Here is a 142014-nt window from a genome sequence, read left to right as displayed (position 1 = left end):
GCTAAAGAGGCCGTTTGGATGAGGAATTTCGTCCAAGAGTTGGGCGTCATTCCTGAAGTTGTTGGTCCAGTCCCGGTGTACTGTGACAACACGGGTGTCGTTGCTCAGGCAAAGGAACCAAGGTCTCATCAAAGATCCAAACACGTACTGAGGAAATACCACATCATCCGGGAGATTGTGGAAAGAGGAGACATTACTGTCGAAAGAGTGGCCTCTGCAGACAATATCGCTGATCCACTTACTAATCCCTTGCCAGGACCATTATTTGACAAACATCGCGAAGCAATGGGTCTACGTAGTATGACTAGTTGGCTATAGGGCAAGTGGGAGATTGAAAGAGTGGGTGCCCGGTGAGCCAACTTGTGGCTAAAGGCTTTGATGACTCTTTGTATAAACAATCTCTTGTTTAATATAATTTACACTTTTATTAATGGCAATGACTTTATCTTTCTTCATATTGTTATATTGTGATATACTATTGTTGTTTTGATAAAGACCTTGAATATACTATAGTGTATGTAAGATGTGGTAGAACATGGAGATGTCTATCATGAAACACATCTTATAGTCACTGTATATTCTAAACTGTTCCTAGTCGATTGAGCCGTCCGATAATAAGGATAAGGATCGCTCGAGTTTGAGACTAGCATTTGCGATGCGGAGTACCACGTTTCATTGGTAAGGAACATAGAGATGTTCAAAGCATGCAAATGGATATTCATATGATGAATGATCGAACTACCCTATCCGGACTTTCCAAGTGGTTATCACTTATCGAGTGGATATAGTCCGCGGTTTTGGTTGTACACCATTAGTCCTTACTACTTGAGACATCATTGAGACTCTATATGCTAGTACTGTGCTTTGACTCGTTTACCGACTCTATTGGGGTCATCAGGTGTCGGGATTGGGTACAGTTACAACACATATAGGAGTCGATGCTTTGTTGTCAAGGATTCACCACATACTTGCGAGTGTGGATATCCTATGCGATCTGAGGAGATATTAGTGTGACGAATCTCTGGCTAGAGTACATGATTTGATTTAAGAAATGGTTTCTTAGTAGCACATGCGATGTCACTATTTGATCTTCAAGATGCATTGCATAGTTATCGAATCTCGAGCGACTCTCGATATACCAATGGTTGTTGATTCGATCGGGATATATAGATGAAGGGACCGTACTGTACGCTAATCAAAATCTACTGGTTCTTGTAGGCACTATCAGTGACACCTAGGGAATCATGGGGCGATGTTGCTAGGCGCTCATACCATGATTCGATGGGCAAGTCGGAAATTGTTGTTCCGAGTCACAAGGAGTTGTGAGCCCACGGCTAGCTGTATCCCTGAACCATTGAGGGTCACACAGTGTAATGGATTTTTAATCCCCGTTGAGATAGTTAAATTTAAAGAGTTAAATTTAATGAACGAAGAAGTTGGACTTCTTATTTAAGAGTAGAGGAGTAAGATTTCCTAAAATGACATAGGGATGGCCATTTTTGGAAATCACTGAATTCGGATTCAGAAAAATTTATCTTGACTTTAAAAGGTGCAGAAATGGTTTCTGTGCACATTGGTAAAATCGGTTTATCAATCGGAGTCACGATGAATTTTATATTAATTTCTGAACATGCGGGCTTTGCTTGTCGGGCCTGAACTTATGACTAATGGGCCCTAAGCTGTTAGTGGCCTACATTATAAATAAGTTATTGCAGTACAGAAATTACACATAACAAGGCACAAAATTTTCGAAAACCCTAAGCTATTTTTCTTAAAGTGGCCGCCCCCTCTCCCTCTCTCTACTCGAGAAAAATTCCAGCCTGTGATTTTGAATTACAGTCTGGTTTAACGGATCAAATTCGTTAACTCTCTTCGTAGAAAACTTCTGATAGATTTTCTAGTGCAATCTATCAGAGGGATTAAATCTCTATTCGTGGACCTGATTGAAGAACTGTTCGTCCATCGGTTCCAGGGAGATACAACAAGAGCAGAGAAATCTGTTGGTGTCCAGAATCTCGATTCGAGATTAAAGGTAAAAATTTATAATTGTTATTTAAATTTTTACACACACAATTTAATCGTAAAGATTTGATACCCAATATGGAATCGTTCCATACAAATTTTTAAACTTTCGCTGTACCGGGTATCAATCTTGTTTGATCTGAAAGCAGCGCACTCCAACACCCTGATAGATTCAGTTCAAAAGATCTGCAATATGGTAGACGAGTTTCACTTCAAATGGTACGACTATACTTCAAGACAATCATACCTCGATCCAAGTCAAGTATTCAGTAATTCTTTCTATCAAACTCTCAGCTGATGATGTATGATCTCAAGTCATCGCTGAATCTAACCTTATGATTCAAAGGCAATCCAAAATTCTCATCTGGATGATAACAGCAATTCTCTAGCCACTGATATATCAACCAATTCAGGCTAGATTCTAAGACATCAGCGGAGGATTTCGTTCGTCCATTGACTCGGATCTGAATATGTCAACTTTCTGAAACAGTCTACAGTAGTCATGTACTGGATAAATTAGCTAACCGAAAATCAACCCAAAATTTGATAACTGAAGTACGATACCGCTCAGCTACATCAAATCAAAATCTCAATCAAATCAGAATCTGAAGTACAATACTGTTCGGTTCCAACTTATCCCATCAATTCAAATAATTTCGGCTACTGATAAAAAAAATTCAACAACTGAGATCATCAATAAATATCGATAAGAAGAAAGATAAGGTGCGTAACCGATCATAACAGAATAAGAAAAGAAACCATACTCTACTGTTTCCTGCGGTCATTAACGGTGAAATATAAGTCTGATCCTTGATAAGAGTACAACTAGAATCTGTTGTCTCGAAGATTGATTCGCCAAAAGAATAAGTTCTCAAAGATCCTGTTATTACGGCTGAAAGGAGCAACTGAAACGGCTAGAACCTCTGTTGGAGTTAAAGTCATCAGAAAATTCTCTTCGGAGATCTTTCAATAAAAACAAGATGACGAATTCTGACATAGTCTTTTGATCTCAAGTCACTGATAACTGAATTCATTAAAAGCTTTCTCTTCGATTAAAGATGATCTCTAAGTCCCTCAATCTCGGATCAAACGATGAAGGAATCTGTCAAATAAATTCGGATGAAAGCGGTTTCCAAAAAGTGATCGAACCTTGATTTTCTAATGCTCTCTTCTCCAATTTCTACCAACTTTTAACAATCCTCTAAGTTGGTACCACACTAACCGAATTCTTCGGTCATCTATGTAGTTCAGAGAGTCGCCCATCTGCTCGATCTCTTCTAATCAACTCCTGCAACCAACAGCATTCTCGGTACTCTTCAAAATCGGTAATCTAAACGACTAAAACCTCTTCGATAGTACTCCCATAGGTGACAAAATGACATATAACAGTGCAGTGGTGGTACAATCTAGATCAGTCGAAGGAGTTACTGCTGGTTGTCGTCTGATAACATTCTTCAGAAGACAATTCTGATGTTTGGTAAGAAAAGGAATACTCAATCTCCATCTCAAAATTCGATGTTCCACATCTCTGTTCGAAAAGTTCGTTCTATTACAAATCACTGAATTTCGGATCTCAATCGGATTCTAATTCACATCGCAACATTCTCTGATCTGCTAGCTCAAGCAGAAGGTGGAACTCGGATCCGAAATTAAAATACAGTTCATATTTCAAGTAATTCATGCTTTAAATTTTAAATCACATTATCATGTAATTTCAAGAAATTTACAATTAATAAAGCATGCTTTCAATCAAATCAAGTAATCGTGATTCGAAAATTAAATCACAACTCATGTAATTCAATTAATTTGAGAATCAATAAATCATGCTCGCAAGTATTTAAATAATCATTTAAATAATCAATCACATGCGAGAATTCGATTCATGTGGACTCGATCTACCCCCGCTCGCTCTAGTTCAAGTCCAAGAATCTTATCGCTCTGATACCACTTAATGTGAGACCCCGATTCTAATCATCTAATCAAGAATTAATCTTATCGATAGACATCCAAAGATCCAATAGAAAAAGCAATTTTTTTTTTTTAATAACAGCGCGCGGGCGCGCCGCGGATTCGAATAAAAATGCATGGGCGCGCCGTGCCTTTGGGAAAAGGGAAATTTTCAACCCAGAAGAGGCGCGGGCGCGCCGCCCCCTCGAAATGCACTAAAAACACTCCCAAAAATCAATTCTAAGGCTTGGGAAAGTGCAAAACCATAAACCAACTTAATCATAAGCATGCATTGATATCCAAACTATCAAAATACAATACCTGAAGTTCTATACATCCAAATCTAATAAATTCAAGTTCTAAACATGCTTTCAAAACATAAACTAGATTGGCATGCATTTCCAATTTCTATTTCGAAGTCTCACTTCTAATCTTCATTCTCGTTCTATCCCTGGCGTCTCTGACTCGATCCTGCCCCACCTGCCGTCAAGTACACATACAAACAAAACGACAGCCAGATAATCCGGTTAGAAATATAATTTCCAAGTAAAAGAGACATAACAAATAATTCAAGTAATATATCAAATCGTGATATATAAAACAATGAAAAAACAACTTCAAGTAGTATAACCAAATCATGTTATAACTACAACTCAATTCAAAATGCAATAAAATGTAATGCATGTCTTTGGTTTTCAAGATTATCGAATCTGGATAATCAAAGGTAAATTTTCTCTTCTCTTCTTCGTTTGGGATCCCGAGGTTAAACTATCCAACCATCACACCGAACTCTCCCTTCGAGGTGGACGTGGCATATTTTAATCCTCTAGACTCCAGAGCATTATAGCGAGTTTTAATAGACCAGGTACTAATCGCGTACCAAAGTCTCTCAACTATAATCCCTAGATCGTCTAAATCAATCGTCTAAATCAATTCGAATAATCAAGGCTCAATATGAATGCATATGAAATCTCATGCATTCAATCATAATTTCAATCATAAATTTCCATTGAGTATTCTATCATGATTTCACTCATAAACTCAAATCCAATCATGAACTCATATAAGAAAAAGTAATCAACAAATCTCATTCAATCAAATAACATGCAAGTATGTGATTTTTCTTTGGACACTCGAATTAAATCAAATTCGAGCTAATCGTCCCATCAAATCCAATGTCATCTTATACCTTATTCAAGGCTTCACTTCAAATCCTGAAATCAAAATAATAATTCGATTCACAATCTTTTTCAATTCAATTATCAAAGTCGAGAGAAACGAATACTATACCGTCTTCAACTCATCATTCGGTTTAAGCTTCCAAGTTTGTTCCAAAACCCAAATCTCTCAACCAAATTCTGGAAATAAGGAATACAGATTCGATATAAATTCAATCATTCCAACAAACCCGGAGAACAACCCGAAACAATATAATTGATATTCCAAAACTCAATTTCGACGGCATAACGATTATAAACGTTCAAACCAAAAATCATCAACACCATCCAACCATTCTATACAATTCATACCATTCTCCAATTCATCAAAAACAATCAAAATCCAACCAAATCCAACAACCCATTTTCAAATTTATACTCCAAAAATCATATAAAATCCAAATTTCGTTCTTTTTCCGAACCGACTTCGAATACACGATCTATGCTAGCTCAAGCACAACATACTCGAAAATTATCAAATTCTAACAACCCAACAAAATTCAAAGTTCGTGGATCGTAGCAAAACTTACGTCAAAATGAAGCCTTCATTGCGGTGATCGTGAAACTACCTTCAAAATAAAAATCTATCGGTCGGATCGAGTGGATCGGACGGAAGAAAAGCTTGGAAAGCCATCCATGGCTTCTCTCGGTTTAGGCGTGAGGGAGAGAGAGGAATGGAATGGAGGAGAAATAAGGAGACAAGTCTATTCATGCCTCCACTATAAGACAAGTCAACCATTCATAATTTGCACCTTGGTCCTTTAATTTTTCCAATTTTTGAAATTCAGTCCCTAATCAAATAATATAATAATCTCTATTGACTAGTCAACCGGTTTAATTGCAATTCGGTCCCTCAACTCCCAAATTCAATCGATTCAATCCCGGCTCAACTAATTCCTTTCAATTCAATTTAATTCTAATAATAATAAATTTCACTAATCCCAAAATAATTAATAATCAACTCTGTTAATTTCGAATTAATTAATTTCAGGGCCTTACAAACGTGTTCTTGATGGTTGGTCACCACCTATGAGAGATGATGATGTACCAGGACCAAAGCCAAGATCACAATGGACAGCCGAAGAAAACACTGCGGCTATTTATAATGCCAAAGCTCTTAATGTTATGTTTGTTTCTGTTGATATGAACATGTTTAATCTAATTGGTACTTGCATTTGTGCTAGGGATGCTTGGGAGAAACTACAAACTCCATGTGAAGGCTCGGCAAGTGTCAAAAATACAAGGATGCGTCTCATAACTTCAAAATTTGAAAAATTGAGAATGGAGGAATCAGAGACCATCATGGAATATAATGGAAGATTGAAGAGTCTTGCAAATGAAGCATCTATTCTTGGCGATCCTATTTCGAACGAGAGACTTGTATCCAAAGTGCTTCGTTCGCTTCCCAAAAGATTTCACACCAAGGTTTGTGCTATAGATGAATCCAAAGATACATCTATAATGGGTTTGGATGAGTTAATTAGTTCTCTTCGCAACTATGAGATGGAGTTGGAAGCCGAAGATGACTCGAAAGGTAAGTCTATTGCTTTTCAAGTATCTAAAAATGTTTACAATGATTTTGCTGAAGTTCAACAGGAAGTGAAGGATTCTGATCTTGAGGAAAATTCTATTGCCTTGATCTCGAAGAAATTTACTGATTATCTCAAGGTAATGAAAGAAAAAAAGGATGTGAAAAGTGCACAATCCTCAAATTTTCCTAGACTACCTACTTCAGATAAGCCTCAAAAACCTGCTGCTACTCGAGGATCTCGTCAAAGGTATGATAGTAAGGTTCAGTACTCAAGCAAAAATTTTGATAATGTTCAATGCAGGGAATGTAAGGGATATGACCAATATGCTTATGAATGCGCAAATCGCCTTCGAAAAGGTATGAATGTTTCTCTGAGTGATGATGATTCTGAAGAAGAACAAGAAAAGCTTGAACAGGCTGATCTAATATCTTTTACTGTTTTACTGGAGAGTAAGAAAAATTTTCAGATCAATCCTCTCGGTGTTGGCTCCGGTGTTGCCACACCTAGACGCAACACTGTTCAAAAATCTGTTTGTTTTGTTGCTTCTAACCTTGATAATTTCAGTAATCATGAAGAACAGATAGATGATCCTTATACTCTGGAAGGTATTCGAAAACTCTATGAAGAGTTGTACTGTGATTGGAACAAGAGGAATCAGTTGAACACAACTCTTACAAAAGAGAATACTGAATTGAAAGCTGCTATGGCTAGATTGGAAATTCTCTTGAGTAAGAAAGATCTCGAATTAGGTATGCTGAATTCTGAACTTGAAAGAGCAAAAACAACAATTGATAAATTTAATTCCAGTTCGAGCAAACTTGATTCCATTTTGACTATGGGTAAGAATGATAAGTTTGGACTTGGTTTTAAAGAAAGTGTTTTTGAAACTGGTGAATCTTCCAAAACACCAGTGTTTGTTAAGGAAGGTAATAATTCCTTGAACCATCCTTCAACTGTTTCGAAAGGTAAGAAACCCATTGTTGAGAAAAATATTTTTGTCCCAAAGCCAAAACAATGGAAGCGTCCTTTTGTGTGTCACTATTGTCTCAAACCTGGTCATATCAGTCCGTTTTGTCGAAAGTTGAAGAATGACTATGTTTTGTGGGAATCTAAGCAGGTGTTGCCCCCCGTGTTGCACAACACCAAGAGCAACACTGACAGAAATAGGCCCACTGTGAAGAAAGTTTGGGTACAAAAGTCTGATGTTAGATGTTTGGTTATTTATACTTCTTTGAAAGCTAACACTGCTGGTAATTGGTATTTTGATAGTGGAAGTTCACGACACATGACAGGTTTGAAATATCACCTCACTGACTACGTTGAACAGAATGGTGGTAGAGTGACCTATGAAGGAGGTGCAAAAGGAAGGATTGTTGGCAAAGGAACACTCAATGTGGAAGGGTTTCCAAAGCTTCACAACGTTTTACATGTTGAAGGACTTAATGAAAATTTAATTTCAATTAGTCAACTGTGTGATGATGATTTGCATGTGAATTTTGATAAAAATACTTGTGAAGTTTTTGATAATGCTAATCGTTGTGTTATCACAGGTACACGATCAGTGGATAACTACTAACAACTAGGTGAAGAGTTGGTATGTAGACACTCAAAGATTGATGAGTTTAGTCTATGGCACCAAAAACTTGGACATGTGAATTTCAAGACCCTAAAGAATCTGAGTAAGTTTGAAGCTGTCAGAGGTCTTCCAAATCTAAAGACTGGTGTTCCATATGTTTGTGGTGCATGCCAAAAAGGTAAGCAAACTCGTGTTGCGCATCCCGTGTTACAACACTATGGGAAAACACGATGCCTTGAACTTTTGCACATGGATTTGATGGGTCCTATGGAAGTCGAAAGTTATGGAGGTAAAAATTATTCTTTGGTATGTGTTGATGATTTTTCACGTTTTACATGGGTAAGATTTCTTAGAGAAAAATCAGATACTTTTGATGTGTTTAAGAAGTTGTTTACCAAGATTACTAACCTACATACTTTGACTGTAGCAAGAATCAGAACTGATCATGGAAAGGAATTTGAGAACTCATCTTTTTCTTCTTTGTGTGATAAGAAGGGCATATCACAGGAGTTCTCAGCCCCAAAAACTCCTCAACAGAATGGAATTGCTGAAAGAAAGAATAGGATGTTGCAGGAAATGGCTAGAGTGATGATGAGCTCAAAAAATATCTCCAAAGTATTTTGGGCAGAAGCATTGAACACAGCGTGCCATATTTCCAATCGGGTTTATTTGAGAAGTGGTTCTTCAATGACTTCCTATGAGATTCTCATGTGAAAGAGACCAAATCTTAACTATTTTCATATATTTGGTTGTGTGTGTTATGTTTTGAATGATAGAAATCACCTAGCAAAATTTGATTCCAATAGTTTTAAGTGTCTGTTCCTTGGTTATTCTACTAATAGTAGTGCATATAGGATGTATAACCTTAGGACCAGAACAATGATGGAATCCATTAATGTTGTTTTTGATGATGGTGCAGATCTCAAAGGAAAAACTGCTGAAGATGATGTTGAAGGCTTGCTGGAAATTCCTCCCGAAGAACACAGTGTTGTCCCAGATGTTACAACACCAAACACAACACTGGTTCCTTCAGAAATTCATGAGGAAAATTCCCAAAATAATGAGGAAGCTGAAATGATTACTGAAAAGAACCTTCCAAGCAAGATACAGAAGAATCATCCTTCATCACAGATTATTGGAGATGTGCATGGAACAAGGCAAACTCGAGGTAAGGACAAAGTTGACTACCGCAAGATGGTTGGTTTAGTATGCATGAGTTCTGTGTACTCTCAGGTAATGCATTCCTGTTTTGTCTCCAATATTGAACCCAAGAATGTCAATGATGCTTTGAATGATGAATTTTGGGTAAATGCCATGCATGAAGAACTTGAGCAATTTGTCCGAAATGATGTTTGGTTTTTGGTTCCACCACCTGATCATGGCAATGTTATTGATACAAAATGGATTTTCAAAAATAAAACCGATGAATCAGGAAACATCATTAGGAACAAATCAAGGTTGGTTGCTCAAGGGTATACGCAGGTTGAGGGGGTTGATTTTGATGAGACATTCGCTCCTGTTGCCCGCATTGAGTCAGTCCAACTATTGCTAGCTATTGCATGTCATATGGGTATAAAACTTTATCAAATGGATGTGAAGAGTGCGTTTTTGAATGGTATTTTGAATGAGGAAGTATATGTGAAGAAACCCAAAGGCTTTGAGGATCCACATCACTTGGATCATGTTTACAAGCTGAAGAAAGCACTCTATGGTTTGAAGCAAGCTCCACGAGCATGGTATGGTAGGTTGACCGAGTATTTACTCTAAATTGGCTTCAAACGAGGTGAAATTGACAAAACCCTTTTTAATCAAAAGGCCAAAGGTGAAATTCTTATTTGTCAAGTATATGTGGATGACATTATCTTTGGTGCGTCTTCTCAAAAGCATGTTGATAATTTTGTTAAATGCATGTCTTCTACTTTTGAGATGAGCATGGTAGGAGAGTTAACTTTTTTCCTTGGATTGCAAGTTAATCAAAAAAATGAAGGAATTTTTCTTTGTCAAAGTAAGTATGCAAAGAACTTGGTGAAAAAAATTTGCAAAGAGAATGTTAATAACATGAAAACTCCTATGGGCTCGAGTGAAAAATTAGGAAAAGACAGTGTTGCGGCTGGTGTTGACAACACCATGTATCGCAGCATGATAGGGATTCTTCTGTATTTGACTGCTAGTCGTCCTGATATCATGTTCAGTGTGTGTTTATGTGCTAGATACCAATTTGATCCAAAGGTAACCTATTTAAAAGCTGTCATGAGAATTTTGAAATATGTTTCGGGTACTTTGGACTTGGGATTGTGGTATACAAGGGAAACCAACACTAACCTTGTAGGTTTTAGTGATGCCGATTGGGCTGGTGATGTGAATGATAGAAAGAGCACTACGGGTGGGTGCTTCTACCTTGGCAATAATTTGGTCTCATGGTATAGTCGTAAGCAAAATTGTGTGTCACTTTCGACTGCTGAATCTGAATATGTGGCAGCCGGAAGTTGTTGTTCACAACTTCTTTGGATGAACCAAATGATTGAAGACTATGGTTTTAAGAGTGAACCCCCCATTGTTTATTGTGATAATTCGAGTGCTATTGATATATCAAAAAATCCAGTTCAACACTCACGCACTAAACACATTGACATTCGTCATCACTTTATTCGAGATTTGGTAGAAAAAGGTATGATTCAAATGGAGTTTGTTGGAACCAATAACCAATTGGCAGACATTTTTACTAAAGCATTAGATCATGAGAGATTCTAAACTCTTCGGAGGTCTCTCAGCATGTGTGCATTGTAATCCTTTGCATGTGATGTCTGCGGTGTTACCACACTACCAACAACACTGTTGTTTTTCTTGTCATGCATTTTTAGGATTTTAGGCATTCTGCACTCATTTTGTTTTGTGTAGTGCTTGAATTTCTGTTACAATGATTCAATTAATGCCAAGTTTTTCTGCAAAAATCCTTTTGGCTCACTGACCCTTTTTGACTTAGAACTCTGATCAAACCACCGAGTAGTTGAGGAATGTACGTGTATTCCATGTTCTTGTTCCATGTGAAAGGTGGTTTCGCACTTTCAGTGTTAAAATCTTTTATGAAGTTTGTTGACCAATGTCATAAAAACAAACTTTGTCAAATCAGAAGAAAATGGAAAAATCTACCTAGTTGAGTCCAATGAAGACCGTTCGATTAGTGTGAAAGCTACCACTTCTGAAATTTTGTCTGATAAAGGTAATCAAGTGTGCGAAATTCAAAGTCTTTTGAAAAACTTTGGTGTTATTGATGATGTTGATAACACGAGAGGCAACACTACACTTGTCAACACATTGTTTCGCCTATAATTGCATTTTTTTATGTTACACTCTGTTTAGGAATAAAATAAGTCATGCATATGCATTTTTGCTCTTAAGGTTCTGTTTTTGGGTAAGGTTCTACATAGATGAATTTTTGATGATTTACCCTATTTACTAAACATTGAATTTTCGTGATTGATTTTTTGGTTCAGTGGAGTTAGGCTGATGTGGAGGTAATTCTGGAATATTTGGATTGAAATATTTATCTCAGATTATTGCCTTAATTATGGGATTTTATCTCTTTAATTTCGGTTTTCAATTTTCGTCCATTAGGAAAGTTACCGTTGTAACTGGAGAGAGATCAGGGATCAGGGTAATTATGGGTTTGTTAGGATTTTGTTACCGTTTGAGATAAGGATTCTATAAATTTTGTTATAATCATCAGGCATTATCATCTTCTTGAAATTCCTTGTTCCCGATTGAGTTTTTAAACCCTAACCGTCTCTCACCCTCAAATTGTTTTTCAATGGCAGGCTTTGATCCACAAGACATACGTAGTGAGATGGGTCACAAGGAGCCTGATGTTGCTGCTGATGTTACAACACCAGAAAACTCTCCTTCCTCTTCTTCTCTGCCGATAGTTCCAGTAGCCATGGATGTTACCCCGCTTGCAGTCATCATGCCTGGTGAACCAGGGAACGAAATTGATGTAGAGAATCCTCCAAATTTCTCTGTTTTGAATAAGGGTAAACCCCCTGCACAAATGGTTCACAGATCCAAAAGGCAGGCGGGCTATAACCCTCACTACACCCAATCCAAGAGATTCTATAAAGGTCCTCGTATCTCCATGGTCGAAGAGGATCGTAGCTCCGGTGATGATTCGGAGGATGCTGATTATGAATTTTTGGCGAGGCCGAAAACCTCTAGTTCTACTGCTGCTGCCTCTACCACCGCTCCCATTATTGAATCCACTTCTGAAAGTAGTGATTCATACTCTTTTGATGTTGTTCCTCCGAAGGACATTCCAGCAGCCCCTGTCCCTCAAGCAAATACTGCTTCTGATGAGGATGCCACTTTGGCGCAAATTTTGGAAAGCCTAAAGCAAGGAAAGGCTTCTTCTTCTGTTCCTCCCTCTACTCAACTCTCCGATGATGAGCCTGATACTGAAATGATGGAGGAATTTGCACAAGGCAAAGCACACAAAGACTCTACTTCTTCCTCCTCTTCCTCCTCTACTAATTTTGTTGCTGACTCTTTTGATAAGAGTGAAGATATTGGAAAAGAAGAAGATTCTGAGGATGTTTCCAGCATGGATGCTGATGAAGATCCTCTGCCTCAAGAGGAAGTGTCTTCTGCTGATACTAGTGTTGCTGTTGGTGTTGTCAACACCACGGACAACATTGTTGATAAGGGTTATGACATGGACGCTGCTCATTCCCTTATGTTTTACTCTAGTGATGCTGCTACAACTTGGCCTCTCCTAGCTCACAGAGGTCTTCTGGATGAAAGGAATATAGATGTCCGCTCCTATGATAGGTACAATCTAATTGACTTCTTGAAGCTTCGCCATCTCTATTCGACTGTTATTGCTGTGACACCCTACTGTAAGAGGGTAATTATGGAATTCTATGCCAACCTCACTGCTAGCATTGAAGATCCAGAATCTGCTAAGTTTGGTTTGGTGTATCTAAGGGGCAGGCTGTTCGAATTCACTCCAGCCGTGATCAATGCTCACTATTCCACTCCAGATGTTGATGAAGAAAATCCTCCAGATATCAACGAAGTGATTACTGTTCTCACTGGAGGCATGGTTAAAAAATTCTCTGACCATTTTTCTGCAGCCAAGCTTACATCCTTTTATTCTGTGCTGCACAAGATCGCTGTGAGAAATTGGACTCCCTCCTCCAACTCTACAGTGATCACAAGACCACAGACGGTCATCTTATATACCATTGGGACTGGGAGTTCTTTTAATTTTGGGAAGATGATCTTCAAGACAGTTCTCCAATTTGCTGATGGAGGACTCAAGTCTACAAAGCTCCCTTTTCCTACCCTGAACTATGGAATTTTGGAGTCTCAGGCGTTTATCCGCAATATAACAGAAGAACTCTCTGATCAACCTGAAATTTTGAAGTTGGCAGCTGGACTTCTAAAGGGAAATCGTATTCTGTATTTGCCCTGGTCTCCCATTCCTGCTGCGGATGTTACTAGTGTTGCACCCGGTGTTGCCAACACGGGTGACAACACTGAAGAACCAGCGCCTACTCCTACCTCCGTGGAATTCACAACTGTCACCATTCAGCTGCTGATGACTCGTGCTGAGGAAAAGATTGCTCAAGCTCAGGCAGACATTGCCTTCTATAGCACGGTCTTGGCTGATTATCGAAGACAACTTGGCATTTCTGGCCAAACAGGGGGAGATGGTGCACAAGCTGCAGCTGAAGCTGGTCCATTTGGGACTAAGGATGATGAGGATGAAACTTCTGAGGAAGATGGATCCGATAGTGATCAAATTTAGAATTTGCTTCTTCTCTCATCTTCACTTATGTGTTAATTTTGATTTTTAATACAACTATTTTTTTTGTTCTAGTTACGTGCCTTAATTGCTCATATATGTGTTAACTAGACTAACATCTTCTAGCCCACTTATTCTCTGATATATGAATTGAAGAATCCCATGAGTTATTGTCCATGTTATCCATCGTGTTACGACACGAGGGACAACACTTCAGGGGGAGACTTTAAAATTCAGGGGGAGAAGATTTTTAAACTCAGGGGGAGTTTATGATTATCTCATATTTGTGCAATGTGTTGTCCAGAAAGCAAAAAGGGGGAGATTGAAAGGAATTTTTAATTCCTTGAATATTTCGGCCCTAATTAATTGGAAATTAGAAGATTTTGCTTTCTAGAAAAAATAGGTTATTTGGTAAATATTCCATGTATATCTCATATATGTTAAAGATATATTTGCCAAAGTTTAAATCATGTCTTGATAATATGATTATTTGATAAAATACAATTTGATATTATCATGATTTGATTTCTATGTTTTGATAGAGTTTATTTCCTACTAAAAGATTATTACCTATTCTTGTAGGATTCTATCTAAGAAAATCTTAAAAAGCCTTGATGATGATCTATAAAAGGAGATTTCCACGCACAAGAAAAGTAACGCTTCAGACTACAATACACTGCGCATACTCTAAAGAATTCCATTGAAGGATTCGAAGTTTCTGAAGCAAGGTTTGCAACATTCGTTGTTGCTTGTCCCCATGTCGCCGTTCGTGTTGAAGACATCAAAGACAACACTGTGGGAACTGTGTTGTTAAAGATTTTGTGTCTCTTCAATCTAGGCTACGGGAGTTGCATCCAATTTCTTTTATATTATGTTGTACTTTAGGATGCAAGTTTGATTTCTCAACTTGTTGAGAAATTTAGAATTTAATGACTTTTCGTAAAATCGCTAGGATTTATTTGTAAGACTATTCTTACGTTTACTAGTGATATTTAGCCCTAAGGCATCCGCACGAGTTCTATACTCGTGCAAAATTATTTATTTATGTTTTATTTACGCTTTAAATTTCCGCTGCACTGTGTTGTCTTTGGTGTTACGACACTAAACACAACACTGCCTTATTTTACATAACAACCACGTACACCGTTTATTTCAATAGCAACGGACAATTCAAAAAAAAATATATTAAACTGCATATGGCAGTTTATTTCCAAAGGTCGTGTCCTTTTGAAATTTCTAGATAACACATTGGGGCCATTTTACTTCAATTTCAAAAGTACGGTCATCCATTCATCTTTAAAGTTTATTTTAATTTAATTATATTTGAACAAATTCTAACATCCTTAAATTTTAATTTTAATCAAATAGTTATTTTTAAAATAAATTTAGACTAATATATATAAATATATTGCCATATGATCGCAGAAAGATAATATATAAACACCATCTGGGAACCACATGACCATTGATTCCCCTACAAAAACTTTAGTAGAAAATAAGGTATTTGAGTTGTAAAAGAAAACAAAAACTAATCCATGAATGTACTAATTGAAAACAAAATTACACGTAAAAGATATTGAAAAGATTTAAATTCCTTGAAATTCTCGACCTTGAGAATATTAAATATTATTTGATTTTGCATTCTAGACAAATTTTTAGATTTGATAAATATTCATTGTGCAATTCGAAATCTATGTGAAATATATTTACCATGTTCAAATATATTCTGATAAATAAATTTATAAATATATTCTTATATGATATTAGCAAGATATTATTTGATATCTATAATAGAATTTTATTCATACTTATAATTGTTTCCTTATTCATGTAAGACTCTATTGATGAAAACTAATAAGCCTTGGATTCAAATCTAAAAAAGGAGGATTTCCTACTTACAAGAGAGGAGAACTTCAGACGCCGACTTCCAGATCACTAATCAAAGAATTGGAGATCCGAAGTTGAAGGTTCTGAAGACGATTTTGCAATCATCATTATTGCATGTTACCGTATTGCCGTTGGTGTTGAAGACATCGAAGACGACACTTGGTGCATAGTGTTGTTCGACAAATTTTGCTTTTATTCAATTTAGGCTTACGAGAGTTGCATATATTTATTTTGTACTTTGATTATTTAGGATGTAAATTTTATTTCTCAACTTGTTGAGAAATTTAGGATATATTGACTTTCCGTAAAATCACTAGTATTATTTTGTAAGTCTGATCTTATATTTTCTAGTGATATTTAGCCCTAAGGCACCCGCATGAGTTTTTAAACTCGTGCAAAATTATTTAATTGTGCTATTTATTTATGTTTTTATTTCTGCTGCACTGTGTTGTCTCTGGTGTTACAACACCAAGTACAACACTGATTTTTTTTAACAAACTGCATACCGCCTCTCTATCACGTGGTATCAGAGCCACCGCTTGACTTTACTAAGTGAGTTCCTGGTTATTGTTGCGGGTTTGTTATGGATACTCCGTACTCCAATGTTGCAATTCGTTCACCTATTCTGGATTGGACAAATTACGGCTCAGAGAAACTGAAGATGAGCATATAATACAATCCATTGATTTCAGGACTTGGTAACGTGTTCTAAATGGTTGGTCACCAATAATTAGAGATGATGAACCAGGCGGACCCAAACCAAGAGCACAATGGACAACTGATGAAATAGCTTCGGCTAATTATAACAAAAAATCTATTAATGCTATTTTTACCTCTGTTGACATGAATATGTTTAATCTGATTTGTACTTGTGTCTTTGCTCAGGATGCTAGGGACAAACTTTAGACTCATTGCGAAGGTTCAGCAAGTGTTAAGAAAACTAGGATGCGTCTCTAACTTCAAAGTTTGAAAAGATGATAATGGAAGAAAATGAGGCCATCATGCAATAAAGTGCAAGATTAAAGAGCCTTGCTAATGAAGCATCTGTTCTCGATGATCCTATCTCCAACGAAAGGCTTGTGAGTAATGTTCTTCGAGCTCTTCTGATGGGGTTCCTCCTACTGTCACCCCTGCAAAATTCTCACATAAGGGGACCGTTTTTTTCTGATGAAGATACTACCCTGGCTCAAATTTTGGAGAGCCTCAAGCAAGGAAAAGTTGCTCCCTCTGTTCCTCATACTGATCATCACTCATATGATTAACCGGATGCTGAGATGATGGAGGAATTTGCCGCTGGTCTCAACCCTACTCATGAGACTTCTTTGTCTTATTTCTCCTCCTCTGAGGAAAGTTCCTTTGATAAGAGTGCTGATATGGATGATGAAGAAGCTTCTAATAATGTTTCCCGCACTGATGCTGATGAAAAACCTCTTAAGTAAGAGACTTCTTCTGCTGCTAATACCAGTGTTACTGTTCGTGCTACCAACACCACTGTCAACATTGTTATTGAGGAATATGACACCGATGGTGCTCATTCCCTCATGTTTTACTGTGGAGAAGCTGTTGCAGTTTGGCCCCTCTATGTTCACACAGGATTGCTAGATGAAAGAAATATTGATGTGAACTCCTACAGTAAGTACAATCTGGTTGATTTTCTTAAACTGCGCAAACTATACTTTACTGTTGTTGCAGTTGTGCCATAATGTAAGAAGGTCATTCTAGAATTCTATGCAAATCTCACTGCCTCGGTTTGAGATCCAGAATTTTTCAAGTATGGGCTTGTCTATCTTCGTGGAAGATTTTTTGAATTCACACCGACAGTGATTAATGCTCTATAATCCACTCCAGATGTTGAAGATGAAGTCCATTCTGATATCAATGTGTTGATATATGTTCTAACTAGAGGATTGGCCAAACAATTCTCTGATCACTTTTCTGTTGCAAAGCTTACCTCATTCTACTCTGCCTTACACATGATTGATGTTAGAAATTGGACTCCCTCAACCAATTCAAATGTCATCTTGTTGTAGCAACCGGAGGAGCTTTCAATTTTTGGAGTATGGTATTTGGAGCTGTACTCCAGTTTGTAGATGGAGGTCTTAAATCAACCAAATTGTCATTTCCCTCCTTGATTTATGGCTTATTGGAATCACAGAGGTTCATTCGGAATATCACTGAAGAATTATCCGAGATCTTTGATGATTTGAAGATATATAGCAGCTACCCTACTGAAAGAAAACATGAAGATTGATCTTCCTTGGAAATAAGATAGTCCAAGTGTTGCTGATGTTGCACACGGTGTTGTCAACACGGGTGACAACACTGATGAAAATGTGCCTACTCCATCTTTTCTGGAATTCTTCATGACTACTCTTCAGTTTCTGATTACCCATGCTAAAGAAAAGATTGTTCAAGTACAGGAGGACATGGCTTTTTACAACACTTTGCTTGCTGATTGTCGCCGTCAACTTGGCATTTCTGGCCAACAAAAAGGAGATCCTAGTGCACAAAATGAAGTTGCTGGTCCATCTGGGACTATAGTTGATGAGGATGAAGTTGTTGATCAAGAAGGATCTAATAGTGATCAGTTTTAGTTTTTTTCTTTTTTCTCTCTCATTTTTGTTTTGCTTCGCTTTTAATGATTAATATATTTGTTTTTGTGTTTTGCTCTAGTTATGTGCCTTAACTGTTCTAATATATTCTAAATAGACTAATATCTTCTACCCCATTTATGCTCTGATATATGAATTATGAAATTCTTATGTCAAGGTTGATGTTATCATTGGTGTTGCCAACACGTAAGACCACCTTCAGGGGAGACTTAAAATTCAGGGGGAGAAATATTTTAAACTCAGGGTGAGTTTATGATAATTTTTACTTGTGCTATATTTTGTCCAGAAAGCAAAAAAAAGGGAGATTGAAAGGAATTTTTAATTCTTTAAATCCTCGACCTTTTGAATATTACATATTATTTAATTTTTTGTTCTAGACAAGTGATTAGATTTGGTAAATATCATGTGTGCAAATAGAAAATTATATGAAATATATTTATCATGATCAAATATATCTTGATAAGGAAAATCTTAGGTATATTCTTATATGATATTATCAAGATATGGTTTGATATAAGTAATAGAGATTTATTCCTACTTAAAAGTGTTTTATTATTCTTGTAGGACTCTATTTATGGAAATCAACCTTTCTAGGACTCTTGTCTATAAAAAGAGATTTCCAACTCACAAGTTAGAGATAGCTTCAGACGTAGACTTCCAGAGCATCAATCGAAGAATTGCAAACACGAAGTTGAAGGTTTTTGAAGACGTTTTGTAATCATCTTTATTGCTTGTCCCCGTGTTACTGTTGGTGTTGAAGACATCTGAAACAACATTGTGGGAATAGTGTTGTCAAAGATATTTGTTGTTCTTAAAATTTAGGCTATGAGAGTCGCATCTATTTGTTTTATTTTGATTTATTTTGGATGCAAATTTGATTTCTCAACTTGTTCAGAAATTTAGAGTTTATTGACTTTTCGTAAAATCACTAGTATTGCTTTGTAAGGATGATATTTTTTTTCCTAGTGATATTTAGCTATAAGGCACCCGCATGAGTTTTTGTACTCGTGCAAAATTATTTAATTGTGTTATTTATTTACGCTTTAATTTAGGCTGCACTATATTATCTCTCGTGTTATAACACTAACTACGACACTGCCTATTTTTACATAACAAACTGCGTACACCGCTACTTTCATAATTGATAATTAAGAGGGTGTTTGGCAGAGCTTAAAGCTCTTTCAAACAGGTTATAAGATGTTATAGAGCTTTTAAGTTCTTAAATTTTTGTTTGGAAATTTTTTTTAAAAATAGTTTATAAGCTATCAAAATAAGTTGTTTGAAAATTTATAAACTGTTTTTAAAAAAGTAAGGGGGATGTGATTTTTTCAAAAATGATCTTATTTTAACATTATATCTCTCTAAAATGTCATTAAATATTTTAATAAATCTCCATCATATTCTCTACCAATTAAATATTAAATATTATTTTTTAAAAAAAATTGCAAATCACATAAATTTTTATAAAATAAAATATTATAAAAAATTTATTTTTTAATATATGTTTATTTTAAAGATTATTTTCATATATGTATAACTAGAAACATTATTTTCATATAATCATACCATTTTTTGTAATTTTGATGATAAAAAGATATTATACTAGCAAACGCATCAAACAATTTTTATATAAAATAAAAAATTACGAACAATGTGATAACAGATTATTCCAAATTTCAAACATTTTTTATATAAAATAAAAAATTACGAACAATATGATAAAATTTATTTTGTTTTTTCAGATAATTTTCTCAGTTTTTTTTTCTATATGAAATTAAGGCGAGAGTGGGAGGGAAAAAAAAAAATCATTACTAGAAGGATTTGTTCACACGAATGAATCAATTTTTTTTTTTTGAGATTAAAAATAATAATAATTGAATCAAGTTGTAGATTGAATCCCGGGAAAGGTATTTTTAGAGAAAATAATAATTACAGTTTTGGATAAAAACATTTTTATTTCTCAGTTTGTTTATATGAACTGAATTATTTGATTTCAAACTAGAATTATTTGTACACACGAACCATAAGATCAAAATTTCCAAGGTTTTGTTGTTCCTCTTGTATCTTCCTCGCTGAAGAATTGGCTGAATCACTACAGTCTTCCAATGAAATGGATCGAAGTGTCTGAATTTCTCCAATGCCATATGGGATTTCCTTCAAGAATTCAAGAAACCAAAGTTCCAATTTCTCAAGGCGTGGGAAGTGAGAGCTGTCTGCTGTCCACTCCACAACATCTGCATAAACAATTCTCAAATACTTCAATTCAAGAAACTTTCCTTCCACAGGATTCCATTCGCGCCCTTTTACTGCTTCATCCATCAGATGGAGAACATGAAGATAGGCAGTGAGCCGATCAAAGTCAAATCTTCCCAACACACTCCGCACTTTCTCAAAGTCAGCTTCTTGAGACATTGTGGAAAGCAGAGTGTTTGCAGCACTTTCTTCTCGCTGATGTCCAAGAAAAGCGATTCGAGATTGCGTAAATGGGCAAGATTGGAGACTTCATAGTTTGCAAAGCCACAAGGGAATTGCCTGTAAGTGATTCCTAGTTTTTTCAAGTTCGGGATTCTATGAATAACCTCATCCGTCCACTTGAAGTTCCTTATCTTACAAAGTGTTTGCAGGTTTTTCAGAACAATGATATCTCCCTTGCCATATTTGGTGTTGGCGCTCGGAGGATGAGGCAAATAAAAGTCTCCTTCTTCCCATTTTAAATGCTTGATAGAAATCGTATTGTAATTGTAGGTTAAAATAAAAAGTCAGTGTTATCCGCGATATCACAACATCAACGACAACACAGTGCAGCAGAAAATGAACAAAAATAAATAACACAAGAAATTAATTTTGCACGAGTATAAAAACTCATGCGGGTGCCTTAGGGCTAAATATCACTAGTAAACGTAAGATCAGTCATCCTAAAATACAACAAAATATAAAAGAAATCAGATGCAACTCTCGTAGCCTAAATTGAAGAGACACAAAATATCTTCGATCAACACAGTTCCCACAGTGTTGTCTCTGATGTCTTCAACACGAACGGCAGAACGGGGACAAGCAACAAAGATGGTTGCAAAACTTCTTCAGAATCTTCGAATTCTTCTATGTGATTTTCTTTGAAAGCTCTTCTGAATTCTCATCTGAAGTGTACACTTGTTTGTGCGCAGAATCTCCCTCTTTATAGATTAGCTTTCACGTATAAAAGGGATTTCCTTGTAGAGTCCTACACAATAAGGAAATAAATCTTTTTTAGGAACAATACTCTTTTAAATATAAATAATACTATCTTGATAATATTTGATAACAATAATACACAATAATTCCTTATCAAGATAATATTTAATCTAGGAAAATATCAATCTCAATATTTTCGATAATAACATATTAATATTTAGCCTATCATATCAAATCATATCTTGATAATATAAACATAAATTCTTTTAATTCGATATTAAGATATAATTAAGTTAAATATCTATCCTAAATATATTATCGAGATCATAGAATATTTAACCATTTCAAATCAAATCTCTTGTCTAGAAGGCAAAATTCAATATTCTAATTAGCACGCTTAAGGAAAATATTTTCAAGAAATTAATATTCTTTTCAATCTCCCCCTTTTTGCCTTTCTGGACAAAACCTGCACAAACAATTCAAACATAAACTCCCTCTGAGTTTAAAAAACTTCTCCCCCTGAATTTTAAGTCTCCCCCTGAAGTGTTGTTCATCGTGTCGTAACACGGTGGATAACATGGACAATAACACGTGGGGATTATATTATTCCTGTATTGGAGCATAAGTGGGGTAAAAGTAATTAGTCTAGTTAAAGCATATCAGCGCAATTAAGACACATAACTAGAGCAAAGCAAAAACAGATATAATAATCAGAAAATTAAAGCAAAGATGAGATAAGGAAAAAAAATATGGGGTGACACCAATCAATCCTAAATTTGATCAGTATCATATCCCTTCTGATCTTCAGTGTCCTCATCCTCATCGTCCTTGTTGTGCATTCTCTCCCCCTTTTCGGCCAGAAATGCCAAATTTAGTACGACAATCATCTAACAAGGTTCCATAAAGATCCAAGTCCTCCTGGGCTTGGGCAAACAGCTTTCAGCATGAACCATGAGAGCCTGAATGATAGTGAGAGAGAAATCCAGAGTGGATTTGTGAGGCACAGTTTCTTCAGGTTGTTCAGTGTTGTCTCCCGTGTTGGCAACACCGGGAACAACATCAACATCAGTAACAACAACAGTAGATTCAGACCAAGTAAGGTCAAGGTAAAACTGTCTCTTCCCTCTTATTAAAGCAGCTGCAACCAGCAGATCTTCAGTCAGTTCAGAGATACCTTCACCTAAATCACAAAGCAAACCTTGAAACTCCAAAATTCCATAGATCAAAGATGGAAAATACATCTTGATGGATTTTAATCCATCTTCAAACTGGAGTATAGTCTTGAATACGAGCTTTGCTAAAAATGAAAGTGCTCTCAGTCCCTATAACAAATGACACAAACGCTTGTGGTCGAGTCACCACGTTGAAGCTTGTAGAAAGCATCCAATAGCGTAAGATAGAGTAAAAGGATGTGAGCTGTGCAACAGAGAGTTGTCTAGGAAACTTTTGAGCAAACCACCGATGAGTAAGCAGTAGCTTCATGAATATTAGGGTGATTCCCTTCTTCAACATCCGATGTGTCATAAAGAGTATTGATTGTGGCAGGGTTGAAATCAAAAAGCTTTTCTCTCACAAAAATTCCATCACTGATTTCCTGCTGTAGGGCACCACTGTAATAAAAATAGCTTTTGATCCTTCAAAAATTCAACCAAATTGATCCTTCCATAGGCATCCACATCGATATTCTTCTCATCAATCAGCATCGATTCACATACAAAAGACACACAACAGTATCTTCTCCATAGTAGAACTTGAGGGAAAAGACAGTAGTCAAATAAAACTCAGCAGCATTCGTGTTGTCTGTGATGTTGGCAACACCATCAGCAACACCAGCATCATCATCAACATCATCATCATCTTCAGAAGACTTGATTCCTCACTAGCTTAAGCATTAGACTCAAAATGTGTAGGAATTATCAGATACATCGGGCCTGATTGCAGCAAATTATTCCAGTATCTCTTTGTCAATCTCATCATTAGAAGGTTGAGCAAAAACAACCACAGAAATGTCAGTCTTCCCTTCCTTTAGAATGTCCAGAACTTAAGTCAAGGAAGCTTCATCATCATCATAAAATACAATTTCCTCAGTAGCAATAAGAGGAACAAAAACATCAAATTCAATCATCAATCGATACTCGGCCAAGAAGGCTTCATAGTATACATTGTATTCCTTCTCCTGACTTATTTTATTCACTGCATGATCCATCGAAGATTGTACAGCAACATGAGTGATCTGCAAAAAATCAGCTGTGGGAGCAGTGTTGCACGCAGTGTTGGCAACACGAGGCACAACATCAGATTCAGACCAAGTTAGGTCTATTTTACCTTTCAGCAAAAATATGAGCATCCTTCAATTCTTAACCAACCAGAGACAAAGACTTATCAATGTCTCGGATAAAGCCATATTATTCCAGAATCCCAAAGATGAGGGATGGAAAGGAAAATTTGTGGACTTTATCAATCTCCATCAGCAAATTGGAATATGAACTTGAATATCAACCTTACCAAACTTGAAGGGACTTCATTTTCCAACTGCAAAAAGTACTAGAGCTTGTACTTGGTTACCACAATAAAATTGGTTGAAGGAGTCTCGTTCTTCACAATACTAATTGATTTTTAGCAAACTCCTTTCTCTTCATCATCAAAAGTGTGATATAGAGCAGTGATAACAACTGAATCAAACATCTATTCGCTCATGCACATACACTATGTCAAACATGGCAGACTGCTTAGTATCTACACTTGCGGCGAGGTTTGCAAAGAGTTCCAGAAACAAGCTTTTGACTGTTAGGAACAAAAGCAAAGACAGTAGCAAAAAGACCTCGAGTCTTGAACAAATTCAACCAAATTCTGTCTCTTACAAGCATCCAGATCAATCTTCTTCTCTTCAATGAACTCATGGTTGACATACATATGTCAATCAATAGTAGAAGCTTCTGAATATAAATTGTGAGATAAGGAAAGTGACATGTCACAATCTGCATAAACAGTGTTGCCTCCAGTGTTGGCAACACCATTCACAACATCATCACTAGAAGAATCTTTAGTATTCGCTTCCTCAAATGCATCATCCTCAGAGATGAAAGATGAACTACCAGAAATATTTGGTAAGTTATCTGCAAGTTTCTGTTGCATATCTGTATCAGGTTCTTCCTCAATGACAGCAGAATTAGGCACATGTTTGGAGAAACCAAAAAAAAAAGACAATCTGATTAGCACAAAAATCAGATAATCTTAAATAAAATCAAAGCGAGAGAATGTAGGAAGGAAATTTGATGACTGAAAAGACCAATTAAGCATAAGAATGATCAAATCCACGAATAATATATGCTTAAAATAAATCCATTGGACAGTAAAAAGAAATTCAAACATTCAAAAATTTACCTTCTAACAAACTCATCCAGAAACACTTACCAACAAAATTCTTACGGGTAAAACTTTTCAAATCAAGGAAAAAAATCCAACCCAATTATGACAATAATACGAGATTGAAAGCAATCAAAATTCCCATAAATAACTCCACATCGGCTCAACTCCACTAAATCATTGTTAATCACAAAAATTCAATTTTCAGTAGATAGAGTATTTCACCAAATTTGTTCGTTTAGAACGTCAAACCCTGATCAAAAAATATTCACAATTCTGAATGCATATGCTTGTCTTATTTTATGCCTAAAACAGAATGTAACATAACAATAAAATGCAACCACATGCACATGATATGTTCACAAGTGTAGTGTTGCCTCTCGTGTTGACAACATCATCAACAACACCATAGTTTTTCAAAAAGTATTTGAAACTTACACATTTGATTACCCTTGATTTCAGAAAATTTCCAGAAGTGGTAGCTTGCACACTAAAAGAACAGTCTTCATTGGACTCAATTAGGTAGCTTTTTCCATTTTCTTCCGATTATTGATAAAGTTTGTACATATGACATTGGTCATCAAACTTATTAAAAAGTTGAACACTGAATTTGCGAAACCACCTTTCACATGGGACAAGAACATGGAATACACGTACATCTCTCAACTACTTAGTGGTTTAGTCAGAGTTCCATAAACAAGGGTCAGTGTGTTTAATAAAAATTTTGCTGAAAAACTTGGCATCAGTCGAATCACTGTAACAGAGATTAAAACACTACACATCACAAAGTGAATGCAAAATGCCTAAAATCCTAAATGTGCATGAAAAAGAAAAAAAACAGTGTTGTCTATGGTGTTGTAACATCCAGGACAACACCAACAAAGGATTATAATGCACACATGCTGAAAGACCTCCAAATAGTATAGAAGCTCTCGAAAACTAAAATTTTTGTGAATATGACTGCCAGTTGGTTATTAGTTCCAACAAAATCCATTCGGATCACACTTTTGTCTACCAAATCTTGAATAAAGTGACGCCAAATGTCAATGGGTTTTGTGCGAGAGTGTTTAACTGGGTTTTTTGAAATGTCAATCGCACTCAAATTATCATAATAAAAAATGGGGGGTTGACTTTTAAATCCACAATCCTCTAACATTTGGTTCATCAAAAAAGGTTGTGTACAAAAAGTTTTATCTCCAAGACAACAACACCCTCCCATAGTGCTTTTACTATCATTAAAATCCCCAGCACAACCAAAACCAACAAGATTGGTATCCCTAGTATACCACAATCCCAAATCCAATGTACCCGAAACATATTTCAAAATTCTCATAACAACTTTTACATTGGTTACCTTTGGATCAGATTGATACCTAGCACATAAACACACACTAAACATGATATCAACATGAATTGCAGTTAAGTACAAAAAACTTCCAATCATGATGTGGTACATGGTGTTGGAAACACCGGCCGCAACACCATTCTTACCCACCTTTTCACTAGATCCCATTGGTGTTTTCATGCTTTTAGTATTCTCATAACAGAACTTTTTCACCAAAATTTCAACATACTTGCTTTGGGACAGAAAAATACCATCATGCATTTTCTTAACATCAAAACCAAGAAAATAATTCAAATCAACTATCATGCTCAATTCAAAGATAAAAGACATGCATTCAACAAAATTATCAACTTTCTTTTGATCAGAAGAAGCACAACAAATGATGTCATCCATGAAAACTTGGCAAACAGGTATTTCACCTTTGAACTTATGAATAAAAAAGGTTTTATCAACCTTACCTCGTTTGAAGCCAATTTCAATATGATATTCAATCAACCTTACCTCGTTTGTGGACATGAAACTCGAGCATACTAACCCAATCACCTTGAGGTAGTCCACTTTGTCCTTCATTAGAGTTTGCATTGTTCCAGAAGCATCTTCAATAATCTGTGATGATTGATGGTTCCTCTATATTTTTCTTGAAATGTCATTACCATCATTTATCAAAACAACATCATCATTTCTTGGTTGATTATCCTCAGGTTCAGTAACTGTTGAACCCGGTGTTTTGCTTGATGTTGCAACATCAGAGGCATCACCTGAATCTTTCAATGGACTGAAAATTTCCAGCAGATCATCCTTAGTAGTTTTTCCTTTGATATCTGCAAAATCATCAAAAACATGTTCGGTCCTGATCCTTCCAACCTTCAAGTTATGCAGGTTAGTAATCTTTGTGAGTAAATTCTTAAAAATATCAAATGTATCCGACTTCTTTCTGGAGAATCTTACGCATTTAAAATGTGAGAAGTCATCAATACATACAAAATAAAACTTCTTACCTCCAGAGCTTTCCAGTTCCATAGGATCCATTAAATCCAAATGCAAAAGTTCAAGACACCGTGTTATCCCAAAGTGTTGTAACATGAGGTGTAACATGAGAGTTTTCTTACCTATTTTGTATGCACCACAAACATATGGAACTCCAGAATTCAAAATAGACATACCTTGGACAGCTTCATACTTACACATATTTTTCAATGTCTTCAAATTTGCATGACACAACTTTTGGTGCCATAAATCAAGATCATCAACTTTCATGTGGTTGCAGGCAATTTTCTCTCCAAGTTGGTAGTACTTTGTTGATCTTATACCTATCAAAACACATATGTTAGCATTATCAAAAATTTCACAAGTATTTTTATCAAACTTGACATGAAAAACATCATCACACAATTGACTAAAAGAAATCAAGTTTGAGTTTAGTCCCTTGACATGTAGCACATTGTGAAGCTTTAGAATTCCTTCCATTTTCGATGTTTCTTTGCCAACAAACATTCCTTTTGCACCACATTCATAAGTCACTTTATCACATCTTTGCTCAATATATTCCATGAGATGTTCTTTCAAACATGTAATGTGGCGTGAGCTTCCACTATGAAAGTACCAGTGACCTGCAATATTGGTTTTCAAGGAAGTATAAACAACAAAACAATGAAAATCAAACTTTGGTACCCAAATTTTCTTTGTTGTGGGTCTATTTTTGGTGGTGTTTCTCCTGGTGTTGTGCAACACGGGGGTAACATCAACTTTGACTTCCAATACATGCAGTCATTCCTGGTCTTGAAACAAAAGGACCTGATGTGATCTGATTTGAACCAGTAATGACACATAAAATGGCACTTCCATTGCTTAGACTTTTGAGGAGGAACACGCTCTTTTGATGGAAAATTCTTGAATGACGGAGCGACAATGGGTGTGCTAGAAGTATTGCTATCTTCTTTCACAAACACAGTTGGTTTTGATGATTCTCCAACTTCAAACACTCTGTTTACTAACCCTAGACCAGCCTTACCATCTTTACCCATTATAAAATCAAGCTTAGATGTACTTGAATTAAACTTAGCAAGTTTTAGAGTTACCTTTACAAGCTCCCCCTTATCCTTGCAGAATTCAAGATTTTTCTTACCTAAAATCACTTCAAGCTTGGCCATGGCATACTTCAAATCATAATTTTCTTTAGAAAGAGTTGTGTTCAAATTTTTCCATTTGATCCGATCAACATACAACTCCTCATAAAGTTCATGTACACACTCTAGAGTAATATCATCATTGACAGCTTTTTGATCACCAAAATTACCAAGAGTAGATGTATTCAAGAGAACTGATTTTTCAATGGTGTTGCGACTTGGTGTTGCAACACCGGAGGTGACACTCAGTAGGTTGACTTGAAAATACCTCTTTTCTTCCAACAATGCAGTCAGGGAGGAATGATCTTCTTCATCATTCTGTTCTTGATCTCTGTCAGAGTCATCATCACTCAAGAACATAGTCATACCTATGTGGAATCGATTTGCACATTCAATTGCATAGTGTCCATATCCATTGCATTCCCTGCATTGTACTGTTGGAAAACTGGCGAGTTCCCAGACCAATTACGATTGATACCCGGTGCAGCGGAAGTTTAAAAATTTTCATGGAACGTTTCCATGGTATGGGTATCAACCGTTCATCGATTGAATTACGTGTGTGTAAAATTTAAATAACAATTAAATAAATTTTACCTCAAATCTCGCAACGAGATTAATGGACACCAACAGAACAATTCTGCTCTTGTTGTCTCTCCCTGGAACCGATGAACGCCTTCAATCAGGTCCACGAACAGAGGTTTAATCCCTCTGATAGATTGCACTAGAAAATCTATCAGAAGTTTTCTGCGAAGAGATTGAACGAATCTGATTCGTTATTCCTTACTGCGATTCAAAATCACAGACCGGAATTTTCTCGGGCAGAGCAAAGGGAGGGGACGGCCGATCGGTTTTGAGAGGGTATAGGGTTTTCGAAATTTGCTCTCAAAATTTATGACCTGTTGTTTTTAATTTCTGTACTGAAATAACTTATTTATAATGCAGGCCACTAACACCTTAGGGCCCATTAGTCATAAGCTGGGGCCCGACAAGCAAAACCCACTCGTTCAGAAATTAATATAAAATTCATCGTGACTCCGATTGATGAAACGATTTCACCAATGTGCACAGAAACCATTTCTGCACGTTTTAAAGTCAAAATAAATTTTCCTGAATCCGAATTCAGTGGTTTCCAAAAATGTCCATCCCTATGTCATTTTAGGAAATCCTACTCCCTTACTCTTATTTAAGAAGTCCAACTCCTTAGTTCATTAAATTTAACTCTTTAAATTTAACTATCTCAACGGGGATTAAAACTCCATTACACTGTGTGACCCTCAATGGTTCAGGGATACAGCTAGCCGTGGGCTCACAACTCCTTGTGACTCGGAACAACACTTTCCGACTTGCCCAACGAATCATGGTAAAGCGCCTAGCAACATCGCCCCATGATTCCCTAGGTATCACTGATAGTGCCTACAAGAACCAGTAGATTTTGGTTAACGTACAGTACGGTCCCTTCATCCAAATATCCCGATCGAATCAACAACCATTGGTATATCGAGAGTCGCTCAAGATTCGATAACTATGCAATGCATCTTGAAGATCAAATTAGTGACATCGCATGTGCTACTAAGAAACCATTTCTTAAATCACATCAAGTACTCTGGCCAGAGATTTGTCACACTAATATCTCCTCAGATCGCATAGGATATCCACACTCGCAAGTATGTGGTGAATCCTTGACAACAATGCATTGACTCCTATATGTGTCGTAACTATACCCAATCTCGACACCTGATGACCCCCATAGAGTCGGTAAACGAGTCAAAGCACAGCACTAGCATATAGAGTCTCCATGATGTTTCAAGTCGTAAGGACTAATGGTGTACAACCAAAACCGCGGACTTTATCCACTCGATAAGTGATAACCACTTGGAAAGTCCGGATAGGGTAGTTCGATTATTCATCCTATGAATATCCATTTGCATGCTTCGAACATCTCCATGTTCCCTACCAATGAAACGTGGTACTCCGCATCGCAAATGCTAGTCTCAAACTCGAGCGATCCTTATCCTTATTATCGGACGGCTCAATCGACTAGGAACGGTTTTAGAATATACAGTGACTATAAGATGTATTTCATGATAGACATCCCCATGTTCTACCACATCTTACATACACTATAGTATATTCAAGGTCTTTATCAAAACAACAATAGTATATCACAATATAACAATATGAAGTAATATAAAGTCATTGCCATAAAAGTGTAAATAATATTAAACAAAGGATTGTTTATACAAAGAGTCAACAAAGCCCATAGCCACACAGTTGGCTCACTGGGCACCCACTCTTACAATCTCCCACTTGCCCTATAGCCAACTAGTCATACTACGTAGACCCATTGCTTCGCGATGTTTGTCAAACAATGGTCCTGGCAAAGGCTTAGTAAGTGGATCAGCGATATTGTCTGCAGAGGCCACTCGTTCGACACTGATGTCTCCTCTTTCCACAATCTCCCGGATTATGTGGTATTTCCTCAGTACGTGTTTGGATCTTTGATGAGACCTTGGTTCCTTTGCTTGAGCAACGGCACCCGTGTTGTCGCAGTACACCGGGACTGGACCAACAAATTCAGGAATGACGCCCAACTCTTGGACGAAATTCCTCATCCAAACGGCCTCTTTAGCAGCAGCTGATGCTGCAATGTATTCAGCCTCAGTGGTGGAATCCGCTGTGGTGTCCTGCTTGGAACTCTTCCAAGAGACAGCACCGCCATTGAGCATGAACACAAATCCAGAGGTTGACTTCGAGTCATCCACATCACTTTGGAAGCTAGAGTCGGTATAGCCTTCCAGTTTGAGTTCTCGTCCTCCATATACCATGAACATATTCTTAGTCCTTCGCAAGTACTTAAGAATGTCCTTCACGGCTTTCCAATGCATCTGACCAGGATTAGACTGATATCTGCTCGTGACACTCAGAGCAAATGCTACATCCGGTCTGGTAGATATCATCCCATACATGATACTACCTATAGCTGACGCATATGGTACATGTGTCATATTCTCTATCTCTGCATCAGTCTTGGGACACATAGACTTGGATAGAGAAACTCCATGACACATGGGTAGATGTCCTCTCTTGGACCCATCCATTGAAAACCGTTTCAATATGGTATCGATGTAGGTTGATTGAGTGAGTCCTATCATTCTCTTAGATCTATCCCTATAGATCTGTATCCCAAGAATGTAGGATGCCTCACCCAAATCCTTCATCGAAAATCTACCTGATAACCATATCTTTGTTGACTGCAACATCCCTACATCATTCCCAATGAGTAGGATGTCATCAACATAAAGTACTAAGAATGTCACCGCATCCTTAACTACTTTCTTGTACACGCAAGGTTCCTCCGGGTTCTTGATGAAACCAAAATCTTTTATTGTTTCATCAAATTTCTGGTTCCAACTTCTTGATGCTTGTTTTAGACCATAAATTGATCTCTGAAGCTTGCATACCTTATGCTCGCTTCCCATGGATGTGTACCCCTCAGGCTGCTTCATATAGATTTCTTCCTTAATGTCTCCATTAAGAAAAGCAGTCTTCACATCCATTTGCCATATCTCATAGTCATACCATGCAGCTATGGCAATAAGGATTCTTATGGACTTGAACATTGCAACTGGTGAAAAGGTTTCGTCATAGTCAACTCCTTGCCTTTGAGTATAACCTTTAGCCACCAATCGCGCCTTGTAGGTCAATACCTTACCATCAGGCCCAAGCTTTCTTTTGTAGATCCATTTACACCCTATTGGAACAATTCCATCGGGAGGATCCACTAAAGTCCAGACTTGGTTAGTATGCATCGAATCCAATTCTGACTGCATAGCTTCAAGCCATAAATTCGAATCCGCATCAGAAATTGCTTCCTTGAAGCTTCTTGGATCACATCCAATGTCGGGTTCATCTTGACCCTCTTCAAGAAGAAGACCATATCGAACTGGAGGTCTAGAAGTCCTCTCGGATCTTCTAGGTGCAGGCGTGTCCAGCAATGGTTCCTGAGGTGTGGGATCGTTATTTTGTATTTCGGGTTCTTCTCGAACTTCTTCGAGTTCCATCATCTCGCCTTTCTTATCCAATAAGAACTCCTTCTCCAAGAAGGTGGCATTCCTAGAAACAAACACCTTTGTTTCAGCAGGATAATAGAAATAATATCCGATTGAATTCTTCGGATACCCCACAAAATAACATAAGCTGGATCGACTATCCAACTTATCTCCCACTGTCCGCTTCACGTAAGCAGGACATCCCCAAATCCTCAAGTACGAATACTTAGGAGCTTTGCCATTCCATAACTCGTATGGTGTTTTGTCCACTGCTTTAGTGTGGACGTTGTTCAACAACAATACCGCCGTTTCAAGCGCATAGCCCCAAAACGAAGGTGGAAGCTCAGTGAAGCTCATCATAGATCGAACCATGTCCAACAAAGTTCGATTACGACGCTCCGATACACCATTAAGCTGTGGTGTCATAGGAGGAGTCCACTGAGAGAGAATCCCATTCTCTTTTAGATAGTCCAAAAACTCGGTACTCAAGTATTCTCCACCTCGATCCGATCGAAGTGCTTTAATACTTTTACCTAGCTTGTTTTCTACTTCAGCCTTGAATTCTTTGAACTTTTCAAATGCTTCAGACTTATATTTCATTAAATATAAATACCCATACCTAGAATAATCATCAGTAAAGGTAATGAAGTAGGTGTGGCCATGTTGAGTCCCTACTCTAAATGGACCACAAACATCTGTATGGATCAAATCCAACAGATTTTGACTACGCTCAGGTTTCCCCTTAAAAAGGGATTTAGTCATTTTCCCTTTTAGGCAGGATTCACAAGTAGGTAGAGAGTTAATATCAGACATATCAAACATGCCCTCTCCCACTAGCTTGTTCATCCTCCTTGAGGAAATATGACCTAGTCTAGCGTGCCAAAGGTTTGCCGGGTTTTGACTATCGTTTTTCCTTTTGTTTGTTGTCGCCGGTTTGTCAATACAATTTACTGGAACGTCTTTTAGTTTTAAATTATATAGATCGTTTTCAAGTTGTCCATTTCCAATTAAACATTCATTCTTGTAAATACTGCAAATCCCATTCACAAAATTACAAGAATAACCATCTCTATCAAGCATAGAAATAGAAATAATGTTTTTAATTAAATCTGGCACAAATAAAACATCTCTCAACAATAATTTAAAACCATTCTGCAAAATCAAACAAACATCTCCAATGGCCGTAGCTTCAACTCTGGAACCATTCCCGAGCCTCAGCTGGGTCTCACCCATTCTAAGCCTGCGACTTCTTGTCATCACCTGCAAATCATTGCAAATGTGAGATCCACATCCAGTATCCAATACCCAAGAAGTTGTATTAAGTGACATGTTTATTTCGATATAGAACATACCCTTTGCAGTTCCCAACTGCTCAAGATACTCCTTGCAGTTGCGCTTCCAATGACCCGGCTTCTTGCAGTAATGGCAAACATCCTTGGATTTTCCATCGTTTGAAGCCTTTGTCTTTTGCTTCTTCTCGGGTTCCACTTTCTTGGGTGGGGCAGAACGTTTCTTGCCCTTCATACTTGGCCCCTTCTTAGCAGAAGATGAGGAGCCCACCAAGAAAGCTGGCTTATCCTTCTTAAGTGTGGATTCATATGTAACGAGCATATTGACCATCTCTTCAAGGGTGGCCTCTATCTTGTTCATATTAAAATTTATCACGAATCCATCAAATGAAGAAGGAAGAGATAGAAGCAGCAAGTCCACATTGAGTTCATGCTCCAACACCAAATCAAGGGTCGCTAACTTCTGTATGAGCCAAATCACTCGTACCCCATGATCACGGACCGAAGTCCCTTCACGCATGCGGCACGTCATCAACTCCTTAACAGTAGAGAACCTTTCAGCCCTCGACTGAGCCCCAAAAAGTTCCTTGAGTTGCGTGTGAATGTCAGCAGCATTCACCGTGTCCTCAAATCGCCTCTGGAGTTCATCAGACATCGAGGCTTGCATATAGCATTTGGTCTTGATGTCATGGTCGCACCATGTATCAAGTTTGGCCAATTCCTCCGGACTTATGTCAGCTGGTGCTTCCTTCGGAGGTGCTTTCTCTAACACGTAGAGCATTTTCTCCGAAGTTAAGACAATCTTCAACTTCCGGAACCATTCCGTATAGTTGGCGCCAGTCAGCTTGTTTTGTTCGAGGATCGAGAATAAAGGATTTCGCGAATTCATTGTATGAAATACTGAAAAGGAAAAACAGACATATATCAATTATTGTTTAACAATTTACTAAGACATAAAATAGGCGAATTTAATTTTATGAATCTCACTCCCACTATTTTAACGATTTCACCACCCTCTAGTGAAAACGGGAAACTTTTTCCTTAGTGAGAACATGGAGTCCAATTGACAAACTTATGGTCCCGAATAATATCAGCCAACCATAATTCTCAAAAGGTAGAGCCCAATTGCTTCCAAAGCAACCCCATGTATTTACCTCATGTCCAATAAGGGCCCAATAATATGACGCCGTTTAAAGTGACATGTCAAGATGACCCATCAATATTAAGTTGTGATGGACGGTCGCCATGTGGATCCCCCAATAATATGAGCCGATCCCATGGGAGTTCCACCCAACTTACAACATTTGTCGATCCAATGTACAGCTTTCCGACGGACGGGCCCCCCCAATAATATGAGCCGGACCGTATCCGCGGGTAGCATCACATACATTGACCGTTGATGGAAGGTAGGAACATTTAAACAATATTTAAATTTCCTTTATTTATCTTGATATAAATTTTAAATCATATTTAAAATGAGGGATTTTAATTTTGAAAATTTGTCTCATCATTTTTAATTTATTGCATGCATTGCCGGATTCACGCAATTTATGTCTAAACATGCATACAATCATAATATCACATATTATATAGGATGATCGATTCCATTTCTAATTGACCCGTGGTTGCCAATCACGGGTCTTAGTCCAATCCTAGGTAATATGCAGTATGCAAATGCAATCCTATTACATATGCTTCCAATTTACATTTCTTCAGTCTTCATTGTCTGCTGGGCCCACCATCTTCAAATCTTGATCTCCCACTATATCTAATGTATTTACAATAAATAACAATGACAAGTAGGGGATACATTTTTAGGGGGTGGGAACGGGCTATAAACCAAGCCCACTTTTATTACATATGACATTCATATCGGGCCATAAACCAGGCCCATTAATAAAACCAACAACAATAAAGACAAAATGTAAATTCCTAACATACACCTACAAAATTGGTCATGGCAATCGATCATCCTTATCCAATAACATTTAATTCAAAATTAATTTATTGGATAACATGCTGTGGCAATTCAAATTTAAACAAGATAAAATCATATTTTATATATAAAATCACATTTCACATATAAAATCATATTTTATCTCCATATCAAATAAAATCATATTTTATCTATAAAATCCAATTTTACAAATAAAATCATATTTTATCTAATATATCATAAGATCATATCTTATCATCAATTGTACCAAAATAATTGATTTCAAAATTCAATTTACGGATAAAATATTAAAATTTTCCAAAAATTCAAATTTATCCAAAATCAATTTTAAAATTTACGGACTCGAACAATTCGATCCGAAATCTCGTGAACCAATCAAAAACAATTTTTGACCGGACCAAAAATAAAATTTTAAATATTAAAATTAAAATATAATTTTTCCCGCGGGCCGCCCGGGACACTCCCGGGCCGGCCCGCACCCGGGGCGCGGGCCGGGGGCAGCCCGGCTGCCCCCTTAGGGCGGCGCCGAGCGCCGCCCTGCGCAGCGCCCAGCGCTGCGCTGGGCGGCGCCGAGCGCCGCCCCTGGGCAGCGCCGAGCGCTGCCCTGCGCAGCGCCCAGCGCTGCGCTGGGCAGCGCACAGCGCTGCCCTGGGCGGCGCCGTGCGCCGCCCTGGGCGGCGACAGTCGCCGCCTTGGGCGGCGCCGTGCGCCCCCTTTGGGCGTCGCCGTGCGCCGCCCGGGTCAGCAACAATTGCTGCCCCACCGGGCAGCGATCCAATCGCTGCCCGGGTTTTGCCCCGAAAAAATTTTTTTATTAAAAATATTTATTTTGTTTCATAAACCGAGACTCAAAAATTTTGTACAATTGATTATTCAATCGATTGATCTGAGCAACCTGGCTCTGATACCACTGTTGGAAAACTGGCGAGTTCCCAGACCAATTACGATTGATACCCGGTGCAGCGGAAGTTTAAAAATTTTCATGGAACGTTTCCATGGTATGGGTATCAACCGTTCATCGATTGAATTACGTGTGTGTAAAATTTAAATAACAATTAAATAAATTTTACCTCAAATCTCGCAACGAGATTAATGGACACCAACAGAACAATTCTGCTCTTGTTGTCTCTCCCTGGAACCGATGAACGCCTTCAATCAGGTCCACGAACAGAGGTTTAATCCCTCTGATAGATTGCACTAGAAAATCTATCAGAAGTTTTCTGCGAAGAGATTGAACGAATCTGATTCGTTATTCCTTACTGCGATTCAAAATCACAGACCGGAATTTTCTCGGGCAGAGCAAAGGGAGGGGACGGCCGATCGGTTTTGAGAGGGTATAGGGTTTTCGAAATTTGCTCTCAAAATTTATGACCTGTTGTTTTTAATTTCTGTACTGAAATAACTTATTTATAATGCAGGCCACTAACACCTTAGGGCCCATTAGTCATAAGCTGGGGCCCGACAAGCAAAACCCACTCGTTCAGAAATTAATATAAAATTCATCGTGACTCCGATTGATGAAACGATTTCACCAATGTGCACAGAAACCATTTCTGCACGTTTTAAAGTCAAAATAAATTTTCCTGAATCCGAATTCAGTGGTTTCCAAAAATGTCCATCCCTATGTCATTTTAGGAAATCCTACTCCCTTACTCTTATTTAAGAAGTCCAACTCCTTAGTTCATTAAATTTAACTCTTTAAATTTAACTATCTCAACGGGGATTAAAACTCCATTACACTGTGTGACCCTCAATGGTTCAGGGATACAGCTAGCCGTGGGCTCACAACTCCTTGTGACTCGGAACAACACTTTCCGACTTGCCCAACGAATCATGGTAAAGCGCCTAGCAACATCGCCCCATGATTCCCTAGGTATCACTGATAGTGCCTACAAGAACCAGTAGATTTTGGTTAACGTACAGTACGGTCCCTTCATCCAAATATCCCGATCGAATCAACAACCATTGGTATATCGAGAGTCGCTCAAGATTCGATAACTATGCAATGCATCTTGAAGATCAAATTAGTGACATCGCATGTGCTACTAAGAAACCATTTCTTAAATCACATCAAGTACTCTGGCCAGAGATTTGTCACACTAATATCTCCTCAGATCGCATAGGATATCCACACTCGCAAGTATGTGGTGAATCCTTGACAACAATGCATTGACTCCTATATGTGTCGTAACTATACCCAATCTCGACACCTGATGACCCCCATAGAGTCGGTAAACGAGTCAAAGCACAGCACTAGCATATAGAGTCTCCATGATGTTTCAAGTCGTAAGGACTAATGGTGTACAACCAAAACCGCGGACTTTATCCACTCGATAAGTGATAACCACTTGGAAAGTCCGGATAGGGTAGTTCGATTATTCATCCTATGAATATCCATTTGCATGCTTCGAACATCTCCATGTTCCCTACCAATGAAACGTGGTACTCCGCATCGCAAATGCTAGTCTCAAACTCGAGCGATCCTTATCCTTATTATCGGACGGCTCAATCGACTAGGAACGGTTTTAGAATATACAGTGACTATAAGATGTATTTCATGATAGACATCCCCATGTTCTACCACATCTTACATACACTATAGTATATTCAAGGTCTTTATCAAAACAACAATAGTATATCACAATATAACAATATGAAGTAATATAAAGTCATTGCCATAAAAGTGTAAATAATATTAAACAAAGGATTGTTTATACAAAGAGTCAACAAAGCCCATAGCCACACAGTTGGCTCACTGGGCACCCACTCTTACATGTACATAATCAAAATTCTTGGTATTAGATTCATAATTAACAACATACCTTGGTCGAGATGGTTCTCGAGTAGGTGACACCCTCAACAGATTTTCAGGAGCAGGAAAACTAGGGTGCTTAGATTGTTGTCCATCTTTCTGTTTGTTTTTTTCTCTTCAAATAATCTTCAAACTTCTGTTTGATCAAGGAAATTGAATCATCACATAAATTTGACTTATTAACTTTCGGTGGTCGTAATCTGACGTCAACGACCGGCACGTCCATGATAAACCTACAAAACAAAAAATTACCAGAATCTCTCTTAGTAAAGTCAAGAGTTGGCTCTGATGCCACTTGATAGAAATTGTATTGTAATTGTATGTTAAAAGAAAGAGTCAGTGTTGTCCGCGGTGTCACAACATCAACGACAACACAGTGCAGCGGAAAATGAACAAAACTAAATAACACAAGAAATTAATTTTGCACGAGTATAAAAACTCATGCGGGTGCCTTAGGGCTAAATATCACTAGTAAACGTAAGATCAGTCTTACAAAATAATCCTAGTGATTTTACGAAAAATCATTAAAGCATAAATTTCTCAACAAGTTGAGAAATCAAACTTGCATCCTAAAATACAACAGAGTATAAAAGAAATCAGATGCAACTCCCGTAGCCTAAATTGAAGAGACACAAAATATCTTCGATCAACACAGTTCCCACAGTGTTTTCTCTGATGTCTTCAATACGAACGGCAGAACGGGGACAAGCAACAACGATGGTTGCAAAACTTTTTCAGAATCTTTGAATTCTTCTATGTGATTTTCTTTGAAAGCTCTTCTGAATTTTCCTCTGAAGTGTACACTTGTTTGTGCGCAGAATCCCCCTCTTTATAGATTAGCTTTCACGTATAAAAGGGATTTCCTTGTAGAGTCCTACACAATAAGGAAATAAATATTTTTTAGGAACAAGACTCTTTTAAATATAAATAATAATATCTTGATAATATTTGATAACAATAATACACAATAATTCCTTATCAAGATAATATTTAATCTAGGCAAATATCTATCTCAATATTTTCGATAATAACATATAAATATTTAGCCTATCATATCAAATTATATCTTGATAATATAAACATAAATCCTTTCAATTCGATATCAAGATATAATTAAGTTAAATATCTATCCTAAATATATTATCGAGATCATAGAATATTTAACCATTTCAAATCAAATCTCTTGTCTAGAAGGCAAAATTCAATATTCTAATTAGCACGCTTAAGGAAAAGATTTTCAAGGAATTAATATTCCTTTCAGTGGCATTTCCCATATTTCTGCCGGTAGATTTATTGGGGTCATACTCGAAGTACCGACAAAGCTAACGGTCTGCAGATTCCATAGTAAAGAGAGAAATTGTGAAAGAACCAACGGAGTTGACAACATTCGAGGCTTGAAATCAATGTATCTAGAGTTAACTAATGGCACGATTTCTTCACGAGAACAAAAATTTAGTGCTACTCGCAGTCTATGCAAAATTGCAAACGTGTATGCTAATTCCTCTTTGTCGGGGGCTTTGATGAATAAGATCTATAACTCTGCTATGATTGTTGAGGCTATGCATCATAGTGACACAAAGAAATTTCTCCTTTTGAGCTTCCCTGAGGCACAGGTCTCTCAAGAGATCATGGATGGTGCAAGTTTTCATTTTGTTTCTAGATCCGTGATCATGCACTTGAATTAGATTCCTATCTATTAGATCTTTTAAATAGTCCTCTGCAGTTTCCTCCAAACTTCTATATCTTATCGGTTTAAGAATACCCTCTGCTATCCATAGTTTAATGAGCCTTGAAATTCTAATCTTATGGTCTTCCGAAAATATCGCCATATAAAGGAAACATGGTTTTAGATGAACGGGTAAGTGCTTATAACTCAAAGATAATATCTCAAAACTGAGCTCATCACCTCCCATTTTTAATGCCGCATATGTATCATTAGCAACATACTCCCAATATTCAATGGTTCGACTAGACTTTGCAAGAAGTCCACTAATAGCAACAATGGCTAGAGGAAGTGCTCCACTATTTCTCACAATTGTCTTACCTAATTCCTCTAACTCAGGAGGGCAACTTTCTTTCCCAAACACCTTGTCACAAAACAAAGCCCAACTTTCATCACTGTCTAGAAAATGTAGTTGATGAGGTGCACACGAGCGAAAATCATCAGCCACATTTGTTAGTCTCGTAGTGATCATGAATCTGCTGCCATTGTTATTATCTGGAAAAAACCTCCTTATGTCATTCCAACACTCATACTCCACAGATCATCCATCACAATCAAATATTTTCTACCGGACAAACTTTTGTACAACCGTTCTCTTAATTCATCGTCAGTCAGTTGAGTGATTTCTTCACCTCCCTCTTCTTTTCTACATTCAGCAAGAACATCCTTCAAGAGGGATAAAATGATTTCTTTCAAGCTATATTGTTGAGAGATAGTATGTAGTGACCCTGCATGGAATCACCTACTAACTGGAAACTAATAGCATGCATTAAACTTAAATACAGCAAAATACTTAACAGAGTAAAAACGTGCGGAAACGTAATCCATAATTTACATTTCAGCTTAGTAATATAATCCAGGCTTAAATCTGTAATCATACAGCCATATCGAAATTCTTAAAAGTAAACATTATACAGCTAATAAATCGTGCTGTATAAAAACTTTCAAAGCTCCTGCTCCCTAGTCCTGCCTTGAACTACCAGCTCCGTCCATCCTGCGACCTGCCCCATGGAATAGGGTGTCCAAGATAACAACTAGGACGTGAGCGCTACGCCCAGTACATAGACATGAGTAAACATATGTATATAATGCATGCAACATGATGACTGGTACAGGGTCATCTGAAAAGTCATGCTCAGTACCGGCGCCATATGAGTGCTGCCACCGCACGGATCAACCTCTGGGTGCAACCACACTCGTCTAGTACACCAGAGTAGACAGACATAAATGCCCCCGCCGTCGCGGTACTCTCAGTGACAGACTATCGAGTATAGAGATGAGCGGCTCTATAATCAGGTATAACAAGGAATAGGCTCAACGTGTATATGCACATGACATATGAGTATATAAAAAAAACCGGTAAATCATACATCATGCCATATAATAATGCCAAATAAATGCAACATATAAACATGTATACTCGCTGGCAATCTCAGTCAATGTGTACGTACCTCTAGGCTAGTTCAAGTATAATAGGATCCTAGGTTCCAAGCCTATATTCAAAAGTTCACCGTATCACTACATAAATTCTATAAGCCTTAACTAAGCTAATAAGTACTCCCAAAACTTAAATAGATTCCCGGACCATACCTTCGTCCGTAGTTAGCCCTTTGGAGTCGCTAGTCCTGAATGACTATAACCTCACCGTGGTTATTTCAGAACCTCACTAATAACCGGTAGGGCCCTCAAGTGTATATCTCACACTATATAACTGAAGAAGGAAACGCGGGAATTCGTATTTCAAAACTGAAGCAAATGAGCCCTATTTATAGCCAAAATCTCGGCAACGATCGGAACCACCGATCTCGGGATCGGAGCTTCCGATTCCAGCTCATTCTGTGCATGTCCGACACGTCGGGATCGGAACCACCGTTCCGGGATCGGAACTTCCGATCGAACCCCCGATCAACACTTGTCAAAACTCACGGGTGAGTCATCGAGCATTGCTGGCTGGCTGAGATCGGAACCTCCGTTCCTGATCGGAACGTCCGATCCCCGTGCATCCGATCTTCTTCCGAAGTGGTCAGGATCGGAGCTTCCGAACTGGGATCGGAGCTTCCAATCTGGCCCAAAGTCAAAAGCCCAAATTCCTCTTCCGAAGTCCAATAACACTCCGAAAATAGATCAATTACCAACCCTTACATGTTTAACATATTATTATCTTAAAATTGGTTCCGGGTTACTACATTCTCCCCACCTTTAGATATTTCGTTCGCGAAATAACATCTAAAGACAAATCAAGATAACAATATGAAACAACAAACCATGTCTTATTACAACAATGGTAATTACATCTTATATGGTAATCAAAAATACAAAGCAAACAACTCAGGATATTCTGCTCGCATACGACTCTCAGTTTCCCAAGTTGCTTCTTCAATGCCTCGGTGCTGCCACTGTACCATCACAAGTGGTATAGTCTTGTTCCGAAGAACTTTCTCCTTCCTGTCTAGGATACAGATTGGTCGTTCAACAAAAGACAGATCTGGCTCTAGCTGAATATCAGTAGATTGAATCACATGAGATTCATCAGCTATGTACTGTCGAAGCAACGACACATGAAAAACATTGTGTATACTGGAAAGAGATGGCAGTAAAGCCAAATGATAAGCAACATCTCCGATCTTCTCCAGTATCTGGAAAGGCCCAATGTAACGAGGAGACAACTTGCCTTTCACACCGAATCTCATCACCTTCCTGAAAGGTGATACTCGCAGAAAAACATATTCACCAGGCTCAAACTGAAGTGGCCTGCGGCGAATATTCGCATAACTGGCTTGTCTATCTTGAGCAACTTTGATCCTATGCTTGATCAAATCTACCTTGTCTACAATCTGCTGCACCAATTCAGGACCCTCGACTTGCCGTTCCCCGACTTCATCCCAGAATAACGGAGTACGACACCGTCGACCATACAATGCCTCGAAAGGTGCCATATCAATACTACGATGATAACTGTTATTGTAGGCAAATTCAATCAAAGGTAACTGATCCTGCCAAGATAAACCAAAGTCCATGACAGAAGAACGTAGCATATCCTCCAGCGTACGAATAGTGCGCTCTGACTGCCCGTCAGTCTCCGGATGATACGCCGTGCTCAAACTCAGAGTGGTACCCAACGCCTGCTGAAAACTACCCCAAAAACGTGAAGTAAATCGCGGATCTCTATCACTGACAATACTCACTGGAATCCCATGTAATCGCACAATCTTCTGGATATATAAGCGTGTCATGCGATCATAAGAATACTCACGGTTATAAGGAATGAAATGTGCTGCTTTTGTCAAACGGTCAACGACAACCCAGATAGCATCACACTGACGTGAAGTCATAGGCAAGTGGGTGACAAAATCCATAGTTACGTGCTCCCACTTCCATTCGGGAATCTCAAGATTCTGCAGTAATCCACCTGGTCGTCGATGTTCAGCCTTGACCTGTTGACAAACCAAACATCTCGAAACAAACTGATAAACACTTCGCTTCATTCCCTTCCACCAGAATCTAGTTCGCAAGTCCTTATACATTTTCATACTTCCAGGATGAACTGATAATCGACTCCTGTGAGCTTGAGATAGAATATCATTCCTGAGCTCTGCAACATTAGGTACAACCACTCTATTGGATAGGCACAATAAACCATCTGCCTGAAAATGGAATCCAGATGTATTAACTCCATTGGCTAGACGTGCCAATCGCTGAGTCTTAACATCAGATATCTGAGCATCTCTGATCCGAGAATACAATGCTGGCTCAGATAGAATAGTATACAAACAAATCCCATTCCTCCCTTTCTTGTGCTTGAGCGTAAAACTCAATGAACAGCACTCTTGAATCATATGAGATATTTCATTAGTCTGAAGTGCAGACAGTCTCACCTGCCGACTCAAGGCATCAGCAGTAAGATTAGCAGAACCTGGATGATATTTGATTTCACAATCATAATCCTTCAGGAGATCCATCCAGCGTCTCTGTCGCATATTCAACTCTGCCTAAGTGAATAAATACTTCAAACTCTTATGATCCGTAAATATCTCAAATTTCTCGCCATAAAGATAATGTCTCCAAATCTTGAGCGCAAATACAATGGCGGCTAACTCGAGATCATGCACTGGATAGTTATTCTCATGCGTCTTCAACTGTCGAGAAGCATAGGCAATAACATGTCCATGCTGTGTCAACACACATCCCAACCCCTGACCAGAGGCATCAGTATAGACAACATAACCTCCTGATCCAGAAGGTAGATCTAGCACAGGTGCAGTAGTAAGACGTCTACGCAGCTCGTGAAATGACTCCTCACAATCCGAGGACCAAATGAAGGCAACATCTTTCCGTGTAAGCTGAGTCAAAGGCCTGGCCAACTGTGAAAAATTCTCGATGAACCGACGGTAATATCCCGCTAGACCCAAGAAACTACGAATCTCAGCAACCGTCGTCGGTCGAGACCAGTTCAGCACTGCCTCTATCTTACTAGGATCAACAGATATCCCTTCACTCGAAATCACATGACCGAGAAATACTACCCGATCAAGCCAGAATTCACACATACTTAATTTCGCATATAGCTGCTTATCTCGTAACGTCTGTAGAACAATTCTCAAATGCTGTGCATGCTCATCCTTGTCATGAGAATAGACAAGAATATCATCTATGAAGACGATGACAAATCTATCCAGATAATCTCGAAATACCTGATTCATCAGATTCATAAAGACTGCCGGTGCATTCGTCAAACCGAATGGCATCACCAGAAACTCATAATGCCCGTATCTGGTCCTGAAAGCAGTCGTAGATATATCTGAGTCTCGTACCCGCATCTGATGGTATCCAGATCTCAGATCTATCTTCGAATAAACAGAAGTACCCTGTAGTTGATCAAACAGATCATCAATCCGCGGCAAAGGATACTTATTCTTGATGGTGACACGATTCAACTGCCTGTAATCAATACATAATCGCATCGATCCATCCTTCTTTTTGACAAACAAAACAGGTGCTCCCCACGGAGAAACACTCGGACGAATATATCCCTTATCAAGCAAATCTTGCAACTGCTGTTTCAATTCCCTCATCTCTGACGGTGCCAGACGATAAGGTGCTCGGGATATAGGCGTAGTTCCTGGTACTAGATCAATACCAAATTCAACCTCTCGAACCGGAGGAAAACCAGGAATCTCATCAGGGAATACGTCAGGAAACTCGCTGACAACCGGTAGCTGATCAATACCCGTACTACTCATGGACATATCAACTGCATAGATGAGGTAGCCCTCCCCACCTGACTCCAAGACATGACATGCCTTCAGAGCCGAAACAAGTGGCATCGGAGGTCGCGCACCCTCACCATAAAAGTACCAACTATCACCCTCAACAGGATGAAACTGTACCAGACGCTGATAACAATCCACAGTAGCGTGATACAAAGTCAGCATATCTATTCCCAAAATACAATCAAAATCCTTCATCGCTAATATCATCAAATTAGCCGATAACACATTACCCTCAAACTCCAGAAGGCAACCCATCACTAGACGCTTAGTTACTACCTCCTGCTCCAACGGAGTAGATACAACTAAATCCATATCTAATGATACATAAGGTAATCTATGTCTCTTAACGAAGCGACTAGAAATAAAGGAATGCGATGCTCCCGTATCAATTAATACAAGTGCAGGAATACCACATAACAAGAAGTTACCTGCCAACATGCGATCGCTTCCCTCAGTAGCCTGCTCCTGAGACAGAGCAAACACCTGCCCTTGAGTCTGGGGACGATAACCAGAAGAACTCTGTGGTGCTGGCTGCTGACGTGGAAAAATAGAAGCTTGAGATCCAACTTGTGATCCCGATCCACTAGCAGAACTCATACGCTGAGGACAATCTCTCCGCAGATGTCCCTGCTGACCACAAATATAACACGCCCCAGTAGCTCTCCGACATGAAGCTGCAGGATGCTTCCCACCACAGTGGCTACAAAACTCCTCCTTCTTCTTCTTCTTCCCAAAACGGAACATACCTCGTGAACCACGAGATCCAGATGAAGTAGTAGGAGTAGAAGAAGACGTAGGTACAGATGGCACAACAGATTGAGCTCGAGGCTCAAAAGATCCACTAGGCTGTGCTGGCATCATCAACTGTGCACGCCTGTTGCTAGTCTCCACAAGACGGCAACGGTTCACCAAAGTCTCATAAGATACTGGGTCATCACAGACGACAACCTGAGAGTAGATATCTTGGTTCAGGCCTTGCAGAAAGATATCATATTTCGACGCATCACTCTCATTGATATGAGGACTGAAAGGTAGCAGATCAAGAAATCGCTGTTGATACTGATCAATAGTCATTGATCCTTGTCTCAAAGTAAGAAACTCCATAGATCGTGCTTGGCGAACAGCCGGAGGAAAATATAATTTCTGAAACTCCCGACAGAAATCCCCCCAAGTCACCTGTCCTCTCTCAGTACGTGCCTGAGCAACCTTGGCATCCCACCAAAAACGTGCTCTATCCTCTAAAACGAATTCTAGAACTTCCAGTTTCTGCTCCTCAGTACACTCAAAAGCTCGGAACGTGCTCTCAAGTTTAGACATCCAGCTTCTAGCTTGTTCAGGATTCTCGCCTCCCACTAAGGGTTTCGGTCCTACTTGCATAAACTTATTAATAGAGTAGCAACGTCTACCCTCATGAGAACGATGTTGATCATCCTGATGATGATGGCGACGATGATGATGACCACCTCCCTGGCCAACACTACCGTGACTCTCGTCAGCCATATCCTGAAAAGAATTGCACATTAAAATCCCAAATGCGCAAGAATTACTCAAGACTAAACTAAATCCCAAGTACTAATCCCAAAATCTATGCATGCTCTGATACCAAAAATGTAGTGACCCTGCATGGAATCACCTACTAACTGGCAACTAATAGCATGCATTAAACTTAAATACAGCAAAATACTTAACAGAGTAAAAACGTGCGGAAACGTAATCCATAATTTACATTTCAGCTTAGTAATATAATCCAGGCTTAAATCTGTAATCATACAACCATATCGAAATTCTTAAAAGTAAACATTATACAGCTAATAAATCGTGCTGTATAAAAACTTTCAAAGCTCCTGCTCCCTAGTCCTGCCTTGAACTACCAGCTCCGTCCATCCTGCGACCTGCCCCATGGAATAGGGTGTCCAAGATAACAACTAGGACGTGAGCGCTACGCCCAGTACATAGACATGAGTAAACATATGTATATAATGCATGCAACATGATGACTGGTACAGGGTCATCTGAAAAGTCATGCTCAGTACCGGCGCCATATGAGTGCTGCCACCGCACGGATCAACCTCTGGGTGCAACCACACTCGTCTAGTACACCAGAGTAGACAGACATAAATGCCCCCGCCGTCGCGGTACTCTCAGTGACAGACTATCGAGTATAGAGATGAGCGGTTCTATAATCAGGTATAACAAGGAATAGGCTCAACGTGTATATGCACATGACATATGAGTATATAAAAAAAACCGGTAAATCATACATCATGCCATATAATAATGCCAAATAAATGCAACATATAAACATGTATACTCGCTGGCAATCTCAGTCAATGTGTACGTACCTCTAGGCTAGTTCAAGTATAATAGGATCCTAGGTTCCAAGCCTATATTCAAAAGTTCACCGTATCACTACATAAATTCTATAAGCCTTAACTAAGCTAATAAGTACTCCCAAAACTTAAATAGATTCCCGGACCATACCTTCGTCCGTAGTTAGCCCTTTGGAGTCGCTAGTCCTGAATGACTATAACCTCACCGTGGTTATTTCAGAACCTTACTAATAACCGATAGGGCCCTCAAGTGTATATCTCACACTATATAACTGAAGAAGGAAACGCGGGAATTCGTATTTCAAAACTGAAGCAAATGAGCCCTATTTATAGCCAAAATCTCGGCAACGATCGGAACCACCGATCTCGGGATCGGAGCTTCCGATTCCAGCTCATTCTGTGCATGTCCGACACGTCGGGATCGGAACCACCGTTCCGGGATCGGAACTTCCGATCGAACCCCCGATCAACACTTGTCAAAACTCATGGGTGAGTCATCGAGCATTGCTGGCTGGCTGAGATCGGAACCTCCGTTCCTGATCGGAACGTCCGATCCCCGTGCATCCGATCTGCTTCCGAAGTGGTCAGGATCGGAGCTTCCGAACTGGGATCGGAGCTTCCGATCTGGCCCAAAGTCAAAAGCCCAAATTCCTCTTCCGAAGTCCAATAACACTCCGAAAATAGATCAATTACCAACCCTTAATCATGTTTAACATATTATTATCTTAAAATGGGTTCCGGGTTACTACATAGTAACCCAAGCATGTATGTGAAAGTGCTCCACGATGAATGGATCATGGTAAACATTTCTAGCAAGTGTAGTCTTACCAATACCGCCCATCCCGACAATGGAGACGATCCGGAGACTTGGTTGGTGTCCGGAGAGTGTCTCCTTTATTTGAATCAAATCTTCATCGAATCCCACCATAGTATTCTTGCTAATGGAACCACCTCATACGAAAGAACCAGAAGTGGCAGCTCTATTTTTTTGCTGCTGCATAATATTTATCCCTTCAGTTTCCTTGATCGTCATCACATCTTTCTTCATATAACCCAATTCTTCTATTAATATCTGCAGATCTCGACTGAACAGAGTGGAGCTCCTATGTATTTTCTTTAAAAAAGAGTTTACATGACTAAATATTCCTCTCATCCTCCTCCTCCTCCTCTTCTTTTGGGCTTCCGAAATTGGAAGAATTTGATCCACCACACGGCTTTCAATTATATCTTCTGCGGCATATGCTGATCTTGCGATTTTTTCCTCCAAAGCTTGAATCTCCTCCCCCCTCGTCAGAGAAAAATCTTCAAGGAAATCTAGCAGGAAAGTGATATTTTCAAGCAGAGAATGGATCTGGGCTTTGTCAAGAACAGCCATTTGGCGCGGTGGGTGTTGCGATAACTGATCGAGGATATGCGTGAGAGAGAGAGAAGAGATGCATAAGCTGCTGCCATTGTTGATTTCTTGAGTGCTCAAACTCAATCAAGCTGTTGTGATTTCTTTGTATTAGCGTCGACTTTGCTGGCATCGACTTTGAATATCGTTGCTGAGCAGCAGCCCAATGATTGATTTCCGTTTGGATCAACCGAATACTTTTATAATTAAATATTAGTACAAACTTAAAAGGGGATAATTAGAGATTATGCCCTCAAAGTCTCTTAACTTTTCCAAAAATATACTAATATTTTTTTAGAGGTCAATTACGTCCCTATTTTTATAAAAAGTTTTCCTAATATGTCCTCCAAACTAAAAATTTCCTATACTACCCTTATATTAATATTTTTTATATAAATTTTCCTTTGGCTCACAAAATGGTATCAGAGCCTAGGTAATTTTATTCAGACTTTATATTATTCATTAAATCATATTTTTATTTGTTGAGAAAGAGATTTTCAACAACCAGCAGGGTTTCATTTATATGAAATCCCATAAACAATTGAATTTATTTAAAATAGATTCTTTACCAAACTTAAAAAAGACTCAGGTCTTTTATACTCTCTGGAGAGATTAAGAGATATGATTTCTAATTCTCAATTTCTAGAGATCACACCAGATTCCTCTAAACTCTCTGGAGATCTTAGAGAAATACAAAAAAACGGTACAATATTACAGTAATCTGCTGTATGAAATATCTCGACAGATTGAAGGAATCCTTAACAAACAAGAAAAAATTCTTGTAACTCTAAAGGATCTTCAAACTAAAATCACAAATCTAGAACAAACTTATGGTTCTAGAAAAGAAAATACAGGAGGAAGGTTACCACTCTCATTTGGTACCGAACCTTGTTACATCAGAAAGGTAAGACCAAAATGGTCCAAAAACCTTTAACTAATGATGAATTAATGATTAATCTTATAAAAACAGTATCAGAGAAAAACACTATCTGATGACTACTTTAGAAAGATTAAATTTCGAGGATCTACAAGATCTTGCGGATTTTTTTGCGAATCTCAAAGTAGTAGATCTAAAAATGAATTCTCCTGAAGCTGAACAACCCATAGGAAATCCCCCAAGATATGTGGTTAAAACAGAAGAACCACATAGTGAGTTCCAAGTTGGAGAAAATTCACACCCAGCAGGAACTAGATCAAGAAGAAGTAAGATACCACTACATCATACTCCTTATGAAAAAACTGTTTTAGACCCTATACATCCTTATGGGGTTATGTTAAACCTTGATGTTCTGGACTTCAAAAACAGAGAAGATCTTATAGATGATTGGACGTGAGCTATGAGAATTGCAGCAGGAACATTAGATCTAAATAAAGAAGGATTCATCAAACTTCTAGAAATGAGCCTAATGGGATCTGTTAAAATCGCATGGGATATGACTATGCCAGAAACTAAGGAATCAATCTTAGCAGGAGAATCCCTCAGCGAGATTGGAGAAAGAATGGTCACCCTATTTAAAGCACAATTCATAGGGGTAGACTATTTCAATAATCAAGATACAGAGAAAAAGAGAAGATATACTCAAGCTCTGTATAGCCTCGAGTTACATGATATCTGTTTAGTTGATGAATACATTATGTTATTCACCAAATACAGATGGAATTTGGGAGTCGAGGAAAATGTAGCTATTCAGCTATTTTTCGCAAAAATGCCAAGTCCCTGGAGAGAAATATTGATTAAAGAATACGTTCCAGGTAATCTTGATACACTGGCAAGACGCGCCTCCTTTTTAAAAGGAAAATTAGCATAATGGTGCCACATGGCAGCATTACAGAAAAACTACAAGAAAATAAGGGGTATAGATAAACGTACACCTTTATGTTGTAAAGAAAATGATCTTCCAACGATCATTGGAAACAGATCACAAGGATTTAAAAGGAAGAAATTCAGAAATAATCCCTATAATAAAAGAATGAAAAGTTCTTGGAAACCAAGAACATTTTGGTCCAAACAAAAGGTCAGATCCTATAGATCAGGTATAAGAAGTGGACCTACAAGAACATCCCCAACAACAGGCTCATCACAAAGTAGGGGAAGAACACAATCTAGAAGAACTTTTAGAAGAACTCATACAAGAGCAAGAGAAAGTTTCAAAGATTGCAACTGCTGGACATGTGGAGCTAGAGGACATATATCTACAAAATGTCCAGAAAACGAGAAAAAAGAGTTAAACTCTTTGAAGCAACGCCAAATATGGATGATGCGGTCTTGTTTCAAGATCTAGTCCAAGTATATCAATTTGAGGATATACCCTCAGATGAAAGCATATACAAAGAAGAGATATTGTTTAGTCGAGAAGCTTCTGAGGATGAATCAGAATCAGAATCAGAGTAAAGAGGAAGTGTTTCGCCATGAAACACATGAAAGTTTGGCTGGGTTCTTTAGTCAAACCACGATATCTCATAATATGGTCCAAATGATTATAAGAGAAAATCCAACATTACAGAAGTACCAAGGATTTTCGGCAGGACAATTTGAAAGAGTCTTAGGAAACCTAGGGCTAAGACAAAGAAGACATAATTTGATTTATAAGGTATCCAGAAGGGAAATGGCGATCCCTATGAAATTAACCAGTAATCAAATGGAAATGCAGTTAATTCCCTTTGAAGAAATTCGAGAGGAATTACAGAAAATAAAAGCAGAAGTATCAAATACAATGTCTTGGATTCATATTGGAGCAATCCAGATTATGATCAAAGCTATTTTTAAAAAAGGAATAGATTCACCCATAGATATCATAGTATGCGATAAAAGAATGAAAAATATACAAGATGCGGTTCTAGGAACTATCTCGGGAAATTTGTGTGCAGGAAAAATTGTAGAAGTTATTTATTCAAAAATAGCCTACAATTTAGCTGACATAGACTTTAGTCGAGCCTTGACATTGCATCAAAACTTCAAGGAAAAAAGTCTAATGAAGGAAGGTAATAGGACATATTATATTACGTGTCAGATTTCATATGCTCTTTCTAATACTCATCATTCTGAATTATTCATTAGAAACGAGTTTATTGAAATTCCAAAAATCTTTGGGAAAGTTGCGCAAGCAATATACCCGGAAAGAATCGATTTTCCTTTAATTCAAGAAACAGACATTCAAATACAAGATAAACCAGTTCTATACAGAGATCTTAAAATAGAACCCCAAAGGTTATCTTTCCAAGGTAACCGAATGACAATTCGAAGATGGGAAAAATCTCCTATTCGGGAAATTCCACCAGAAGAAAAGAAGTTTTCAATAATAGAAAAACTTAGATCTCCAGAAGGATGGAAAGAAGTCAAAATAGTATTCGAAATTACAAGTCACAGAAACCAATTCCTTGTAACTCGATTTACTATTTAGAGCAGCAGGTAACAGGAACTTACCAAGGATTAATAAATATTGGAGAATTGGAAGTTCAAATATGTGGAATTCCAGGAAAAGAAGTGGATCAGCTCATTCTTGGCCTTGAATTTCTGGAGGACCATAAATCATGGAAACACCTTGAAAAATGAATAGAGTTTATGGCAAAAGAAAAGACTTTGAGGATTCAATAAGAATTCTACAAGATGGAAAACCAAGATAATTGGATAAGGGATAATCCCTTAATCAGATTCGAAAACTCTTTTTACAAACAGAGAAAGAAACAACTGTTGAAATTAGTAAGTCATGAACATGATTTACTAGGTCGCATTGAAAAAGTGGAAAAGAGTAACCATACTCTACCTTCTGAGGCCTTAGGCAAACTCAAAGAAAACATTCTTAATCGGATTATTGAGTTACAACACAGTTTGTTAAAAATGGCAGGTCCATTTAGTAATCCCTTTAAAAAATGACAACAAGTCCTTTCTCCATATACATTCTGATAGGGATGTTGTATGAACAATATAAGGCTGAATACTTTGCAGCATATATTGACTCAGGAGAAGGAATTTGTACAGCAAAAAGAGGAGTCTTCCCTGAAGAATGTGAAGAAGAATTGCCAAAAATTGTTGGACGAGATTTCTCTCGAAAAATTTTAATTCTTTGCAAATGAATAAAACAAGCAGAGATCCTTATGGGAGGAGCGGGTCAAACACCTTGGTACAAGGTAAAGACACCACCAATATACTTCCATGATACATGAGCTGATATCCTATTAGGAAATAACTTCTTACAAATGTTTAAGAAGTACACACAAGACAATGAGTCAAGAAGGCTTATGTTCACTACAATTTGTGATCATAAATTTATCGTTCAAAGACTCAAGGTTGCTTTCTATCGACAATTGCCGATAATATTTCGCAGCCAGCGTGGTGATAAATGACAACTTTTCCACCCAAAAATGAAAGATCCAAGAAGGTTTGGAGAAACCATGTTGAAAATAACAACAGAACAAGAACTCCAAACAAAGGATATGGAGCTTCTCAAGGTAACTCTAAATCACAGAGATATAGAGTTAGAAGATAAGGTATCCCTTGAAGATATCAAAAAGAGACTCAAAGAAAGTTACAACGAGCATCCTTTGGCATGGTGGGATAGAAATCAACTCAAAGACAGTCTTACTCTAAAGGAAGGCAAATAGTATGAATTCGTCAGATATAAGCCTATCCCAATGAACATAACATATCAAAGGGATATGAGAATGATTATCAAGGAACATTTGGACCTTGGTCTAATCAAAGAGGGAGTTTCACCATATAGTAGCCCAGGTTTTCTAGTTAGAAATCATGGTGAAATAAAAAGAGGAAAACCCAGGTTAGTTTTTAACTACCAAGGTATTAATAAAATCCTGGAGTTTGATGGGTACTTCATACCCAGTAGAGAACATCTAATTAGCTGTGTACGAAATGCTAGAGTGTTCTCGAAATTTGATTGTAAGTCTGGATTTTACCAGATTCGAATGGAAGAAGGCAGTAAGAAATTCACAGCCTTCTCTACTTCACAAGTACACTATATTTGGGAAGTTATGCCTATGGGATTGGCCAATGCACCCCAAATATTTCAAAGAAAAATGGATAATCTTTTTAAAGGTTATTTCAACTTTATGTTTTTTTATATTGATGATATTCTTATAGCATAAAAAAACATAGACGAACATGTTAAACACTTAGAAATTTTCTCTAAAATTTGAAAACAAGAAGGACTGGTTTTATCTGAAAAGAAAGCAGTCATAGCAACTAGGAAAATTGAATTTCTTGGTATTGAGATTGATGAAGCTGGAATAATTATACAACCCCATATTGTGGAAAAGGTAAAGAATTTTTCAGATAAACCCAAAGATGTAAAACAACTTCAGAGTTTTCTAGGAGTAGTTAATTTTGTAGGGATGTTCATAAACAACCTAGTAATGTACAGAAAAGTGTTCAGACCTTTGTTAAAAAAGGATGACAGGTTTATATGGACCGATGACCATACTAAAGGGGTAAACCAATTAAAAGATATATGTAAAAATCTCCCAAAAATGGCTATACTCGTAGATGAAGATGATCTGGTATTATTCACGAATGCCAGTGACGAATGGTGGGCTGCAGTCCTTACCAAGATCACCCCGGATGGAGAAATACCATGCAGATATTGTAGCGGTCTTTTTTCAGAATCTGAGGCCATCAGATGACATATCAACGAGAAGGAATTTTATGCAGTTAAAAGGGCTTTTGAAAAATGGTCATTATTTTTACTTGCTAAACAATTCACGCTAAAGGTTGATAACACCCAGGTAAAAGTTTTCTTAAGAAATAAGATTCAATCCAAACCTGAGAAATCTAGGTTATTAAGATGGCAAGCTTTATGTCAAAATTATATTTCTGATATTGTTATTATTAAATCTCATGAAAATATTCTTGCAGATTTCTTAACAAGAGATGGAAGTCAGTGACGTGGATTCCATCATGAAAATGCAGAGGCATCTCAGGGAACACCTGGGGTTGCTTCAAACCGAGTTCAACCAGCTTGTCATAAGTGATGATATGGCGGGAAGGTTACAACAAGCTGATCGGATAAAACTATCCAATCAAATCACAGGATGTATGCAAGCTCAAACTCAACTATGGGCTGCTATTTAAGGGCCAATTATGCGTGCCATAGAGAAACCATTGGTTTCTCAAAAACAAGAAATGTTAAAACCATTGGTTTTACAAGAACAAAAAATACAGTCACCGGTTGTAAATAAAGAAACAAGCGCTAATCTATCATCAGCTTTTGATGATCTAGACAAAACAACAATCGATGAGGATAAATCATCAAGTCAACCCTCCGCCTCTGGTGTAAAAGAGGAAGAGATCAATCTTATACCCAACACTGACAAGGGCAAATCTAAGATTGATACTAACTCAGCTTCCATTTCTCCATTTCAGGTTTATCAACAAAGATGGGAGAAATTAAGTACAAGAAGTGAAATTAACCCAATCACTTGCAGGGTTGATGTTGCAGGAATATATCCAAGGATTTGGCTAAAAAATAATATCAATCCTAAGGATGTAAAGCTATGGTATGAATTTGGGGCTTTACCCTCAGTTTATACAACTTCACCAGGCTTCTAGAAAATATCACACCTACCAAAATGGATTCAGGAAACAGTACAAGAAACATGGGCAAATAATGATCATTTGTCCAGAGAAGATGTGCTCGAGTTATACTTTTTTAGTGCAGCTCCAGAACCAACAGGGAAAGGATCACATGAGCCCTTTCATTTTATCAAGCTAAGGAGACCTGACATAAATAATCAAAGATTTATCAAGGATCCTATATCTGAAGAAATACCCTTGGCGTCCACTTTTGGAGAAAATGAAATCTCAACCAGAAGAGCATGGAGTATTTGGGTTTGTCTCACCGAGATGGACAAGGTCAAGTTTCCGTTCAAATTTTATCAGAATTTTGTGAATGGATCATTCCTGTTAAACACCATGACAGGAAAAACTACGGCTTTTGCAGAAGAACTCTTCGAAAAGAAGAGGAACTTTTTGTGGAATAAAAGCTGCCGGGGAGTAAAGAAACTCGCCGAAAATTCTGTAACATGGCTCACATTGGAAGATGATCAGAGAATATCTGCTCAGAATGTCCAAACCAGAAGGAGCCCGAATTCGGAAAAACCTTCAAACCCCGAACGGATCGAAAAGATTTTTCCGAGAAAAGCAAGGGTGGACAGGGACCACCAAAACCACGTTTTCCCAGGGGCCCACTGCAAAAGCAAAAAATTCCCCGACAGCAATAAAGAAGGCATGTGAGGAGAATAAATCCAAAAGAAAAAGTCAAGCATGAGACTCCTCCACTGGTAAAAGATGTCATCGGGCATGTGACTCGCCCACTAGCAAAAGATGCCATCAATAATGGCATAAATAATTCAAGACAGCTGTAAGATTCCGTGAAGTTTTTCGGTGAAATGCGTGGAGCTTCAGCTATAAATACAGGCATTTGAGGAAGCTGAAGACATTCATTCCCTTCAGTTTTCTTACAAATAAAAATTATTGTAATATTTCTCTTTCGAAGTTTGTGTCAAATTTCTGTTTTATGTATTTCAAGAGCAAGGCTACTATGAGTAGCTAAACGCGTTATCTCCTCCTCTTCAAAGGAGGTTGATTTATGTAATAATATGTTGTCTGAATAAATTTCCTAAGACTCTTGTTCATCTATGCTTATATTTTATAATTAAATTTATATATCATACGCCTTAAGGTAGAAAACGAATTAAGGCTGTGCTGGGTGTCGTTGAAGGAGCTTGTGCAGAAACCATCTGTTGCGACTGCGTGGTTGAGTGTGAGGAGCTTCGTAAAACTCGGCAGGTATGACCCGACGACACTGTAATCAAAGAGGTATTTAATTTTAATTAATCTTACGAAAGTATGATGGGCTTATGCATAATTTTAATAAAATTGGGAAATAAAGGGCAGAATAGGTATTATCTAGTTTCAATGACGTATTCGAGACACTTTTTAATTGATAAGAGATATTTTCAGGGTACGAAAAACAAAAGGGATATAATTGGCTCGTTAGCGAAACTAGAGAGATATATTTAGTAATTATCCCATATATTATGGTTTATTTGATTTGATTGATTATATTTTACATAAAAATGTTAAATGACTATTTTGTCCTTTTAACAATAAATAAAATAAAATTTATATTATTTATAAGGGGTAATATAGTAATTTGAATTCAATGATTTGATTGATATGAGATAAATAATTAATGATTTAATTGATGTAAAATAAATAGTTAATATATGGATAAATAATATGATGAGAAGAACGTGAGATAAGATGAGATAAATTATATATATATTAGTAATATGGTGAACAGAACAGTGCGTTAAGAAATTGTGTGTGCGAAATCTAATAAAGTGTGATCTAAATAAGACAAATTATTATTAATTTCGTAAATCCTAAAATAAAAAATACTAAAAATATATTTTTATAAAAATGATCGCCGTTTTCTTTCTATTGGGTTATTTATCATCAGTTTTTTTTTCAATCGATTTATCATCAGTTTTGAATATATAATAATTTGGATCCATTGGCCCTATTTATTTTTTGTTGAATGACTTTTGTACATCTTATCTTAACGATTTTGTTTAGGACTCACATCTTGTCTTTTTCTATTCTATTTTAAAGAAATACATATATTTTGAACTGTATGTACATTTTTCTGGGAAAAAATTCCCGAAATCTCGACTTTACTTGAATCTCATCTCATTTCCATTCGAAAAAATTCTCACGCGACATTTTCATGACCCGAATTTTCGTAATTTTTTTCATTCCAATTGATATCGAAAGAAAGATAGAGAATAAAACATTATCAAGACGAAATTTTCAACTCATCTCGAAATAATATAATAATATATTTTATTAATAATTTTATTAATAGATTGAACTAAATATTATTGTGTTTCAACCCATATAGACTTAACTCTCATAATTGTTTATTGTTTAAACGATCGAATAGTATAATAATAAAATGACATTTTATTTTTGTGTAGTATTTAAAATATTAAATTAATAATTAAATTAATTCACATTTATAATTATCTAATTAAATGATGACTTGCTAGATGTCTAGAGGAACAAAATTAATTTTGATTAATGACATTCCTTCTATTTTGGTTTCATTTTTTTATTTTTTGAGATCTTGTTATGTCTCCACTACTCGGTTTTTTCTCCTTATATTATTTTTTTTTGTAATTTTTTCTTCGCTTTGGAACATTTTAATGGGAGAAACTTTAATATGATACTCAAGGGGTGCTTTTGATATTTGTGATGTACTAAGTAGTTGTTTGAAATACTTCATAGATTTTTTTTAAAAAAAAAAATTTGGATTACCTTCTCCCTATCCGACGGAATACCAAACATTTGGGTCCCGATAATTTTTGGGTGTGGGATCTGGAGAAAAAAAATCTCATTTTTTTATCAGAACGGAAATTGAGTAAGGGATTACTGGACGGGTCTCGACTCAATCCCAACCCTACATCTTTCTATATAAAAGCAATGAATAGTGAAACCTTATATATTAGATGTAATAATTATCTTTGTTGGATAGAATAATCGAAACATAGAACTTGATCTGTTGTGCAATTTAAAATATTTGAGTTGCAATTTACCAAAAATTATAATTTTTAGACAAACTTTCAATCTTACAATTGAAATCAAATACAAAGTTAAAAGTTTGATTTTCATTGATTGTGAGGAGTACAATTATTAGAATGAAAGTTTTTTGATATAATAATTGTTTTTTGATAAAACGACAAACACCCGTTGACAGATGTTTTTGCATATCATTTTTAGAAAAAAAAAAAAAAAAACTGTTAAAATACACGTGTGGTGTATGTAGGAGCACACTAGCTTCCATTATCCAAGTGTTGTTAAAGATATTAGTTGAAATAGTTTCATTGATTACTATGATGCATGCTTTCGCGAACCTCTCGTGTGCTAACTGTGTCAGATCATCTGACATGATAAAAAGAAAAGTTCAGCCAAGACATCAAATATAAATACACGTGTGGTGTATGTAGGAGCACACTAGCTTTCATTATCCAAGTGTTGTTAAAAGTTTCGCGAACCTCTCGTATATAATCAATTTAATTTATTTATATTTTAATTATTTATTCAAAAACTATCTTGCACACTAATTTTTAATATTAATTATATAAAAATAACACGTTGTGTATCATACCGATGAAATACTAATTCCTTTTTAATAAAAGTGAAATATATAATAATATTACACAATAAATTTGATTTCAAAATATTAGAATCCGTACAAGAATTGACACAAGTACAACGCACGGGTATTGTTGTCAAAATTTATAATACTATGTCATCATTATTATCTTTTGATTTGTTGAGTTATGTTTCGAATTCTAATTAATTACCAGTATATAAGTTTCTCATGTACAACACATGAACATTATTTATAGTAAATATAAATGATAGAATATACAATTGGATGATTATATCTCATTAATTACCTTACTCACCAAATATCTCACCTAGATTTCCAAAAATAAGTCTATGGAATCTATATATCCAACACCAATTATTTAAGTAACATAATCGAATTGAAGTTAAAAGCTCAAATACCATCGTGCTTCTTGCAACACCAATTTAAACTTTGGACTCACATTTGGATATATGGGTTTATTTTGTCTGACTATTAATTGTGTTTGTAAATTTGATAGCTTTCTTTTATTGCTCTTTAGCTAATCTGTAAATTCTTGCATTGCATTTGAAAATATAAACCTTATATATTTGTTTCTTTTTATTATAATTCAATCTAATTTAGTATGCTCATGTTTCGATATAAATCTCAATTTTTCATGACCCAGTATGTGTATTTATATATAAATTATAATACCTCTGGAAAATTTTGAAGATATTATAGTTTGGATGACCAAATTATTGGGCATCATTTTGAATGACTGAAGACATTTTTGACACAAGAAAAATATTAGGAACTAAATTGAGACACAAGACAAACAACAGAGAACCAAATCCAAGATGATAAGAAAATTATTAAATAAAAGCAATCCAAATAAGAATCAGGAACTATCAAAAGTGTTGTACTAAGTACATATATAAAAGAGAAGGTTAAATTAAAGACATGCAATAGGCTTATTCGACAAACAAGAATCGATACCAAGTATAAGAAACAGAGAAGTGAAAAGAAACAAAAACATTACCAAGACCCTCCAAGCTAGGAGCTCCATTCACGTTCATTCCAAGGCCTACTTTTATGGAATTGCTTGACATATATTTTGTGTAGCCAAAATGCAAGGAACCATAACTTCATTTTCATGTGGCAAAAAAAAAAAAGAAAAAAAAGGGGAAATTGCATATATTACCCTTGTGAAATACTGGGTTTGCTGATAACCCCGTATGAAAGTTTTTTAAGCTAATAACCACATGTGATTTTAGATATGTAGCAAACAAACATTTACAATTAAAAAATGACGAAAATACCCCTACTTAAAAAATGATTAAGTTAATTTTTTTATAAATTTACATTTAATTGAATAAAATAAAAAAATTTATTTAAATAACTATGAAACTTATATATAATAATTTTATATTAATATTTTCATTTTTTTAAGCAGGGGTAATTTCGTCATTTTTTCGTTATTTTTAGCTGAAAAGGGTGTGCATGATACATATCTAGAATCACAAGGAATTATTAGCTTAAAAACTTTCATAGGGGGTTATCAGGAAACCCGGGATTTCACAAGGGTAGTATATGCATTTTCCCAAAAAAAAAAGGATCAATTTGCATGAAAACAACAATGTATAGCAACCCATTGTCTTCAGTTTGGGTAGCTGCTGATCCAAATATTATGTAGAGTGTCTTCTACATGAAAACCAACTTAACAACTCTCAAAGAAATGACATTTTAATAGAGAAAATGGATTGTTTCCAACACAGAGACATCAAATAAACATTGGAGCTTGCATACCACGAGTTGTCATTTCAATTGCTCTATCAAAGTCAAACCATTGCATCATCCACTATGTTCACCTGCAATAGTGGTTGTAGAAATGATTAAATTTAAACTTAATAAAGATTAATTAAAGAAAATTTTGGAGGTATATATATGACGCATATAAATGAGTGAAAACATACAATTGGAAAAATTGGAAGCGTTATCACAACAAGACAAACACATCAATGCAACCTATCCGTTCAAGATTAAGGAAACATAAAAATACTAATGAGGATGATGATTAAATTAAGATGAAAAGCCTCAATATAATTTAATTCAGTCCACATGTTTATTTTTTGAGTCGAATAGTGGCAAATTTAAATAGGCTAAACAATTTAAATTATGTGATGAATGAAAACTAATATACATAAAATTAAATATAATATTATATTAATGTTATTTAGTCATTCTAATATGAATATATATCAAGCAAATTAATTATGTATTCACAATATAATTTTCTTGATGTTTAAATGCATAAAATAGACAAATATTCATATAAATTATTTGAACAATATATCAGTTATAATATGACATGAATTAAATTTTAAAAATTATACTATATATATATTATGAAAATAATATATATAATTAAAAGTAAATATTAAAATTAGATCAGATAAGCATAATACTAGGGGTCTGACTTTTTGGATCAATGATTTTTTTTCAAAGTAAAATTATCCCTACTAAGCATAAATTCTTAGTTACGTCCTTGTTTTCTACCCTTCAATACGGAGAAAGAAATCAAAAATAAAAAGGAAGGAACCTGAGAGTGAAGAAGAGGGAAAAAAAACCATTTTAGTTTTGTAGAGAATTCCCCTATTATAGAGGGTTAGCTCTCCAACCCTCCTCTAAAAGCACTCTCCAAAATGGAGAGTGCTACAGTGATCCTCCCCATTTATATGAAGATTTATATGGACGATGACATTAATTACGAAAATGTCATCCTCCATATATATATATATAAGTTCTTGCATGTAATTTGTTTATTATTTTTTTGCATTTTATTTTTTAAAATTTTTGTAATTATTTTAGTGTTTCATTTATTTAATTATGATAAAATTAATTTGAATTTTTTTTATATTTTTTCATAAATTAATTTTTATTTTAATATTTATAAAAAACACTAATGAAAATAATGAACAAAGTAATGATAAAAAAAACACAACATATTTTAGTACAAATATTTTATTAAAAACACAATTTATTACAAACATTTATTGTCGACTTATATTAAAGATATATTATATAATTATTAAATTATATATGTGTGTGTTGTAAAATAAAAAAAATATTAAAAAGGAGTATTTGGTAATATATAGAGGATATGGGTTGGAGAAGGTTTTGGAAAATAGAAACACAAATCTCTATTTTAGAGGATAGAGGATGAAAAATAGAGGATATGGGTTGAAGATGGCCTAACTAGTCAGATTTAGGTATTTGTTCGTTAACTTTTAAATGCTAGCTCTTTTGATCATATTTTAATTTAAGTATCCAGTTTTAATAGGAAAACGCTTACTAGGCTATAAAACTCGATCATATAATAAAAATTTGGGAAATTTGTCCTATATTATTTTGCGTTCATCATCCCTAGCCTTTTTCTTAGTTTGCCTTTTTTAAAATGAAAATTTTATGATTTCGTTTTATTTAATGGAATTCTATATAACATTTCACAGAGATTATTTCTCATCAAATTTAAATTCTTAAAATTTGTTGTCATTTTATTGGATTTTACGGTTTAATCAAAATTTATAGTTAAAATTAGACAATAAAATAAAAAAAAAACCAAAATAGTCAACAGATCAAAGTTAAAGGTCCGATTCCCACATTTGATTAGTTCCGGAACTAAAAGAAAAACGTGTGGACCAATTTACTTTTTTTTTTTTTCGGAACAAGAAGAAACAAAGAAATGATTTAGGGGTGTCCAAGTTGGTGGAGTAAGTAAACTCTTGACCATAGTTGAGAAGTTGGATTCCAAAAAAAACGACCTTGGTGTTTCGACAATGAGGAGGCAACCAAAAAAAAAAAAAAAATTAGTCTCTCATGATTAATGAGATATTAACTACCAAGGAAAGAATGAGATGCTATTAATTAATGAATTGAATCCATATATTCGTTTTCAAAAACTAACCTGAAGGTCTGAATTTCCGAGGTTTTGTTGGTCCTCTTTTATCTTCCTTGCAGAAGAATTGGCTGATTCACTACAGACTACTAATGAAATTAATCCAAGTGTAGGTATTTCTCCGATACCATCTGGGATTTCCTTCAAGTCTCTAAGACGCACAAGTTTCAGTTTCTCAAGGCTTGGGAAGTGAGAGCTGTCGGCTATCCACTCCTCAACATCTGAATGCTCAATTCGCAAGGACTTCAACTCAAGGAATTGTCCTTCCACAGGTTTCCATTCACGCCCTTTGACTGCATGATACAACAAATTCAGAACTTCAAGATGGGGAAGTGATCCAACCACCGTCAAATCTTCCCAACACACTTCGCAACTCATCAAAGTCAACTTCTTGAGCAAAGATGGAAAGCAGACATTTTGCAGCACATTCTTCTCACTACTCTTCAAGAAAAGTGATTCAAGATTGCGTAATCGGGCAAGATTGTAAACTTCATAGTGATCCCATCCAAACCCACCAGGGAATTCCATGTAAGAAATTCCCAGTTTTTTTAAGTTTGGGAGTCTATGAACGACCTCATCCGTAAACCTGAAATTCCTTATGTTACGCAGTGTTTGCAGGTTTTTCAGAACAATAATGTCTCCCCTCCCATTTTTTATGTTGGTGCTCGGTGGATCAGGCAAATGAAAGTCTCCTATTTCCATTTTTAGCATTTCCCATATTTCAGCCGGTAGATCTGTTGGCTCCCAACCAGAAATGTCAATAGCCTGCAGATTCCATAGCATGGATGCAGATCCTAAGGTATTCAACAGATTCTTAAACATTTTACGCGTTAGAAAAATGTATCTAACGTTAAGTAATGGCACAATTTCTTCATCAGAGCAAAAATAACCCATTTTCACTACTTTTCGCAGTATATTCAGCTTTACAATCGCTAATAGTAATTTATTTTCCTCGGTGCTTAGCTGAGTAATGATCCGATGCTTATTATCGATGATTCTGCTACACTTCTTGAGGCTATGCTCAGTATTGACACCGAGAAATTTCTCCTTTAGAGCTTCTCTGAGGGATAGGTCTCGTAAGAGATCATGGATGATGCAGCTTTTCATTTTGTTTCTAGAACCGTAATCATGAATCATGATGAGATTTCTATCTATCAGATCTTTTAAATTATCCACTGCAATTTCCTCCAAACTTCTTGATCTTATCGGTTTAAGAATCCCCTCCCCTACCCATAATTTGACGAGCTTTGAAATTCTCATCTTACTGTCTTCCAGAAATGTCGCCATATAAAGAAAACATGGTTCCAGATGAACAGGTAAGTGCTTGTAACTTAAATATAATATCTCAAAACAGAGCCCATCACCTCCCATATTCAATGCTTCATATGTATCATTTGCGACATACTCCCAATATTCAACCGTTCGACTAGACTTTGCGAGAAGTCCACTGATATCAACAATGGCTAGAGGAAGTGCTCCACAATTTCTCACAATAATCTTTCCTACTTTCTCAAACTCAGGAGGGCAACTTTCTGGTCCAAACACCTTATCACAAAACAAAGCCCAACTTTGGTCCTCGTCTAGAAGACGTAGTTGATGAGGCACGCACGAGCGAAAATCATCGGCCACATTTGTTAGTCTCGTAGTGACCATGACTCGACTGCCATTGTTATTAGCCGGAAAAAACCTCTTTATCTCATCCCAACACTCGGTACTCCATACGTCATCCATCACAATCAAATATTTTCTACCACACAAACTTTTATACAAATGTTCTCCTATTTCTTCATCGGTCAGCTGGTTAATGTCTTTACTACATTCAGCAGGAACTCTAATATCCTTCAAGAGGGCTAAAAGGATATCACGCACACTATATTGTTGAGAGATTGTAGCCCAAGCACGTATGTGAAAGGTCTGCTCGATAAATGGATCATGGTAAACATTTGTAGCAAGTGTAGTCTTACCAATGCCACCCATCCCGACAATTGAGATGATCCGGAGATTGGATTGGTGTCCGGCGAGTTTCTCCTTTATTTGTGTCAAATCTTCATCAAATCCCACCATAGTATTCTTGCTATTGGAAGCACCTCGTATGAAAGAACCAGCAGTCGCAGCTTTGCTTGGTTGCTCCATGATCTTTATCCCTTCTGTTTCCTTGATCTTCATCACATCTTTCTTCATAGAACTGATTTCTTCTATTACTTTCTGCAAATCTTGACTGAACAGAATGAAGCTCCTTAATTCATTAGAGAGGGTTCCTTTTTTCCCAAGAAGTTTGACAAAGTCCAAGCAACGAAATATCCCGACCCATCTCCTTTTGGCTTTAGAATTTTGAAGAATTTGAACCGCCACAAAACTTTCAATCACATCTTTTGCTGCATTCGCTGAGCTTACAATTTTTTCCTCCAATCCCTGAATCTCGTCCCTCCTCATCAGCGAAAAATCTTCAAGAAACTTTTGCAAGAAAGTGATATTTTCAAGGAGAGAATCGATCTGGGCTTTGTCAAGAACAGCCATTTGGCGCGGTATCAAGTGTTGCAACAAATGATCGAGAATATGTCCGAGAGAGAGAAGAGATGCATAAGCTGCCATTGTTGATTTCTGATTTCTCAGTGACCAAAAACTCAATCAATCTGTGATTATTTTCTCTGTATCAGCGTCGGTTCTACTTGGCTATCCACTTTGGGTGATCATTGTTAGCCCAGAATCTTTTCGCAAAGCATAAAACTATATTTTCAAAAAAGTTTATTCCCAGAATAATAATAAGATAATTGAGAATATTGTTCTAAATTGATATTATTAAGTTTACTTTTATATTTTTTATGATGTTTTAATTAAATAATGCAAGCAAAATTAAACTAATTTTCAAAATAAAATAAATAAAATAAAAGGCTTATCGGATTGAGAGGCGAGCAATTTTTTAAGATTATATTTGTAATATATTATAAATTATTACAATATGATAAAATTTATGTATATTGTATTAATCATTGAGATTTATATTTTCTTTCGCAAAATTTAATATCCCAGTTCCTAATACTTTTAATTGTCAAATTTATTTGAAATGAATAATGAATATAAAATTCTGCTGAAAAAATAACATTTTTTTTTTCAAAGAATGCCGGATTTAATTAATTTTTCAAATTTTCAGATAAATGCATTAATATTTTTAAAAATAGCCATCGCGTATATTTATTTAAAAGGGATGCACTCGTCCAAAAGTTATAGTCATTAACATTATTAAAAGACAGTTTCTAGTCTCGTTTTCTATGTATTTTCTTTTGATGATATGGTGGATGTTTGATATGATTAGTTTCTTTGTATAACTTTTTTAAAAGGTTTTAGGTCTTGTTTGGTTTTAAAAGTTAGGCCAAAAAAACACTTTTTTAAGTGTTTTTCAGTTAACAAGATGTTTGGTTGACCAAAAAAGTGCTTAAATAAGCATTTTTTAAGTCAAAATTATAGCTTTTTTAAAAGCAAAAAATTGTAGCTTTTAAAAGCACTTATTTTAAAAAATCTCTACAAAATCCAAACGAACTCTTAATTGGATTAGTCTTCTTTCTTCGTTAGGTTTCTTTTTTTTGAAAAAAATAAACATTAACAAAAGATAAAAAAAAATTCAATCGTTCTAAACAGTAGTCATCGTTGTGATCATTGTTGCAACCCAACAGACAACAATCTATCTAAATCTCAATAATTGTACTCTTCGGTGAGAATCGAACTTGTGAATTTAGTTTTGATACCTATTGTATTTGTAGGTTTGAATTTTTGTCGTTTTACCAAAATCTTTAGCTCATAATAATGGTGTAAATCAAACCTTTTTAACTGTAGGACTACTCAAGCATCACATTTCAATTACTTTATGCATTAAGGATAATTATTGCACTCCAAAAACTTTTTTGAAATAAAAATATTTTAATACTTCAATAAATTGAAAAATATATTCTTCTGTAAGGGTATTTACTAAATTCCTCTTGTTCAGGATCATGAATAATTCGTAATATGTCTTGATGATTTTATTATTTAAATAAGTATTTTGATGGACCCGTTGATCAATATTTGGAAAACGGGTTAGTCATATTCATATTTGTAATGAAATATAATATTTTTTGAATAAAAAATAATAATTTTTCATAAATAGCCCGTTATCCAAATCAAGATTAATTAACAAAAAATTACAATTAATCAATAAATAGTGGAAAAGTTTGTACCAAGTACATAAAAGAGAAGGTTAAATTGAAAACATGCAATAGGCATATTCCACACATTCCGTAGCAAACAAGAATCGAAATCGAGTATAAGAAAAAGAGAAGTGAAAAGAAACAAAAACATTACCAAGAACCTAGCTCCAAGGAGCTCAAATTCACTTTTATTTTATTGCTTGACAATATATTTGTGTAGCCAAAATGCAAGGAATTATATAACTTCATTAGCATATATGAAAAAAAAAAAAAAAATTGGACCAATTTGCATGAAACAACAATGTATGTCAAACAGTGAATATATACATTAATATATACAAAAAAAAAAAAGAAAAAAAAAGCATCAATTTGCATGAAAACAGCAATGTACAGAAACCCATCAGTTCGATTAATACCAGCATATACATCATCAATAGATCCTCCAACATGAAGCATATATTTCCATCTGCAATAATCATTGCAGGAATGATTAAATTTCACAAAGCATAATAAAGAAAAATGTTTGAGGTATAAATGAGTGAAAACATTATTGGAAAAATTGAAAGTGTTATCACAACAAGATGAAACAAGACAAACACATCAATGCAACCTATCCATTAAAGATTAAGGAAACATAAAAATTGATGACTCAAAAAGTCCAACAATTTATAACCGACAAATCTATTGTCAGAAAGAATTCAGACACCTTGAAATAAAAATAAATATATTGCATCCAATATTAGAGCCCGAAATTCAAGGTGTAACATTGCAAAAAGAAATAGTTTATTTAGATAGTATAACATATAAAAATAAATTATCATTGATTTTTTTTAACATTAAGTTATTTTTATACGCAGTAAGTAATTTGTTTAAAAAAAATCCATAATCCAGTAACTTTACACTATATTATTTTCGATTTTTTTTTAAAAAAAAGGAAAAGAAGAACTTGCGTGCAAGAAATCTAGTAATTAATGGAATAATAATGAGGATGATGTCACGATGATTAAACTAAGATGCAAAGGTATTTCAAATTTTCAGTGGACCTCAATATAATTTAATCCAGTCCACATGTTTATTTTTTGGGCTTCCGTTTAAGATTTGTCGATAGAGTCATGTTTTATTTAGCTTAGTATAGCGGCAAATTTAAATAGGCTAAACAATTTAAATTATGTAATGAATGAAAACTAAATCCGTAAAACTGAATATAATATTATATTTCTAATATGAATACATATCAATTAAATTAATTATTTATTCACAATATATCTTGATTGATGATTAAATTGATTAAATATAAAAAAATATTCATATAAAATATTTGAACAATATATCAGTTATAATATATAATTGAAAATGACATAATTAAATTTTAAAAATTATACTATTTAATATGAAAATAATATATATAATTAAATTAACTATTAAAATTAGACAATATAAGCATAATACTAGGGATCTGAATTTTTATCAATAATTTTTTTCAAGTAAAATTATCCCAAATAAAAAGGAAGAATCCTAAGAGTGAAGAACAAGAGGGAAAAAAGATATTTTAGTATTGTAACTTTACATTTTTCTCTTTTTAGTCTTATAATATATTGTCAAATTAGGTATTTGTCCGTTGACTTTTTAAGTGTTAGCTCTTTTGATCATATTTAATCTAAGTATCCAGTTTTGATCGGAAAGCTTTTACTAGGTTATAAAATTCGATCATGCGAAAATAAATTTGGAGAATTGTCCTATTTTTTGCGATCATCGTCCTTTTTTGTAAGTTTGCTCTTTTTTAAAAGAAAATTTATAATTTGTTTTATTTAATGAAATTTTATATAGCATTTCACTGAGATTATTCCTCATAAAATTTAAAATCCTCAAATTTGTTGTCATTTTATTGTATTTTACAGTTTAATAAAAAATTCCTAGTTAAAATTAGACACTACCGGGAAAAAAAAAAAGAAGAAAAGATCAACGTTACCAATTCCCACATTTGATTAGTTCTAGCTAGAACTACAAGAAGGCAACGAAAAAAAATAGTCTGTCATGATTAATGAGATCTAAGGTAATAAACAATTCAAATTCAAATTCAAATTCAAAATTATGACAAAGTATTTAGGCAGTAGATTAAGGCGAGAGTTTAATAATGAAAGTTAAGCAATCTCTTGTTAATAAGAAGAGTGAAATATCTATCGAGTGATTGAGGTTTTGTTTGGACATGTACTTTAAAAACGTTTTTTTTATTGTTTTATAAGTGAAAAAAGTTTAAAATATGTGTTTTGATAAATATTTTGTAAATTATTTTTGAAAATTATTTTTTAAAAGTGTTATTCAAGTAAAGTTTTTTAAGAACACTATGTTTGAAGATGTTTTTAACATGAAATCATGGAAACCAAGGATAAACAAACGTAACTTTGAAAAAATTAAAATGTTTTTATAGAATAGTTGTCCAAACACATATTATTATTAAAACAACTTTAAAAATATCTTATAAAATTTTTTTAAAAAAAACATTTTTATAAAAACGTTTTGTAAGTAAACTCAATAAATAAATTAATTAATTCAATCCATATTTGGTTCCAAAAATATATTAATTGACACGAACATGAAGGTCTGAATTCCCGAGGTTTAGCTGGTCCTTTTTTATCTTCCTTGCAGAAGAATTGGCTGATTCACTACAGAGTACTAATGAAAGTGATCCAAGTGTCTGTATTTCTCCAATACCTGGTGGGATCTCTTTCAAGAATTCAAGAAACTCGAGTTGAAGTTTCTCGAGGCGTGGGAAGTGAGAGCTGTCTGCTGTCCACTCCTCAACATCTGAAAATGTAATTCTCAAGCACTTCAATTCCAGAAATTGTCCTTTTACAGGATTCCATTCAAGCCCTTTTACTGCATGATACAACAAATTAAGAACGTCAAATCTTCCCAACACACTCCGCAGCTTCTCAAAGTCAACTTCTTGAGCGAACGTGGAAAGCAAACACTTTGCAGCACATTCTTCTCACTGCTCTCCAAGAAAAGTGATTCCAGATTACGCAAATGGGCAAGATTGTGATAATCCCATCCAAACTCACTCATGCAAGTAATTCCCAGTTTTTTTAAGTTTGGGATTCTATGGACAACCTTGTCTGTACACCTGAAATTCCTTATCTTATACAGTGTTTGCAGGTTTTTCAGAACAATAATATCTCCCCTGTTGTAATTGATGCTCGGAGGATCAGGCAAATAAAAGTCTCCTTCCATTTTTAGATGCCTGAGTTGCGGCATTTCCCATATTTCAACCGGTAGATTTATTGGCCTCGTACCAGAAATGGTAAAAGTCTGCAGATTCCATAGTAGGGATACAGATTCTAAGGTATTCAACATGTTCTTAAACATTGTAAACGTGAAATCAATGTGTCTAAAGTTAATTAATCGCAACATTTCTTCATCAGAGCAAATAGAAGCCCTTTTTAGTACTTTTCGCAGTCTATGCTGCTTTGCGATCGAGGATTTAATTTTCTTTTCCTCCTCGGAGCTTCGCTGAGTAATGAGCCGACGCTTATCATGGATGATTCTGCTACACTTCTCCAGGCTATGGTTCATAGTTACACCGAGAAATTTCTCCTTCAGAGCTTCTCTGACGCATAGGTCTCTTAAGAGATCGTGGATGGTGCAAGTTTTCATTTTGTTGCTAAACCCGTAATTATGAATCATGATGAGATTTCTATCTATCAGATATTTTAAATTATCCTCTGCAATTTCCTCCAAACTTCTTGATCTTATATGTTTAAGAAGATGTAGTTCATGAGGGGCACACGAGCGAAAATCATTGGCCACATTCGCTAGTCTCGTAGTGACCATTACGAGACTATCACTCGACTACCATTGTTATTATCCGGAAAAAACCTCTTTATACAATCCCAAACCTCAATACTCCACATGTCATCCATCACAATGAAATGTTTTCTATCAAAGAAACTTCTATGCAGACGTAATCCTAATTTTTCATTATTCTCTTGAGCGATTTCTTCATCTCCCCCGCAAGAACTCCAATATTATTTAGTAGGCCAAGAAGAATTTTGTGGACTGTATATTGTTGAGATATTGTAACCCAAGCATGAAGATCAAAGTAGTTCACAATTAATGGATTGTCGAAAACATTTTTGGCGAGGGTAGTCTTCCCAATGCCACCCATCCCAACAATTGGAAGAATCTGGAGATTTGATTCGTCTCCAGTGAGTGCGTCCATTATTTGAATCAAATCTTCATCAAATCCCACCATAGTATTCTTTCTATGGGAAGCACCTCGTATGAAAGAACCAGCAGTCGCAGCTTTTGTTGGTTGCTCCATGATTTTGATTCCTTCAGTTTCCTTAATCTTCATCACATATTTCTTCATAGAACTGATTTCTTCTATTACTTTCTACCAATCTTGACTGAATGGAATTTTGACAAATTCCAAGTGACAAAATCTCCCGATCCTTCTCCTTTCGGCTTTAGAATTTTGAAGAATTTGATCCGCCGCAAGACTTTCAATTATATCTTTTGCTGCATTCGCTGAGCTTGCAATTTTTTCCTCCAATCCCTGAATCTCGTCCCTCCTCATCAGCGAAAAATCTTCAAGAAACTTTTGCAAGAAAGTGATATTTTCAAGGAGAGAATCGATCTGGGCTTTGTCAAGAACAGCCATTTGGCGCGGAATCAAGTGTTGCAACAAATGATCGAGAATATGCCCGAGAGAGAGAAGAGATGCATAAGCTGCAATTGTTGATTTCTGATTTCTCAGTGACCAAAAACTCAATCAATCTGTGATTTCTTTGTATTAACTTTTGTTCCGTTAATTTGGCATCCAGTTTGAGTGTGATCATTGTTAGCCCAATAATTGAGTCTCTTTCCGTAAAGCATGATTTTTTTTTAAAAAACAGTAAAGCATGAAATTTTATTTTCAAAAAAGTTTCTTTAAATAAAAAATTGGATGACGGTGGTAATTGATGTAGCAAAAAATTGATATTATCCGATTAGAGAAAATCTGGGTAATTTGTGGAGATTTGGATAATCGGATTAGTACTTGAACTGTTCCAAAGACCGAATTTCGTGGGTTGTTACCTGCATCACAAAGCAAAGTGAGTGGCGTCGGGGTTGCCCAGCGAATATACTCCGACTCTCAAGTCAGTATTTACTCTTGAGAGCGTACCTTAAAAATGAGAACTTGAGCTATTTATAAATAATTGGAGAGTTTCATGGTTTGAGACTCTTATGGGCTTTTAGTAATTCATGAACCTTGATAAAGTGCTCAAATAAATAACTAAATAATATGGGATCCAAATGAGTTGAGTCACTGGGCTTGGGCCCGATAGAAAGTCAAATTGAATAATAACTCATCAGTACGTATATAAATGATATTACAAATGATATTATAAATCACATTGTAATTCCAAAATTATCTTAAATACATTTGTGAAATACTTTTTTCCAAATAAACAATGCAAGCAAAAATTTGAAACAAATTTCCAAACTAAAATAAACTAAAAGGCTTATGGTATTTGATAGGCGAGTAAATTTTTTTTTAAAGATTATATTTGTAATATGTTATAAAAATTTAATATGATAAAATTTGTGTCTTTGGTTTAATCATTGAGATTTATTTTCTTTCGCAAAAATTAATATCCGTTTGTTTAAAATCTTTTTTATTGTCAAATTATTTGAATGGATCATGAATATAAAATACTGCTGAGAATAACTTTCCATAAACATACGATGATTTAGTTAATTTTTCAAAATTTTAAAGATAAATGCGTTAATATTTTTAAAAAATAGCCCTTGTGTATATCTAGTTATTCACTATGAAAATATAAATTGTGGGCAAAGTTTGTGCATGTGTTTACTACATTACCCAAAAATCTATTCTTATTAAAAATTATGGATGTTAGGAAAATTTTTTGCATTTTGTATTGACTCCATTACCAAAAAACTATGAATTATATTTATTAATTGCATGTGCAATGTTTGGGAAAATAATATAAACATTAAAATCAAATTTGGGATATTCAATTTTGTTGAGTTTTTTATTCATTAAATCAATTTATTTATTTTTTTAATCATTGAATACAACATTTGAATTGATTTTCATCATATTACTAAAGTCATTTTTAAGAAAATATGAGAAGAAACATGAGAAAAATATAATGAAATTACAGTATAATCAGTTAGTTTTCACAATGTCGACATCTTTCCCGTATTTTCAATTAGAATATATGTTATATTTCTAAAACTAAAAAATTAAATTAAATTAAGCACAAAATTTTACCCCTACCATAAAAAAGAAAGGATCTAAGAAGATGGTTGTAGTTAAAATAATTGGTTGAAAAAATACTTTGACGTGCACACAAAATGTATGTGCAAGACAATAAATAAATTATTATTATGTAATAATATCATGAGATTACATTATAAATAGTTAGTTTTTACCATGTGGATAAATTTCCCATATTTTCGATTAGAATATTTGTTAGTTATCTAAAACTCAAAAAAAAAATAAAAAATTGAACACAATTTTACCTCTACCATAAAAAGGGTGGATTGAAGAATATGGTTGTTGTTAAAAGAATGGGTTGAAAACTATCTCAATAAATAAGGTGAAAGAATGAGTGAAAATACAATATAATTTAGTTTTCGCTTCTCTTTCATTATTTTAAAGATTATTTCTAAAATTTCACTTAAAAGTACCAAATAGTTTATTTCATTGATCAGTGAAATAAACTATTTTGATATATTTTATTTATAATTATTAAAAATATCAGCGTCATTTCTCACTATCACAATAAAATAACCAATCATTTAAACAAATTTTAATGATATTTTTATTTAAATTTTTTCAATAATATTTACGCTTATACAAAATTTGTATTGAAAAATCTAAATTTCGTTGTTTTGCATAATCTAAAGTGCTAATATGATCTCGCAGTGTTCAACTGATATCGCAAAGTTCAAATATCACAGAGTGCTAAACTGATCTCTCAGCACTCAACTGATCTCGCAACGATCAACTGATCTGACAGTGCTCAAGTGCTAAATCTTGGAAGTAGTTAAACTGACTATATGTAATCTGCTCACATATTCTGTAGTGACCCTGTATTGAATCGCCTACTAACTGAAAACTCTGGCATGCATTAAATTTAAATAAAGCATAATTATTGAACAAAGTAAAACGTGTGGAAACATAACCCATAATTTACATATCAAAGCTTAATACAGTAGTTCTAAGCTTAAATGTAATAGTGATACAACCAAATCGAAAAAGACTTAAAATAAAACTATCTGAAACATTATACAGCTATATCGAATCCTTCTGTATAAAATATCCCTTCAAGACTCCTGCTCCCTAGTCCTGCCTCGAACTCCCTGCCCCCTCCATCCTGTGATCTGCCTCGTGGAATGGGGTGTCCAAGATAACAACTAGGACGTGAACGACTAACGCCCAGTACATAAACATGAGTAAAAATATGTATATGATGCATGCAATCGTGATGACTGGCAACTGGTCATCTATCAAGTCATACTCAGTACAGGCGCCACATGAGTGCTGCAACCTCGCGGATCAATCTCTAGATAAAACCACACTCGTCTAGTACACGGGAGTAATCAGACATATATGTTCCCCGCCGTCGCGGTACTCCCAGTGATAGACTGGGATAGACTATATACAAGTATAGAGCTGAGCGGCTCTATAGTCAAGGTATAACAAGGTACAGACTCAACGTCTATGTGCACATGACATATGAATATGGAAAACTGTAAAACATACATCATGCCACATAATAATGCCAAGTAAATGCAACACATAAACATGTATACTTGCTGACAATCTCAGTCAATGTGTACGTACCTCTAGGCTAGTTCAAGTCTTAGTAGGACCTAGGTTTCAAGACTATATTCAAAAGTTCACCGTATTTTATAAGCCTTAACTAAGCTAATAAATACTCCCAAAAATTAATAAGATTTTTGGACCATACCTTCGTCCGTAGTCAGCCCTTTGGAGTCGCTTGTCCTGGATGACTATAACAACGCCTTGTTATTCCAAAACCTTTTTATAAACCGATAGGGCCCTCAAGTGTATAACTCACACTATATAACTGAAGAAAAAAACTCGGGAATTTGTAATTCAAAATGAATACAAATGAGCCCTATTTATAGCCCCCAAACTCGGCCACATTCGGAGCCTCCGAAATCGGATTCGGAGCGTCCAATCCAGCTCCATGCTTGCATGTGTGACACGCCAAGTTTGGAGCGTCCGAAGTCAGTTCGAACCGTCGAAACTGCTCTATGTCCGACGCTTGTCAAAACTCAAGGCTTAGTCATCGTGAATTGTTGGCTGAAGGAGTTCGGACCATACGAACAAGAGTTCGGATCGTCCGATCTTGTCTTAACTCCAAAGTCAATAGGCTCATGTTCGGAGCTCTTGATTTGCATAGTTCGGATCGTTCGAACTGGATTCGGACCGTCCGATCCTGCCAAAACTTTGGAAGTCAAATTCTTGTCTTTGAAGTCCAATTAAGTCCTTGAATTGGTTAATTCCTAACCCTTAATTATGTTTAACATATTATTATCTTAAAATAGAATATGAGTTACTACATTCTTCCCACCTTTAGATATTTCGTCCGCGCAATAAAATCTAAAGACAAATTAAGATAACAACATGAAACAGAAAACCATGTTTTATTACAACAAACTTGTAATTACACTGATACATGGTAATTCAAAAATACAAAGCAAACAACTCAGGATATTCTGCTTGCATACGGCTTTCAGTTTCCCAAGTTGCTTCTTCTACGTCTCTGCGCTGCCACTGTACCATCACAAATGGTATAGTCTTATTTCGAAGCACTTTCTCTTTCCTGTCAAGGATACAGAGTGGTCGTTCAATATACGACAGATCTGGCTCTAGCTGTACATCAGTAGGCTGAATAATATGTGATTCATCAGATATGTACTGTTGATGTAACGACACATGAAAACCATCATGTATACTGGAAAGATATGACAATAGCGCCAAACGATAAGTGTAGTGACCCGTATCCGAAATTAACGATTAATGAGTAATTAATCGTGTAATAATATTTAGATTAATTAAAACACGATTAAAGAAATTCCTGATGAACTAACAGAGTCCAGAAGTGGATCCAGAACACTCGAATTATGCCAAAAGTTCCGAAGGATCGGATGATCCAAACCATGTTCGGAGGATCCGAACTGTGAACGGAGCCAAGGATCGAAGGATACGAGCAATTCGGACGCTCCAAAGCCAAGTTCGGACGATCCAAACTTGAGCAGGGACATGTGTCTTCATATCATCGGATGGCTGATGTCACGGATGACGTAATATTGAGTTCGGACTATCCGAAGGACGAGGTCGGACCATCCTAACAGTGTTTGGGACAGGTGCATGGTTGCATGCGTTTGGATTGACGCGTGGGGGAGATCGGACGATCCGATGAGGCGATCGGATGGTCCGAAGCAGATCGGACGCTCCGAAGGCATGATCGGATGGTCCGAACATGTTCTATAAATATGAGGTCCGAGCTCCTCATTTGTGTGAATTTCGAATTCCTCTCCTTTGCCCACGTGGCTCTATTTTAGGGCTTTGGGTACTCTTATTTTAGAGTTGGAGTTGGGAATATATTTTAGCATAGTCAGACAGTGTCTAACATAGTAGCGGAGCAGTGCTTGGGTGTGCCCCTAGTTTCGGGATAGTCACCATCAGCGGGCTGACGACGGACACATGTATAACTATGGTCTCCTTAAATTATTTAGGAGTACGCAATAGCTTAGTTAAGGCCTTTAGAGCTTAATGAATGATGCATGGGTATTTGCACTGTAGAGCTGATGATAGGCTTGGAACCTAGAGTGGGACTACTAGGACTGCCTGTAGTAAGGTACGTAAGTACTGACTGAGATGACCAGCATGATATATATTATATGTGTTGCATGAGTATGTGCTACGTGTTTTATATGTTTTACGAATTTTAGCACATGCATGTTTTTACGGTAGACTGCATATGATGTGAGTCATGACAGTTTCCATCGGTGATGAGTTACTCCTTATGGATTCATGTCTGGGGAGACTCAGCCCCTGGTTTTGCTATCACTAGGAGCGACCACGACGGTGGAGTAGACGCTATAGTTGATAGGGGAATATAAGAGCGGCACCGCAGACTAGCTATCCGGCACAGCCCTGTATATTCCTGGCGCCCCTGAGTATACTATTTTACCCTGGTTTTAAACACACTTATGTGCTGCATATATTATATATATCATTGCTTATGTATTGAGCTTAGAGCTCACGTTCAGTATTTTCTGTATGTCTGGACACCCCATTCGACGGGGCAGGCGTAGGTGCAGGATTGAGCACCAGAAGCTTGGAGCAGCCAATGACCAGTGAAGACAACATAATTATCTGTAGGTCTTTACCCTTATGATTATTTGTAATTCGATTGGTTTGTATATTGGTTTATTTTACCTATTGTATTTCTGCCGGCCAGTTTTTATTTAAGTCTTCCGCAACGATTTATTTTAAATGCATGCTTAATTATGCTATAACTTTGATTAGGTAGTAGATCCGGGTTGGATCGCTATATTTATTGATATTGGAGCATGCATGCAAGAGACTTGGAAAATAGTATTGAGACTTTTTGGGTTATCCTTGTAGGATTGATGAGACCATGTAAGAAGCGATGATGCGGCGATTAGGTTGCCCAAAGACTATCATCATCGGCAGGATTTCTAAAGATTTGGCTTATGGGATTCCAGCAAGTACGGACAGGAGCGATGGATTGTGTCCGAGTTTTCAAGACTGCTACTCATATGGATCCTAGCTTTGAATCGAGTAACGGATGCCAGAGGCAGTGGCAGACGATTGGTGGGGACTAACTTGATGTTTGCATCTGTACAGTCATTACCATGATGACACTACTCTGAAGATTCTCCAGTCGTAGTTGGAGAGATTGTCATATAGACCTTCACCAGGGAATGCCAGAGCGATTAAGGCATGACTGGTTATGAATGTAAGGTCATTAAACTCATGCAGAGCATGGTTTTACCGGTATGCTTGTATCGATGCTTTCAATAGGCACACGGAAAACTTCATGTTCAAAATCATGATATATATACAAGAAGAATGTTGACGGTAGATCGTGAGCAGAAGAGGTCGACTGACAGGCACTGATGCAGAGCATAGCTGGTTAGCGAGCTAGAGTTATTTCTCCAGAAGTCATGGCAGTACGAGATGCCGAGAGATACTAGGCAGGATTACGCTTGCATAGATGCATATGTCAATGAGAAGCTTCATGCTCAAGAAACGAAGACTAGTACGATGATTTTAAATACTGTATTGTTGTAGTTTTAAACAGTATTTCAGTTGTAATGAATCATCATACTTTGGTTGTATCATTTCAAGTTGGTTGTACACTTTCATTGTATTTTGAATACTGTATATATTACTTGGGATTGTAATAAAGAAATGTACATAATTTGAAAAAATGATATGTGTATTGTTATTTCAGAAATTCGTGGATGATTGCATGATTCTGCTAAGGCTAGCATGGGTCTAGTTGATTAGTGTTCAATTGTGGTAACTCATGGGAATTGAGTGGGCCGATTGTAACTGTGTGACTTGTGGTTAGTCTAGGATTTTCCTAGGATTGACCTAGTTAGTCAGTGGGCTAAGATAGTGCCAGCGATGAGTGGACTCATCTAGAGGCATAGGAATATTGTTTGGTTTAGGACATTGGGTTTTGTTCTAGGTTGTTTCCTTAGAACAGTAGGTTGTCTGACCTTCGTTAGGTTGAGACTTGTGATGATGTGTTTTCAATCAAGATTCCAGGTCCAGTATATGCCAAGAGTTGTGGACTATGACCATGATTAGATGTGATGGGACGCGACCCTATGCCAGTGTTAGTCTGGGAGTCCTTGTACTTCAGAGGTTACCTGAGAACCTTCGTGCTTCAGGAGATGGCGATGGGAAGGCTACTCAGTCTAGTGTTTTGGTAACAGTCACGACGAGGTATGACCTTGGATTAGGTATCAGGCTAGATATCAATGATTCGATATCGTCTGGATCTTTGTCAGAGATATTAGTTGAATGTTCTGCTATGAGAACCAGTCTTGGAAGGATTTTCTTGACAAGTGGGTACTCTGAGCAGATAGGTTTTGACCTATGAGATACTGCTAGACTAGTGGATCTAGTAGGTGATTGGATTCTCTTGTGATAGGACTATCAAGGAGATGAGGTTGTAGATTGTTTGGGACATTGAATTGGAGGAGAGTATTTTCCAGCGATGAGATTTTTCCTCAGTGTTGGATTATATCAGATGCTAAGGATTGTACCGGACTATTTGAGGCATAAGGGAAGCGTGGCCTATACCGCAAAGCCTTGATGGTTGTCCAAGTGGGTTATCGTGGTAAGCTGCCCCAGTCTTGAATTATTGCACAATCTTAGCGAGGGATATAATCAGAAGCATGTCCGGAGATTTTGGGAATATTTGGGATTCTTTAGGTATAATTTTGGACTTGATTAGCCGTGGCGTTCTTTTTGAATGAACGAGGCAATGGATAATGAGCCCAGTGATGAGCGCATTTTGTATGCATTAGTTTGTGATAGGTTTATGTCTATTTTATGTGCATTCATATTATTTTTATGTATTTTTATGTGTTTTAGTGCATGTGTGTGTATTTCACTCTCCCGGTTGATTTTGTAGGAAAATGAAAATTTGAAAAGTGAATTACGGAGCAGCTTTGTTCAAAAATTCAAGTTTAATTTTAGAAGAATCTAAATCTAAGCTTCACCGTTCAGAATGAAGTTCAAGATGTTTTGAAGCGGCTGTCAAAATTTCAGCTCGATCCGACGGCTAAAACCTGAGATATGAATTTTTCAAAATCGTCGCTTGCACACGAGTCAGAGTTCCAGAAGTCTGTTTTTTTGTTCTCCGCGCGCGCGAGCGAGTTCTGGCGTCAATCTTTTCCGAAAAGTCCTTGTATTGGAAGGAAATTAATTGGTATGAGTTTCGAACCATATAAATAAAAGATATATCATATTTTTTAGGGTTCCGAAGTTCCAGAACGCAGACAACACAGAGGGAGGCGGCTACAGGCTTGGGAGAGAAGATTTCTCTTTTCTTTTCTTCTTCTTATTTTTATTTTTAATTATTGTTTTCAATTATTGAGTAGTTTTTATTCAACCAAGACGGCGTGATTGGGTCGAACAAATTTATGTAGAAAACTTGGATGTTTGTTCGGGATTTTTCAGAGTTGATTTTATTTTATTGATTGTCAGATTTATATTTGTCTTGTGAATAGTCTGATCAACCGTTTGCTTGCATGTTAATCGATTCCAAGTCGACAGAGGAGGTATTGATTTCGATCACTTTGATAATCATTATATTGTAAAACCGACTAGAAATAGAATTCGGTTTCAGTGTGCGGTTTATGTGTAAAGTGAATTTTCACAAATATTTAATGCATTCAAATTTGATTAGAATTACGAAAGATTAGTTCGTCAATATTTGAATAGGTTTGATTGTTTTAGAAATAGTCCTTTGAACAAGTTAGGAGAATTCCCGTAATTTAAGATTAAATCTGAGTCCTGAATCGACTACTTGTTACATGATTTGTTCGGTACCTACGTGCGTCTTTGTTGTCTCGTTTTAATTAATTTTATCTTCAGATATTTTATTATTTCTTAACCAGTTTTTATTTTAAATTCTTATTTTATTTAAATCAAATTACTTTTTATGATTTTGTCTAGATTAAGCTAAATAATTAATTTTTGAGAATTGACTGCAGTCCCTATAAGATCGATACTTGGACTCTCAGTCCACTTTACTATTGCTTGACCTGGTGCGCTTGCTAGTAGATTTATATCACACCGATTTAGCCGGTCAAGTTTTTGGCGCCGTTGCCGGGGACTGTTTAGTTAATATTAGGATAGATTATTTGCTTGAGACTAGATATTTTATTATTGTTATTTATTTATTATTTATTTTTAATTTTATTGTTTCTTTCTTGTGAGTTACTTGGAGATGGATCATCGACAGGTGTTCACAAGGTTTGGCCAACAATACTTGGAGCCTTTCTATGCTGCTTGGGGAAGATTCAATTATTTGGCTAACAGGTTTCGATGTCATGATTTTTCGAACTACACTCTAGTTCAAATTTTTTATGGTGGTTTGGATGAGCCAACAAGATGTTGGGTAGATTATGGAGCTTTGGCCACTGGCAGTCACTTGTTCAACAGAGATTACGACAGTGCGATGCACTTGTTAAATGATATGACAGATTTCGACTACCATTGACATTGTGATCCTTCACTGCAGGGTTGAAGTCACCAATATCCTCCAAATTCAACTCCACAAATTTTGTGAACCAACCTTCTGAAGATTATGTGGCTCAGTTGGAGAACATTGTGCGACAGCAGGCAGAGACAAATAAATTCTTAGAAAGCCGTATCAACTTTTTGAGTCATCTGGATGAACAACTTGCGCTCTTTATAGAACCATCTTCTGAGATTCTCCAAGAGACTGCAGCAATTTATGCTGATCAGTTATCATGGGCATGTTGTAACACCCGAAAATTTTTATACGTAAATTCGCATGCATAATTAGGGAAATTAATTATTTAAATTTTTAGAAATATAAGTTAAATATTACTTATGTGTTATTATGTGTATTATGTGCATGTTTTAAATTATTTTAGTATTTAACCCATAATTATGGAAATTTTAGACTTTTAAGGAATTTATTATTTTGAGCGCGTAGACGGGACCGTGGACGGATGAGATATCAATCTTTTTAGCCAAAAATATTTTATGAGTCTTATGAGCCTTAAAATAATATTTTAAAGTATTTTGTCAAGAAAATTTTTGTGTTTATTTATATATTTATTTAAGGGTTGATTTTTAGCCAAAATAAGCCATTTTAATGACTTTTATTAAATTTTAAAAATCCTCTAAATTATTATTTCGGAATTTTTGGTTTATTATCAGATTAATAAGTTATTATTGAGTTTTTAAATATTTATTTAGGTATGATATTATCTCAAATTAGTTTTTATCCTAATTTAATCCTATTTATAAAATTTTAAAACTAAACCTATCCTACCCTACCCTAACCCCACTCAGCCGACAACCCCTTTCCTCCACCTCCTTCCTCACATTTCAACAGAAGCAAACAACCTCCATAGCCGATTTCTTCAAGAAAATTTAGAGTTTTTCGTAGATTCATCGTCCCGGAGCCGTACACGTGGAAGCTTCGATTTAAATCAAAGGCATGTTTAATTCCTTCCTTTAACACCATATAAGCTATATAACCTGTTTATGTCCGATCACATGGTTGTGTTTCTGTTTTTTTTTGTTCATGAAGATATATGGCTAGAACCCGTATAACTATCTTGTTTGCTTGATTTTCATATGCATGGCCACGTTTTTATGAAAGGGAATGGATCCGGCTGCTCACGGATGATTATAGACGTGTATTAGTGTCCTTAGGATCGATCTGGGTTAGAATTTTAAGGTGGAACAAGCTTGAAATGTGAGTTTTACTTTATATTGCATCAGATCACGCAGTTCAAGGGTTCTGTGGAAGAGAGGCTCGTTCTCCTTCCTTAGGCTATGGTTTGATGTAAGATCGGTTTCATTGGAACCCTTAGATGTTGGCTAAGTTTTTGAAATTTTTCTCACGGTCATTGGTGGTCGGAGCAAGCGGCACGATAAAAAATACAGTCGCTGCTCCTGTCTGAGCGCAAGCTGGGATCAGCCTTAATGCGAGGCTTCGTTTGGACTACTCAGGCCACAGTTTGGGCTGAATTTTGTCTTGATAGAAACCTATAGATGTTGGCTATAAGTGAGAAGTGGTTTGAGGGACAAATATGGTCGGAGTAGGGAGAACGATTGGTTTTGGCCGAGTCGCTCACCTGCGCGTGCGAGTACAGATGATGCTTGGTGTTTGGGTTCGTTCTCCACCTACGATGCATGGTTTGGGTTGGTTCTTAGCTTTTTGGAAAGGTCTCGAAGTGTGCTAGCCAGTGATGGTGGATCGCCGGCCATTGGGTGGCCGGAGATGTCCGGAAACAGGCTGTAAAGCCTGCTGCTCATGGTCGAGCCGAGGGAAAGAAAGGGGGAATCGGGTTATGGGTTTTGGTTGTTTTCCGAGTCGGGTCAGTAGTGTAGTGGGTCGGGTCAGTTGGGTCCGGGTCCGGGTTAGGTGGGCCGGGCTCGGGTATTTTAATTTTTAAGTAATTAATGTTTTAATTGATTTTTGGGCTTTAAAATTAGTTAGAAAATTATTTGGGCCTCCAAATAATTTTATTTGGGCCTTAAATAATTTATTTAAGTTAGCCCAATGATTTTTATGGGCTTGGGAGCCTTTGAATATTTTTGGGCCAGTCAGTGGATTTTTGGGCTGGTCTAGAATTTTATTGGGTTTAATTAAGTTAATGTGCTTAAATATTTTTATTTAGTCCCAGTTAAGTTAATCAAGTTATTTGGGCTAAGATATGATTATTGGGCTTTTATTTAAGTTTAATGGGCTTAGAGTGAGTGACCAGCAGTCTGGACCAACCCATGAAAAAAATAACTAAGTCCGGAATATATATTTAATTATTTTATGCATGCAGTTTATATTTTAAGTATAAGTATATTTATTATGAAAATTAATTAAATATATATTACGAACATATTTTAAGTGCTGCATATATGAAATTTTTTTTATGATGTGTTTAAGTCTATGAATCGAGCATGAAAAATATTTTTATGGAAATTGAAGTTATGTGGCGGCACAGAGGTGGTTTACCACCAGCACAGAGGTAGTTCTACTACCGGCATAGAAGTGGTTTTACCACTGACACAGAGGTAGTTTACTACCAGCATAGAGGTGGATTTATCCACCGCCATATACGATGGTTCTCAGACTGATCAGTCGCTCATGTTTACGAGCCACATATACGGATATAACCTTCACAGTTACTTATGATTAAGTCATGCTCTATTTACGTATGGATTATATGATTAGTATGATGGATGTTACGTTATAAGATATGGTATGCAAAAGTTTACAGTGCACATTTTTAAGAGCATGCATGCATACTCATGATATTATATGTATTAGTATGATTATGTGATGCATTATTTTTAACCCTTGTTATAAAGGATTAGACATGTTGAGCCCCTAGGCTCACTACGCTTATATGGTGCAGGTGAGTGTGATGATTCGTTTGTAGCTCCTACCGGTGGCGAGAATGTATGAGCAAGCATGGCAGTGGCCCCGTGACTGTCGCATTGAGTCTTGCATGTTTGAGTACCTTTGAGATTTTATAAAACATGTTTCGTATTTTCAGTTTTCAGTGGTTGAACGAATTAATTTTATTATTTTTATTTAGCACGACGAGAGATTTTCAGTGGTTTAATATTATTATTTATTTAAGTTTTTATTTTAAAGAATTTTATTTATTAGCAGTATTTTTAATGTTTATACATATATGTATGGGCATATATGTATAGTATTATTCTTAGTTATTTAAAAAAAAAAATTTCCGCATATAATGTTTATACATATATGTATGGGCTAGCTAGCTCAATGGTACCAGGATTAAGGGAACACTACATTTATGACCTGGAGTGCAAGGTTCGAATCCTGGGGAGGGCAAAAACTCCTCACCAGGGGGGAGAAGATCATGAAAGCAAGAATGAACTGGGCCAGCCCAGTTCATTACACATGTGATCCTGCAGCAGGAATTGAGCCAGATCATGAGAAAATAATTTCTGAGGAATCTTCTTGTGAGGATGATCCAGAAGTGACAGTGGAGGAGGAGGAAATATTCAAGGTGAAAGATTTGACCTCGTCAATGGACTTTACATGTACACCAATTGAAGATCGTTTCTTGCCATTGACGCCTACTCCACAGTATTCCATCATCTATGAGCTTCAGCCTAGATTCGGAGTCTCCTTCCATACTAATCAGTTCATGTCGAGTATTGCTGGACCAAAGAGTTTACCGTGTCAATATCACGCCAAGCTTGAGGGCGAAGGAAATCAAAACCCATACGTAAAGTCGTATGATTCTTACTATGGGTGGCAGCCTCTCTTTGATGGTTGCTTCTGCATAGTCGGACTGTAGACTATAAACTTAGCGCTGAGTGGGAGGCATGATATGAATTCTTAATGTATGGAATACAAACACGACTATATTAAAATCGTACCCTCAATCCAATAGCAAAAAAAATCAAGAAATTTGCCCAATCTTGAAAACAATTAAAAGTTTTGGATTATTCACCTCTAGTTTACTTGAAACTAGCAACAAACAATCACGAAGAAAACAATTAATCACAACGGGACCTTCAGAAAACCTGTTTCTGACAACTCACGAGGATAATCAATCGACAAACGCCACAAAGTATGAACTTTGATAAGTTTGATTTTTGAACAAAGCACAAAGCTTCAAAGAAAATTTTAGAGAGAATTTTATGTATAAAATCTGAAATCTTAATTGTTATTTAATAATCAATGTTTGTTGTATTTATAATACAACTACAAAAATAATGAAAGATATCGCAAAATATATCTAAAGATATAATAATATCTCCTAAAAGTTTTCTAGTAGGAATAAAAGACTTAAAAATAGCATAAAATATCAAAATAAGCATAATATCTCACACACACACAAACACCTTTGGTGTGTATAAAATACGTCGGGGCGGGCGCGCTAGGGTGTGGCGCGGGCACGCCGAGAGTTCACAAAAATCACAGGACAAGGCACGGGCGCGCCGTTGGTTCACAAATAACAGGCGCGGGTGCGCGATCTCCAGACGCGGGCGCGCTATAGCTTCGACCTTGGGCTTCAATTTCTTCACTTTCTTGAATTCCTTTGACCTCAATAAGATTATAACATCCTCCAAACTGAATATCAGGAAATCCAACGCCCTCTTGTGACTTCAACATCAAGGATTGAAGTGCTTCCTTGAATTTCTGAGTTCGGCCTCTCGTAACCGGTTCTCCTGGCAACTCCAACGGATCCTTGGCCACTTGATCAACATGTGAGCCATCCATGATTGCATCATCTTGCCCTTCTTGAAAATGATTTGTCCTCAAATCTTGATCATCACCTACATCAAATGGAGATAAATCAGAAACATTAAAAGTAGCACTGACATTATACTCACCTGGCAAATCCAATTTATAAGCATTGTCATTGATCCTCTCCAAGACTTGAAAAGGTCCATCGCCTCTTGGTAACAACTTAGAACGCCGCTTCTCCGGAAAACGCTCCTTTCTCAAGTGCAACCAAACCCAATCACCGGGTTCAAACACGACCTTCTTTTTCCCTTTGTTTGCTTGCTTTGTGTATTGCAAGTTCTTTTTCTCAATGTTCGCTTTCACCTTCTCATGAAAATTTCTCACAAACTCAGCCTTTTTTTTTCCATCCATGTTAACCCTTTCACTCATAGGCAAAGACATCAAATCCAACGGGGTTAAAGGATTAAAACCATACACAATTTCAAAAGGTGAAAAATTTGTAGTAGAATGCACACTACGATTATATGCAAACTCAACAAATGTCAAACATTCCTCCCAACTCTTCAAATTCTTTTTAATTATAGTATGCAATAAAGTTCCTAACGTCCTATTAACAACCTCAGTTTGACCATCCGTTTGAGGATGACATGTAGTCGAAAACAGTAGTTTAGTACCAAGTTTGCACCATAATGTTTTTCAAAAATAGCTCAAAAAACGAGTATCTCTATCAGACACAATACTCCTATGCATTCCATGCAATCTTACAATCTCATTAAAGAATAAATCTGCAACATGAGAAGCATCATCAGATTTATGACAAGCAATAAAATGAGTCATCTTAGAAAATCGATCAACCACCACAAACACAGAATCCCTCCCCTTCTTAGACCTTGGTAATCCTAAAACAAAAGCCATAGAAATATCTACCCACGGTTCACTAGGAACAGGAAGTGGAGTATACAATCCATGTGGTTGTGTCCGAGACTTAGCTTTTCTACAAGTCACACACCTCTCACAAATATTCTCAACATCATGCTTCATATGTGACCAATAAAAATGTTCATGCAAAGTTTCATAAGTTTTAGCCACACCAAAATGTCCCATTAAACCACCCCCATGTGATTCCCTAACAAGTAACTCACGAATGGACGATTTAGGTACACACACAACTTATCTTCCTTGAACAAATATCCATCATGCATGAAAAATTTATCCTTTGGACCATGTAAACATGACACATAAATCTCACCAAAATCAAGATCACTAGCATATAAATCTTTCATATACTCAAATCCTAAGAACGTAGAATCTAGTGTAGATAAAAGCACATACCTCCATGATAGAGCATCTGCTACCACTTTTTCCTTCCCTTGCTTGTATTTGATAACATAAGGAAAAGTATCTACAAACGCCACCCACTTGGCATGTCTCTTGTTCAGCTTTTGTTGTCCTTTGAGATGCTTCAAAGACTCATGATCCGTATGAATCACAAATTATTTTGGCCTCAAATAATGCTGCCACGTTTTAAGCACACAAACCAAGGCATAGAATTCCTTGTCGTAAGTAGGATAATTCAACGCTGCTCCACTTAGCTTCTCACTGAAGTATGCAATTGGCCGTCCACCTTGCATCAAAACTCCGCCAATTCCTACACCTGTCGCATCACATTCAATTTCAAAACTGTTAAAAAAATCAGGAAATACAAGTAAAGGTGCATTAATTAATTTTTGCTTAATAATATCAAAAGACTTCTCTTGCTCCTCGCCCCAATGGAATGGAACGTTCTTCTTAATCACCGCCATCATAGGAGCCACTAAAGTGCTGAAATCCTTCACAAATCTCCTATAGAAACTTGCAAGACCATGAAAACTTCGAACTTGACCAATAAAAGTAGGCGTTCGCCAATCTCGAATTTCACTTACCTTGTCCTCATCAACTTTGACACCTTGAGCACTCACAACAAAACCAAGAAACACAAGATCTTTTGTACAAAACACATACTTTTTCAAGTTAGCATACAAATGTTCAGCTTTTAGTGTGATTAGCACAATTCTCAAGTGTTCAACATGCTCATTCAAATTTTTGCTATATACCAAGATATCATCAAAATATACCACAACAAATTTTCCAATATAAGCACGCAAAACATGATTCATCAACCTCATAAAAGTACTAGGTGCATTAGTTAACCCAAATTGCATAACCAACCACTCATACAACCCATACTTAGTTTTGAAAGAAGTTTTCCATTCATCACCCTCTCTCATTCTAATTTGATGATAACCACTTTTAAGATCAATTTTACTAAAAATACTAGAACCATGCAATTCATCCAACATATCATCTAATCTAGGAATAGGATGCCTATACTTGATGGTAATGTTATTAATGGCTCTACAATCCACACACATTCTCCCTGAACCATTTTTCTTAAGAACCAACAAAACAGGTACAACACAAGGAGACATAGACTCAAGCACAAATCCCTTATCAAGAAGTTCACTTACCTGCCTTTGTAGCTCTTTTGTTTCCTCCGGGTTACTCCTATAAGCTGGACGATTCGGCAATGCACTTCCGGGCACAAGATCAATTTGATGCTCAATTCCCCTCAAAGGTGGTAATCCTTGAGGTAGATCCTCCGGAAATAATTTTTCAAATTCCTGCAAGAGAGAAACAACATTTCTCGAAAGATTTCCGGCTATATCACTTGTGTTAAGGAGAACCTCCTTATAGAAAATCAACACAAGGGGAGTATGAACATGTAAAATCTCTCGCAACTCAATCTTTTGGGCTATATATATATTTTTTATCGGCCTCTTTTCTCTCAATTTTTTTTCATTTTTTTTTTCTCTCAATCTTTTTTTCTAAGGCCATCTCACTTTTTTGTTCACTCTTTTTTTCGGCCTCTTCTTTCTTTTTCTTTTTTCAAATGATCCTCCAACATTTTTTTTGGAGTCATAGGCAATAATACAACAGACTCTTTTTTCATAGTAAAAAAATAACGATTTTTAAAACCGTCATGTATCACCTTCCTATCAAATTGCCACGGCCTACCCAACAAGATATGACAAGCTTTCAAGGAACGACATCACACAACACTTGTAAGGCCCGAAAATATTAAATTATTAATTATGGGATTTGAGAATTAAATTCCATATTATGGGCTAATATTGATTTAAGAAGTTATGCAAATGATAGATTTAATTTCCGAGCCAAAAATATTTAATTTGAGAATTTACGGATTTTGAGAAGTAAATTCTGAGAATTCTTAAATTAAAAGAATAAATATTCGATTTGAATATTTATGGGATTTAAGATTAAATTCCATGTTTCGGGAATTAAATAAGATGAATTTTGGAGATGAAACCCGATCAGAGACTGATTTGCAAATATAAGTTTGAAGGGCTAAAGTGCAAACGGCCAGGATTATTTAATTAATCCGAATTTATTTAATTTTAATTCAAGTCTATTTAATTTGGGAATATTTAGAGTTTTGATTTTAATTCTAATATTCTTAAATTATTTTGGATTGAAATTGAATTAAAAAGAAGGCCGAGGATTGAATTGCAATTACTGAAGACTTGAGGGACTAAATTGCAATTTATGCAATACATATCCGATTTAGATTAAGATTATCAGAATGTGCACGTGGAGAAATCAGATTTCCTTCAGCAAAATTGAAGATTTCTGAACAGAGAGCCGAGAGCTCTTTCTTTTCCTTTGAATTCGATTTGTTCAAATCGCCGTAACTTTTGTTCCGCTCGTCCGATTTCGATTCCAAAAGATGTTCTGGAATCCTTGCGACGAGGCCTTTGATTTGATGTAAGTATTTAATCATCTCGGCATGTGTTGAAGAACGAAATTTGGCAGAGATCAGTACTTTGATATAGTTTCATGTTCTTGATCTTATATGTGTTTCGTTGTCGAGACCGGAACGATGATTTATTGTTATATGAACTTCTGAGTATTTCAGCATGCATTTGTATTTTTAGCATACGATTATAGCTGCTGATATGAGGAGTATGAATGATATGAATTGATTAGAAGTTGACAAGAAGTTAATAATGAATTCGATACCGAGTCGGTTCCCGATTTTCAATCGCTATGCCGCCGGTTGATTTTTTGACATCGTTTTGATAGCCTATAACTAAGTTGAGATAGTTGTTTAGATGTTATGAATGTTATGGCATTTTTATTCCTCGATTTCAGTTGAGTTTCGAAGGCTAACGATTCACGACTCCGAGTTGTACCGAATAAGAAGAAGTTGAAGTTTGAAATGATGTTGATTGAATCTATATTGATGATTTTGATTCAATTCTGAAATGATTGAATAGAATGAAGTTTGATATGCATGTTTTGATGATATGTTTCAGAGTTTAATAGGAGGCTATTGACTCAAGATACTCAACTTGAAACCGAAGAAGAAGTGATCAAGATGGAAGCGAATGTGAGTGAAGATGATTGATGTTTGAATAATCAGATTCTTGTAGGCATTGTTGTTGTACTTCCTATTCAGATGTGGAACATCGTCAACTCGAGAATGAAAGGTATAATGACGACATCGCGAGTCAGGGACTGTGAAACTCAAGAACGACTATTCTTGAGTTATCCCGAACAAATCACATACTTGTTTAAGCACTTGTTCTTGAGGTAGAACTTATGTTATTGTCGATCCATCACAGGTAGTGGATCTTTATTGCTTTTGATATGATTGTATATTGAGTTGATTTTATGCCAAGGTTGCGGTTAACCTTATTTGCGAGTCTTTTACGAACTCGTTAGATGGATATCCATGCCAAGATTGTTTACGAATCTTGATGGCAATGAAGTGATAAGAATCAATTTTTGAGATAAGCGCGCTATATAAATTGAAGTCTTGATTTGAAGTTTGAGTCGATATATGCGTTATTTTACTCTATTCTTGAGTTGACATGTTTAGAGTTGATATGAATTTATTTAACGCATTTATATGTCGATTATACTGAGAATGATTTCTCACCAAAGTTTATCCGGCTGTTGCTTTGTTTTGTATGTGTGCATTGCAACAGGAGGGGCAGGATCTTGGTTGAGACGACATTGATAGCTCGGGAGAGAGATGTAGCAAGTGTGGACTCGGGTTTATAAGTTAAAGCATGGTATAGTGATAGCATCAAACATAGCAAGAACTTAAGACTTAAAGTTGTTTATGCTATGTTGAATAGCTTGTAGTTTTATAGCTTTTAAGCTATTCATTTGATGTAATACATGCATGATTTGATGATAGGAACTTGGTATATGAATGTATGCATGTTCTCAGAATTTATAATATGTTTAGACTTGAATTTGATTGAAGAATCATGCTATGGTTCCATGTTTTGATAGCAAAAGATCAGCAGCAGAATTCGAGCAAAAATTGGCTCGCTCGATCGGGTGAAAGTTACCGATCGAGCGAGGCCTGTTTTCTTGGGCAGAAAATGTGAAATTTCTTGCTCGCTCGATCGGCTGCTTTTTCCCGATCGAGCGAGGCCAAAATGTGTACAGACCCGAGAGCTTGATTTTCTTGCTCGCTCGATCGGCTGATTTTGCCCGATCGAGCGAGGCTCCGGATTTTAAAAAAAAAAAAATTTTTTTGCTCTTGATTTATTATTCTTTAATTGTTTGATTAATTGTTTAATTAATCATTAGTTGCCCTAAGACGAGATTAGAAACCCGAGGTCCCCACAACAGGTGGTATCAGAGAGTAGGTTCTGGACTGAGATAGAAGCTGAGCGGGGTAGAGTAAGTCATATGCATTTATAGTATTGCATGATTATGCAGTATTTGATTCGATGATTTACTAATTGCATGTGCTCTTGATCTACCTTTGAAATTAAATTGATTAATTTACTGATTTGTAAATTTTCGAATTCTTATTGATGTTATGATAAGAATTTCCCCGGGTGATGTAAGCACCCAGAATCAAAGAGAATATTGTTCTTTGGGTGATGTAAGCACCCCAGACTGACAGAGTTGTATGGCCAGACTGAACAAAATGGTATGGTCAGATTGAACAGAACTGTATTATTGCTCAGCTGAATGAAATATCTCTTATTGAACAGAACAGAATATCAGCGAATGAATAGATGTATTGCAGGTAGAAGTTGTTTTGAAGAACTGATGTTCAGATATCTGGAAGATACCGATGAATGATGTATCAGATTGACTGTCTATCAACTTCAAGACCTAGCAACCAGCTGATAGATTTTGACGAAGAAATTCTGACAAAAAAAAGGTATATTTATTTGTTGGTAAGTGCTTAGAACAGAGTTTTATTAATGTTTCTTTGCCACAACAGATAGAAATGATGAGAAGGAAAAATATACCTTTTAGAAGCTGAATATTTTGAGTATTGTAGAATGTCTTATTAGATTTTCAAGCCTATTATAATTATTTGAATTGGAGATGATGAAAAAGCTCAAGACTGAGTTGTTTATTTAATGGCTTGAATTCGAAGAATATGTCTGAATAAATGTTGACGACTAAAACATTTTATGAAAGACATAAACTGAGCGAAGAGAATTGAAGCTGAATGATGAAGTAGAAGGAATGAAATTGTAAATATGCCATAGTGTAAGAGATAATCACAATTGGCTACGATTTCTATTCCAAGATAGATATGAAGTGAACGATCTGAAAGTAGTTATCTTGCTCTAGCAAACCGAAACAGATTAGTGTGGTTCTGAATGCAAAGTATGTTAGCGATTATTGCATTCATTTTGAGGGTACATATCCTAACAATCAGTATAAAGACACCTCAAACAGATATGATAGAATATGTTTGAAGTAAAACAGATTCTAAGAGGATTCAAATGAAAAACAGTTCCAGAAGAATACAGAGGATCATAATGAAATTGCACCTGAGAATGAAATTTCAGGTAACAGAATTATTTTGTTTTGACCTGTTTATTATTGGTGCAATAGATTCATGATAGCTGAAAGCTTATTATATGATCACCTCTGTATCAGAAAAGAGACTGTGTGAATTGAACTGAAGAATGAAACTATTGCTTTGATGAACTGAAACTGAAGATGATTTTGTTCGTATTGAAATATCTGTTTATGTTGCATGATAGATGATGATGCAATAATCGAATACAGATGAGTAGAAGAATTGATGATAAGAAGCGATTAAATTAGATCAGTAAGAACATAATGTGTAATTGAATATGATGATATAGAATCTCGAATTAAGATTTTGTGATTTCGGTTCGATATATGATGTTTGATTACAGAAATATTCCGAAATCAGTATATTCAATGCACTAGATATGTTCATGATCTAAACTAGAATTGAAAGATATGCCGATGAGTAGAGATGGCAGATATATTTCAGTAAGATTCTTGACTTTAGTTTAAGTTGTGAACTGGAATTTATCAGAGAATTGATGAGTTTATGAATTGAATACTGCTTTTGAGGTTTACAAAATAGATGATGATATGAAAATCAGTTACAGATGAGTCTTTATTTGATTTTACTGAAGTTATTACATCATAAAATCATGATTTTTGAAATTCTTGATATTGATTTTGAGGTTTTGGTACCGACCTCAATCGATTTTGATTGACTCTTATTTTTTTATAGAGTCTGATTTGATCTACTCGTCTTGAGTTGAGATGCTAGTGAGTTGTTTTCACTTAGCATATTGTCATTCATATTATTGTTCTGTGGATGACCTTGACTTAAGTGAGTTTTCCTGATTATGAATTTCAAGAGTTACTGATTGGTTGATGTATACATTCAGTATATTATAATATTTATGACTCGTAACTGATAGAATTTCCAATTGAGATTTGGGAAATAGAACGAAGAGAAGAGATGAATGCGTGATTGATTGATCTTTTGAATTTATGTGCTTGAGTATCGAGATAGATACTAAAACAGTCCGAATTGCTATAATCCAAATTAAGTGAGAATTGATTTTGAAGGATTAAAGCACATTGAGATGAGATCAAGTTATTAGAATTCAATTGAGAAATAGAAATGAAGAACAAAACAGGCATTCGATCAATTGATTTCAGATTTTGTGTATTTTGGTTTGAATATTCAGATGAATATATGACCAATTAGAATGATTTTTGATTGAAAGCAATCCAGAACTGTTTAGAAGATGAAAGAAACACAGAAAGTAAACTGAAGCGATGAGAATTCAGTACAGAATGCCATATAGAGATATGAATTGAAGCCTCAGATCAGAATGAATGAATTCTATTATGATTGATTATCTGATTGTGATTGATATTTCTGAAAATAAATATCAGAGTTTGAAGAAAATGCACGACAATGAATTTAAGATTCATCAAATAATTGTTTTATCAGAAGATAAAGCAAATAGAAGTAACCGAATTAGTACGTTTTCGAAGTTAAACGTACAGAGAGTTTCTGATTAAGTTGAAAATCGTTGACCAGATGAGTTCAGTGATAGTTTAGAAATTCCAGAATTGGTATGAGATCATGATTTGAAAGAGTAAACTACCAAGATGAAACAGTTTATATGAAGTAAACAGGTGGTAGTTATGAACAGATTGATTGAAATTACTGTATACGATAATTTGTCTGTATGATCAAATCACTGAATTGTGATTAGATTCGTTGTAAGACGAACAGTAAGCCAAGAAATAATGTTTCAGATTGAAACATTGGGTTTACTATTACATTGTAATACAGATGATTCGAAGACTTTGAGTACTTTTTGAGGTAAAGGTACAATATGTTATTGTTGAATTGGAAGAATAGTCAGAGAAGATGAATCGAAGTGCGAGAATGAACTTTATCTGTCGTGATACCGATTATCAACATATCTGAATACGTTGAAATTTGTGAATACAACATAAACTCTGATTACGAAATAATCCGAATAGACTAATCATATTTGTGGAATACACTGTATGAGATGTGAATAACAGCTATCGATTCAGATCTATGAAGAAGATAGAGATATGATGAATTATAGGAATGATTACAATCTATTGTCAGGATTAAGACTTTAGAATTATTCAACAGATGTGGCATCAATTGATTGATTGATGTTCTGAGAGTTGGTTATATGTGATTGCATTATACCATTTGTCGATTGATGGATTATCTGAGTTGATTTTCCGGATATTGAGAATATTCTCAGAACTTTGATACCTGATTCGGTATTACTTGTCTTGATGTGTTGCCACTGGATGATTATAATTCCTGTAAAAGCTAATGAATCGATTTTGAGATAATGATATGATGAAAATAAATCAGATTTCTTTGTATTGGAATGATACTACTGAAGTATATGATATCAGATCAGACATGATTTGTTGTCAGCAGATCAGATGTGATTTGAGGAACACAAGGATGATGAATATGAATCTGTATGGAATGAAAGCAGAGAAGATGAACCAGAATTAGTAATTGAATGATAGATATAACTTTTGAAGCTGAAATTGATTAGTTAAGTGGAAAAGTTATTCTTGAAACATCATTCAATTCAGAATAAAGAAAGGGCAGAGTTTAATTTACAGATTCAGAATATGAATTTGAATACTAATCTTGAAGCGATGAACTGAATAACAGTGTAGACTTGATTTATTTCTATACTCTTTATAGAATGATATAGAGAAAGAATCAAGTCGTTCCAAAGGATGAATTTCACTGAATGAAATGTCAGACAGAATTGATGATTTCATTGAACGAATGTATTCTTTTCAGCTGGATAAGTTCAGTATCTAAGTGAAAGAAGTATCAGTAGATTCTTCGTATGTACTTTATTCAGATGAGATAGATATTGATGAGATTCTGAGTTAAGTCGATTATTCGACAAATCCTTGATTGAATAAAGAGACAGCTCAGAACAAAGTCGTTTCAATGACTTAAAGTACAACTGAATAGATACTGATTACAAGAGAATAGAAGCAGATTCGAAGTAATAATCTGACAAGAGATTGAAAGATGAAGTGAGATACGAAATGCAGAGTGGATGATTGAAGTGAGAATCACTTCAGATAATCATTCAGTCTATTAGATTTGATATTTTGGATGAATACGATTTCGAGGACGAAATCATTTCTTAGAAGGGAGGAATTGTAAGGCCCGAAAATATTAAATTATTAATTATGGGATTTGAGAATTAAATTTCATATTATGGGCTAATATTGATTTAAGAAGTTATGGAAATGATAGATTTAATTTCCGAGCCAAAAATATTTAATTTGAGAATTTACGGATTTTGAGAAGTAAATTCCGAGAATTATTAAATTAAAAGAATAAATATTCGATTTGAATATTTATGGGATTTAAGATTAAATTCCATGTTTCGGGAATTAAAGAAGATGAATTTTGGAGATGAAACCCGATCAGAGACTGATTTGCAAATATCGAAGTTTGAAGGGCTAAAGTGCAAACGGCCAGGATTATTTAATTAATACGAATTTATTTAATTTTAATTCGAGTATATTTAATTTGGGAATATTTAGAGTTTCGATTTTAATTCTAATATTCTTAAATTATTTTGGATTGAAATTGAATTAAAAAGAAGGCCGAGGATTGAATTGCAATTACTGAAGACTTGAGGGACTAAATTGCAATTTATGCAATACATATCCAATTTAGATTAAGATTATCAGCATGTGCACGTGGAGAAATCAGATTTCCTTCAGCAAAATTGAAGATTTCTGAACAGAGAGCCGAGAGCTCTTTCTTTTCCTTTGAATTCGATTTCTTCAAATCGTCGTAACTTTTGTTCCGCTTGTCCGATTTTGATTCCGAAAGATGTTCTGGAATCCTTGCGACGATGCCTTCGATTTGATGTAGGTATTTAATCATCTCGGCATGTGTTGAAGAACGAAATTTGGCAGAGATCAATACTTTGATATAGTTTCATGTTCTTGATCTTATATGTGTTTCGTTGTCGAGACCGGAACAATGATTTATTGTTATATGAATTTCTGAGTATTTCAGCATGTATTTGTATTGTTAGCATACGATTATAGCTGCTGATATGAGGATTATGAATGATATGAATTGATTAGAAGTTGATAAGAAGTTAATAATGAATTCGATACCGAGTCGGTTCCCGATTCTCAATCTCTATGCCGTCGGTTGATGTTTTGACATCGTTTTGATAGCCTATAACTGAGTTGAGATAGTTGTTTAGATGTTATGAATGTTATGGCATTTTTATTCCTCGATTTCAGTTGAGTTTCGAAGGCTAACGATTCACGACTCCGAGTTGTACCGAATAAGAAGAAGTTGAAGTTTGAAATGATGTTGATTGAATCTATATTGATGATTTTGATTCAATTCTGAAATGATTGAATAGAATGAAGTTTGATATGCATGTTTTGATGATATGTTTCAGAGTTTAATAGGAGACTATTGACTCAAGAACCTCAACTTGAAACCGAAGAAGAAGTGATCAAGATGGAAGCGAATGTGAGTGAAGATGATTGATGTTTGAATGATCAGATTCTTGTAGGCGTTGTTGTTGTACTTTCTATTCAGATTTGGAACATCGTCAACTCGAGAATGAAAGGTATAATGACGACATCGCGAGCCAGGGACTGTGAAACTCAAGAACGACTATTCTTGAGTTATCCCGAATAAATCACATACTTGTTTAAGTACTTGTTCTTGAGGTAGAACTTATGTTATTGTCGATCCATCACAAGTAGTGGATCTTTATTGCTTTTGATATGATTGTATATTGAGTTGATTCTATGCCAAGGTTGCGGTTAACCTTATTTGCGAGTCGTTTACGAACTCGTTAGATGGATATCCATGTCAAGATCGTTTACGAATCTTGATGGCAATGAAGTGATAAGAATCAATTATTGAGATAAGCGCGCTATATAAATTGAAGTCTTGATTTTAAGTTTGAGTCGATATATGCGTTATTTTACTCTATTCTTGAGTTGACATGTTTAGAGTTGATATGAATTTATTTAACGCATTTATATGTCGATTATACTGAGAATGAGTTCTCACCGGAGTTTATCCGGCTGTTTCTTTGTTTTGTATGTGTGCATTGCAACAGGAGGGGCAGGAGCTTGGTTGAGACGACATTGATAGCTCGGGAGAGAGATGTAGCAAGTGTGAACTCGGGTTTATAAGTTAAAGCATGGTATAGTGATAGCATCAGACATAGCAAGAACTTAAGACTTAAAGTTGTTTATGCTATGTTGAATAGCTTGTAGTTTTATATCTTTTAAGCTATTCATTTGATGTAATACATGCATGATTTGATGATAGAAACTTGGTATATGAATGTATGCATGTTCTCAGAATTTATAATATGTTTAGACTTGAATTTGATTGAAGAATCATGCTATGGTTCCAAGTTTTGACAGCAAAAGATCAGCAGCAGAATTCGAGCAAAAATTGGCTCGCTCGATCGGGTGAAAGTTACCGATCGAGCGAGGCCTGTTTTCTTGGGCAGAAAATGTGAAATTTCTTGCTCGCTCGATCGGCTGCTTTTCCCCGATCGAGCGAGGCCAAAATGTGTACAGACCCGAGAGCTTGATTTTCTTGCTCGCTCGATCGGCTGATTTTGCCCGATCGAGCGAGGCTCTGGATTTTTAAAAAAAAAAAATTTCTGCTATTGATTTATTATTCTTTAATTGTTTGATTAGTTGTTTAATTAATCATTAGTTGCCCTAAGATGAGATTAGCAACCCGAAGTCCCCACAACACTTCATCCTCGTACTTAACAATGGAAAAAGGCACCATAACTTGCCTAGTCACCCTCACCTCCGAACTATCATTAAACCACTACAATATATATGGTTGAGGATGCTTTAAAGTAGGCAAACTCAATTTTTTAACAAGCTCACTACTCGCCACATTAGTACAACTTCCCCCATCAATAATGACATTACACACTTTGTTCTTCACAAAGCATCTAGTATGAAATAAATTTTCTCTTTGATTTTCTTCATCCTCCTTTTGTTGCACACTCAAAACTCTCCTATTCACCAACAACTCTTCAACCACCATATCATATCCCTCATCATCGGGATCCTCCAACGCAGGCATACTATCATAATTCTCCTCCTCACTCTCCGACTCAATCTCACCACAAGCATTCATAATCATAATTTTTTTATTTGGACACTGACTAGCAATATGACCAACACCTTGACATCTAAAGCATTTGATATCTCTAGAACGATTAATGGGAGTTTCAGATTTACCTTGCACTCCTTGCTTTGGTGTTTCTTGCTTGGTGTCAATTTTTGGCTTGGACATCGGGTTTACATCCTCTCGTTTGCCAATGTTTGGACGCCAAGGAGTAGAAGAACCTCCAACAGTAGAATTTCGACTCATGCCCCTTCTTTTGAGTTGTTGTTCCACTTTCATGGCAATCTGCACCATTTTCTCAAGATCCATGCAATGTCTTAGCTCCACTTGGTCTTGAATCTCCCTATTCAAACCACATAAGAAACGAGCCATAGTTGCTTCACGATCTTCTTCAATATTAGACCGGATCATAGTAACTTCCAACTTTTTGAAATAATCTTCAACACTCTTTGGACCTTGCTTCAAATTTTGTAGCCGCTAAACATGTCACGATAGTAGTAATTCGGCACAAATATTTTCCGCAAAATTTGTTTCATCTCATCCTATGTCTCAATAGGACGCTCTCGATTCCTCCTCCTAGAAGTAATAAACCAAATGAGAGCATAATCCACAAACTCAACAACCACCAATTTTATTTTTTTCGCATCATTTTAGTTGTGGCAATCAAACACCGACTCAACTCTCATCTCTCACTCCAAATAAGCCTCCGGATCAGATTTCCCATTGAATGAAGGAATCTTCATCTTAATCCCACTAATATTCCCATCCTCTCGACCCCCTTCGATGTATCTTCCTCTTACAGCTCCCCTTTAATTTTTTTCACCCTCATGAGCCCTCTTATTTCTACCCCAATTTTCACCCAAACTCTCATCATCCTCTCCACCATCATCATCTTCTTCAAATATTTTCTTTTTATTTTTATCATCACCCCCACTAACTTCAAGCTTATCCAACTTCTCATGTATTGGCCCCAAAGCCGCCATCATCATCTTGGTCAATTCATCCACTTGACCTTGAGAAAAATTTTGGCTAGAAAAACTCATTGTACCTGCAAGAAAACGTTAGTAGTAAAATTTCTCACCCAAAATCTCACAAGTCACTCCAAAGGAATTCACTCAGCCACTCTTTTTTTTTTTCACTCAAAATTTGTGTAAAAGGCTTTTTGCTTTGTGTGGAAGTAAATCAAACTCTCAAGTTCACAACTTGTAAACACTTGAAGATTGACTCTCGAAGATTGACAAAAACAAGAAGGAGAAAGTTATGGAATTGAATTTTGACTTGCACCCAAGGATGAACAAGAGCAAAGTAATTGACCACAAGTTATCTCGCTTCTTATATATATATTTTTTTGAAGCTTTTTCGGTCTTTCTATTTTTTTTAACCGATTTTCCACTATTTTTTCGACTTTTTTTTATTTTTTTTGAATTTTTCTAGATAACTTGTAGCACAAGACATGAAAACTAAGATTGACATAGAAACGACTTAGAAATTTTGGAATAGAATAGACGCAGATGAAGAATGAAAGATGAAGAGCGAAGAACACGAAGAACACGAAGAACGAAAAGATATGAAGATTAGATACTTACTTGATTCAAACCTTGGCTTTGATACCAAATGATATGAATTCTTAATGTATGGAAGACAAACACGACTATATTAAAATCGTACCCTCACACTACAAGAAAAAAGGCAAACCACAACGCTTTTTCCGCGTTGTTGTTGTCCCAAAAAAAGCGTTGTCGTAGGCAGTGTTGTAGAAGACCGCGGTCAAAGACAACGCGGAAAAAGCGTTGTGGTATTCAGAAAAGACAACGCTTTTGAAAGCGTTGTGGTATTCGGAAAAGATAATGCTTAAAAAGCATTGTGGTATTTAGAAAAGACAACGCTTTAAAAGCGTTGTGGTATTTGGAAAAGACAACGCTTAAAAGCGTTGTAGATTGAATAAAAAACAACGCTGAAAAGCGTTGTTGTTTCTAGAAATTACAACGCGTAAAAAGCGTTGTAGATCTAAGCTAGGACAACACTTTTTAAGTGTAAAAAAGCGTTGTGCTTTCTAGAGATGGCTTAAAAAAAGCGTTGTGCTTCGTTGTTAATTTGGGTGAAAAAACGTTGTCGTTAAAAATGTTGTTTTCAACTTTTTTGCAAATTTAAATGTTTATATAAATAACATCATTAAAATATATGAAAGTGCAAAGCTGTGGGGCGAAATATTCTCATAAAAAGTACAAGATATGTACCCAAATCACACTAAAACACATTTCATACTAAAAATCTTGGTAATATTTGTGTCATAACATGTGTGGACTGTGTGCCAATCCTAACAATGCAGTCTCTCTGAATGAATACGAAACAAGTGACTACAGAAGGAACTGTTGATGATGCCCAAGGGAATGCCCACCACAGTCAGCGACGATCTCCGCCACCAGTAAGAACCAGACTTCTGAAATACGACATTAGATAACACAGGTTAATTATAACACAACAGGGGAAAACAATATAGAAGACTATAGAAGACTATAATATTCTGAAATACAACATTTTAGTAATTTCTGAAGGGACTGTGCGAATATAGAAGACTATAATCTTTACAGTTTCATGCGTCAAAAGTTCACAAACATTGAGCTAGCCATTAACCGTAGGTGAGGCACATAAATATGATAATCTTAGAAGTGAAAACCAACCATGCAGAAACACAGTCTTCACAGAAGATATGCTTGCAGCGCAACAAAATTGGGGAGTGCATCTTCTCCTGGCATATAGCACACAGATCTCCAGCTGCATTAACCTAAGTACGATGAATAAAAGTTCCATAAGCAGATGTCTTATTTTTTAAACCTCAGTAAACTTATTAAGCAGATCATGAGGCAATTTCACAAAGTAGGAACATAAAACTCGTGATACTAAAACTTATCACAAGCTAGAAAAAGAAAACATGAGGCAAAAATTGTCTCCCTGCTAACAGTGGGAAACCAATTATCAGCAAGTGGCAAAGAACAATAGAATACAGTTGATCACATCATAAAAACCTTGAAATAGTTTTCTAAACTCAGAGGAATATAATAATAACTGAATGAAACATTAAGTTGTAGGTTAGGGTGAGGTGAGGAATATAATAATAATTGAATGAAATACTAAGTTGTAGGCCAGATTGAGCTCAATCAAAACTATCAGTATTTGCCTTGTGAGAGAATTAGTTAATTTTAGAACAATTCAGATGATTGAGTAAGATCAAAAGAACCATAAAGATTTTTTTTTTTTTTTTAAAGGAGATGACCCTGAAAGTGACTCAGAGAGACTTTTATTTTAGCAGTATGAAAGAAATGCTCATCAATGACAATATATTTGCCAAATGCCGAGCCAGGCACTTGAGCGACCTTGAAAATTAAGCCCCTGTCTAATGGTATGACAAGAAGAACTTTGCATGCTAAAGTGCACAAATAAATGTAACTTTGGAAGGTCAGAAGAAGCATCAAAACTGCTCTGATTTCGCATGACAACCATAATGAATTTCTTTTTTAGATAATGCTTTTATTGAAGTCAAGAATGACCAGACCTGAAGGAAGAAAGAAATTAAGTGATTAGATAAGGTTGACTTTCAAGATTCAAGAACAAGATAGGTAAGACATCAAGTAACTTGTTAAATAACATACCTTCTCAACAAGTGAAGTTAGCTTAAAAGTTAAATACAACCCTGTTATTTGTGATGAAAACAGACTCCCATAGACTTTGTTTAGGAAAAATCTATACCACACAGGGGCTGGCAATAATGCACGGTACAGCAGGTCAGCAGCAATGTGTACTCAACCAGTGTCAACATTTGGCCCTACAAGACCAAAATATTACTGTTTAATTCCCATTCAATTTCACATATCATTGCCAGATTACAAATAATATTACTATAAATTAATAAATCATATTCTACTCCATATTATATACTTGGGTTTTGTTACCTGTCTACGAAAATTATGGCATTTACCATTCTTGTAATACATCAACAGGATTAATTTCAAGACCATTGTTGCCTCACGCACCATCGTATCTGCAGCACCAAACACAAAGAAGGTGATAAAGATTTATAGGCATGTATGATGTATGCAGACAAAACATTGTTGCCCTGAAACGTGAATCTTTGTACTTCTAGTTTATTATCACCCCTCCCATCTTATTTTGTTGCCCTGAAAAATGAATACGTGATTCCCCCACAATATGGATATAGCATAAACTCTTGGATACGATACTTGGCTGAATCCATCGGGCCACAATATGGATATATAGCATAATTTCCCATGGGCCGAATATCTTTAGGTTCGATGTCCTTTGATACATCGAAGTACCGGAGTTTCTTATTGAGGATAAGTCACATAGTCCCGTAACTTTATAGTGCTGGAAAATATAAACAAATGTAAGATCTAACGATCCTATGAAAAAAGGACATTAAAAAATCAAAGATTATAGCAAAAAACATGCAATTTACTAGGCGTGTTCTTTTATCGAGCTGGTTAATCAAATAAACTCTGCTCTCAGAATCCTGCCACAACCTACAACATCAGATCAACCACAAACAGTTGGAGCATTATAATATAACAATCACTGAATAAACGAGGTGAAAATAATCCTTGAAATGTCCAAAAACATAAATCTGAACCCGAGCTTAAATAATTCCTATGACTCAAAATACAACCATTTGGACACCTACTCCGTTTCTTTTTCTTGGCCAGATTGGTCAGCATATCATCATGACTCCTCTCGTCACTTCTCAACTTCAAAAACTCGGCGCACGTAGCCCCCGAATGCCAAGCAACATTACACTCTGCGCAGAACAGCCTGTTACAATAAGGGCATTCGGATTCCATTATAACCTCATTCGTCCCACGCCGTTCGTCCACTAGCAAGGCCGAGCAATCCTTGAACGGGACATAAAGAAAAGATAACGTAGAGGTGATATTCAAATTACAGTTGAAGTATTAGGTACAAGTGAATAGAATTGAATCGCAAAGACAAAGGTGATATTGTCATACTTAAACCCATGTTATAATTCGATAATATAATTGGGAAGTCCACCCCTTATCCCCCTGACGAAACACAAAGGAAGCTATCTGAAATAACTGAGATAAAAATTCACTACCTTAGATAATTCTCCAGGTGATAATTCACTACCTGAGAGACATGGTATTCAGGGCCATTAGTCAAATTAAATATGGGTTTTGACCAGAAACCTCAGACAAATATCTCAGAAAATGAAAACAGAGTATCATTTCATTAAAAATAATACGCGGAAATAGATTGAGCCTTACCGAAATATTTGGCAGAAGTTAAACAAATCATGACAACAAATCAATGCACAATCTGTACAAAAGAAAACCAAAACCAGAAAAATAAAAAAAAATTCAATTGTTCAAACCTAATTTCTATAAATAATTACTTTATCATCATACCTTACAAACATAATGGATGAAAAAGAAGGAAAAACTAGAAAATTTGGCATTTGTAACAACTACTTTAAACATAAAAGATGTAAACAAAATAATTTTTTTTTAAAAAATACTAGCAATAGACAACGGCAGAGAGGGCGGCAGGAAGGGGTATTTTTTTTTGGAGAGGAAGCACCTGTACTGGAGGTCGTTGAAGAAGGGGAGGAAGTACGTCGCAAAAGGTCAGAATTCCTGTAGTAGAAGTTGACTAGTGAACAGGACCCTAAATAGCTTTTTGTACACCACCGAAGGAAGCTGCAACTGCAACAGAACCTGCAAAACTTCTTGCAGCACTAGCAACAGCAGCGAACCCACTTGTGGCAATAGCTGGAGCAGCTAAACCTAGTAGATTATGAGGCACAAATAAATATAAAGTCCATAATATACATTCTGTTGATATCTGCTTTCACCGTAAAATTTCGTTTCTTTTCTTTTTACCCTGCCTAGTACCAAAGAAAAAATATGGTTGATACACAAGTCCAAAAAATTAATGAGTGATAAAGTTTTTATACCTCTAGTAATAGCTATCAAGGTTTCTCCAGTTCGTGTAGCAACACCGATGATACCTCCACGTTTCCATGCACTTAGCCCACGAACTTTCTGGTGATCGCATTTATTATTTGGATTCCTCCTCTTTCAGAACAAACAAGAATTTTAATTTCTAAGCAAGAACCACCACAAGCATATTTAAGACTTGAGGGAATAAAGAATTGCATGACAAAAAATGAAAGTGAGCTGGCATAAGACATAAATCAAAAGAAAAGAGAAACTTCAACCCACCTTTAGATATAACCATCAGCGAACTTCCATAAGCTGCACCAGCTATTGCACTGATGTAATAATTTCTCTCCTCTTGCTCCATGATCCAATCCTAAAATAAGAACCAGGAAACATTATTGTTGGGATAGGAAACAAGGCCATGGTTCGCCAAAACATAGCTCCAAAATATGGAAAAAAAATTTTATTTTATTTTTTGAAAATTATAATAATAACATATAACTATACTCTCATTTCCCGAATCTAAACTGGCTCGAGCATGATTCGCCAAAACATGGCTCTGTACACTTACCAGTCAGTAACTCTAAATCCCACTAAAATATTTCACTGATTATGTCACCGTAAAGATTAGGCATCACTAGAACATCAAAAGAGGCTGGATTCTTCACAAGCTGTAATCAGGAAAAAATTATTGAGAAAAACATTTTTTAAAGTAAAGTTTCACCGTACATTTATTTCTTCTTCAAAGATGGGTTTGGGACAATTTTTAGTTTTCAAAGAGCAAACTGATGGGTACGAGCAAATTTTTATGTCATCACGGCTGTAATAGTTTCCAAAATAATCCAAAAGGCTTTCCCCAACTTTTTCAGGGACTCAAGTTTGCACCAACATGGAATCCTTAATATAAAATTCCTCGTACCATCATACAACAATTGTCAATCACAACTTCTTCGTACACTATGTCTGGGTACTTCTCTGCAACCTCTCTACAACACTGCAATGTAAAGAATAAATTTACAAGGTGAAAAAGGGTAAAATAAATGGAATATCGTGCATATGTATGAAGGCAGACCTTAAGGAAAAGACCATCAGTTTTCTGCATGATGTTGGCTTTGTGTATTGCTGATACTCTCTTACGTTCGTGGGTCTGGGCATAGTGAAAAGCATACTCTGCAACTCTCAAACTTGCTTGGCGTGTAATGATTTTAAGACTTTCAACAACACCCCTCACCACCTACATTGAATTAAAAAGAGTAGGATCAATGTCAGAACATAAGCACTCTTTTGAATATTATGCATGCACTATGGTCTATGTGTAGCTTACTTGGTGTTCAAGTCCACTGTATTCTCCTTCTGTGTTTTCACGAATAGTTATGAGATCTACATCATCATACTTAGTCTTGTATCCAGGTAGGCTGTAACAAGGTCTCACATTGGCATATAGATTAAGCTTTTTACTCAGGGTAAGATTAAGAGACCTGTGACATTTTCCAACGGGTGTGGCCATAGGTACTTTTAAACCAACTTTAATATTTCTCACAGATTCAAGACTTTCCCATGTCAGGAAACTCTGAGTTCTTGGATCTATGTCCTTCCCCACAAAGTTTTCTTCCCATTCAATTGGAACACCGGCAACTTTAAATACCTGAATTTAATCGGATGTTTAGTAGAATAAATTATATAAGAGATGAATATATAAGAGATGAATACTACAAAAAAATTTCAATTGCCACGAGACTGTAAATTATCGCAAATTCGCTATGAAACAAATTACATACCCAAGGCCATAAGGAGTGAAAACTAGAAAACGAGAAAACATAGATGATGAGTAGATGGAAAGAGTTTGAACCTCCATTTCACATCTCACATGGTTTTGTAAGTCGTCAACAAGAAAACACAGAAATTCATTTTTCGTGCAGAGTGCTAGCAAAGAAGTCCAGCTTTCACTAAGTAAGCAAGCATAATCTTACAACTGGAACAATTAGAAATTCAGAGATCAAGAAATAAAATTATGGATAAAAGAAAATGAGTATGATGGCCAGATCTCCATGGCATTCAAGAACACAAAATTCAAGATAATAAAAAACCACTATAGCACTCATCTCTCTGGCTCTATTCACAGCATGAGTCTTGAATATCCTCACGTTACTTCGATATAAATTCTAATTTCTATTAGAACTTATTCATAGAGCAACATTTCACCAGATATCAAGCAACAAAATGAGTGTACGTATGAGATGACACGGGTCTGTATATTCAAAAAATCAAAAATACAAAAAAACCAGAAACAAATCACTAAAAGCGTTCACTAATATATGAAACTCACTCTGTATTTGCCGCAACTATCGAAGCAATCACACCTGAAGAACGAATAACAACAACTCGCACAAGTATGGTCTAACAGGGGCGACGACTTCGAAGCTTCAGGTCATGATTTCTTGCCATATTGGCATCAAAACGAAGCTTAGGATGAGCTCTAACCGAATTCTAGCTCCAATAATAGATTTCCGATGCCCATGGCAGCGAAGCACGGCAAGAAATGGGTGGCTAGGGTTGGGTCTTGGTACACGAGAGAGAATAATTTTTCTTATCTTAAGATGGGCTTCTCGAGCTCACTTGAAAAACAGTCTGATGAATCGAGAAAGACCAGCAAAAATCGACATGGGAAAACAGATTTTGATTTGAAAGAGAGAAGAAGGAGAAAGGGATCGGAGAAGATGATCGAGAGAAGGGGTTTGGGGATTTTGGGTATATTTTGTTAAGGAGGTGTAATAATATTTATTTTAATTTTTATTTTAAATAAAAATAATAGTTCTTCTACAACCCTTATTAAAAAGTGTTGTCATACATAATAAAAAAAACGATCATAGACAACACTTTTAAAAGCGTTGTCTTTGACCTAAAAAAACGTTAATAGACAACGCTTTTTTAAAAAAAGCGTTGTCTTGGATGAATAAAAAATATATAACGACAACGCTTTTCATTAAAAGCGTTGTCTTTTTAAAAAAGACAACACTTTTCACTAAAAGCGATGTCTTTTAAGTGTTGTGTTTGTGCATTTTTGTTGTAGTGTCAATCCAATAACAAAAGAAATCAATAAATTTTCCCAATCTTGAAAACAAGTAAAAGTTTTGGATTATTCACCTCTAGTTTACTTGAAACTAGCAACAAACAATCACAAAGAAAACAATTGATCACAACGGGACCTTCAAAAAACCTGTTTCTAACAACTCACGATGATAGTCAATCGACAAACGCCACAAAGTATGAACTTTGATAAGTTTGATTTTTGAACAAAGCACAAAGCTTCAAAGAAAATTCTAGAGAGAATTTTATGTATAAAATCTGAAATCTTAATTGTTATTCAATAATCAATGTTTGTTGTATTTATAATACAACTACAAAAATAATAAAAGATATCGCAAAATATATCTAAAGATATAATAATATCTCCTAAAAGTTTTCTAGTAGGAATAAAAGACTTAAAAATAGCATAAAATATCAAAATAAGCATAATATCTCGCGCACACACAAACACCTTTGGTGTGTGTAAAATACGTCGGGGCGGGCGCGCTAGGGTGTGGTGCAGGCACGCCGCAGTTGCGCAGGACACAGCGCGGGCGCGCCGAGAGTTTGCAAATAACAGGCGCGGGCACGCTATAGCTTCGACCTTGAGCTTCAATTTCTTCAATTTCTTGAATTTCTTTGACTTCAATAAGATTATAACATCCTCCAAACTGAATATCAGGAAATCCAACGCCCTCTTGTGACTTCAACATCAAGGATTGAAGTGCTTCCTTGAATTTTTGAGCTCGGCCTCTCGTAACCGGTCCTCCTGGCAACTCCAACGGATCCTTGGCCACTTGATCAACATGTGAGCCATCCATGATCGCATCAAGGCAACCCAGTTTTCTTTCCTTTGCTTTTTAGTTTAATTTTTGGTTTTTTTTTATTTTTATTTGATTTTTGTTCTTTCCCATGCCAGTATGCCGTGAATGCCGCTATACCCAGTATGCTACTATCACATGAAAAGATGTCGCTGCTAGAGTGTGAAGAGGAAGGGAATGATGGTGATGCCAGCGAATTAACCAGTGGAGTTTCAGTTTTCAGTTTCATTCTGTTTTAATGTTAGTTTTGCATGTTGTTCATTGTTTCTAGAGCATTGAGGGCAATGCTTTGGATAAGTATGGGGGGTAGACTAGATTATTTCATTGTTCATTCATCATTGTGTTTTTGCATTCATATGGTTTAGTTCATTGCATATAGTTCGTACACATGCATCTCATTATGTTTTGTGTTTCTCTTGTGTGAATAAGTAGAATGATGTTGGCCGATGATGATAGAGTTGTGGAAATTTTTTTTTTTTTAAAAAATGTTGCTTGTGATTGAACACGAGAAGCTGTTGGTTGAATCTTGAATCATTTTTAAGCACACATGTTAGACTAGTGTAATGTAGCGACGTAATTGATGAAGTTCGTGTTTGCTTGACCATTGCACGACAATAAGTGTTTGTTGTTCATGATAGTGCTTTGGATTTTTGATAGTTGTTAGACATTGCATGTATGATCTTGGGTGTACCTATAAAATTTTTGAAAAAAACTTTTGTTGAAAATTAAGTTAACTCCATCCGGGTTACGGGCAAAGATTGAAATCCTAATCTCTTGTTCTTGACTAAGTATGTGGATTCCATGGGGTTGAAAATTTGAAATTTAAAAATAAAAATTCCATGATTGAAATCCTAATCATTCTTTCATAGCTAAGTTTGCTGGTTAAATGGAATTGATGCTTCATCCGGGCTATAGACGAGGGGACTGAAATTCGAATCTTATCTTAGTTATAGCTAAGTTTGCGGGTAATTATTGGGGCTTATTAAAAATACCGGGTGCAAAATCCGGAGGTACGTAATTACTCTCAAGAAAGTGCATGTTTTTGTTTGGGATTGTAGGGATGAAGGAGTGCTAGATTGTGATACTTGCATTGAATTGTCATAGGTCGCTAAGCATTCTTAGGACAAAATCTTTTGAAGTTGCATAAAACTGAAATGACATGGCACACACTCAAGTTTACGTTAAACTGACAGTGTATTGTGAACAATCAAAAGTTTTTGAAGTTGAGACTTATCGGAGGCTATGTTGTTCATGATTCATTCTTACTTATGTCGTTGTTTGCATATTATTTTTGGTATGTCTTGCTCGAGGGCGAGCAAGAGTTAAGTAAGGGGGTGTTGATGAGTGCATTTTGTATGCATTAGTTTGTGATAGGTTTATGTCTATTTTATGTGCATTCATATTATTTTTATGTGTTTTAGTGCATGTGTGTGTATTTCACTCTCCCGGTTGATTTTGTAGGAAAATGAAATTTTGAAAAGTGAATTACGTAACAGCTTTGTTTGAAAATTCAAGTTTAATTTTATAAAGATCCAAATCCAATCTACACCGTTCATAATGAATTTTAAGATGTTTAGAAGCTTTTGTCCAAATTTCAGCTTGATCAGACGGCTAGAACCCGAGTTATGAATTTTTCAAAATCGTCGCTCGCAGCAGAAATTGCATGGCGCGCGCGCGAGAATTGAGCTCGCGCGCGCGAGTCAGAGTTCCAGAAATCTGTTTTTTTGTTCTGCGCATGTGCGAGACTTTTTCCGCGCGCGCGCGAGTTCTGGCATCAATCTGTTCCAAAAAGTCCTTGTATTGGAAGAAAATTAATTGGTATGAGTTTCGAACCATATAAATAGAAGATATATCATATTTTTTAGGGTTCCGAAGTTCCAGAACGCAGACAACACAGAGGGAGGCGGCTACAGGCTTGGGAGAGAAGATTTCTCTTTTTTTTTTCTTTATTTTTCTTATTTTATTTTTAATTATTGTTTTCAATTATTGAGTAGTTTTTATTCAACCAAGACGGCGTGATTGGGCCGAACAAATTTATGTAGAAAACTTGGATGTTTGTTTGGGATTTTTCAGAGTTGATTTTATTTTATTGATTGTCAGATTTATATTTGTCTTGTGAATAGTCTGATCAACTGTTTGCTTGCATATTAATCGATTCCAAGTCGACAGAGGATTTATTGATTTTGATCACTTTGATAATCATCATATTGTAAAACCGACTAGAAATAGAATTCAGTTTCAGTGTGCGGGTTAGGTGTAAACTGAATTTTCACAAATATTTAATGCATTCAAATTTGATTAGAATTACGAAAGATTAGTTCATCAATATTTAATTTCCTACTTAGTTCTAAGTGTTGTGGAGTAGTGGTTTCAAGCGGAATCTTTTTTTTTATTAAAAATCGAGCAAGTTACAAATTTTTTGGGCAAACCGCTCTTATTGTCTTAGGCGCGATACTATGGTTTATTTTTCCCATCCTTTGGGTTGTCTCCTAAATCACCATCCCGATCATCCATGTGTGAGTCATATGCATGATTATCGATTAATATTTTCATGTACGTCATATTTACATATGCATGCTAAGTCCATATTCAAGTATGAAATAAAATATTTTTAGGAACGAAGTGAGATGATTGTGACTATAGAAAGTATGGGCTTGGATGGGCTGGGAGGCGTTCTGGCTTCCCTTACCAAATTTATGGGTTTGGACGGGCCGGGAGAAATCCTAGCTTCCCTTACCAAGTATGGGTTTGGACGGGCCGGGAGTAATCCTAGCTTCCCTTAACAAGTATGGGCAAGACATGTTGGGAAAAATCCTGACTTCCTTGCGGCATAGTGCACTGCAGCCATGATCATGATCGAATCACAGAATCACAATCCAAGGATCTAAGTTCAATATTTATGACTATGTTCAGATCAGTTTATTCAGTTATTTATGTTCGACTTAGCCATGCATATGTTTCATTGATGTTTACTCCATTTATTTAGAAATCATTTATTTAAGGTAAGGGCACAAAGTATTTTTATTATCAAGCTATTTTTAATCTTCGTGTGCTTGTATTTACGTAGTACTCGTTATTCCCCCCATATTTTGCTGAGTCTTTTAGACTCACTACACTTATTGTTTTCAAGTGAGGAGTATTTCATTAGATCGAGGGGCAAGACTATCAAGTGGACTGCGATGCGGGCATGACACATCCCTCCGATCTATGCTCGTCTTCCGCATAGTTACTAGAATTTATATGTTATGAAGCATTTATTTTGCTTATTTGTCAAATGTATATGTAATGTTTAGTTAGAATTGTTTTGGGGCATGTAAACATTAGATTTTTAAAACACTTTTGGATATTTGTTATGTCGAATATCTTCCTTGGGTTCTCGTTCTTTTCTCGGTTTAGTTTACTTGTGTCGTCGGTTGTTTATTTCTTTCATTTTATTTTGTTTGCTGTCGGAGACATACGGGTTTTCACTTGAACAAATAGGTCATGCCAAAATTTTTATAAAATTTTATGAAAAATTCGCATTTTATTTAATTATTACTCATGTTGAGCTAGGGTCGTTTCAGTTGGTATCAGAGCATGGTTCTGGTTTGGGTTGTGCCTACTGCCGATTGCAAGAAACTCGAGAAATCTCGCCTCAAAGTTTGTAAGTTTTAATGAATTTTATATGGTAGTCATAATTGATTTATTACTTTAAATGTTTTTATGTCACCTTATTTTTTATAAAATATTTTCAAAACTAGATGTTTAATTTAATTAAGTGTGTAGTTTAGTGTTTATTTTTTGTTTAAAACTTCTTTTATAATTTAAAGTGTATTATTTGACTGTTTATTTTTGTAGCATGCGGTTCCATGTTAAACGAAGTTGGTGTACTAATATTCCTTCCAGTTTTGGATAGTACGTGGATGTTGTTTGAGTTATTAGGTAGTGTTAATAATTTTATGAGATTGTAGAAGCTTGATGGGAAATATTAAACTTGTGCATTAGGAGATATTAGTCGTTGTGTCCTTGTGATAATTTATTCTCTTATGGATGGAATTTAGTCGGATAAAACTAAGTGAATAGTTTGCTTAGAAATTAATAGATGCATGTTTTTTTTCAGTTAAGTTTATGAATCGATCTCGTGCAAAGACTTGGGATACGAACTTGGTTTTATATTATTATGGATAGTTTGAGACCTTCTTTTGTTATTTGGGCAAATATGATTTTTGAAAATAGTGAGTCGGTTACTATGAGCCTTTCAATTATGTGAACTACTATTCCGATTGTTATTTTCTTTTTCCTTCTTTTGTGCTAAAATCCGTTGCAACATATACTTTTGAGTATCTGAAATTTCTTTGCACTTCCTTTGAGCATTTATAGATTCATATGACATCAATCAGCGTTGAATTTTTCCACCTTGGCATTAGTTGAACTTCTTAATAAACTCTTGTTCATGTTTTGCACTTCTTGGAATTTTTCTTCGGTTCTAGAGCCACATGTTGATGTGAGTAAGATTCACTTTGTCTTTCTTTTGTTAATCTACTTATGTTGTGTGGCTGACATCTGATTTTACTTTGAGACCGTTGTTTTCCCTGATTATTGACTTGTGTGGACTCCTCTCGACTGAAGTCACACCGATTGCTCTTAATTGTGCTTTGATTATTTGAGCATGGTTTCATTACCGTTGGATGAATGATCATGAAGTTTGTATCTTGTTGGATCATATTTATTATTCATGAAGCCTCCATTATTATTCATTCACCCCTAGAATTGAATTATGAGTGAGTTGTTTTCTCTTATCTAGATTTTTATTTTCAGCTCGTTTGTTTGTAATGCTTGCATTATTTCATTTCATATTAAGCAGCATTACTTGTATGTCTGTTTCCTTTCCTGATTCATCATGTTGAATTATTTGGGTGGATCATAGTTTCAAATTATCATTTCTATTATGGTGTAGAGAATCGACTCGTAATCGCTTAGTAAGTGTTTAGACCGTTAAGATTTAGTATTAGTACTAGATATAATCCTAAGTTATTGTTGTGATCCGGGGAGTGGTGTAGTGAATCGACTCGTAATCGCTTAGTAAGTGTTTAGACCGTTAAGATTTAGTATTAGTACTAGATAAAATCCTAAGTTATTGTTGTGATCCGGGGAGTGGCGATTACTAGTTATAACTAGTTCTAGCGAGAAGATTGCTAGTTAGTGAATCAGTTGAATGAGTTGTTCAATTTTAAGTAGGATCGTTAAGAGTAAGCAGACATTTTTGGTGAGCTGAATGGCTGGTCAGTCGCGAGATAGGGAAATAGAGTTGTCCCTATAGACTTTTGGGTACTTTATATTAGCATTTTAAGATTTTGTGAACGTCAACCGGTAAGAGTAATGCACCAACTATAGGTACAGAAGGATGAATAGAATATTCAGGAAGTTTTCTGGATAAACTGAAGATTTATCTATCGGCAAAATGCTAAGGTACTGGAGGATCAATGAGAAAGCATTTTCAATCGAATTACAAACTCTTTGAGGTGTCCAATTTCATGCTAAGTTCTTGAAATATGAATTTAGGTTGTACATAAAATAATTTGGGAATTTTTGGATTTTCAGACTTGCTTCCAAGTTGAACTAGGGATTTGAAATATGTATTCAGGCGATATGTAGGAATTGTTTGGTACTTAGAGAACCATCTAATCCAATAAGTGGATAATAGCTCGTAGTATATTTTGACTTGAAGTGTAATTATGAATTTTTTAGTCGTTGCATCTGGGATTGGGCATAGTCCAGGATCATTAAACGTAGCACTGCTAATAAGTGGCGTAGACCATTAGAATTTCAAAATGGATATTGTAAGGCCCGAGATTAATTAAAAATTAATCTGAATTTAATTTAATTTTAATCCGAGTATATTTAATTTGGGAATATTTAGAGTTATGATTTAAGTTCTAATATTCTTAAATTATTTAGGATTGAAATTGAATTAAAATAAAGGCCGAGGACCAAATTGCAAATATTGAAGACTTAAGGGACTAAACTGCAATTATGCTTGAAAGTTATCAGATTTTAATTCTATTATTCAGCATATACGTGTAAGATATAGAATTATTTCAGAAAGTTGAACAGAGAGCCGAAGTTCTTCCATTTTCTTTGGTTTCATGAATTTCGATTTGCCGTAACTTTTGCTCCGATTATCCGATTTCGATTCCGTAAATTGTTCTGGAATCCTTACGATGAGGGCTTTGATCTCGTTTAAGTTTTATGATGTTTTATATGAATTTCAAAATCATTTTGGGGCAGAGATCAGGTTTTGAGTTATTGAGTATGTTTATCGTTGTTTATGCGATTCTATCTCGAAACCGGATTGAGGAGTTTGTATTGAACGTGTCCAAGCATGATTTCCAGCGTATGATTGTTGTTTATAGATGATATTATGAAGAGTTTGATGATATATTAGCTGATATATGTTGTACGAATGATTGAAGTGAAGTTAGAAATGATTTTGGGATTACGTCGGTTACCGATTTTCAATCGCTACGCCGTCGATTCGAGTTTTTAGACTGTTTTGATAGCCTATATCTGAGCTGAAGCCTTTATCTAGATGTTATGAATGTTATTGCATTTTTATTCTTCAGTTTCAGTTGAGTTTGGAAGGCCAACAAATAAAGACGTCAACCTTATTCCGAAGAAGTTTGATTAAGGTTGGAAATGAGTTTGATCGATGATCTTATGATGTTTTCGACTCGATTTTGATATGATAGATTGGAATGAAGTTTGATATTGTGTATTTGATTGTATCTTTCAGATTTGAAGAGTTCAGAATCGAGTTAAACGAAGGTATAATGACGACATCACGAGTTAGGGACTTTGAAACTCAAGAACGACTATTCTTGAGTTGGCCCGTAAAAATCACATACTTGATATGTTTTGATTATGTTGTAATGTTGTTGATCCATCGCAGGTAGTGGATCTTTGAGTTTGAGTTGATATGATAGTATATTGAATTGATTCAATGCCAAGGTTGCGATTAACCTTATTTTCTTGCTCGGAATGGCTACGATAGATGAATATCCATGTCAAGATCATTTACGAATCTTGATGGCAATGAAGTGATATGAATCAATTCTTATTGAAGCGTTGATTACTCTATTTGTTGAGTCGAGTTTTAAATAGTGTAGATACGATTTATTTAACGCTTTCTATATATGTTGGTTATACTGAGAATTGTTTCTCACCGGAGTTTATCCGGCTGTTGTCTTGTTTTGTATGTGTGCATGACAACAGAGAGGACAGGAGCTGATCATCGACGTCATTGACAGCGGGGAGAGAGTCTAGCATGTGAGGACTCGGGTTGTAGATGGTTTAGAAGCATCAAACATGATATCATATTGTAGCTTGAAGTACACTTATGAGACTTACGATAGTTGTGTCGTTTATTGCTTTTTGAACGTCTAGTTTGATTTAATAATCGCATGGTTTGATGCTAGGAACTTACTACATGTATATATGCATGTTACAGATTTTATAAACCATGATTTGAGTTGGTTTTTGATTATTTTGGATTGAGTTTGCATAGTTGACAGCAACAAAAATTCTGCAGAATTGTGAACAGAGCTTGTGCGCTCGATCGCATGAGTACGTCCGATCGAGCGCGGCTCGTGATTTTCAAAAACAGAGAATTGGAATTTGGAGTACATGCGATCGAGCGCAGCCTGAGATTGAAAAACAGAAAGTTTCAACTTTTATGTGCGCTCGATCGCCTGAGTTTGTCCGATCGAGCGCAGGGCCAATTTAAAAAAAAAAAAATTTAGCTCTTGGTTGGATTATGTTTTAATTGACTCGATTAATTGTTTATTAATCGTTAATTGCCCTAAATTGAGATTAGAAACCCGAGGTCCCCACATCAGGTGGTATCAAAGCATAAGTTTCTCGGACTGAGATTTGATGAGCGGGGTAGATCGAGTCTTCTATTCTGATTTATTTATTGCTTTCATACTTGTATGGTATATGATTTATTGATTACAAATATTAATTGTCACATGATGCTGTGATAATTTGCGAAGAATATGCTGTACAGTGTTTTGAATTACATGTATTGAATGAGTATGAATCAGTACTCGATCTCTTGAGAAGGCATAATTGTGCTAATCAGAGGCGGATTGAAACAGATTTATTATATTTGTGATTGAATTGTGCACTAATCTCCTTGATTATCAGATATGCCTCCCTGACCAGCACCAAGATTTAGACAGACATTGGCAATGAATCACCTTGAACAGACGAATGCTGCACAGGTTCCAGTGACAGCAACTGAACAGGGATAGGGTAGTACTTCTACTGATGAGTTTAGTGATGCTAATCCAATGGAGAAACTTCTAAAACGATTCCAGTCATTCAAACCGCCAAAGTTGCATGGAACAGAGAATGCTGTGGAATGTGAGAATTGGTTGGAAGATATTGAGCAGTTATTTGAGTCCCTCGACTATACAGGTGATCGTCGTGTCAGACTTGTGATTCATCAACTACATGGCCTTGCCAAAAGTTGGTGGATAGCGACGAAGAGAGCATTGGAAAATCAAGGTACTGTTATTACCTGGTCTGTATTTCGAACTGTTCTATCAACGGTTCTTTCCTGTTTCTTATCGGAAGGACAAGGGAGTGGAATTCGCAAGTTTGCAACAGGGCCAAATGAATATTGAAGAATATGTTGCAAATTTACGAGTTTGATGAAGTTTGCTCCACATGTCGCTATTAGTGACGAAGCGCAAGCCGACCAGTTTATTAATGGCTTGAATCCTGACGTGTTTACACTTGTGAATTCGGGAGGACCGAATACCTTTGCTGATGCTCTGAATCGAGCAAAGGGTGCAGAAGCAGGAATACTGAAACAACGAGGAGCTCGGTTTGTTACCCAGCCGATGTGACAACCTCAAGAGCAGCCACAAATTCCACCACCACCTCGATTTGATGCTGGAGGAAGTACCAGTGGTAAGAAGAACTTCTTCAAGGGCAAAGGTAAACAGTTTAAATGCCCTGGTAGTAGCTCTTCTAGTTCAAGTGGATCTAGACAATTTAGAGGTGGACAGAAATCCGGTACTTCTGATATTATTTGTACCAAGTGTGGAGGACGTCATACCAATGAGCAATGCCGAGGAGTTTTTGGTACTTGTTATATATGCAATCAAACAGGTCATTTTGCAAGGGTATGCCCACAAAGAGGTGCTGGAAATGCACAGGGTGCTGGATCATCTCGACCAGTGACACAGCCAGAGAGGCAAGCATCCTCGGTGCATTCATTCCAACCTCAGCCATCAACGCAGAGCCGTACTGGAGGAACTCAAGCTGGGAGTCAGCCACAGAGACAACAAGCACGAGTTTTTGCACTGACTGAAGAGCAAGCACAAGCGGCACCGGATGATGTGATTGCAGGTAACTGTTCTTTTTATGGTTATCCCGCCTATGTATTATTCGATACTGGTGCGTCGCATACCTTCATTTCTGAACAATTTGTTACATTGTATTCATTGCCTGTTGAGTCATTAACTACTGTGGTGTCTATATCTTCACCGTTGGAAAAAGGTATAGTATCAGTGAAGTCTGTTAGAAACTGTGTACTACAGTATGAAGATAATGAAGTTGAGCTTGATTGTATTGTTCTTGGTTTGTCTGATTTTGACTGTATAATCGGTATTGATATGCTAACCAAGTACAGAGCAACAGTTGACTGTTTTCAGAAGATAATGAGGTTCAGACCAGTGATGGCTGACGAATGGAAGTAGGCGTTGGCCAATCTCGAATTTCACTTACCTTGTCCTCGTCAACTTTGACACCTTGACGACTCACAACAAAACCAAGAAACACAAGATCTTTTGTACAAAACACACACTTTTTCAAGTTAGCATACAAATGTTCAGCTTTTAGTATGATTAACACAATTCTCAAGTGTTCAACATGCTCATTCAAATTTTTGCTATATACCAAGATATCATCAAAATATACCACAACAAATTTTCCAATATAAGCACGCAAAACATGATTCATCAACCTTATAAAAGTACTAGGTGCATTAGTTAACCCAAATTGCATAACCAACCACTCATACAACCCATACTTAGTTTTGAAAGCAGTTTTCCATTCATCACCCTCTCTCATTCTAATTTGATGATAACCACTTTTAAGATCAATTTTACTAAAAATACTAGAACCATGCAATTCATCCAACATATCATCTAATCTAGGAATAGGATGCCTATACTTGATGGTAATGTTATTAATGGCTCTACAATCCACACACATTCTCCCTGAACCATTTTTCTTAAGAACCAACAAAACAGGTACAGCACAAGGAGACATAGACTCAAGCACAAATCCCTTATCAAGAAGTTCACTTACCTGCCTTTGTAGCTCTTTTGTTTCCTCCGGGTTACTTCTATAAGCTGGATGATTCGGCAATGCACTTTCGGGCACAAGATCAATTTGATGCTCAATTCCCCTCAAAGGTGGTAATCCTTGAGGTAGATCCTCCGGAAATAATTCTTCAAATTCCTGCAAGAGAGAAACAACATTGCTCGAAAGATTTCCGGCTATATCACTTGTGTTAAGGAGAACCTCCTTATAGAAAATCAACACAAGGGGAGTATGAACATGTAAAATCTCTCGCAACTCACTCTTTTGGGCTATATATTTTTTTTATCGGCCTCTTTTCTCTCAATTTTTTTTCATTTTTTTTTCTCTCAATCTTTTTTTCTAAGGCCATCTCACTTTTTTGTTCACTCTTTTTTTCGGCCTCTTCTTTCTTTTTCTTTTTTCAAATGATCCTCCAACACTTTTTTTGGAGTCATAGGCAATAATACAACAGACTCTTTTTTCATAGTAAAAGAATAACGATTTTTAAAACCGTCATGTATCACCTTCCTATCAAATTGCCACGGCCTACCCAACAAGATATGGCAAGCTTTCAAGGAACGACATCACACAACACTTGTAAGGCCCGAAAATATTAAATTATTAATTATGGGATTTGAGAATTAAATTCCATATTATGGGCTAATATTGATTTAAGAAGTTATGGAAATGATAGATTTAATTTCCGAGCCAAAAATATTTAATTTGAGAATTTACGGATTTTGAGAAGTAAATTTCGAGAATTCTTAAATTAAAAGAATAAATATTCGATTTGAATATTTATGGGATTTAAGATTAAATTTCATGTTTCGGGAATTAAAGAAGATGAATTTTGGAGATGAAACCCGATCAGAGACTGATTTGCAAATATAAGTTTGAAGGGCTAAAGTGCAAACGGCCAGGATTATTTAATTAATCCGAATTTATTTAATTTTAATTCGAGTCTATTTAATTTGGGAATATTTAGAGTTTCTATTTTAATTCTAATATTCTTAAATTATTTTGGATTGAAATTGAATTAAAAAGAAGGCCGAGGATTGAATTGCAATTACTGAAGACTTGAGGGACTAAATTGCAATTTATGCAATACATATCCGATTTAGATTAAGATTATCAGCATGTGCACGTGGAGAAATCAGATTTCCTTCAGCAAAATTGAAGATTTCTGAATAGATAGCCGAGAGCTCTTTCTTTTCCTTTGAATTTGATTTGTTCAAATCGCCGTAACTTTTGTTCCGCTCGTCCGATTTCGATTCCAAAAGATGTTCTGGAATCCTTGCGACGAGGCCTTCGATTTGATGTAAGTATTTAATCATCTCGGCATGTGTTGAAGAACAAAATTTGGCAGAGATCAGTACTTTGATATAGTTTCATGTTCTTGATCTTATATGTGTTTCGTTGTCGAGACCGGAACGATGATTTATTGTTATATGAACTTCTGATTATTTCAGCATGTATTTGTATTGTTAGCATATGATTATAGCTGCTGATATGAGGAGTATGAATGATATGAATTGATTAGAAGTTGATAATAAGTTAATAATGAATTCGATACCAAGTCGGTTCCCGATTTTCAATCGCTATGTCGCCGGTTGATGTTTTGACATCGTTTTGATAGCCTATAACTGAGTTGAGATAGTTGTTTAGATGTTATGAATGTTATGGCATTTTTATTCCTCGATTTCAGTTGAGTTTCGAAGGCTAACGATTCACGACTCCGAGTTGTACCGAATAAGAAGAAGTTGAAGTTTGAAATGATGTTGATTGAATCTATATTGATGATTTTGATTCAATTCTGAAATGATTGAATAGAATGAAGTTTGATATGCATGTTTTGATGATATGTTTCAGAGTTTAATAGGAGACTATTGACTCAAGAACCTCAACTTGAAACCGAAGAAGAAGTGATCAAGATGGAAGCGAATGTGAGTGAAGATGATTGATGTTTGAATAATCAGATTCTTGTAGGCGTTGTTGTTGTACTTCCTATTCAGATGTGGAACATCGTCAACTCAAGAATGAAAGGTATAATGACGACATCGCGAGTCAGGGACTGTGAAACTCAAGAATGACTATTCTTGAGTTATCCCGAACAAATCACGTACTTGTTTAAGTACTTGTTCTTGAGGTAGAACTTATGTTATTGTCGATCCATCATAGGTAGTGGATCTTTATTGCTTTTGATATGATTGTATATTGAGTTGATTCTATGCCAAGGTTGCGGTTAACCTTATTTGCGAGTCGTTTACGAACTCGTTAGATGGATATCCATGTCAAGATCGTTTACGAATCTTGATGGCAATGAAGTGATAAGAATCAATTCTTGAGATAAGCGCGCTATATAAATTGAAGAATTGATTTAAAGTTTGAGTCGATATATGCGTTATTTTACTCTATTCTTGAGTTGACATGTTTAGAGTTGATATGAATTTATTTAACGCATTTATATGTCGATTATACTGAGAATGATTTCTCACCGGATTTTATCCGGCTGTTGCTTTGTTTTGTATGTGTGCATTGCAACAGGAGGGGCAGGAGCTTGGTTGATACGACATTGATAGCTCGGGAGAGAGATGTAGCAAGTGTGGACTCTGGTTTATAAGTTAAAGCATGGTATAGTGATAGCATCAAACATAGCAAGAACTTAAGACTTAAAGTTGTTTATGCTATGTTGAATAGCTTGTAGTTTTATAGCCTTTAAGCTATTCATTTGATGTAATACATGCCTGATTTGATGATAGAAACTTGGTATATGAATGTATGCATGTTCTCAGAATTTATAATATGTTTAGACTTGAATTTGATTGAAGAATCATGCTATGGTTCCAAGTTTTGACAGCAAAAAATCAGCAGCAAAATTCGAGCAAAAATTGGCTCGCTCGATCGGGTGAAAGTTACCGATCGAGCGAGGCCTGTTTTCTTGGGCAGAAAATGTGAAATTTCTTGCTCGCTCGATCGGCTGCTTTTTCCCGATCGAGCGAGGCCAAAATGTGTACAGACCCGAGAGCTTGATTTTCTTGCTCGCTCGATCGGCTGATTTTGCCCGATCGAGCGAGGCTCCGGATTTTTAAAAAAAAAAAATTTTTGCTCTTGATTTATTATTCTTTAATTGTTTGATTAATCATTAGTTGCCCTAAGACGAGATTAGAAACCTGAGGTCCCCACAACAGGTGGTATCAGAGAGTAGGTTCTGGACTGAGATAGAAGCTGAGCGGGGTAGAGTAAGTCATATGCATTTATAGTATTGCATGATTACGCAGTATTTGATTCGATGATTTACTAATTGCATGTGCTCTTGATCTACCTTTCAAATTAAATTGATTAATTTACTGATTTGTAAATTTTTGAATTCTTATTGATGTTATGATAAGAATTTCCCCGGGTGATGTAAGCACCCAGAATCAAAGAGAATATTGTTCTTTGGGCGATGTAAGCACCCCAGACTGACAGAGTTGTATGGCCAGACTGAACAAAATGGTATGGTCAGATTGAACAGAACTGTATTATTGCTCAGCTGAGTGAAATATCTCTGATTGAACAGAACAGAATATCAGCGAATGAATAGATGTATTGCAGGTAGAAGTTGTTTTGAAGAACTGATGTTCAGATATCTGGAAGATACCGATGAATGATGTATCAGATTGACTGTCTATCAACTTCAAGACCTAGCAACCAGCTGATAGATTTTGACGAAGAAATTCTGACAAAAAAAGGTATATTTATTTGTTGGTAAGTGCTTAGAACAGAGTTTTATTAATGTTTCTTTGCCACAACAGATAGAAATGATGAGAAGGAAAAATATACCTTTTAGAAGCTGAATATTTTGAGTATTGAAGAATGTCTTATTAGATTTTCAAGCCTATTATAATTCTTTGAATTGGAGATGATGAAAAAGCTCAAGACTGAGTTGTTTATTTAATGGCTTGAATTCGAAGAATATGTCTGAATAAATGTTGACGACTAAAATATTTTATAAAAGACATAAACTGAGCGAAGAGAATTGAAGCTGAATGATGAAGTAGAAGGAATGAAATTGTAAATATGCCATAGTGTAAGAGATAATCACAATTGGCTACGATTTCTATTCCAAGATAGATATGAAGTGAAAGATCTGAAAGTAGTTATCTTGCTCTAGCAAACCGAGACAGATTAGTCTGGTTCTGAATGCAGAGTATGTTAGCGATTATTGCATTCATTTTGAGGGTACATATCCTAACAATCAGTATAAAGACAGCTCAAACAGATGTGATAGAATCTGTTTGAAGTAAAACAGATTCTAAGAGGAGAAGAATACAGAGGATCATAATGAAATTGCACCTGAGAATGAAATTTCAGGTAACAAAATTATTTTGTTTTGACCTGTTTATTATTGGTGCAATAGATTCATGATAGCTGAAAGCTTATTATATGATCACCTCTGTATCAGAAAAGAGACTGTGTGAATTGAACTGAAGAATGGAACTATTGCTTCGATGAACTGAAACTGAAGATGATTTTGTTCGTATTGAAATACCTGTTTATGTTGCATGATAGATGATGATGCAATAATCGAATACAGATGAGTAGAAGAATTGATGATAAGAAGCGATTAAATTAGATCAGTAAGAACATAATGTGCAATTGAATATGATGATATAGAATCTCGAATTAAGATTCTGTGATTTCGGTTCGATATATGATGTTTGATTACAGAAATATTCCGAAATCAGTATATTCAATGCACTAGATATGTTCATGATCTAAACTAGAATTGAAAGATATGCAGATGAGTAGAGATGACAGATATATTTCAGTAAGATTCTTGACTTTAGTTTAAGTTGTGAACTGGAATTTATCAGAGAATTGATGAGTTTATGAATTGAATACTGCTTTTGAGGTTTACAAAATAGATGATGATATGAAAATCAGTTACAGATGAGTCTTTATTTGATTTTACTGAAGTTATTACATCATAAAATCATGATTTTTGAAATTCTTGATATTGATTTTGAGGTTTTGGTACCGACCTCAATCAATTTTGATTGACTCTTATTTTTTTATAGAGTCTGATTTGATCTACTCGTCTTGAGTTGAGATGCTAGTGAGTTGTTTTCACTTAGCATATTGTCATTCATATTATTGTTCTGTGGATGACCTTGACTTAAGTGAGTTTTCCTGATTATGAATTTCAAGAGTTACTGATTGGTTGATGTATACATTCAGTATATTATAATATTTATGACTCGTAACTGATAGAATTTCCAATTGAGATTTGGGAAATAGAACGAAGAGAAGAGATGAATGCGTGATTGATTGATCTTTTGAATTTATGTGCTTGAGTATCGAGATAGATACTAAAACAGTCCGAATTGCTGTAATCCAAATTAAGTGAGAATTGATTTTGAAGGATTAAAGCACATTGAGATGAGATCAAGTTATTAGAATTCAACTGAGAAATAGAAATGAAGAACGAAACAGGCATTCGATCAATTGATTTTAGATTTTGTGTATTTTGGTTTGAATATTCAGATGAATATATGACCAATCAGAATGATTTTTGATTGAAAGCAATCCAGAACTGTTTAGAAGATGAAAGAAACATAGAAAGTAAACTGAAGCGATGAGAATTCAGTACAGAATGCCATATAGAGATATGAATTGAAGCCTCAGATCAGAATGAATGAATTCTATTATGATTGATTATCTGATTGTGATTGATATTTCTGAAAATAAATATCAGAGTTTGAAGAAAATGCACGACAATGAATTTAAGATTCATCCAATAATTGTTTTATCAGAAGATAAAGCAAATAGAAGTAACCGAATTAGTACGTTTTCGAAGTTAAACGTACAGAGAGTTTCTGATTAAGTTGAAAATCGTTGACCAGATGAGTTCAGTGATAGTTTAGAAATTCCAGAATTGGTATGAGATCATGATTTGAAAGAGTAAACTACCAAGATGAAACAGTTTATATGAAGTAAACAGGTGGTAGTTATGAACAGATTGATTGAAATTACTGTATACGATAATTTGTCTGTATGATCAAATCACTGAATTGTGATTAGATTCGTTGTAAGACGAACAGTAAGCCAAGAAATAATGTTTCAGATTGAAACATTGGGTTTACTATTACTTTGTAATACAGATGATTCGAAGACTTTGAGTACTTTTTGAGGTAAATGTACAATATGTTATTGTTGAATTGGAAGAATAGTCAGAGAATATGAATCGAAGTGCGAGAATGAACTTTATCTGTCGTGATACCGATTATCAACATATCTGAATACGTTGAAATCTGTGAATACAACATAAACTCTGATTACGAAATAATCTGAATAGACTAATCAGATTTGTGGAATACACTGTATGAGATGTGAATAACAGCTATCGATTCAGATCTATGAAGAAGATAGAGATATGATGAATTACAGGAATGATTACAATCTATTGTCAGGATTAAGACTTTAAAATTATTCAACAGATGTGGCATCGATTGATTGATTGATGTTCTGAGAGTTGGTTATATGTGATTGCATTATACCATTTGTCAATTGATGGATTATCTAAGTTGATTTTCCGGATATTGAGAATATTCTCAGAACTTTGATACCTGATTCGGTATTACTTGTCTTGATGTGTTGCCACTTGATGATTATAATTCCTGTAACAGCTAATGAATCGATTTTGAGATAATGATATGATGAAAAGAAATCAGATTTCTTTGTATTGGAATGATACTACTGAAGTATATGATATCAGATCAGACATGATTTGTTGTCAGCAGATCAGATGTGATTTGAGGAACACAAGGATGATGAATATGAATCTGTATGGAATGAAAGCAGAGAAGATGAACCAGAATTAGTAATTGAATGATAGATATAACTTTTGAAGCTGAAATTGATTAGTTAAGTGGAAAAGTTATTCTTGAAACATCATTCAATTCAGAATAGAGAAAGGGCAGAGTTTAATTTACAGATTTAGAATATGAATTTGAATACTAATCTTTAAGCGATGAACTGAATAACAGTGTAGACTTGATTTATTTCTATACTTTGTATAGAATGATATAGAGAAAGAATCAAGTCGTCCCAAAGAATGAATTTCACTGAATGAAATGTCAGACAGAATTGATGATTTCATTGAACGAATGTATTCTTTTCAGCTGGATAAGTTCAGTATCTAAGTGAAAGAAGTATCAGTAGATTCTTCGTGTAGTAGCCCGTAACCAAAATCAGTAATTAAGGAATTAATCATAATTACTTGGGTAGAGTTCGGAAGCTCCGAAGGTGAGTTCGGAAGCTCCGATCAGGATCGGAAGCTCCGAACAGGATCGGAAGCTCCGATCGATATTACGTCAGGCATGACGTGTGGCAAGATCGGAAGCTCCGATCAGGACCGGAAGCTCCGATCACCCCTATCCGGAGTCAACTAGTGATATTTTGACACGTGGCAGATCAAGATCTTCGGAAGCTCCGATGGCAGGATCGGACGTTCTGATCGAGGTTCGGACGTTCCGATCAAGGATCGGAAGTTCCGATCGTTGTCTATAAATAGAAGGCCGAGGCTTCACTTTCATTTGCCAATTCCGAGTTCTCCTTTCCTTTCTAGTCCTTTTGGAGCTGTTTTAGTCTTCTTAGGCTTGGTCCGGAGGTCGGCGAGGCGTTCGGTAGTCGTAGCGGAGTTGTGCCCAAGTTCTGGAGGCATCGACATCAAAGGGCTAACGACGGACGAATGTATAGCTTTTGCTTCCTATTAAAATTTAGGAGTATGCAATAGCTTAGTTAAGGCTTTTAGAGCACTTTAATGATAGTAGTATCATTTGGCAGTGTAGAGCAGACTATAGGCGTGGACCTAGAGTTGGTAGAGCTTGTTCTGTTTTGAGGTACGAAAGTACTGTTCGAGATATCCTGACTGAGTATGCATGTATTATGTGACTGCATGATTTATATGCCATGATATTATGCTGCATTCATTTGCATCTTGCTGTATCTCTTTCGAGATGTTTGTTAGTAGGGTTGTACCCTATCCTGTTAGTGGATGGACTTCCATCGATTTGGGTCCGGCGTATCCACGGTTATCTCGGTATGGGAGCCACCTCCTGAAGCGACGGCACAACGTGCTACATACCAGGGCCCGGTCTGTCTCTGTTATCTGATCCTTGACCTCGAGTCTTTAGGGAGTTCACTTTGCATGCATGTATACTCATACTCTCGCACTGAGCGTTTTATGCTCACGTCTCGTACTCTGTATTTTCTGGACACCCTATTCCATGGGGCAGGTTTGCGATTGGACGAGGAGGGTGGATCCAGGAGGGGCTAGTCAGTGGTTGGCCAGCTGGAGCTTCACTTAGGTTTTATTACTGTTGTTTTGGGTTTATACAGCTATTCGATTTGGTTGTATATTATTGGATAATTACAGATTCCTTTATTTGGGATTGTATATTTTGTTTATGGATTCCGCAGTTTTATTCTGATATCTGTTTTATTAAGTTAATTGCATGCCTAAGTTATGTTTAGTAGGTGATCCGGGTAAGGATCACTACATTTATGGTATCAGAGCATGCAAAAGAATTCTTGGGATTTAGTCTCATCTTGAGGTATTTTTGTAGATGTCAAATCGTGACGACCGGAGTTCTCATGGCAGTGTTGGTGGGCGTTGGGGTGATGCCGACCGGGAGCCTCGTCAAGAACGGCGTCATCGTCACCATGACGACGAGCGTTTCACTGTGCATCGATTCTTAGCTATGGGTCCTAAGCCCTTAGTTGGAGGTGAGTCTCCGGAGGATGCAGAGAACTGGTTAGACCGCATGGAGACGACTTTTCAGACTTTCCAATGCACCGAGGAGCAGAAGGTGGAGACCCTTGGCTATCTTCTAGATGGGCGTGCGCGCAGGTGGTGGAGGTTTACTTCTGCACCTTTTGTTGCGGCGAGAGGAGTGGCCACCTGGGCCGAGTTCCGCACAGCTTTCCAAAAGCGGTATTTTCCTCCTGCACTCCGTCAGTCGAAGGCAGGCGAGCTACTGAGTCTGCGACGGGGAGCCATGTCTATCGATGAGTATCAGCAGAGGTTCTTTGATCTGCTATCCTATTGTCCCGAGATTGCTGATAGCTCAGAGATGAAGTATAATCTGTTCCTTCAGGGCCTTAACCCTGAGATCCATGACCGTGTGGCGGTTGGCGATGACATGTCCTACGAGGGTTTGGTGAGCCATTGTCACCAGGCGGAGGACAGCATTCGGCGGAACAGGTCTTTCCCTCAGTCGAGGCCTGCTAGTTCTTTGGGTCCCCGTGCCCAAACTTTCAAGAAGTCTGGATCTTCTTCTTCCTTTGGTTCTGGAGGTGTTGTCCGTTACGGTAAGAAGGACAAGTGTGATCACTGTGGGAAGAACCATCCATCTGACAAGTGCCGTAGAGCTTCTGGAGCTTGTTTCCGTTGTGGAGAGACTGGTCATATCCGGAGGGATTGTCCACTGTCTGGGGGAGGCGGTTCTGGATCTGGTTCGGGATCGGGTTCTCAGGCCACCGTACAGCAGAGGTCGCAGGGACAGTCTGCTGGGAGTTCTCATTTGAGGCCACGAGCTTCTGGCCAGGTGTTTGCCCTGAGACATGATCAGGCTGTGGAGGAGAATGAGAAAGTCATCGCAGGTACATTTCTGCTTTATGGTATACCTGCTCTTGTACTTATTGACACTGGTGCATCTCATTCCTTCATTTCTGCACGTTTTGTTAAGAGGCATAAGTTACCATGCATTGCACTAGACGTAGTGATGTCTGTTTCTACCCCGACGGGCCAATCTGCTTTGGCTAAGCGTCTAGTGATGGGTTGCCCTTTAGAGTTCGAAGGGAACATTCTGTTAGCGAATCTCATGGTCCTGGCGATGGACGACTTTGATTGCATTCTGGGAATAGATATGTTGACTACCTATTGAGCTTCAGTGGACTGCTATCAGAGATTAGTACGCTTTCATCCGGAGGGGAGCGAGAGCTGGTTTTTCTATGGTGAGGGAGCGCGACCCCCGATGCCTTTTGTATCAGCTTTGAGAGCCTGTCGAGCTCTAGAGTCTGGCGGGGAAGGCTACCTTATCTATGCAGTTGATTTGTCCGCTGAGAGTATTGGGATAGAGAGCATTCCTGTTGTGAATGAATTTCCAGATGTATTTCCTGATGAGATTCCGGGTTTTCCTCCTGCTAGGGAAGTCGAGTTTGGCATAGAGTTGATGCCGGGTACTTCGCCTATTTCTAGAGCACCGTATCGTCTGGCCCCGTCAGAGATGCGTGAGTTGAAAAATCAGCTACAGGATCTTTTGGACAAGGGGTACATTCGTCCTAGTGTATCTCCTTGGAGAGCTCCTGTTCTCTTCGTGAAGAATAAGGATGGGTCGATGCGGCTGTGCATTGACTATCGGCAGCTGAATCGAGTCACTGTGAAGAACAAGTATCTGTTGCCTCGTATTGATGACTTGTTTGACCAGCTGCAGGGCACGTCAGTTTACTCCAAGATTGACTTGAGATCTGGGTATCATCAGTTGAGAGTCCGTGATCAGGACGTAGCCAAGACTGCATTCCGTACTCGCTATGGGCATTACGAGTTCCTAGTGATGCCATTTGGTTTGACTAATGCGCCGGCTATATTCATGGATTTGATGAACCGTGTCTTCAGGGAGTACTTGGACAAGTTTGTCGTGGTCTTCATTGACGACATCTTGGTGTATTCACGTAATACGGAAGAGCATGTTTCTCACTTGCGGTTGGTACTACAGACTCTTCGAGATGAGCAGTTGTACGCCAAGCTGAGCAAGTGTGAGTTCTGGATGGATAGAGTGGTCTTTCTTGGCCATATCATATCCAGGGAGGGGATTTCTGTTGATCCAAGCAAGATTGAAGCGGTACTTAATTGGTCGCGTCCGACGACAATTGCTGAGATCCGTAGTTTTCTGGGTCTAGCAGGGTATTATCGTCGCTTCATTCTGAACTTCTCTCAGTTAGCTCGACCGTTGACGCAGCTTACCCGCAAGGGTGTGGATTTTGAGTGGTCCTCCGAGTGTGAAGAGAATTTCCGTGAGCTTCGACGGCGGTTGACTTCTGCGCCGGTGTTGGCATTACCGTCAGGATCTGGAGGGTATGTAGTTTACACGGATGCTTCTCTTCAGGGGTTGGGTTGTGTCCTGACTCAGAATGGGCATGTGATCGCATACGCTTCTAGACAGCTGAAGCTTCACGAGGACAACTACCCAGTCCATGATTTGGAATTGGCAGCCATTGTGTTCGCTTTGAAGATCTGGCGTCATTATCTTTATGGCAAGAAATTTGAGATCTTCACCGACCATAAGAGTCTCAAGTATTTGTTCACTCAGGCGGAGTTGAACATGAGACAGAGACGTTGGGTGGACTTGCTTAAGGACTATGATTGCGAGATTAAGTACCATCCGGGAGCTGCTAATCTCACCGCTGATGCTTTGAGTCGCAAGGTGCGACTATCCGCACTTCAGACTTATTCGATGTCTAGTGCGATTAGTGACTGTTGTACTTCAGGTTATACCTTTAAGCATAAAAAAGGTATGCAGAGTATCTAGATGTTTGCGATATTATTTGAGCCAGCCTTGTATTCGCGGATCCGAGATGCTCATATGTCTGACTCGAAGACCCAGCGTTTAGCTCGTCTAGCTAACGAGGGTAGCTCGTCTGGATTTCATTATCAGTCAGATGACTTTCTTTGTTTGTCTGGTAGGCTTGTGATTCCACAGGATGAAGAGTTGCGAGAGGAGATTTTGTCTCAGGCGCATCGCACTAAGTTGAGTATTCACCCTGGGAGCAACAAGATGTACAAGGATCTACGTACTCGTTTCTGGTGGAAGGGAATGAAACGCAGTGTTTATCAGTTTGTTTCGAGATGTTTGGTGTGTCAACAGGTCAAGGCAGAGCACCGACGACCTGGAGGATTGCTTCACAGTCTGCCTATTCCTGAATGAAAATGGGAGTTTATCACAATGGAATTTGTGACCCATTTGCCGGTATCCCCGAGGAACTGTGATGCTATCTGGGTTGTGGTGGACCGACTCACCAAGTCAGTGCATTTCATTGCCTATAGCCGAGAGTACTCTGTGGATCGCATGGCACGGATGTACATTCAGGAGATCGTCCGACTTCATGGAGTGCCTGTGAGCATTGTCAGCGATCGGGACCCCAGGTTTACTTCTAGATTCTAGGGGAGTGTTTAGCGTGCGATGGGTACTACTCTCAGTTTGAGTACAGCCTATCATCCGAAGACTGATGGTCAGTCAGAGCGCACTATCCGTACGTTAGAAGATATGCTTAGAGCGTGCGTCATGGATTTTGGTTCAGCCTGGCAGGATCATTTGCCGTTGATCGAGTTCGCTTACAACAACAGCTATCACACTAGTATTGGGATGGCATCTTTTGAGGCGTTGTATGGGCGACGTTGTCGTACTCCACTCTTCTGGGAAGAATTGGGGGAGAGACAGGCTGAGGGACCGGAGTTTATCCAGCAGGCGATAGATATTGTTGATCAAATCAAGAAATGGATTAAGACTGCACAGGATCGTCAGGCCAGCTATGCTAATATCAAGCGTAGGCCTTTGCAGTTCTAGGTCGGGGAGAAAGTGTTTCTGAGAGTGTCACCTTTCCGCAAGATTCTCAGATTTGGCCTTAAGGGCAAGTTGTCTCCCAGATTTATCGGTCCGTTTGAGATCTTGGAGAGCGTTGGCGATTTGGCTTATCGACTAGCTTTGCCACCGCATCTATCCAGTATTCTCGACGTGTTCCACGTATCTCTGTTGCGAAGGTATGTGGCGGATGAATCTCATATTCTGCAGCGGTCTGAGGTTCAGGTAGACAAGGATTTGACTTATGTTGAGAAACCTCTTCGTATCCTGGATTATAAGGATAAGGTTTTACGGAACAAAGTCATTCCTTTGGTTTTAGTTCAGTGGCAGCGCCGAGGCACTGAGGAATCTACTTGGGAGCTTGAGGACAGGATACGTAAAGACCATCCTGAGTTGTTTTGATTTCATTCTTTAAGATGTATTCAGTTGCAAACTCTGTAAACGTTTGATTTGAATAAAGAATGTTTCTGATTTCTGTATTTTGCATTCGGTACTTAAGATCTGATTTTGAGGACGAAATATCTTAAGTGGGGGAGAATGTAGTAGCCCGTAACCAAAATCAGTAATTAAGGAATTAATCATAATTACTTGGGTAGAGTTCGGAAGCTCCGAAGGTGAGTTCGGAAGCTCCGATCAGGACCGGAAGCTCCGATCACCCCTATCCGGAGTCAACTAGTGATATTTTGACACGTGGTAGATCAGGATCTTCGGAAGCTCCGATGGTAGGATCGGACGTTCCGATCGAGGTTCGGACGTTCCGATCAAGGATCGGAAGTTCCGATCGTTGTCTATAAATAGAAGGCCGAGGCTTCACTTTCATTTGCCAATTCCGAGTTCTCCTTTCCTTTCTAGTCCTTTTGGAGCTGTTTTAGTCTTCTTAGGCTTGGTCCGGAGGTTGGCGAGGCGTTCGGTAGTCGTAGCGGAGTTGTGCCCAAGTTCTGGAGGCATCGACATCAAAGGGCTAACGACAGACGAAGGTATAGCTTTTGCTTCCTATTAATATTTAGGAGTATGCAATAGCTTAGTTAAGGCTTTTAGAGCACTTTAATGATAGTAGTATCATTTGGCAGTGTAGAGCAGACTATAGGCGTGGACCTAGAGTTGGTAGAGCTTGCTCTGTTTTGAGGTATGAAAGTACTGTTCGAGATATCCTGACTGAGTATGCATGTATTATGTGACTGCATGATTTATATGTCATGATATTATGCTGCATTCATTTGCATCTTGCTGTATCTCTTTCGAGATGTTTGTTAGTAGGGTTGTACCCTATCCTGTTAGTGGATGGACTTCCATCGATTTGGATCCGGCGTATCCACGGTTATCTCGGTATGGGAGCCACCTCCTGAAGCGACGGCACAGCGTGCTACATACCAGGGCCCGGTCTGTCTATGTTATCTGATCCTTGACCTCGAGTCTTTAGGGAGTTCACTTTACATGCATGTATACTCATACTCTCGCACTGAGCGTTTTATGCTCACGTCTCGTACTCTGTATTTTCTGGACACCCTATTGCATGGGGCAGGTTTGCGATTGGACCAGGAGGGTGGATCCAGGAGGGGCTAGTCAGTGGTTGGCCAGCTGGAGCTTCGCTTAGGTTTTATTACTGTTGTTTTGGGTTTATACAGCTATTCGATTTGGTTGTATATTATTGGATAATTACAGATTCCTTTATTTGGGATTGTATATTTTGTTTATGGATTCCGCAGTTTTATTCTGATATCTATTTTATTAAGTTAATTGCATGCCTAAGTTCTGTTTAGTAGGTGATCCGGGTAAGGGTCACTACACTTCGTATGTACTTTATTCAGATGAGATAGATATTGACGAGATTCTGAGTTAAGTCGATTATTCGACAAATCCTTGATTGAAGAAAGAAACAGCTCAGAACAAAGTCGTTTCAATGACTTAAAGTACAACTGAATAGATACTGATTACAAGAGAATAGAAGCAGATTCGAAGTAATAATCTGACAAGAGATTGAAAGATGAAGTGAGATACGAAATGCAGAGTGGATGATTGAAGTGAGAATCACTTCAGATAATCATTCAGTCTATTAGATTTGATATTCTGGATGAATACGATTTCGAGGACGAAATCATTTCTTAGAAGGGAGGAATTGTAAGGCCCGAAAATATTAAATTATTAATTATGGGATTTGAGAATTAAATTCCATATTATGGGCTAATATTGATTTAAGAAGTTATGGAAATGATAGATTTAATTTTCGAGCCAAAAATATTTAATTTGAGAATTTACGGATTTTGAGAAGTAAATTCCGAGAATTCTTAAATTAAAAGAATAAATATTCGATTTGAATATTTATGAGATTTAAGATTAAATTCCATGTTTCGGGAATTAAAGAAGATGAATTTTGGAGATGAAACCCGATCAGAGACTGATTTGCAAATATCAAAGTTTGAAGGGCTAAAGTGCCAACGACCAGGATTATTTAATTAATACGAATTTATTTAATTTTAATTTGAGTCTATTTAATTTGGGAATATTTAGAGTTTCGATTTTAATTCTAATATTCTTAAATTATTTTGGATTGAAATTGAATTAAAAAGAAAGCCGAAGACTGAATTGCAATTACTAAAGACTTGAGGGACTAAATTGCAATTTATGCAATACATATCCGATTTAGATTAAGATTATCAGCATGTGCACGTGGAGAAATCAGATTTCCTTCAGCAAAATTGAAGATTTCTGAACAGAGAGCCGAGAGCTCTTTCTTTTCCTTTGAATTTGATTTGTTCAAATCGTCGTAACTTTTGTTCCGCTCGTCCGATTTCGATTCCGAAAGATGTTCTGGAATCCTTGCGACGATGCCTTAGATTTGATGTAAGTATTTAATCATCTCGGCATGTGTTGAAGAACGAAATTTGGCAGAGATCAGTACTTTGATATAGTTTCATGTTCTTGATCTTATATGTATTTCGTTGTCGAGACCGAAACGATGATTTATTGTTATATGAACTTCTGAGTATTTCAGCATGTATTTGTATTGTTAGCATATGATTATAGCTGCTGATATGAGGAGTATGAATGATATGAATTGATTAGAAGTTGATAAGAAGTTAATAATGAATTCGATACCGAGTCGGTTCCCGATTCTCAATCGCTATGCCGTCGGTTGATGTTTTGACATCGTTTTGATAGCCTATAACTGAGTTGAGATAGTTGTTTAGATGTTATGAATGTTATGACATTTTTATTCCTCGATTTCATTTGAGTTTCGAAGGCTAACGATTCACGACTCCGAGTTGTACCGAATAAGAAGAAGTTGAAGTTTGAAATGATGTTGATTGAATCTATATTGATGATTTTGATTCAATTCTGAAATGATTGAATAGAATGAAGTTTGATATGCATGTTTTGATGATATGTTTCAGAGTTTAATAGGAGACTATTGACTCAAGAACCTCAACTTGAAACCGAAGAAGAAGTGATCAAGATGGAAGCGAATGTGAGTGAAGATGATTGATGTTTGAATGATCAGATTCTTGTAGGCGTTGTTGTTGTACTTTCTATTCAGATTTGGAACATCGTCAACTCAAGAATGAAAGGTATAATGACGACATCGTGAGTCAGGGACTGTGAAACTCAAGAACGACTATTCTTGAGTTATCCCGAACAAATCACATACTTGTTTAAGTACTTGTTCTTGAGGTAGCACTTATGTTATTGTCGATCCATCACAGGTAGTGGATCTTTATTGCTTTTGATATGATTGTATATTGAGTTGATTCTATGCCAAGGTTGCGGTTAACCTTATTTGCGAGTCGTTTACAAACTCGTTAGATGGATATCCATGTCAATATCGTTTACGAATCTTGATGGCAATGAAGTGATAAGAATCAATTATTGAGATAAGCGCGCTATATAAATTGAAGTCTTGATTTGAAGTTTGAGTCGATATATGCGTTATTTTACTCTATTCTTGAGTTGACATTTTTAGAGTTGATATGAATTTATTTAACGCATTTATATGTCGATTATACTGAGAATGATTTCTCACCGGAGTTTATCCGGCTGTTGCTTTGTTTTGTATGTGTGCATTGCAACAGGAGGGGCAGGAGCTTGGTTGAGACGACATTGATAGCTCGAGAGAGAGATGTAGCAAGTGTGGACTCGGGTTTATAAGTTAAAGCATGGTATAGTGATAGCATCAAACATAGCAAGAACTTAAGACTTAAAGTTGTTTATGCTATGTTGAATAGCTTGTAGTTTTATATCTTTTAAGCTATTCATTTAATGTAATACATGCATGATTTGATGATAGAAACTTGGTATATGAATGTATGCATGTTCTCAGAATTTATAATATGTTTAGACTTGAATTTGATTGAAGAATCATGCTATGGTTCCAAGTTTTGACAGCAAAAGATCAGCAGCAGAATTCGAGCAAAAATTGGCTCGCTCGATCGGGTGAAAGTTACCGATCGAGCGAGGCCTGTTTTCTTGGGCAGAAAATGTGAAATTTCTTGCTCGCTCGATCGGCTGCTTTTTCCCGATCGAGCGAGGCCAACATGTGTACAGACCCGAGAGCTTGATTTTCTTGCTCGCTCGATCGGCTGATTTTGCCCGATCGAGCGAGGCTCCGGATTTAAAAAAAAAAAATTTCTGCTCTTGATTTATTATTTTTTAATTATTTGATTAATTGTTTAATTAATCATTAGTTGCCCTAAGACGAGATTAGCAACCCGAGGTCCCCACAACACTTCATCCTCGTACTTAACAATGGAAAAAGGCACCATAACTTGCCTAGTCACCCTCACCTCCGAACTATCATTAAACCACTGCAATATATATGGTTGAGGATGTTTTAAAGTAGGCAAACTCAATTTTTCAACAAGCTCACTACTCGCCACATTAGTACAACTTCCCCCATCAATAATGACACTACACACTTTGTTCTTCACAAAGCATCTAGTATGAAATAAATTTTCTCTTTGATTTTCTTCATCCTCCTTTTGTTGCACACTCAAAACTCTCCTATTCACCAACAACTCTCCAACCACCATATCATATCCCTCATCATCGGGATCCTCCAACGCAGGCATACTATCATAATTCTCCTCCTCACTCTCCGACTCAATCTCACCACAAGCATTCATAATCATAATTTTTTTATTTGGACACTGACTAGCAATATGACCAACACCTTGACATCTAAAGTATTTGATATCTCTAGAACGATTAATAGGAGTTTCAGATTTACCTTGCACTCCTTGCTTTGGTGTTTCTTGCTTGGTGTCAATTTTTGGCTTGGACATCGGGTTTACATCCTCTCGTTTGCCAATGTTTGGACGCCAAGGAGTAGAAGAACCTCCAACAGTATAATTTGACTCATGCCCCTTCTTTTGAGTTGTTGTTCCACTTTCATGGCAAGCTGCACCATCTCCTCAAGATACATGCAATGTCTAAGCTCCACTTGGTCTTGAATCTCCCTATTCAAACCACATAAGAAACGAGCCATAGTTGCTTCACGATCTTCTTCAATATTAGACCGGATCATAGTAACTTCCAACTCTTTGAAATAATCTTCAACACTCTTTGGACCTTGCTTCAAATTTTGTAGCCGCTAAACATGTCACGATAGTAGTAATTCGGCACAAATCTTTTCCGCAAAATTTGTTTCATCTCATCCCATGTCTCAATAGGACGCTCTCGATTCCTCCTCCTAGAAGTAATAAACCAAATGAGAGCATAATCCACAAACTCAACAACCGCCAATTTTATTTTTTTCGCATCATTTTAGTTGTGGCAATCAAACACCGACTCAACTCTCATCTCCCACTCTAAATAAGCCTCCGGATCAGATTTCCCATGGAATGAAGGAATCTTCATCTTAATCCCACTAATATTCCCATCCTCTCGACCCCCTTCGATGTATCTTCCTCTTACAGCTCCCCTTTAATTTTTTTCACCCTCATGAGCCCTCTTATTTCTACCCCAATTTTCACCCAAACTCTCATCATCATCTCCACCATCATCATCTTCTTCAAATATTTTCTTTTTATTTTTATCATCACCCCCACTAACTTCAAGCTTATCCAACTTCTCATGTATTGGCCCCAAAGCCGCCATCATCATCTTGGTCAATTCATCCACTTGACCTTGAGAAAAATTTTGGCTAGAAAAACTCATTGTACCTGCAAGAAAACGTTAGTAATAAAATTTCTCACCCAAAATCTCACAAGTCACTCCAAAGGAATTCACTCAGCCACTCTTTTTTTTTCACTCAAAATTTGTGTAAAAGGCTTTTTGCTTTGTGTGGAAGTAAATCAAACTCTCAAGTTCACAACTTGTAAACACTTGAAGATTGACTCTCGAAGATTGACAAAAACAAGAAGGAGAAAGTTATGGAATTGAATTTTGACTTGCACCCAAGGATGAACAAGAGCAAAGTAATTGACCACAAGTTATCTCGCTTCTTATATATATATATATATATTTTGAAGCTTTTTCGGTCTTTCTATTTTTTTTAACCGATTTTCCACTAGTTTTTTGACTTTTTTGATTTTTTTTGAATTTTTCGAGATAACTTGTAGCACAAGACATGAAAACTAAGATTGACATAGAAACGACTTAGAAATTTTGGAATAGAATAGACGCAGATGAAGAACGAAAGATGAAGAGCGAAGAACACGAAGAACACGAAGAACGAAAAGATATGAAGATAAGATACTTACTTGATTCAAACCTTGGCTTTGATACCAAATGATATGAATTCTTAATGTATGGAAGACAAACACGACTATATTAAAATCGTACCCTCAATCCAATAACAAAAAAAATCAAGAAATTTGCCCAATCTTGAAAACAAGTAAAAGTTTTGGATTATTCACCTCTAGTTTACTTGAAACTAGCAACAAACAATCACAAAGAAAACAATTGATCACAACGGGACCTTCAAAAAACCTGTTTCTGACAACCCACGATGATAGTCAATCGACAAACGCCACAAAGTATGAACTTTGATAAGTTTGATTTTTGAACAAAGCACAAAGATTCAAAGAAAATTCTAGAGAGAATTTTATGTATAAAATCTGAAATCTTAATTGTTATTCAATAATCAATGTTTTTTGTATTTATAATACAACTACAAAAATAATAAAAGATATCGCAAAATATATCTAAAGATATAATAATATCTCCTAAAAGTTTTCTAGTAGGAATAAAAGACTTTAAAATAGCATAAAATATCAAAATAAGCATAATATCTCGCGCACACACAAACACCTTTGGTGTGTGTAAAATACGTCGGGGCGGGCGCGCTAGGGTGTGGTGCAGGACATAGCACGGGCGCGCCGAGAGTTCGCAAAAATCACAGGACAAGGCGCGGGCGCGCGAGAATGCAGCGCGGGTGCGCGAGAATGCAGCGCGGGCGCGCCATTGGTTCGCAAATAACAGGCGCGGGCGCGCTATAGCTTCGACCTTGAGCTTCAATTTCTTGAATTCCTTTGACCTCAATAAGATTATAACATCCTCCAAACTGAATATCAAGAAATCCAACGCCCTCTTGTGACTTCAACATCAAGGATTGAAGTGCTTCCTTGAATTTTTGAGCTCGGCCTCTCGTAACCGGTCCTCCTGGCAACTCCAACGGATCCTTGGCCACTTGATCAACATGTGAGTCATCCATGATCGCATCAAGGCAACCCGGTTTTCTTTCCTTTGCTTTTTAGTTTAATATTTGGTTTTTGTTTATTTCTATTTGATTTTTGTTCTTTCCCATGCCAGTATGCTGTGAATGCCGCTATACCCAGTATGCTACTATCACATCAAAAGATGTCGCTGCTAGAGTGTGAAGAGGAAGGGAATGATGGTGATGCCAGCGAATTAACCAGTGGAGTTTCAGTTTTCAGTTTCATTCTGTTTTTAATGTTAGTTTTGCATGTTGTTCATTGTTTCTAGAGCATTGAGGGCAATGCTTTGGATAAGTATGGGGGGGTAGACTAGATTATTTCATTGTTCATTCATCATTGTGTTTTTGCTTTCATATGGTTTAGTTCATTGCATATAGTTTGTACACATGCATCTCATTATGTTTTGTGTTTCTCTTGTGTGAATAAGTAGAATGATGTTGGCCGATGATGATAGAGTTGTGGAAATTTTTTTTTTTTTTAAAAAATGTTGCTTGTGATTGAACACGAGAAGCTGTTGGTTGAATCTTGAATCATTTTTAAGCACACATGTTAGACTAGTGTAATGTAGCGACGTAATTGATGAAGTTCGTGTTTGCTTGACCATTGCACGGCAATAGGTGTTTGTTGTTCATGATAGTGCTTTGGATTTTTGATAGTTGTTAGACATTGCATGTATGATCTTGGGTGTACCTATAAAATTTTTGAAAAAAACTTTTGTTGAAAATTAAGTTAACTCCATCCGGGTTACGGGCAAAGATTGAAATCCTAATCTCTTGTTCTTGACTAAGTATGTGGATTCCATGGGGTTGAAAATTTGAAATTTAAAAATAAAAATTCCATGATTGAAATCCTAATAATTCTTTCATAGCTAAGTTTGCTGGTTAAATGGAATTGATGCTTCATCCGGGCTATAGACGAGGGTACTGAAATTCGAATCTTATCTTAGTTATAGCTAAGTTTGCGGGTAATTATTGGGGCTTATTAAAAATACCGGGTGCAAAATCTGGAGGTACGTAATTACTCTCAAGAAAGTGCATGTTTTTGTTTGGGATTGTAGGGATGAAGGAGTGCTAGATTGTGATACTTGCATTGAATTGTCATAGGTCGCTAAGCATTCTTAGGACAAAATCTTTTGAAGTTGCATAAAACTGAAATGACATGGCACACACTCAAGTTTACGTTAAACTGGCAGTGTATTGTGAACAATCAGAAGTTTTTGAAGTTGAGACTTATCGGAGGCTATGTTGTTCATGATTCATTCTTACTTATGTCGTTGTTTGCATATTGTTTTTGGTATGTCTTGCTCGAGGGCGAGCAAGAGTTAAGTAAGGGGGTGTTGATGAGTGCATTTTGTATGCATTAGTTTGTGATAGGTTTATGTCTATTTTATGTGCATTCATATTATTTTTATGTGTTTTAGTGCATGTGTGTGTATTTCACTCTCCCGGTTGATTTTGTAGGAAAATGAAATTTTGAAAAGTGAATTACGTAACAGCTTTGTTCGAAAATTCAAGTTTAATTTTATAAAGATCCAAATCCAATCTACACCGTTCATAATGAATTTTAAGATGTTTAGAAGCTGTTGTCCAAATTTCAGCTTGATCAGACGGCTAGAACCTGAGTGAGATATGAATTTTTCAAAATCGTCGCTCGCAGCAGAAATTGCATGGCGCGCGCGCGAGAATTGAGCTCGCTCGCGCGAGTCAGAGTTCCAGAAATCTGTTTTTT

At 36.4% G+C, this 142014-nt stretch overlaps 2 protein-coding genes and 1 pseudogene across 2 annotated transcripts; all 3 read right to left on the bottom strand.

The window, feature by feature from the left end:
• Positions 1-61033: 61033 nt before the first annotated feature.
• LOC140864801 (putative late blight resistance protein homolog R1B-16) lies at positions 61034-66272 on the bottom strand. Its single transcript, XM_073269176.1, has 2 exons — positions 63534-66272; positions 61034-61437 (listed from the first exon to the last, which is right to left on the bottom strand). Exons 1-2 carry the CDS (start codon positions 66114-66116, stop codon positions 61408-61410), a joined length of 2613 nt encoding a protein of 870 aa, XP_073125277.1. The 5' UTR covers positions 66117-66272; the 3' UTR covers positions 61034-61407.
• A 5826-nt stretch (positions 66273-72098) lies between these two features.
• LOC140862110 (uncharacterized) lies at positions 72099-100338 on the bottom strand (annotated as a pseudogene).
• A 6026-nt stretch (positions 100339-106364) lies between these two features.
• Positions 106365-118937, bottom strand: LOC140862109 (3-isopropylmalate dehydrogenase, chloroplastic-like). Its single transcript, XM_073265113.1, has 6 exons — positions 118762-118937; positions 107621-107717; positions 107096-107416; positions 106844-107005; positions 106691-106765; positions 106365-106442 (listed from the first exon to the last, which is right to left on the bottom strand). Exons 1-6 carry the CDS (start codon positions 118935-118937, stop codon positions 106365-106367), a joined length of 909 nt encoding a protein of 302 aa, XP_073121214.1.
• Between the last annotated feature and the right edge of the window lie 23077 nt (positions 118938-142014).

Source organism: Henckelia pumila, chromosome 4 (assembly GCF_033568475.1).
Source record: "Henckelia pumila isolate YLH828 chromosome 4, ASM3356847v2, whole genome shotgun sequence".
Lineage (NCBI taxonomy): Eukaryota > Viridiplantae > Streptophyta > Magnoliopsida > Lamiales > Gesneriaceae > Henckelia > Henckelia pumila.
The sequence above is the reverse complement of the archived record's forward strand: the minus strand, read 5'-3'. Positions and strand labels throughout refer to the sequence as shown.

What these genes read in the sequence shown, in the direction of transcription:
- LOC140864801 (XM_073269176.1), bottom strand. Translation starts at nt 66,116, where the DNA reads ATGGCAGCTTATGCATCTCTTCTCTCTCTCGGACATATTCTCGATCAT. An exon ending in TCGGAAATTCAGACCTTCAG is followed by an intron (nt 61,438 to 63,533) that starts GTTAGTTTTTGA and finishes CCACTATTGCAG; the next exon opens with GTGAACATAGTGGATGATGC.
- LOC140862109 (XM_073265113.1), bottom strand. Translation starts at nt 118,937, where the DNA reads ATGGCTGAGGTTGGAATGAATGCACCGAGGATGCTTGCCTCTCTGGCT. An exon ending in ATGTGAGATGTGAAATGGAG is followed by an intron (nt 107,417 to 107,620) that starts GTTCAAACTCTT and finishes GATTAAATTCAG; the next exon opens with GTATTTAAAGTTGCCGGTGT. An exon ending in TTGACAATTGTTGTATGATG is followed by an intron (nt 106,443 to 106,690) that starts GTACGAGGAATT and finishes TCCTGATTACAG; the next exon opens with CTTGTGAAGAATCCAGCCTC.